Below are 144179 nucleotides of genomic sequence, written 5' to 3'. Positions count from 1 at the left end.
TTATGTAGAGATCTTAGACATAAGATAGCTAGTAGCATGACCTAAGAACTTGATAAGTCAAGTGAAGGCATCATTTTCAATTCCTTCAACATTGAAGAGAAAGATATTTGATTAATGATGTTGATTTCAACAAATCCCCAAGTATGCAATAGTAAGAACAAGTTGATCATGAAGCTAATTAGTGCCTTATCTATTAGTGCATCATGAAATGTTGATAAAATCTTGATTCAACCAACTTGGAGGTGACAAAACTTGACCCTAACTACACTCTTACTGCCTTTTGCACACATTCAATTCATCACCTTGCTAGAAAAAAATATTAACTTTAATACTTGAATGTGGTTGCAAATTGAGTATGTGGGACAAAAGCTTGTATAACCTGAACAAATGACTTCCTATGAAAACACCAACTCTAGAAATGAAATGTTCATCCTCTCTTCATTCCGACAATATATAATCTCACTATATTTTCTTACTAAAAATACCCACAATATCATTTTGAAAATCATGCCCCTGTCATGGCTCTATGACTGAAATTCATTTCTCAAAAAATTAAAATTCACCTAATGTTTGAAACTTGAGCTTAAATCCCTTTTGAATATAAAAAATTCTACATGTGATTTTTGGATAAAATAATAAAATATTGATTTTTTTCATTTTGAAATTTTTACCTTTTCAATTTGGGTCAAACCAATTTTGATTAGGTTGACACGTGTCACCATCTCATTGGTTAGACCTCTACATTGTCAGTTGACATTGGGTGCCATGTGGCACCCTCTGATTGGTCCAACTTGTCAGACTACCACATGGTAGCTTCTCATTGGCTTCCTAACTATCCTGTCATAGCCATGCCACCATCTAACTATACTTGACACTTCATGATTGGCTGAGAGCTGCACATGTTATTTGATAACCCCACTAAAATAATATTTTAAAAAATTATTAAGTTATAGAAATAATATTTAATAACTATTAAGGTACAGAAAATAATATATGAATAATATAATATTATTAATATAAAAATATAAATTATTATAGATCATAGTGATATAAATACTACTATATAATTATATATAGTAATTAGATATTAAATAATATACTATTAAATATTAATTATGAATAGATATAGATTTATATAAATACCCATATTATGATATAAATAAATAATATTTATATCACTAATACTATTAAGAATGATATCATTATACATATAATATATGTTATGTATAACTGTTCATATAATATATGTTAATATACTTATATTATTAATATAACTATTATATTATAAAAAGACACAACTCTTACCATTGAAATATATTGAAATGGAATTAAAATGTTGGTAAGAGGCATAAAGAAGAAAAAACATAAAATATATGCACAGTTATGATTTAAAATCTGATGGCCCTGAAACAGGTCATTACATGTTAGCACTAATTGGGGCCCACTACCATGTGGTAGCTAGGTACTTCCCCACATTAGTTAAACTTTGTGCATTTTTTTAATCCAAGAATGTGCCTTGCTACCACATGTCTCACTATGCTATGGTGGTACCTCAAGAAACATGCCACATCCAAAATTATTTGACACATATCATTCTATGGTTCATTCCTAGGCTTCCAAATCATCATCTTGTCTGGCGTGTTCGGTTCAAAATTTCTTCATGGTGCAATCTAGCTGTCATCCATAGTGGGGCCCATGTGTGAGCCTATGGCTTCAAAATCTATTTGTCTTTAAGACATCACGTCATATGAGTGGTCTAGCTCTTAAACAAAAAAACCCTTTAGCATGATGTATATGGGATTAAAGGTTTAAAATGACTCCTCCTTGCAATGCTAGCATCAAATGCCAAATATACCATAGCCTCATAGCATTCCACTGACTTGAACTCTAAAGGGAACTTTGCAAAGACCAAAACATCAAAACCCCATACTACATCACTCTTTGGAAAACCTTCTATATCTGCTAGGATTGACCAAGAGGAATGTCCACTATTTAAAGGCATATTGAATGCAGAGCTCATCCACTCCAATTGGATGTTCAACCTCCCCCAAAATCATAGATTGGACATAGTTGGTTTTTGCTATTTTCATTTTCCTTATTCTTCGTCTCATTCTTTGCATGAAGCTTCTTTATTTGTGGATTGCTTCCTTTTGTTGAATACTACTCTTGCGCACTTGTGCTCTATCCTAGCACATGTTACTTAAGTTTTATGTTGTCAATTTCCTCTCATATGTGGCAGCCCATTTCTCCTCAACCCATGACTTCCATATAACTGGGCAGCCTTCTCAAACATATCAACCTTCTCAGCAGATCAACAATGACTAAGAAATTGATTGTAAGGAGCTTTTCTACTCCCCATTTACTCATCACACAAGAAATAGACTATGAGAAGCCCCTTCATAGGCAGATCCAAGTATAGAGTAAAATTATGGATTTTTAATTTACATACAAAAGAAGTCTAATAATATTTTAAACCATCTCACACAAAGATTTTTGCAGTATGCATTTTGAGCAAGCTTCATTCAGAAAAATCGATCCTTTATTTCCCAAACAATAGAAAACAATGACAAGGAACTCTGAGCAGCATTTCTATCTAACTTTATCTCTGTAAAAATGCAATAGGACACCCTTGAAAGATCTTCAGTCATTCTCTAATTTCTTTCTTTATGCACTTTTTCATGGTTTGAATATAGAGTTGAACCTCATAAAATGCATGGTAAATAATTTGGCATTTGCATATGTAGCTTGAAAGAAAATAACTTTCTAAGGGTCGGTTCTCAAAGAGAAGCTTTATACACTAGTAGTAAGTATTTATGGCATAGTCATGTTCATTGGTAATAGCAAGCTTCCTCTCCAAGCTCATATTTTTCAATACCTAGATGATGGAACTCAATACACTTGTGCACAATGTTTTAGTTCTAGAGTTTAAAATCAAACTTTCTCTTGACTTCAGTCAATGCAAATTCTGAGTTCTTGTGCTTCCTACTTGGTAAGGCTCGATGGAATATATATGAGAATGTTTAATATCTATACTCTCATGTTTGATTCTATATTGGGTTTTGTTTAAGGAGTCTCCAATGAAACCGTTATAAGATGCATATTAATTTTACATCCTTGCAATCTCCCTCATTAATGTATTTTCAAAATGCATAAAATCTTTCTTATCCATTTCATTTAAAAATGTTAGTGTAGGTACGATAAAATCCTTAATGATCAAAATCATTTAGATTCTTTAGGACATCCTAATTTCACACAGTATTATATTGACCTGATGGAATCAATCAAGCCCCAAAGTGGGTGCAGGTAAAAAAAAATCATTCTCAAACAACTAAAATGTCAGATTGATCCAATGAATCTTCTTCACTGAGTGAAATCAATTTAGCCCACTAAACCATTCATTAAAACTCATTTTGATTCCCTTTTTATCAACTACCAAATCCATTCCAAGGGGTCCTCTGACTGGCCTTAAAAAATGACAAAAACACGTGACTAAGCTTTGAAATTAGACACACTAATTTTTTGTTCAACAATCTCTTACCCTAAAAAATCTTGTCTTTTGATGACTTCGGGGTCAAAAGATATTGACTATCAAATATGCCTTCTTAGAACTGCCTATGAGAAAACATGTTAGAAAACTATAAATCACATTCTCTTTTAGCTTTGAAAACATGTCAAACTGACACTTGGAGTAACGAAAACTGGGGTATTGGTAATTATCATGAGGAGAGTATAAATTTGGGATTTGGGCTCATGATGAATAACAAGGTACATCTGGTGAATGTTCAAAGTGATCTATTGAGATTTGTAGAACATGAAACAAAAGTAGAAAAGTAATTTTTGCAAATGAAATGGACTTAGGAAAGTGTGTAGATGGATTTGTCGAGACTTGAAAATTGGCACACTTAAAGAATTTTTAGAGTAAAACACAGTGGCATAATCCATTTGATCTCACCTATCATAGATTTAGATTTATGAGATCACAAATAGGGGTACCAATCAATCTGCACTTATGACACTAGCAAAACTTTTTAAAATTGCAAATGGAATCACGTTCAAAAACTAATTAAACAAATTCACCATAAGCTTAAAATTGAAACTTAGCAAATGTCTGACCTCTAGAATGTAATGCAAAAGGAATTTTCTAATTTTTTTCAACTAGCTCAAGGTTATAATAAGTAAAATAGGGCTTCCTATAATTATAAACAATTAGCATCAATATGACAACAATAAATGACCTACTTCGAGGGAGTCAAAACCTAGTCAAAGCAAACCAAATTGACTTAAAATTTGAAGCATAGGTTCTATGATATCAATACTAAACACTCCCAAAGTATTGAGTCATGAAATTTTATTAGGTGTGAGATATTCAATTGAAAACTAGGCCTCCTATAGTTGTTTGACACAAGTAAAAATGCAAATTTGGACATTACTCAAAACAAAACATCATAGAATGACTTTGAATGGCAATTTATCTTCATAGAATGAGTGGATATATTGAATTCAAGGAATTAGAAACATTAAACACCTATTAGGCCTCAAAAGGATAGCTTGGTATACATGCATTAAATGTGCTTTAAAGGGCTCAAAAGCATGGAATGGTACTCAAATTGGGAAGGCAATTTTGAGTCCCAGTAGGTTGAATGTTTGGTGCCAAGAGGGCTTAGAATAAAATCCCCTAGGCACTTTTTGGAAACTTTTAGGCATGGGGTTTTATTGAAAGCCCCTAGTATAGAGACTTCAAATGAAACCCTTAGGGACCTTCATTCAAATTTTAGGCTTCATTCAAAGCCTCTTCAAAATAGAATCTTCGCTTTCCATCCTATTTTTTCCTAATGGAAAGTGGGAACATTGATTGTGGCCTAACATACTTGTCAATCAGTTATTGCTTCTTTTGGACATGCTCATTAGCCAATCTCAAAATGGCTTTTCCCTTGGTCACTAGATTTTGGATGTGGTTATTACTTCCAATGAAGTCCTACACTCTATGGAGATGAGTAGGAACCCAGACATGGCAATGCAAATCAATATCTCAAAAGCATATTATAAAATGAGACTAGAATTTCTATTTGAAATCTTGGCCTTAGGGAGATATCTATCCTCCTTGGAAAGGAAATCAACTCTATCCAATTTGTTGTTCACCTCAATGGAACTCCTTGGAAGTTCTCTAATGGTAGTAGAGAGATTAGACAAGATGATCCCCTTTTCCATTAATTCTTTATCATTTTTATTAAGGTCGCAGGGAGAAATTTCATGGCTATGGCTAAATAAGGATGGATAAAAGGCATTCAACCCATCATTTCACTATAGCTTGAGGTTCTATAGAAATTTTTTGGATGATACTTTCCTCTATGGAATGGCTTCAATTAGAGAGCCTAGATTCTAGAATGAGGTCCTTGACTATTATGTTGAGGCCTGTAGACAACATATCAATTATCATAAGATAAAAATCTACTTCAACACTAAAAGAGACCTTCAAGGGAAGATTATTAGGGAGTTAAACTGTTAAATGGCTACTCTTTCTAACACTTATCTTGGGAACCCCTCATTGTTAAGGAGGTCACTCCCCAATTTTGGAGCTCGATAGTGGAATACATGTAGATAAAGATGGCTGAAAGGAAATGGAATGTGCTCAGTAGTGTAGGAAAATTACAATGACTCTATGCCTCCTTACGAGGTATTCATTTCTATTTTTACTCTCTGCAACTTACAATTACTATTAAGAAAATTCAGCAAAATTTCTTGTGGTTAGGAATAGAGGAGAGGTCTAGGATGAACTTGTGGCTTGGGAGAAGGTCTATAAACCCTAAGCCCAAAGGGGATTAAACTTAAGAAGATTTTCTAATCTTAATCATGCTCTTATGGCTAAGGTAGGGTGGAGGTTAATTCATAATACAATGGGATGGTGTAGAATAATGAAGGATAAATACCTTAGAGGCTCAACTTTCTAGTATCATTTATTCAATAATGACCTCCTATCTTGATAAAGAATGTGGACCATCAGTGTTAACAACTAGAAACTTCAGAGGAAAGGAGTGAGATGGGTGGTTGGGAATGGTATCACAATTAGATTTTGAGAGTATAACTAGGTGGGTTGTAATTCTTTATGCCAAACCTAATATAGTGTTGTAAGGAATGTGTGTATAAATCAATTTTTTTAATGGCTAAGTAACTATGTAGATAATAATGAGAAATGAAAAACACTTGAATAAGTTGTCCTAAACTATAATTTAATCCATGAGATTTGAGGCATTATGGAAGGAACTCAAATTTCAACATTTCCTACTAAGGACTCAATAGTCTAGGATTTGAATGAATCTATGGAGTTTAGTGTCAAATATTCCTATGATACCATTATTGAACATGTGGAGTTCAGGGATCAAAAACATGTCTGGAATCTAGGCATAATCACAAACATAAACTTCTTTTGGTAGGAGAAAATTCATGGGAGCATTCATGTGATTGAAAATCTAAAAATAAGAGGGTTTGAATTAGCTAATCACTATGTGTTTTGCCATAATGAGGAGGAATCTATTTCTCATCTCCTAATTCACTATGCCTACTCTTGTGAGGTGTGGAGTGGGGTCTTGTATAGATTCAAGATTCAATGAGTATTCAATGGTGATTCTCAATAGTTTATTCTAAGCTAGGACGCTCTGTCTTCTCACCCCCTCATTAAGAAATCATGGAAGGTGTTACCTCCGTATGTGTGTTGTCACTTATGGAAGGAAATAAATAGCTAATTCTTTTAGAGATAAGTCCTCTCCACCCTAGGTGACCCTCCATATCATTTTTAATCTATTAATGGAATACATCCTACTCTGGAGATGGAAGACTCCTCCTCATCCTCCTACTCTTAATGAGCATATTATTGCTGACAATTGAGAACATCTTGATCTGGGTTGTAAATTTGACAACTCCAAAGCTATATCAAGCTAGAAGATTAGACAAAAGTCACCCCACACCTCTTGGTTTAAACTCAAATTTCATAGATCAGCTTAGAATGGTTTTTTGCTATGGGATGCATAATTAAGGATGATAAAGATAATTAGGTGATCACGTACACTGAAAATTATGGTAAGAATTCCAACAACTTTATAGAAGCTATGGGGTATTTTAGGAGGTCATATATGCTAGCTCAATTAGTATTCAAAATTTTATTGTTGAGGGTGATTCACAACTTTTTATTGAGGCAATTAAGAGACAAAATAAAATCAATTCTAAAGTTTCCCCAATAATCAATCACACCCATACCTTCATATCGAGATTTGGGGAAGTGGTCATTCATAATAAAAATCATGTAGGCAACTAGGTGGCTAATGCACTAGCAACAATTAGTCATGTGATATATTTGGCACATGTACCTAGATTAATTTTGACAACTTTCTAGCTAACATACATGGCTTAGTGATAAAATAAATAAATTAGCTTTTAGAGGGTCAATTATTCATTATTATAAGCATGTCACCTTTTGGGTAGTAATTATTATGGTTGCCTTTTCAAAAGGTGATATAGGCCAACGTAACTCCTATAATTTTAGAAAGACTATGATTGACCTTAGACATGGTTAATGACTTTTAGAGATTTTTGTATAAGGTGGGACACCACCTTAAGTAAGATTGGGTGGGATCATGCTGACAAATAGAGGATATGAGTTTTAAATTATAATATTATGACTATTGGTAGTAGGAGTATATGTGGCTGGTATCAAAGAGAGTGTAGTTTGACCAATCATGATTTTTTGTGGTTTTTCATGTGGTTTGTGATAAATGAAGATATTACTTGCATGCATATATCATTTTTCTATAATTCCATTTGAATTGGTTCATTCTAAAATTTCTCTCTGTAAATTTGTGTGCCATCTTTAGACTACATCATGGGGAATGTGGGGTAATCTCAATTTATTTTGAGGATTTCACTATTCATTTGGGAGAGAATGAAGTTATGGGGTGGAATCCTATTCACATTTAAGACCGACTTGGTGAAGTTTTGATACTCAGCATCCACTGTCATTACTTGGCATCGTCATGCACTTGGTAGAAGTAGAAGCTTAGTCCATACTAATCATCTCAGAGTAGTCTCGAACTCGATCTGTACTAGTGACTTAGTAGATACTATGTAACTCGATATACATTGAATTACATATTTACCATCACTGCACTTGGAAAACACTAATCACCATGTTGCTAGGTTAACAATAACTTCTCTTTACATGAACTACTAGCTCGATAGAAACTACAAAGCTTGGTAACAACTAAAGTGCTCAAGGTTGAACTACTAGACTTTACACTACCTAATTCTACTTGGTTTGAACTGTTGCACTTCACACTAACTAAATTCCATTGGTAACCACTAGAATGCACAGTAGGAATTGTAATGCTTGGTGGCTACTAAAATGCATGGCAAACACTATAGACTATTTAATGAGCTTGGTAGCCATATAGAATCTGAATAAGTGTTGTCACTAATAAAAAACTTGATTGAATGTCAACAATCTCCCCCTTTGGCATTAGTGACAAAAATACTTATCAGCCAAAACTTATATACATCTCAATGTGATACTAACTCAGCATGGTATACTGTATTTGAGATTTTTCAAAAAATTCCTTTGTAAGTATATGCAGTATGCTATATCTACAAATTCTCTGCTATATACACTTTCTCCCTTTGCATGATTTCCCCCCATACAATATACATAGTATCTCACTATACATAGCATAATAAGTGTCTCTCACTAAAAATGGCATATTAAGTGTCTCTCCCCCTTTTTGACAATAATGCCAAAGATTTATTCAAAACTTATTTACATGGAGACACCAATATAAGAAAGAAAATCAAAATGTACCTTAAGTATAAGTGCTAGAGTCTTATCCTAGTTCTCTTGCAAAATATTGCACGTATGTAGAGCAACTTACACTTCTCTAGAGAGTTCTATCATGTGATTTGCAATGGAAAAGTTGTTGTCATGGATCAATATTTTTGAATAAACAATATGCTTTTGCATTGTATCCATGATAGGAAGGATCATATTCTAAATATCTATCAGTGTAGACCAGATCCTTGCTTCTTTTGTCAACAACTCTTCCTGCATATATGACAAGAATCTAATATTCATATGATGTGTATAGCTTGAACTAGGGTGAAGTTGCAACTACTATACACTAGTCTTTAGATCTTCATTAATCTTTTTCAGTTTTCTCTTTATCTCCTTTGTGAACTCGTTAACATTACACAACTTTCCAAAAAGTGATGTTACATTTGTACAAGAGGTTTCAAGATTGGTCAAAATTGAGGAAAGCTCTACTTGTTGATAGTTATTTGCTGAGCAATGTGCTCAAGCACTTTATTATCAAATTTCTTTTCTGCCTTTTCAATTAATTTATCTTGACCGCTAGATTCCTCATTAAAATTTTGGACTACCTCAGTCAAAATATTCTTGGTGTCATCTATGATTTTATATTCTCTATCTCTCTCTTCTCTCAATTTCTTCTACTTTTCCTTCTTTTGGAGGAGTTGACGAGCTATATGCATTTGATCCACAATGATATTATCAAAGTCCCATTTGGGAATTTCAATCTCCTCATTTGGGTCTATATCCTCTTCTATCTTCTTACCTCTACTCAAAAATATTGTACTCAGTTGAGCCTTAGGTTCAACTGTCCTTGTACTTAATGCCTTTAAATCTAAATGGAAATAATAGTAGAGATAGTAGGACTAGCAGTAAAAATTGATATAGTGCCAATAGATGGAATACTAACTAGTATGCTTACTAAATTCAAAACTGAAGTGCTTACAGAAGTATCCAAAACTGTAGAAGCCAAACTTGTAGTACTCAAAACTATACTTACTACAAAAAAACTCAAAATTGTAGAAGCCACTATAATCGTGCCTGATGACTTGGTAGCTAAAGAAGAGGGAGGCTACAACTTAGTAGATGAATTGGTAGACACTTCTATCAGTGATGTGCTAAGCTATGAGGGAGTGAAGAGTGATTAGATGTTTGAAGTACCTGTAGTTGACATAATCAAACTTGCTGAAGCTATCTCAGAGCTTGATATGGTTGCTGGTTTGCATGGACAGTGAGGAAGTGAGACAATGACTACGACTGCAATCTTCATAGGGTTAGTCTCCTCATCATCCTCTTTATCTTCCTTGGTAGATTCTTCCTCTTTATCTTCTTCAACTTCCTCATTGTCAAAATGTGTAGGCTCAATATAAGTTTCTTCTTCCTCATCATCATTGTTATCATCCTTAACCTCTACTAGGAAGTCACTTTGTTTATGCAAGTGACAAACATTCTTCCACATGCTTGTGGCATTCTTAACCACATGCTCTATATCCTTGATCAATATTAAACAAGTATTAAATCTAAGAGTCATCTTATCTTCATTTTTCTTTAAGGACTCTTTTACCTCAGCATTTTTCATGCTAGGTATCAACTCAAACGAATCACCTTTATGTGATAGATATTGCTCTATTGCTCCTTTACTTATATGGCCTTACAATACACTTTGTCTAAGTTATTGATCCAAATTCACATGCTTCTTTTGCCCATTAATGTCACATTTGGATTTGATACAATACATTACATATATATCAATCCAATTTACATAATTACAAAGTCAACCCATATGTAGATACTCAAGTTCTGATGATTGACTTGGTGAAGTTCTGATACTCGAATTTATTTTGCTACCTCCAAATCCTTCTATATGCACTTGAATGATGTACCTTTGCGGAACAAGGTTAAACAATCTAAATGGTTAATGAAAGTACATTTCTATCAAAGTACAAGCATATACATGAAACATTAACTTGATCTATTCAATTAAATCTGACATGCTATGTGAAATCAAATTGAAGGCTCAAAACTACCTCATGTCTCCTAACTATGATGGTTAAATTGCTCTCAAATCAAGCATCTTAGTGACATCTTAGGATGGGATATTGTAAATACTAGGTGAACTAATGCAAACCTATCTAAAATGATGAATGAAACTATGATCTTGCATGCAAATATGGTGATAATGATACGAAAAAACTATGAACTTATATGTAAATGACTAAATCTCAAGATCCTAAAAATGGCTATAACAACAATATATGAATCTTGAAGTATCTCTACAAATGCCTATAAAAATGATGCATAAAACTTAGATGCTTTTGCTCTTGAAATGCCTTGTATTTATAGATATTTCAAGGGGTTAGGGTAAGGTTTAGTTTTTACCACAATTCCAAGAGGGTAAGGTTTAAATGAATAAAATAATAAATATCTATGCTTGAATATTAACCACCTTCTTTGAATAAAAATATCCATTTTTGAGTATAAGTCTTAATGTTTGAATAGAATACTCCACTTTGAATAAAAAATAATTTTAGAGATATTTTAGAGATTTATGAGGATAAAGATCATTTTATTTTTAGAAAAAATGATTTTCATGTCCAATATTTCAAATGGTTTCAAATAGTTAATTTATTTGAATTTTTGATTTAATTCTTTTTATTTATTACTTTTTTATTTTATTTATTTTTGGATTCATTTTTTGATTTGTTTTGATTTTTTATGCCAAATTTTTGGTGTCTACAAATGCTTTTCTTTGAAGTGATATGCGTAGCATATTGGTTCAACTAAACCTCTTGAATCATTTGATTTCAATCTAAGTAGAAAAAATGATTGGTTGATGGTCTAAAAAGAAAAAAACCTTGGATGGCCTAATTTGATTGGTTGATTGGCTGGAGTAGATTAGATTGAATGGTTGAATACTTGGATGAGAAACTTAGATATATGATGGTTGTTGTTCATATGTTGCCCCATCAAAAATGAAATTGGAAAAAAGCCAATTGTATTTATGACAAATGAAGAAGAAAAGACTGGAGATCATGATAAGAGTGGCTATGTCAAAGATTTGGATTACACAGAAATTTGAAATAACATAACTATGTAATTACCAAGTGAGAGAGAAGATCAATCAAAATATGTCAAATAGATGAAATTGTCTTGTCTCAAGATGTAGATTTGGGAAAACTAACATGTTTGGACTCAAGATATAGAGTTGGACAAATAACTGGTCTAGGATAGAACCATTAGTTGGATCATATCTAGATGTGGTTGACTTATATTAATGTAGGATAATCACTTTCCATGAAAAAATGATGTAATTTGCTGGAATTTTGCGTATAAAACATTATGGAGAAAAATGCAAATGCTCTAGTGCAGATATTGCACGTGGCATAGATAAAATATGATATGGCTGATTTGGATGAATCTAGTTTAGACAATGGTGCCATCAATGAAATGAGAGATAAGGCAATGCTTGATCATTCATCTTTGCAATGGTTCGGAGATTGGTGTAGTAGAAATAGGAGAGAGTTCTAATGAGTGAGGTGACACCAATAATATGAGGTATATGAAAAAAAGATGAAGGCATGTGTGCCTTTAACAAGAAAGAATATACAAATCAAACAAAGATTTTTTTGGGTTCCCCTAGTTATAGGATCCAAAGCTGATAGTGGATATATGGTGTTGATTAAGCATGGATGCATCGTAGGGTGTGTTGATGAATTGAGGACATGGGGCTTTAAATGGACACATTGATAGACTAATGATGTTACTATTGATCAAGAACATTGATGTGGTATCAAGTTTCCTTGGGGTCATGAATAGAGGGTAAACAAAATTATACCAACCTATTGAAAATAACTTTTTAATGATGCAAAATAAGAACTAAATGAATGAAATGCAAACATAATGCAACATGAAATACTATGAAAACCTAAGATGTAATTGATCTTCATATTTTAAGGAGATACCAATTTAATTATCATCATTGAGAACCTAAAATAAAAAGTGAAAGAGTACAACCACCATTAGCTTAGCTATGGTGATATGAATATTGTATCACATTGAGAAGTACAACCAAACACAATCAATGTACATGAAAGATACAAAAAAAGTTATAGCCATAGTAAATGAAAATAGGCATGCAAACAGTTGCATGTCAGATATAAAACCTCACCTAAGATATCATACAAAACTTGTTGAGGTACACATGTCCTTCCAGAAAAGAGGAGACACTTACAAGTGAACACCTATAATACATAAAGGTAGAGGATCATTGGAGAAAAATAATGAAAAACCAAAGACAAAAAAAAGATCGTGACTTCATCCTGGTACCTCTAGTCAAAATATTGTTGAGGTACTAGAAGCTCATAATAGTAGAAAAGTCATTATTTGCAGACCAGTATTGCTGACAATTGTGTGTAATAGTGTCAATTTTGTTCAATTTTCTTTTGATAAAATTGTTTTAGTTGTTGGAAACAAGTCATGAGATATGCCACTAGAAAATCTACAACAGAATACATGGGGATTGTGTCAAAAGATACGCATTGGTGGGGATTATGGTGTTTGAATGTTAGAGCCAAGAAAAAGTGTACCTAGTTCTAGTGTGGTGAGATGTATAGAGCATACACATGGTAAGGGTATGGAAGTGGGAGGTAGGGTGAGTGATGACCATAAATAGGTGTGTGAGGCATAGATGAAAGAAAGTGTAGTGAAGGAGAGAGTGTAATTATTTAGCTTATTCGGAATTCGAAGTAAGTGCATGAGTGAAAGCATGTTGGGCTTGCCAGATCAGTCATACCAAGAAGATGATGTCAGCCAGGGGAGATGGGTTGAAGATGATAGGGAAAGCCTAGCGGATGGTAAGTTACTGAGGAGACAAAAGGAGGAGAGACAAGTATAGTTGACAAGAAGCGAGTGAAACATACTCTCATCAAACTATGTATCAGTGTGAGTAGGAAGTGATAGAGGCAAACCAAGGTGATCAGACCTTGGAGTCTATAGAAGAAAAAGAGGAGGATCCTACCTTATGACAATTGTTAGCAGAAGATGTGATGCAAGAAATAGAATAGAGATAAATAGCAAAGGTGATGAAATCTCTAGGGGTGAGAGTATTGATAGAAGGAGAAAATGTAGAAAATCAACCACCTATGGAAGAAAATCTACCAAAAGTGGAACATAGATCTATGGTGAGGCTAATAGAAAAAATATGGAGGAAAGGAAAGAACATCCTGGGGGACACAAAAAATATCCCCGAAGAACAAATAGATGAGCCAGTGTTGTCAATATTTTGACCTTTTCGAGCAGTGTAACTTGATGTTTTAGTACAAGTGGTATATGATGCAGCAACGATGATGGAAGAAGAGTTGAAGAAAGTGCTAGTGATTAAAAAAGAGTGGGCTAACCAAGAAGAGAAAGATGTTGAGTTCTTTCAATATCTGATCGAAAGGGTTTAAGAGGATGGTGCATAGATGGAAGCTAAGTGCTCGAAAATAATGTTGTTAGTTGAGAAAGCACAAGCAAAGACTACCGGAGTAGTTGTGGCTACTGAGAGAGCTATTGTGGAGAGAATCCACAATGAACTAGTTTTGTTGCTATCTCAAGTTGAAGAATTTAGGGAGACAATGGTGAAGACCAATGCGATAGCATATAGGTCTCAAGAGTAGTTAAATGGGAGTAATGCATAGATTATTTGGTACCAGAATCTATTAAATGTGGTGAAACATGAATTGGGAGTCGATGAAAATGCTAGTGAATAGGTATGAAAGGCAGTGTGATATTGTGCAAAGGAAAACAATGCTTCCTCGGGTAGAAAGACTCTGAGTGAAGATAATGGATGTTATGGAGTAGTCTATCAAGGTTGCATGAGAGGTGACATATTATATGGGGTTATATCATCAAGCCATCTCTTTGGAGCATAGGAGAGGAGTCATCTACTTAGAGAAACAATTCATGGAGAAGATGAACATTCTTTTGAGGTATAGAAACATCCTTATTCTGATGGATGTGGTCTAGGAAGACTCAAGGATGATGCCTGGGGCATCATCATTTGGGACTGGGCAAGTGGGAATTCTCTTGCCTAGAAACCCAAATGCTCTACCTTCATGAGGAGGTCATTCATGAGAAATGTATTTGTATTTTGGCTTAGCATGTTTGTAAACAAAACTCTTTATTAAGTAAATAAAATTATAGCCGGTTTTGTTCACAAAACATTTTTTTTGTATGTTGTATGATGTATTAAAAATGTGGGTTTGTTGTAATAAAGTATTTGAAGAAAATTAATGTGGGACTGCCCTGATGTTTTTGAAATTGTTGGGAATTTTTGAATTTATTTTGGAGATATTTGGATGTTTATGGAATTTTTTAAAATATTTGGAAGGTGGTCAATATCCATAAAAGAACAAATGATGGGATATTTAGAGGAAGATTGACCATCACTTATATGGAGTAACTGAATAGTGATGTGAGCTCACAAAGAAAGATGAGTACAAACTTGTGTCCCATTTGGAGAGCTATGGTGATTAACGTGAAAAAAAAGTAGGAAGTTCTAAACCACAAATTGCAAGGCATGATTTTCTATATATTGACAGCCTTTACAGACAAGCTGAGAGCCAAATATCAAATGTTTCTATAGGTTTTTGTGAAGATAGATACTTACGGGGCCTGTGAAATTGTGTTTAAGCCCATAAGTGGCATTGATGGCCAAAAAAAAGTGCTAGATGGGTCCTTAAAAAGGCATTTGAGTCTAAAAAAGGTAAAAGTGGGCCTCAAAATAGGCATTTGATGCCTAAAAAGGTAAAATAAGGCCTTGAAAAAGGTGTTTGGGGCCTAAAAAGGAGAAATCAGACCTTCAAAAAGGTGTTTGGGACCTAAAAAGGTGAAATGAGCCTTGAAAGAGGCATTTGGGGCTTGAAAAGGTGAAACTAGGCCTTGAAAAAAGTGTTTGGGCCCAAAAAAGGTAAAATCAAGCCTTGAAAATGGTGTTTGGGCCTTAAAAGGTACTTGAAGGGCCTAAAGATGCAAAATTGGACCTTAAAAAAGGCCTTTTGGCCTAAAAAGGTGCATGGGACCTTAAAAGGTGCCTCAGGGACCAAAAAGGAAAGGAGATTGCAATGATCTCTCAAACTTACACATACTTATTTTGTGCCCACTATTAGGTGATGATGAAAGAGTTTGATGAATGTCTGGGCCTTTCAGGATAACATTGGTATATTTTTTGAAGGGATCTAGATTAATAGTTGCCACTACAACATAAATAAGACTAATAATCCATCAAGAATTGTCGTTCTTGATAGAAGGAGAGAAAAGGGGACTCTATTGGTGCCTCTTGCACTATCTGCATTGTGCCATATTTTCCAAAGCCCAAGAAGATGCTTCAAGACATAACTATGATGCTTCTTAATCAAGTGAGGCAATTGTTTATTGTTTTTGCCAGAGGTAATAGGGCTATAAAATATGCCATAAAATATTTAAATATTTTTCAATAAAGTAGGCTTCACCATTGATTCTATATAAAATCGGTAAAGCTACACAAACCTATCCCAAAGGAGCAACAAGTATAGATGGACACCAACTCGATATGAGATCAATGGATCATTAGTTTAAAAAATACAAAATAGTTTACGCAAAACTAAACAACCTATACGAGATGAGTTTAGCAATAATTGACTTGATTTTTGGGCTATTTGTGATATTTTTGGGACTATTTGATTGTTTTTGATGATTTGTAACAATTTTTGAATGTTTTCAGATTTTATAACAATATTTGAATTTTCTTGAGGTAAATTTTTTTTTAAATTTTTTTGACAATTTTAAACATTTTTCAACTATTTTTGACAATTTTCAATATTTTGGAATGTTTTTGATAATTTTTGACAATTTTTGACTGTTTTTGACAATTTTCAACATTTTTTTAATGTATTTGATAATTATTAATATTTTTTGACTGTTTTTGACAATTTTTGAATGTTTTTGAATATTTTTGATAACTTTTCAACATTTTTCGATTGCTTTTGACACTTTTCAACATTTTTTGAATATTTTTGACAATTTTTTGGATCTGGTAATTAGTGAGAGAGGATGTGAGTGAGATTTTTTGGAATACATAAAGAGTCAAGGAGACTAAAAGTGGGTTGTGAAGGCTAAAAAGGAAATCAAAGGGCTATAATGGGGACCATGGAGGCAAATAAGAATTTTTGGGACTTCAAATGGGGTGTATGAAGGCTAAGATGGATGTTTCGGACTATTGGCCATTTCGGATTTTTTGAGATGTGCATTTATTTTCTTGTAATTCATGTCTTGGATATCTTAAAACATAATCAAACTCCAATTTTTCCTTTGAGTTTCCTGTCTACCTCTTTGCTACTATTTTGTTGGTTGTGTCTCTTGTGAACTATTTCCAATGCCAAGAAACCAATAAACTATAATCCACAAGTGTTTCTCAATTGGGTATGTGTGAAATTAACTCAACTATGCTAGGTAGTGTGTCAATATGGAGTGAAGAAGCCACAAAAAAGAAAAAATTATCTCATAGAGAGTTGTTTGAGCCATGGCCTATTATATTTTCACATTGAAGGACTTGTGTTGTTTAGGGAAGTCCAAAGGTGTTATCTCTCTCTTCTTCTAAACCAAAGTCTCGATCCTTTTTAGACCCTTTTTTTTGAGATGTATTTTCTATTATACAAGTGGTAGGATTGTTATAAGTTCTAAATGTAAAACTATTTCAAATGAATGCTATTGAGGGGTTCATGTAGTTCCTCATCATCACAATTGACCAACTTATAAGTTCCAATCCCAAATGACTGAGAAATAATATACGAACCTAACCAATAATTTTCTCACTTTCCTTTCTTTTCTCTCTCAAATTGAATTTTTTGATTCTCTTTGAGAACTAGATCACCAACTTGAAAGACACGTGCTTTGACCCTCTTTTTATAATGTCTAGACAACCTATTCAAATACACTTTAAGATGTTCATATGCCATGTTTTGGTGTTCTTCTAGAAGTTCCAACTACTCCAGGCAAGCCACCCTATAGTATTCATTAGTCATTACATCATGTAAAGTGACTCTAAGGGAGTGAATTTCAACCTCTAGTGTAAAAACTATTTCACTTCCATACGCCAAGGAAAATTGTGTTGTTCATGTAGGAGTCCTCACACTTGTACAATATGCCCAAAGTGTAGGATTTAGTTGGAGGTGCTGATCTCGACAAAAATTATCAACAGTCCTCTTTAGAATGTTGATGATGTTTTTATTTGTAGCTTCAGCTTGACCATTTCCTTGGGGGTAATAAATGGAAGATGAATGGTGAATGATATGGAATTTATCACATAATTCATCATCAAGTTAATTTTTGAAATATAGGGTGTTATTTGTTAAGATCGCATGGGGTATACCAAATCTATAGATAATATGGTTTAGTATGAATAAATAAATTTGTTTTGTTGTAGCATTCATGAGTGGCACTACTTCTACCCATTTGGTGAAGTATTCTATTATTGTGATGATCCATTTATGTCCATTAGAAGAATAGGGATATATCATACCAATCAAATCAAAATTCCATTGATAAAAGGGCCAAGGTGTTGATAGAGGATGAAGACCTTGAGCTAGTGCATGAATCAATTCACAAGTATGGATTTGGCATTTTTTATAGGCTCTAACAAAATCAATAAAATCCATTTCCATGGTTGGCCAAAAATAACCCATTCTAAGTATCTTTTTGGCCAAAGTAAATCCACTAGAATGTGACCCACAAATTCCCTTACATACTTCTTGCAAAGCGATTTTAGACTCCTCGGTCTCTAGACACATAAACAAAGTCTTGTCAAGACCCATACGATACAATGTTTCAGCTATGAGAGTATAATGAGAGGCTTGTTGTATAAAGTTTCTCTTTTGGTTTTAGGAGTAGTGGTTAAGGAAAGGGTTATCTTTGAGGTACGTACAAATAGGTTCATACCAAGATGATTTTGGGATATCAAGAAGGAAAAGATGTGGGATTCAGGTAGGGAAAATGCAAGTTGAACCACCTCCTCTACCAAGAATTTGAAATGTTTATTTTGATCTAGTGAATAGATTAAAGAAGCCAAGGTATCCATAGCATTTGCCACTTTGTTTTTCTCTCTAGGAATATGCTCAAATGTAATGATAAAAATGATTCTTTTAGTGCATCCATCATTTGTTTATATGAAGTAGTTTATCATCTTTCATTTGATAAACATCATTGACTTGGTTTATGACCAACTGAGAGTCCCCATAGACTTCTACTATTGTTAGCTTCCATTCCAATACTAACTTGATGCCAATTACTATAGCCTCATATTTGGCCAGGTTTTTGGTACAAGGAAATAAGAGCTTGTATGATTTAGGTATAGTGATTCCTCGATGAGTAATGAAAAAAATTCCAGCTCTTTATCCATGATATGTATAAGAACTATCAAAATATAACTTCCATGTTATTGGTTCTAGATGAAGGATGTGTTCATCTTGGAAGTCTACATCAATGGGATAAAATCCCTCCAAAGGTGATTCAGCCAACTGATCAGCAATAACATGCCCCTTGATAGCTTTTCTATCAGCATATTCTATATGATATTCACTCAAAATCATCACAAATTTAGCTAACCTCCTAGTCAATGGTGTTTTACTTAGAAGATATCTTAATGGATCAATTTTAGCAATAATTTTGACCTTGCGTGCTAGGAGGTAGTGACATAATTTTTGGGAAGTAAAAACTACTACAAATCATGCTTTTTGTATGTAGGTGTAGTTAAGTTTGTAGCTCACTAGAGTTCTACTAATGTAGTAGATTGCCTTTTCCTTGTCTCGGTCATTTTCTTGTGCCAAAAGTACCCCCAATGACCTATTAATTACTAAAACATATAGCAATAAGGATCTTCCTGAAATGGCTAGCATCAAAAACGGTGGGTTCATCAAGTACTGTTTCAGCAAATTGAAGGATGCTTCACAATATTCATTCCATTAAAATACTATATTTTTTATGGAGAAGGTGAGTAGAAGGACTGCATTTTTTAGCCAACTAAGAGATGAATCTCTGTACTTACTAAAATCTTCCTTGTAGGAATCTTAGCTTGCTAAGGTTTCTAGGTGCCTTCATTTCCATGATTGCTTGTACCTTTTTGGGGTCAACTTCAATTCCTTTAGTAGAAACAATGTAACCTAACAATTTTCTAGACTTAACTCCAAAGGAACACTTGTTAAAATTTAACCTAACATTGAATGCTTCTAGGCTTATAAAAATTTGAGATAAAAGTGGAACATGTTCTTCTCTTGTATGCAAATTAACTAGAATATCATCCACATAATCTTCCATTATCTTATGGATCATATCATGAAAAATGGTGGTCATGGCTCTTTGACATGTGGCCCTTACATTTTTTGGAACAAAGGGCATAACATTCCAACATAATGTTCCCCAAGCATAAGTAAATGCAATCTTTTCTTGGTCTACTGGAGCTATTCTTATCTGATTGTAACCAAAAAATCCATCCATTAAAGAAAACATGGCCTAGCTAGCTATGAGATCTACCATGGTATCAATGTTGGGTAGTGGAAAATCATACTTAGGGAAAACCTTATTTAAATCTCTAAAATGAATACAAATCTTGATACTACCATCCTTCTTTGATATTGGAACAATACTTGATATCCAAGAAGCATAGCCCAATGGTCTTACGAATCTTATTTGAAGAAGTTTTTCCAATTCTACCTTGACTAGTAATGCAATGTGAGGATGCATTTTCCTAAGTTTCTACTTCATAGGTTTTGCTCCAATTGCAATGTTGAGATGATGTAGAGTCAAGTTAGGATCTAAGCCTAACATTTCAACATATGACTAGGAAAATTTTATTTTCCTTTCTTTAAAGAATTTTATGAAATCTACTCTTTCAGAAGATGTTAGAGAGACTGCCAAATGAATAATTCTAGGGTCTTCTACCATTCCAATGTTAACATTGTCCATTGGCTCAACTACGATCAAAGATCTTTCTTCAAAATGGTCAGGCAGTGTATCAATGGTCCCATTGTTAGGTGCCACAATTAGGTTTCAACCATTAGATACACCATCTTTTATTCTATTTGTTTTTGCATCTAGCCCAAACACGTGGTGACTTGGGCTAGTAGATCTTTTTATTATTTTTTGATGACTAAGGCCATTAACACATTGTTGGTCCCTTAATCTAATGCTGATTTTAGGCTTTGAAGGTGGGTCAAGCACATTTAGGTATATATTTATATCATGGTATGTATCAAAGGTAAGAAGGTCATTAGGTGTTGTATCCCAATTAATAAGCTCAAGATGGATTAGGGTCAATAATTCAAGATTATAGGCCAAATCAACTAGATTCAAAGACATAAGTTGATTTGATGCATCATGCATTGTATCACTTAAGTCAATAATGTGGGCTTCCTCAAGGTGATTTAGAGAAAAGGGGTCATGAAACCACTCACTATACTCATCCATAATTTCTTGTGGGAAAAAGTATAGAAATAAAGCCTACAATGAGAACTCACTATCATCATATCTTCTATCAAATGGTGTCAGACCATCAAGCCATTAGTTATCTAGGTGATATGTTTCATCTAGCTACATAGGATCAAATATTTATCCTAAAATGTCTTTAGACAATTCTATAAATAAAAGTGGTTTTTGGACTTGAGTCTACTTGTGTGGGTTCGACAACCTATTCCAAAATGTTTTCTAAATACCCCTGATATAAAATGAGTTCTAGAGATAGGTTGGAGCTCATGTAAAATGTAGATTCTTTTTCACTTGTGGTTTGTGGACAAGAGATGTGAATGAAAATGCATTCTTTATCTTGGGTAGACTCCTCAAATAAAAATTCAAACTCCCATAGAGCAAAATCATTGATTGTTGAAGTGTTGTCATCATTCTCACCATCATTAGTACCCAAAAGAGGTTCCTAAATGGCATGGAAGTTTGAAAAAGGTGACTTCATGGCTCTTAAGCATGTCAAGAAGTTCTCAATGCCTGCCTTTTTGTTAGGGACCCAAGCTTGTTTGGAAGAAGACACTTTGTGCAAGTGTTTCTTGTTAGTAGAATGTTGCAATTTGGAATAAAATGGTAACTTTTTAGGTAGGTATTTTAGGTAACCTACACCTATCTTAAGTTTACTGGATCTAAATTTTTCCTCTAAAGTTTAAGATTCTCCTTTCTCATGACTCATGAAGGGATTTTTACCTTACATTTTACCTAACACTACTATCTCTACCTCAACCCCTCGCTCTCTAATGAGGTTGTCCACTATAGAAACTAAATTCCTAAAGGCCTCACTATCCCAAATGCATAAATAAATTAAATTGAAGAAGGATATTCATATTGGTGATTATGATGTAGAGATAAGGTGATGAAGGACCCTTAGGAATAAGTGGAAAATAATGCAAAATGATCCCAAGGCTAAGCATGATTTTCCCACTAGTAGTGGAAGGAAAAAACCCACTAAGGAAAGATACAAAAGGAAGGATAATAGGTAAATATACATTAAGGGTGGTGATGATGACATAACTAGTGATGATCATCAAGAAGGGGGGGGGAGATTATCCCTACTGATTTTATTTTATGATCTTTGTTGATAAGGATGAATCTTAATTGTGAATCCTTATGTACGACATGCATCTAATCAAAGAAAGGGAAGGTTTAAGTGGCAATATGGGTGAATCACTATTGTTGAATCACCTAGGTCTTCTTAAGGAAGATAAACCCTAAACTTTAAAAAAAAGAATTGAAGAGAGTTTGCATGCACGAATAGAGCATTCATGGTGATTAAGGTGTTATGAATTGAGTTACATTACAGAATCAATTAGAAGGAGAATAGAGGAAAACCAAGATACATTTGATCAGGAAGGATCAAGTATGTTATTATTATGGAGTCAAATTAGTCTCCAAGTGGGAGATTGTTGTGATGTGGAGCCTAATCAGACTCAGAGGTTTATTCGGCACAATTTTCTCTCCATATTATTTCTATGGGGGTTTGGGGGCAGCACCCCCAAGACGGGGTCAAGGGGTAGCGCTCCCTATCATAGTCGAAGGGCAATGCCCCCACGGGGGTTTTCAAGGGTAGCCAAAGTCAAAAATGCCCTTATATTGTAAAAGGCATCAGTTACTATTTTTCTATTATTCTAGCCCTAATTTTGTAAGCGAAAAAAGTTTGTATAAAAAGGCTTAGGGTTAGAGATTTCAATGTAATGGTGATATTGTAGCTTCTTATAGTGGCAACAATTGAATGAGAATTTGAGAGCCATAAGGAAGACCAAAAGTGCACAATGCAAATTTGAATCTATTCTTTTATGTATATTCTTTTATGTATAGAATACATTTCCTACTTTTGGTAAAGTTGCATGGAAGGTAAACAAATCTATTGCAGTGCAAATAGGTGAATTGATTGAGCAACTAGGTGATAATTTTGAGTCAGTCATGACAAGCTACTTTGAAGACTTTAAGCAATCAATGAAGAAAAGAATGAGGATACTAGTTTCACTAGTAGAGAAACATTTTGATGATTTTTGCTTCCTAGTTGACATTGACTTTACATATGTCCAGGCAACAGTTCCTAGAGTTATATGGTTAAGACCATTGGGATATGAAATCAGCATTGATGAAGCCTCTGCAGCAATAACAACATTACTTATAGAAGAAGTGGACAAGGAGGCTACAACTTTTAGGAACTATGATATGGTCAAGTCAAAAATCACAATGGACTTGAAGACTACTTCAATCATTAGAAAGAAGAATAAGATGGTAAAGAAACTGAAAGAGAAATTTGATGAAGGGGCAGAAGAAGAAGAAGATGATGATGATGAAGAAGAAGAAGAGAATGCATCTATCCAAGCACCACTTGACATCACCCAAGGTCAAGGAGAGGACCAACAAGAAGAGGAAGTAGAAATTGTAGAAGGTGTTGAGGGAGAAGAAGCTAGTGAAGCACCTACAACTAAAGAACAGAAGAAAAGAAAAGCTAAAGCACCTACAGTAGAAAAGTCAAAGAAGGTTGCAAAACCTACTTAGCCTACAGTACCTACTACTAGGGCTAGCACAAGGGCCACTACACAAAAGGCTAAGGAAGTAGCCAAGTCAAAGGAGAAAAGAGCTAGTCAAGCTAGCAAGGGTGAAGAATCTCATAAGAGACGGAGGAGAAAATATGTTGCTCCAGCTGAATCTGATGAGAAGAGACAATTTCAAGCGGTAAGTCAAAGTTCTTCTTTAGATTTAGATAATTTGTGTGAGAATATTAAAAATCATGCTAATTTATCTGGATTCTCTCACATTGAGTTTGACAATCTTGGGAAGATTGAAAAGAATCAAGTTGAAGAAGTAGTATATGCCATGATGGCAATATTTAAAAAGGCTCCTCTTGAACTTGCCAACTCCATACCCAAGAGTTGAGAGTTGAGCAAAAGTTGCACTATTGTCTGAATGCTAAAAAACAAATAAGAGAAACTGCACTTGCCCAAGAAATGCTAGAACTAAGTAAGGGTGCAATGGAAAAAGCCATTAAGAAACATATTGGAAAATTTGCACCAAAATATAGGGCATTATGTATATTGTAGAATAACATTGAGGATGTTGTACAAAAGACTACTTTGATGTGGAAATCACTATATGGTTTGACAACATCCTAGGCAATATTGCAAGCACTTATTGAGGTAGGTGAAGAAAAAGAAGGAGAAAAAGAAGATGGCATTGAACAAGATATAGTTGAGGGAGGCATAGACATAAACATTGACACACATGCACTAGCTAAGGATGAGCAGCCAACATAACAGAGTGTACTAGATACACTAGTGCCAAGTGTCAATCCTTCACATGAGGTGGACAAAAAAAAATGACATTGTAAAGATAAAGGATGTTTGCTCAGAACATCAATCCCCTCATAGAGGATGACTTGAAAAAGTTACTGGTGGAATCCACTGCCTAGGCTAAACTTTGTGAGAATCCTGTACTGGTGATTATTGATGAGATTAAGAAGGCAAATAACATATCTGTAGGGGAGGTAGTACAAAAAAAAATTACACCTTCAACCCCTCCTCAATTCATAATGATACAACGAACACTAACCCTTGTGGTATATCAAAGGAAGGAGATAGCTACTCCTACCATCAGTACAACTGCACAAAGTACTACAATCTCAGTCACTATAGAGGAAAGTGTACATGACAAGGGTGAGACAGATGGAGAGTAGAAAAGAATGAAGAAACTCAAATTAAAACAGGTCAGGTAGATACTCCTACACCTACGACACATAATCAAGGTGTTACTGATAATAAAAAGGAAGAGAAGGATACACCTGAAGAGTCAAGTTTAACAACAAAGTGAGAGTAACAAATAGCAATACAAACATTGGTAGCATTACCAAAATCTGCCACTCCTCCTAGTCAAGCTCTTCAAAGGCTGAGCATAGAAGCCACATCATTACAATCCTCAAGGCCAAGTCGAAGTACATCCAAGGGAGCTAAAGTTACATCATTTGTTGATGTAAACCTGGATGAAGTAATTGAGTTGCCCAAATTTGATAATGCAACTATTACTATTGAGCAGATGGGTATACTCTAGGAAGCTCTAGCAAAGAAGAAGCATCAAGAATTGCTTAGGCAGGAGCATAGGCAGAAGCAAGCTTTGATTGATATCAAAGACATTTTTATTAATGCATTCAGTCTGCTAGCTCCAGAGGAAAACAAGCCAATAATTGAATAGTTAACTAACTTAGTGGAGAAGCTGAATGACATAGACCTAGATTCTAATGTCAAATTACTTGAATGGTCTGAGAGAAAGTTCCAACATAAGGTTGATGAAAATATATCAAGTGTTATTGCACTGACACAAATTGAATTAGCAACCAAAATAGAAAGTGTGAAGAAGATACTAGAGAAGATTTCCTCTTTCTATACCAAACTGTATAATACTACACTCTTCATAAGGCAAGTTAGGAGTTATATCCTAAACTTAGAGAGCAGTATGCACATATCTAGCATAACTCTACCAAAGTCTCTAGCCCAAAGTGAGAAACACTTCAGCACCCTCCTACATTCCCAAAGTCAATTAGCAACATTACATGTAGATGAAGCCAACATCAGAGCTAAACTGATATACATCCATTCGATGTTGACTCCACACATGGAGATACTACACAAGGAACTAGCCTATGCTAAAAATCTCATGAAGAAAGACTCTCGTCTTTCTACACATGAAGTCTTAGTACACCTCGTTGCCAAGCAGGCCATCCAAATTAAGTCATTGGACGTAGCTTTTGATAATTAGGATGCAACTCTAAAGGTTATCATTGAGATCCACAAACCATTTTTGGACAAACACACTATTAGTGTATAACCCATTGACATAAGTTTCAAAATGGGGGAGTAAGGATAAAGGGGGAGTAAGGACAAAGGGGGAGTAATATTGAGAAATTGTATGGGGAAGACAGAGACAGGGCTAAACAAACAAACAATCTACTCAATAGGAGAGAGACTTTGTATTAGATACAGAGTATAGCACATAACAATCAACTCAGAGGGAGTTATGAAATTTTGAGGTATGACTAATAAGTCATGTGTTTCCAAATTTTGATATTTTGAAATTTTTGTATAGAAGCCAAATATATCCTAGTTATCTATGTTGTGCTCATGAGGATAAGATCATTAATGTATGACCAAGTGTTTTTGACACTCATGTCAGAGGGGGAGATTGTTGATCGCAGATTGGTTTTGACTAGTGAGTGTTTATACACTTAAGTCATCTACTCAGTTCATACCAAACAAGTAACATATGCTAAGCATAGCATATAAGATAGTGCATGTGGAGTAAATAGTAGGTGTTCAGTCACTCAGATATTGGGCAAATAGTATGTGCCAAGTGATTCAAGTGTCAAGAAAACAGTGCATGCTGAGTCATTTAGATGTCGAGTGACGACATTGAAGTCATAGTTAGTGCCGAGCACCAAGGATATTATATGCCCAGTAATATAGTTTTGACATACTTGTTTGTATTGGCACAAACTAATACATGTAAACCATTTTTGAGCCAACTTAAGTATTGTTTTACAATCTTTGTTGATAAGTACAAATCTTAATTGTGAATCCCTATGCATGACATGCATCTAATTAGAGAAACGAAAGGTTTAAGTGACAATATGGGTGAATCACTACTATTGATTCATACCTAACCCTAAATCACCTAGGTCTTCTTAAGGAAGATAAACCCTAAAAAAAATTTAAAAAGGAATGCTAAGGAGAATTGAAGGGAATTTGCATGCGCAAACAGAGCATTCATGGTGATTAAGGTGTTATGAATTGAGTTACATAGCAAAATCATTTAGAAGGGGAATAGAGGAAAGGAAACATAGGACAATAGAGGTACATCTGATCATAAAGGATCAAGTGCACATTAGTATAGAGGTGATATGACATCAAGCAACAGAGTGCTAATTGAAGGATCATTGCTGAGACATTTTAACGGGTGAATCAATTAAATCTCTTAATAGAGTAGTCCTAACATGCTCCTGTAAATCCTTTGACAAGGTGCTTACTTCATTATAAGTTAAAGTCCTCTTACCAGGCACATTTTTAGCAGGGAGTTTTAAATCTTTAACCGGGTAAGATCTAATAATCTTGTAAGCCTTCAACAGGGCAAACCTTTCATAGGGTAGATCATGTTTCATGGTCAAACATTGTAACCTTCATTGGATACACTTTATTAGTGCAGTAGTGAAGATTTTTGGGTGTCATTCTTACTCCAATTTTACCTTCTCCTTGGAGGGATTCTAGGTAACCAAATATTTCGTGTCATACATGTGTTGAATATTTACTTTCATGCTATGAATGTATATGCTTAATTTGGTATTTCAGTTTATATGCATAGATTGTGAGATGGATGTGCAGTGAATAGTTTTAAAGGTTGAAAGATTTTAGTGCTAATTCACAAACCCCCCCCACCCCCCAACCTCTCAGGGTTTACTTTCCTATTATATTTCCAAAAATCACTATGTTCTTCATCTTGGTCATCACTAGGTAGCTCAGTCACTACTAATCTGTCTCACTTGGCTTGCACTAGCTTACTCGATCATTACTTCAATTTTCCTTCATCTTGCTTGGTAACTACCATCACTTGGGTAATACTATTTTTCTCAATTAATACTTAAGTTCCTTAATTTTTTCTTGGTAATACTTAACTTCTTAATTGACCTAGTAACATGTTACTCGGTCAAGCTAGATTTTTACTTAACTTCTTGACTTCTATCAATCACACGTTTTGCACTTCAATACATCTTTCTTCTACACTAAATACAATGATCAAACAACATATTTTCTTGTCAAATACCAAATGATCAAGTGCCTTTTGTAGTTCCATCATACTTACTCCTCTTTTTTTCAACCTCTTTACCAATTCATCTTGTTGTCTCTCAATTCATTAATCAAATGATATGGTGCTCTACACTATTAGCAAATGTCTTACCAGAAAGGCTTGACATCAATGCCAACATAACAATTGTTCCAATTTTAGTTCCAACACTTGATAACTTGGAAGAGACTAACCTCATAGGGGAAGCAATATCAATATTGAACAATTGTGTTTCCTCTAGGTTGCAAAGGAAAATCCATAGCCATGTAGTAAGATCTCTCTTATAATGAACACAATAGCTATGTATGTTTTTTTTTAGTTTGTTAATATAATTGGAAATGGATAGAAGCATATTGTATACTTATTAACAAATCCATTTTGGATTCCCATGTCATGTTATATTGGACTAGGAATTAGTGTCTTATACAAAATACTAGAGTAATATAGATATGAACATAATGGGTTTATAATCTAGAAAAAGAGGATTAGCCCTACCTCTATTGTACAAGGTATGCTTATAGGATAGTTTTGGAGAGATAATGAAGTAGGGCGATTTTGAAATACATTTCTCATTTGAACATGACTAGCAAAAGCTATGAAGCTATGCTTAATCTATCTCTAACAAATTGCTTGTATTTTATTTTGATATCTATACAAACTACACAACTTTAGCCTTTTATAATGCAAAAATTACATTAGACCTTTTATAATAATTATTTTTTTGTTAAATTTTCATGCAATATTAAATAGAATGTGAATATATCATATATAATTATATACTAGTCATTAAAAAATAATAAATAGACAAAGATTAATGTTTGTAAAAAGAATGAAACTATTTGTTATTTTTGAGGCTAGAGTGGAGGTATTCTTCACCTAATTGAGTTCCCTAGCAAATCAAGTTGTTCATAGGATACATATTTACAAAATTATTTAGCTATAACCTTTACCATTAAAAAATAATATATATAAACTAAGATAATGGATTAGCATTATAATATAAACTTAATAATTAAAAATATTTTAGAAATCTATTTTAAAAAGTTTGAAACACTTTGGTCATGTAAAGTTAGATTAAATCAAAACTACAACCTTACAAATGATACTTTTAAGCAACTATAATAAAACCCAAGATAAATAGACAATTTTTTTACTCTCCTCTATTTAATTTATTTCACAATATAACAAGATGACATAGTTGCATCATGTTCCTACCATAATCCTATTTTATTAAAGTTGAAAATGTTGTGAATTGCAGTAATAATATCATAATTTTGACATGGTTAAATTACAAGTTTTAGCTATTTGAATAATTATTGCAGAAATAATATTGTAAATGTATTGATATATAGTAATAAAAGAAGGTTAATTTTAAAGCACTTAGATTTAAATATTATTTACAATTTTTTTTTCCTTATAAAATATACTGACATGTATAAGTCACTTAATTTTGGAATTATTCAATTGTAATAAAAATATTAAATAATAATAAAACATATAACAATAATTATTATCATAAAAATGGTGAGCAGAAGGAAAAGCGAAAAAGTGAACTATGCGAAGAAATGCTATATGAATTCAAATCCTCAATGACTTCACAAGCAAAATTACCCTAAAAAATTGGGGATTTCGGCGATCGATACAGGCTCCCTGCCAATAGTCAGATCAGCCAAAAACTTCAGCCACAAAAGCAAGCCTTTCACAGGACCTGCTATCGAAAAGCTTCAAAAAAATTTAAATTCTGCAGTTGATACTTCAAACCCATTTGCCACACTAGATGGCTGGCAAGATCCAGAGGTACACGACACTCAAGAAATTGTCTCTAAAGATGGGGATGATGTGAAAATAGATCAAAGCATTAGTGTGTAGAGATTTAAGACTTCAGCTCCAAAGAACATCCGCAACGGTCATTTTGATCTTCTTCCTTATCAACACTCTGGCAGAGCTCGACCTCTTATTCACTCCACATATAGCTTAGATAAGCAAAAAAAATTCTTAAACCTAACCAAATATGTAAGATCCAACTGCAACCCTCTTTTTTCCCATCAAACAGATTTTTCTTTTGAACCCCCTATAACCCCCTCTAATTCAAAACACAAGCAATTTAGGAACAATATCATTTATAGTTCTACCCTAGATCCATCTTCTCTGAGATATTATATTCCCCCCATCGTAGATCTTTGAACCCTATCTCTCCCTCCTCTGAAGCCTCGCCCCCTCCTCATTATTAGCGACCAAGATATTGAAAGTTGCTAGTAGGAATGTCTAAAAGTTGGACTATTTGCATTTTGGAATGGGCCAAGAGCTGAATTGCATAATCTTATTGACTGGCTCAAAGATTATGCGGCTCTCAGGTAAGTATTTCTCACCATACGAATAGACTAATTTATATTCACTGTAGTGAAGAGTCTATGAAAAAAGATTTTCTATATGCTCCTCACTATTTTTTTAAAGGTCATGGGATTAAATTTTTTGAATGGTCACCAGATTGCAAGGAAGAAAACTTAAATTTTCTAATTCCAACCTGGTTCTCCATTAACCCTATCCCTCTAGAACTAAAATAGATAGGTATCTTAAAGAAGATAGGAAGCTCAATGGGGGATTTGATTGGAATAGATGCCTCTTTTGAATGTTGTGATTATATAAAACTCTTAATTAAATGCAAGGCAATTAATATGAATCTTAAACCTATCAAAATCATTACAAATAAATTGATCTACAAATTAAACTTTCAGAGGTGTGAAGGCAAAATTACAGAAATTGTCAAATTAGATGATGAACAAAAAATCTCTTTTAGAATCTCGCAAGCAACATTAGATCTTAATGCATCCTTCCCTATGATCAGAATTAGGAATCAAAGATTGAAACAAAAGGAATGCACAACTAAGGAAAACTAAAGAATGGTCTCCAAGAACATTTCTAAGGAAAAAGCATCAGCATTTAGTATAATAGAAAAAGCAAAAAAGACTAACATAACCAGTGACAATAGCCAACCAGCCACAAACAAGGAGGCTCAGAAGGTAAAAATTAAATCAGCACAGGAGAATAGCAAAGGAAATCTCCTATTTACAAACATGGATAAAGCCCCAACTACAGATTAGACCAAAAATTTCATAGGAATGCTAGATTTGATGGAATGTGAAGCTAATAATCCCAGATTGGAGAAACCCTCCAAACCAAATATGTAGACCATCATAACCCCCAACATAGTAACAAACAAACACATCCAGAATGGGGTTAATACCAAAAGGCAGAGCATCATAGTTTGCAGCAAGAAATCCAAGAGGAAAGATAAGAAAGTTAAGAAGGGCAAGGGAACAATAGAGTTGATCGGAGCACAAACCATAGTAAAATCTGAACTCAGTACTAAGGAAACTAGGGCTTCTGCTAATCCCCTTAGTAAGATAGAAGAAATGGAGAACTCACTCATATTCCTAGTTGAAGATTCAACCCATGGAAAGAGCAACCATACAGAAGTCAAATTGAAGGCATCAAAACACCAGCCTAAAGAACCTACAATGGTTACAAAAATGCCTGATCAAAAGACTTCAAATTTTTTTACCAAGTTCTGGCAGACTCTGCCCACTAGGAAAAACTCTCCTAAACATAGACCTAATGCGAGCATCACTGAAGATATCAGGACAAGAGATATCCAAATACAAGTTTTTCAAGATTTTTTGAACAGGGATATGGAGGAGAAAGAAGACACAAAAGTAGGGTATTAAATGAGGATAAAAAGGAAATTTTAGATATGCTATTAGAGGAATTGATCAGAGTTTTTGACTTCAAAAATATAGGCAAGAGCAATAAGAACAGAAAGAAGAACTCATGCAGCAAGTATTACAGTTAGGAGGAGAAAATTACACTTATGAAGATCTTAAAAGAGTTGTGTTATCTTTTGAAGAGGGAAACAAGTCAAGTAAATTTTCAGAGGACACGAGGTTTGTAACACCCCACTAAGGGATCCAAAAGAATTAACCTAAAGTTTTACTAAGTTTGCCAAACTTTTTTTTAAAAAAAACAAGAAAGATTAATCATACACATCAAACACATAGTAGTGGAAGCAATAACAGGTAATCATCTAAAAGCATATATAACAAGTTACATTCCTTAAGGATCCCATGACATTGAATCACATTTAAATTAAATAATTCTAAGTCTAACAACTACCACATCCACATGAACGAATAATTAGAATGTCCAAAGTCCATTTAATATACATTTGTTCTGAATGCCTCTTGGAAAATTAATTTGGAATGCTCAATCATCCACTGTAAATGTCACAGGGTATGAAAGGCTTAAAAGAATATACATATGTAGAAATAAAGATACATCATCCTCGTTGAATCCATGATACAAAGTACAATAAAACAAATGAAAGCATCCACCATACATGATACATACATCCATCATAAAAGATATAAACATCCATCATAAAACACAGCTAACTAAGTGAACAGTTCCTCCCAACTATCAATAGCATTAGAAGACCATCGTGGGCCCTAGCCATCCCCCGTGCATAACATCCCAAGCCACCAATTAGATTGTCAGTGCTATCGTAATAGGGACATCACTACTAAAACATGCTACAACATAAGTAGAAGGAAATCTAACATGCTAATCATAAATGTAAGGAAATGCATCAGTAAATAACATCATCTAAACATGATAAACAAACATCCCAAGAAGCTCCAGCCATGGTGACTACGGATGGATCTCAATGGTAAGAGTAAAAATCACTATCACCCAACTGCATGGAACCTAAATGACCCACTCCCATTGCACTGAGGAGATAGTCTCAAGTCCCAAACATGATATCAAATCATAGAACACAAATACTCTCTAAGTCCAGGAAATCCTAAAAGTATACTAACTCAAAGGTTCCAACATAGATCAACATCTAGAACCAAAGGCACACAACACACGTAGGAAACCTACTATGTAAGTGGGCAAGTGTCATTGCATGAATCACGCTCGAAGTTACTCGAGCAGTCCCTTAGGACTCCCGGGTCCCTAGTGATACTGCAACCACTAGTATCCTCTCGTACTGACAAGGCATACTACAGAATGCAACGTAGCAAGCAAGCATTCTCTCTACTCCTATCCTAGTTTGTACTAGCACTCGAGGCATGGATTAAACTATAGGTTAAATGGAGAGTCTTGGTACTCAAAATTTGCACTGAAATTAAGTTAAAACTTACATTTAACTCAACCATGTGATTTCAAAACATACTAAAACATAAAACTTATACTTATTTTCTATGTACTATCTATGCTTAGGGGGTTTTGGGGTTGATTAGATATTAACCAGTTTAGGTTGTTACCAGAGGCTCGGGAGTTGTGTGTTTGTGATATTATGATGTTTTAGTCTTGATCTTTTTAAAACCCAACCATGGTAATGCGATGGCATGCTCTATGATGTGTGTGGATTATTGATTATTATTCATTTCTAGTCTTCTTGTGTGAAGCTGAGGTGTATGTATATGAGATACCTGACTTAACCATTTTTGAGTCATCGATTAGTTATATTTGATTTGCTTTCTAGTCACTTTGAGAGGGCTAAGGTGTTTTGATGTAACACCCCACCAAGGGATCCAAAAGAATTAACCTAAAGTTTTACTAAGTTTTCCAAACACATTAGAAATGCCATACATAAAGAAAACAAACATGCACACTATAGAAATGCAGTATGGGGTAAGTATCCATAAGAAGACACATAATAATCCATCTAACTAATCATCATCAATATTTGAAATCACTGAATAATCATTATGCATATACGAAATATAGAGTATCAAATAATCTCATCATATAATCAACTGAATTTAAAACAATATTTGATAATCTTAAAACAATTCCACTAATCATAAGCATAAAACTAGCCTAAAAGAGTTTGGCAATGATAACAGAAATGTGAACTAGGGGCAGACACTACAAGGCTACTTGAGGAAGAGGTCAAAACAACAAAGGATCATTGCAGTCTTGTAGAGTAGATACTATAGGAGGTAGAAGGTGAAGAAAATGATGGTGAGGAAAGCAAGATATTTGAGATTACAACAGGTGCACGGGAAAACCTAAATTAACTGGGCATAATAATGAATTAGGAAGGAATTAAATCCCCTAACTATGGTAGGGTGAAATCTAAAAGAGGAAGAAAATCCCTCAAGGAACTTAGAGAAGTAGATAGGCAAGCTCGAGAATAACAAAAAATCAATCAACTCTTCAACATAGGGAAGGGGAAGGTCCTTCCCAAGGAACAAGGAAGATCACCACGTGGAATGCTAGAGGCTTAAATGCCCCTAGCCAAAAAAGACTACTAAAACAAAATTTAAAATCATTTGAATCTGAAATCATTTTAATACAAGAAACTAAGTTAAGCAAGGAAGAAGGAACTAAGTTAGAAAATAGAATAGGTAGCTGGAATATAATACTACAAGATTCTAGAGGGGCATCTGGTAGTTTGGGTATCATTTGGAACCCCAGGAAAGTTAGTTTAGAACTCTTAACATCCAATAATAACTAGGTAAGTTGTAGAGTCAAAAGCATTAAATTCAATCTTCAGTTTATTCTGATTAATATGTATGGTCCAACACACAATACAGATAAGAAAGGATTGTGGGATGACCTCACATCCTTTTTTAAGAGTCACAAGGACAATGTAATCCTTTTAGGAGGTGATTTTAACACAATTCTACACATTAAGGAAAAAATAGGAGGTACTAAACGTGCCTCCGAAGCATTAAAAGACTTCAAACAATGGTATGACCTTAATAAGTTGATTGACATCCCGATCAATAATGGGAACTTCACATGGAACAATAAAAGAAAAGATTTTTGCTACATAGCGGAAAAGTTGGATAGGTTTTTACTAAAAGGTGATCTAAGTGCAAAAAATACCAACTTTCACTCTTATATTCTGCCTATTGCCGAATCTGATCATTATCCGGTTAGAATGGTTTTATCCAAGCCATCCAAACCAGTGAGAAATCCATTCAAATGTGAAAAAATGTGGTTTTTAGATTCAAATTTCTTAGAACAAATAAAAGAGTGGTGGAAACAAGGCACTTTGAAAGGGTCTAAAATGTTCATCTTGGTCTCAAAGATGAAAATGCTAAAAGAAAACATTTTGAAATGGAATAAAGAACACTTTAATAACATCTTCAATGAAAAGCTAGAAGTCGAGGAGAGACTGAAGGAACTCAATCTAGAGATTATTAAAAAGGGGATGAATAATGAGAGCTGTCTATTGGAAAAAGAATTACTTGCCAAACAAGAAAGCATTTTGGCAAAGGAAGAAGTGTTCTAGAGACAAAAGTCCAGAGAAAAATGGCTAGATGAAGTAGATCGGAACACAAAGTTTTTCCATAACTCCACCCTCCGTAATAGAGCTATAAATAAAATAGTCAAAATAGAAGATATCTCAGGCACCATCACTAAGGATCTGATGAAAATATCCAAAATTTTAGCTAACCACTTCCAAAATATGCTAAATAATTACAATTCATCTAATAAGTTAGCCCAATCAAGAATGTTGGAAGTCATCCCCAAATTAGTCATCAAAGATGACAACAAACATCTGAACAAACCTATCTCATTGGAAGAAGTCAGATGGGCAGTTTTTAATTTTAACCTTGATAAATCTCCAGGCCCAGATGGTTTTCAATCTTTCTTCTACCAGAAATGCTTGGATATAATGGGTCTTGACCTATGGAAAGCTATTGAAGCTTCTAGAAATGGTGGATCGATATTGTCAGAAATCAATCATATCTTCCTCACCTTGATTCCCAAAAGAGAGGACCCTATCAACCCTGGAGATTTCAGGCCTATCGCTTTATGAAACACTATTTATAAAAAATTAGCTAGAAGACTTAAACATCTTCTTCCTAAGATTATCTCTTAAGAACAAACTGTTTTGTTCCAAGAAGATAAATCCTTGATGGTATTCTAACTATCCAAGAGACAATTCATTTGGCACTTAAGAACAAAAGAGCAAGCATGTTCATGAAACTAGATATACAAAAAGCATACAACATGGTGGCTTGTAGGTTCCTCTGTAAAACCCTCAAAGCATTTGGGTTTTCCCGCCAATGGATTAATCTTATCTATTAATGTATCTCCACCACCAAAATATTAGTTCTTGTAAATGGAACTCTAGAGGGTTTCTTCAAAACTTTGAGAGGAATTAGATAGGGTGACCCCCTCCAGGGATTTTTTTAGTGGCGATTAGTCGCCAAATGGTGAATATGTCCCGATTGGGCTATAGAAAGTGGCGAAAAAAAACACCATATACTAGTTGACCGGTTTGCCCAGATTTTATAAAATACTCATATAGTGGTCAGAACGTTCGCCACTATTATTACGTAATTTCAGTTTGGTAGTCGAGCTCTTTGCCCATATTTCTCTTTAATGTTTACTCTTATTCACCACGGAATTAATTGAGTGTCTCTTTCGACGATCATCATTCGCCAAATTCCCATTTTCCTATGTAAAATTTTTATTTGTCCTAAGACCCAATTCGCCATGCATCACACATAATGGGGTCCCAAATTCCTGCCATATTCGCCCACTCGATTACTTGAAATTACGCGGGCTTCGCCAAATATTAGTTCTTATCATATGTAACGGTCGGCCCATTCGCCAAAATGAAAACGGTTTATTTGTAGTTGTCTATTTAAGACATGAGTTTCATTATTGAAACATGTCAAAAGGAGCCTTCTTCATAGTATTGCGATCGGTAGAGAACCAGAACGACTACGACTACGAGTCCATAGTATTTTATTGCAGCCTTAATTTGATGGAGATGTCACAGTCAAATTTAAATAGGAAGAGGAGTAGGACTAATGAAGGTGGAGATGTCCAAGAGAGGCCAACGAAATGAAAAAATATATCTTCATACTTTGGCGGGGGTAGACGCAACAGTGTTGGTCAAAGTAAGGAAGGTACATCATCAGAGGAGCCTATACAATCTTAACCTACACAGGAGTCCATTCAACAAATTGGGGAGCCTAATAAATCTAGTGACAGAGTTGCAAAACCTGATATCTCTAATGAAGATGACCTTGAAGAAGAATATCCAATAAATAACCAGTACCAGGACGAATCAATCGACTTCGGTGATGATGATGGTGCAATTAATAGTAACGGTGACACTAAAGGGAGAGGAAAATCAAAAGAAAAAATTGATCGTCAGTGGGAGATGGCCAGGAGATTTAAATTTGATTGGGCAACAAAGTATCCATTCATTGAGCCCGTGGACAATCCAATTGTAGGTGAGCCACCAATAGAATGCAAATGTGCAATTTGTAGTTGGAAGTATAAAAAGGAAAAGAGGTTGCAGCTTAAACTAGACACCATAGAGAAACATGTTGGTAAGATTTACAAAACCTCAACTATAGATGGTAAGGAAATAAAAGTGGTAAGATATAAAACAAAGAAGCAATGTCAACATAAAAGGAATGCTGAAGAATATTATATGTTTTAGAAATTTTAAACGAAGCCTGGTGAAGTTCAAGGTTCTATTAATGCTATTTTTGCAAAAGCAAGTGAAGTAGAAGAACGTGGAAAAGCTGTTCAATTAAGTAATGTTTTCTATATTTTTAGCAGAGGGCATCCAATGACAGACTATCTAGAAATGAGTGGTTTTTACACTTTCTGAAAGTTCCTAACTATCCTGTCAATCATTGGTTGATAAACAGTGGATGGGAATGGGCAAGTTGTATTGCACAGTTTGAAATAGAGGATTTACAAAGAAAAATAAAAGAGTCAAGCTTTATTGCATTTTCCTTAGACAAAGTTACGGTAATAGATAATACGTCATGGGTATGCATGCATGTTTATACTGTACAGAATAATGTCTGCCAACCACATCTACTATCTGTTGCTAAATTGAGAGACAATGCGATAGCAAAAACTTTATTTCAATTAGTAAAGAGCAATTTAATTGAATATGGAGCTATGGATGAATTGACAATAGCGAAGATGTTGGTCTATGTTGGAGCGGATGGAGCTTCAGTAATGCAAGGTCAAAGGAATGGTCTTTCCACAAAGATGCAGGCTTCTTGTTCACCATATGTTGTTGCCATTCACTGTATGGCCCATAGGATGAATCTTGCTTTTAGAGTTGTGAAGAAGTTTCCTTCAGTAGACCAGGTTGAAGATTTAGTAAGAGAGTTGTATGCATATTTTTGTCAAAGTCCCAAGCGTTTTAGGGAATTTCAACACTTTGCTGATGGAATTACCGATGGAAACAAGCTTCTAAAAGATGTTGATACCAGATGGATCTCTTTGGATGGACCAGCACATCGAGTATTTTCTGAATATCAATCTTTGATTGGACTGATGTACGAAAATTGGGACAATGCAGAAAATCAGAGATGTGGCGACTTGCTTCGAAGGTTGAGCAATATAGAGACACTTTTGACTTTGGCATCTCTTCTTCCCATGCTAGAAGAAATGAGGTTAATTATGAAAAAAGCCCAGCAAAGAGCCATGTATACTGCAGAATATGCTCAGTTGTGTAAAATGTCATGCCGAGCCCTCGATAGTCTCTATCATACTGACCTAAATTTATCTGATGATAGATTTAATCACTGGCGAAAACTAATAGATTTGGATGATCCTGATAATTATTTAAAGATCATTGAAAATGGAGATTTATGTGTTTGTGTAAGGGGATTTCAGATACCAATGTACTACAGTGCCCCAAAGAAGCGAGCTACAAGAGTTACAAGGGAAGAGTTTACCAAGATCGTCGAGTCTATAGCATCTACTGCAAGGGACATAGCCTATAGAGTTTCCTCTGAAATAATATCACGATTCCCATATGATCAACTACTTGAGGCCATGGCAATTGAGTTTCCTCAATATTGGTCCTTCAACAATAAGGAAGATTATCATAGAAGGCTATTGATTTTGATAAAGGAATTTTGCAAATCTATAAAATTCAATGGAATGACTATCAACGAAATATTAGATGAGGGTCTTCTTAGACAGCAATCAGGCACCTTTGCAAGGACCATGAAGCATCAATATCAATTAATGTGTAACCCACATGAAGAGGGCTCGGCAACAAAGCTTTGGACAGAACTAAAACAGAGCACATTGTTCCATGAAGAAATTTCAGAGTACTTCAAGCTTGTTGATCTATGTCAAACCATGATATTGGGTTCAGTGGAGGATGAGAGAGTTTTCAGTGCTTTGGGCTTCCTAAAATCAAAGCTAAGAAACAAACTAGACAAGAATTTGGAATCATGCTTGAGGGTATACACATCTAGGTATAATGTCAATACTTTTCCTTTTCAAAAAGCAATGGAAATCTGGAAGAAAAGATGCAAAAGAAGAAGGGTGGGACTAGGCAACACCATTAACCAATCTCCTATAGGGACTCCAAGTGGGACAAGTACAGTTGGCAGTGGCACTGGCCATGGGATTGGGAGTCCGAGTCATAAAGCGGAGGTCAGAGTGAACTTGAAGTTGAAGAAGACACAAACGAAAATGAAGAGAACAATGAAGCAACTGGACTACCAGAACTGGATTATGATGATGACATAGAGATGAATTGGAAAATTTAGGAAATTTCTGCTAAATTAGCAATGGCAACCAATAGGTATTTTTTGAACTTATTAACTACTATATGATATCCTATCATTCAATGTTCATTTTAGAAAAGCAAGAAATTAGAATGTATTATGTTTCATCATTAAAATTTGAGAACAAAGAGTATTATTACTATAGAGTGTAGTTTATATCATGTCATCAATGATCATTCATATTTGAATTTGAAATTCCTGAATGAAATTTTGTTTTCTATTTTACTCATTTATTCAACATACATTGAATTGGAAAACATGAAAATTAGATAGAATCATAGATTCAATTCCACAATTAATAATTATTAATGGTTTTAATTTGCAATATTCAACTAATATGGTACAATTCTTGTAAGCCAATGACCCTGAATTCCCTTTAATAGAAAAAAGGGAGCAACAACAGCTTCAGGTCGATTTGCTTGATGTGAAGTCTCAAAATCTAAATCAGTCAGACATCTACAAGTCTAAAAAATCTCTACAACTTTAGTTGTACATTTCTGCATTTGACAAGCCAGTTTAGTAAATTAGCAATTTTAGCATAGGCAATAGCATCTGCAAGACTGCAACATTGATCCTGTTCAAAAAACAAAGTTCAAACTTGTTACTTTAAACTCAATTCTAGAGTCTAGACTGTAGTATGTAGGATAATATGAAAGATATTCATATATAGTAAAGATATAGAGATGATTGCTACTGAAAGTACTTTCACATACAGACTATAAGTTTTTGTAGTATGCTCCATTCTTCTTCGGTTGGAAGGGCAAAATTTTTGATTTTATGGTAAATGATCTGCATTCTCGTCAACATTCCATACTTGGAAGAGCGAGTTTCAAGCAATGTTCGTTCCACTAGTGCATGCAAATTTGTGAATGTTTTGATGCACTTTGCAATGTGTTCATGAGTTCTGTCCTGAGGAAGGTTGCTTAAATTAGAGGTTATTTGGTCCTCCAACTTTTGTTTGTAAACTTCTCTTCCAACAAAACATGTTGTTGAGAAATCAAGTCTAGGACTCAGTAAACCAAGAGATATCAATTTTGTTGTTTTATTGTTCATCTTGGCAAGCTTTGGCCCAAATAAAGCAAGAACTTCTTCTGCTTCTATTAGTTTTTGACATTTATGAAATACAAAGGTCACCTTTATTATTGAACCAATGCGGTCATAAATTCCCTTGCTTGCCAAATGCCTGTCAGTAGTGCTGTTGATTTCTTCCATAATCCACTTTGTAGTTTTCTGTCTCTGACCAAAACTTTTGTTCTCCTCAAGTTGCTCTTTTAGCTTCCCAAAAACATCTATAAGAGCTTCGTAGAGTTCGAACCAATCACACAACCTATCAGCAGAAGTCTTTATGTGCCCCCAGAAGCAATTTTTTATTTGCTTTACTATATTATTTACATGGTCATTCAAGCCATTTTCATATTTTTTAATAGTATCATTTGCCTTCTTTAGGTCTTCTTTCATTTTTGAGTACTGGTGTTCACTATGTTTTCTTATTTGCTTTGCTTTATTTTCCCACCCTTTTGCTTTCTCTTCCCACTCTTTTGTTTTTACCCTCTCATTTTCCAATTCTTTATTTAACTTATTGTTTACATTTGCAGCATTCTCCAAGTTTTTGTATAACTTTTTTGAAGATTCTTTTTCATCCTGGAGTTTTTTTCCCAATTTTTCCAAATTTTCCCTCAGAGTTTTCAGTTCTACATCCATTTGTTCTTGCTATTCAATTGCTTCTTTAGAGCCAAAGGATGAATTTTTTATCCTTTTCTCTAATTCTTTGCATCTGTTTACTGCTGCTTTCTCACTTGCCTTTACATTTGCCAGGTCTGCCTTTAAATTATCTATTGTGCCCTAAAGCTTTCCTTTCTCTCTCTCCAACTTCATCACTGAATTGTAGACCACTTGGTTGGTCATTTTGGACACATTTATCTTGTCCACATTTTTTATTTTGGATAAATCCATTTGGAGGGTGCTAAATTGAAATTCAGATGGATCTAACTGACTCTCTGGTGGATTGTTATCTCTAGCTAGGGGCATAACAACCATGAATTCCATCATATCTTTATCTGGGTCATATGTGGGAAATAGCCTGTTGGTTGCAGGTTCTGCATCACGAGCTGCAGCAATTGCTTCCATCTTCATTGTCTTACTATTTTGTCTATTCTTGTTTTTTGATTTTTCATAGTTAGTTACAAATTCATTGTAATGAAAATCAGGATTTTGTGAGACAATTGAATGTTTGAATGGTGAAATAACAGTAGCACTTGCTCTGATGTATGAGCTTCCACCAATACCATGAGGATAACAAACACCTAGACCCATTAGTGGGGTTTGTGGACTGTTTTGAGGGTTTTGTCTTGAAGGATGGGCAATTGTTGGACTCATAGTCACCATTGGCATTGTTGTACTAGTAGTACTACTAATACTTGTCATAACCTTCTGCTTCTTTACACTTTCTTGATCTCCGGGACCAATTTTTTTTGCATCTATATACAATGTCCTTTTCGGACCACTAGTTGTAGTTGTACCCATGATATCTACAGCTATGGGAGTGACAGTTGATTCAGATTGAATTTGAGTGCTTGGAAGTGGAACTATAAATGAAGCAGGAACAAATTTATTTAACTGAGATGAATCCAATGTAGATGGAATTGACTGAGTTGATGATTGATCTCCATGCCCAAGGCCTAGTTTCTGACCATGTTTTGGTGCTACAGCTGGTGGTTGAGGTGGTAACCAAACCCCTTCTCCGCTGGGACCCAGACCACCAAAACCTTGGTAGCCCATTTTTTCTACAATTTCTGCCCCTTTGCTATATAGAAGTTTGGTGGATGCATCAACTCCTCTCTAAATTTGTGTACTGGATGAGGGATTCAAAGAATCTTGGTCATCATAATCATCATCAGTATCACTGTGATGTGCTTCAGTTGGATGCTCCTTATTCCACAATCTGACAAATATTCTATCCTCTTTAGCCTCATCACGATCTAAAGAGGTCTTTGGCTCACCGAGATTCTTCCTCATTTCCCAAAATTGATAAATTTTTCTTCGACTCCATCTAACATCTATACAATCATTCATTAGCTCTTTTGGAATAGGTTTTGTAGATGGTTTATCAGCTTTCTTGTAGAAATTGGATGATGTCATGCCCTGCACTTTTCCTTTCTGTTTGTGCAATGCCATTATTTGTGATGACAATTCCTGTATTGACATATTATTTTTAGTAGCATATTTCTCCATCTGTTTTTTGACCTCCTCCCAGGAGTCCATGTTTTTAAAATTTTCAATCAAAGGCATACTTTCATGTTGATATTTGCTTGCAAAAGTCCCAATGCCCTTAAGCCTTGCTCCAATTTTGTTCAGTGGATCATACTGCCAGTGATTGTCAACATCAAATCGAAAAATTGAAAAAAAAGCTTCTGCCACTTTGAATCCTCTTCTCTCAAATGCGGACCCTCCAAAGGAGAATGGCAAGGAGGGAAATATCATTTTCTTTTGCTGACCATGAAAGAGTACATCTGTGCTCTCCATTTGTCGTACATATTCGAATGCAAATACCCTCTCTGTTACATGTATTGGAAGTTTGTAGGGTTTTACCCATGAACCGTAAAACCTTAACATAGTGTACTCTTCCATTAAGTACCAGTCAACCAATTGTAGTTCACTTCTGAGTTGAATGCAATTTCTACAAGTAACAGGCAATCTAGACATTGGAGTGCTTGTAATTTTATGGTACATTGGTGCCAAAAAGAAGTCTACAAAATTGTTGTAGTTCCTTCTATTATCAATCATCCTTATATGAGGTGTCCACTCATATAATGGATTTTGGCCTTCAGTCTGACTGTAAAGCTTGTTTGCCTCAAATAATGCACGATGATTTGCTAGGAGAAGATAGCACAAGTAGGTTGTGAATCTAAATGTCTTCTTTGAACCTTTTTGAATCATTAGTAATTGATCTTGCATGCAACAAACAATGTGCTCAATAAAATGATATCTTACTGGTTCTTTTTTAAAATGAATATGATAAAGCATTTCAAGAATGCTGGCATCCACTTGTTTTTTACTATCCAAACCCAAACAAAATGCTAGCAAGGAAATACTGTCCTGTGCCCATGGCACAAAAAATTCAAAATCATAAGGAGGCATGTGATTTGGACTTAGCCTATAACCGCTTGTTATTCCTCTGATATAAGAATCTCTCTGTTCTGCATCTAATTTTTCATAATCATCTGCCAGCTTTCCCAGGTCAATATGTATGTTTGAATGTTGTTGTTGAAACCCTAGGTTCAACAGACTAGCAAATTCACTCTCAGTTGTGGACAAAATTTCCTCTTGAGTAATTTTATTCACAATTGCTTTTCTATTTTCATCATAATTTTCAGCGCAGAGCATAACAATTTTTGGGCAAGGGAATACTTGAGGTAATGCCATGTGTGCCGACCCAGCTAGCCACGATGCAATTTTATTTGCAGTTGCATTTACACTAGGGTTAAATGAACAAAATTTTGAAGCCTTATTTTGATCGTTCCACTTGTTTTCAAGTGCAAATCTTATTTCCATTATACCCTTATTTCCATGAATAACAGGATCATGTATATCATGGAATAAATCACCAAAACCTGGTGTTTTAAGCATATTATGGAATTCTGTTATTTTGCCCATGTTATTCTTGGTATTTTTTTTGCCCATCGTGGTAAATATTTAAACACAGCTACAAGCCTACAGGGGTGATTCAAAATTAAAACCTTACAGACTTTTTTTTATATAATATAAACAGTAAAGTTGTAAAATTTAAAATGCGAGATGTAATTTTTCAGGATTTTAGTAGTTACACTTATCCGTTCACGTTCACGTTGCCCTTAGTTTTGATTTTTGCAGAGAGTTGAGAGTCTAGAGACTGTAGTTTGTTGCTTTCCTCGGACCACAATCCTCAACCCAGAAATTAAGAATCCATAACTTTGTTGCATTTTAACTTTGTAAATTGTAATTTGTAACCCCTTTCTGATTTCTAAATCTGCAGACAACGTATAATTGCAAAATTAGAGAAACTTAACGCGCCAAAATTGTACAATCTGTACTCTATAGTCTATAGTCGATACACTTGTCACACAATACACTTTCAGTATAAATGTGAGTGGAATCATGGACCACTAGTGTTACCTAACCTGTCATAATGTATTAATGTCATTCATAACGTCACTATTAACTGCAAGTGGAATGTGATTATGTCAATGTGTTAACTGAGCAGTGACACGTGTCATGTTTCCGAGACGCGTTTGAAATGACAGGGTTTCTTTTTCCTTTTCATCCCGAAACTCAACTTCGATCGTTGATCTATTAACATTCAACGACACCGGTGAATGGTGTGGTGGCCCCGTGGGTCCCACTCCCATTAACTATGGTAGTCAGGTATCAGGATGACTCACATCACGAGTTAGACGTGTCAGTGCCACGTCATCACCAAATTGAAACTACATTGTTATTTGTTGGTCGACCGAGGGGTTTAGTGACACGTGTCATGTTTTCGAGACGCGTTTGAAATGACAGGGTTTCTTTTTTCTTTCATCCCGACACTCAACTTCGGTCATTGATCTATAAACATCCAATGGCACCGATGAATGGTGTGGTGGCCTCGTGGGTTGTGGGTTGTGGGTCCCACTCCCATTAACTAAGGTAGTAAGGTATCAGGATGACTCACATCACGAGTCAGATGTGTCAGTGTCACGTCATCACCAAATTGAAACTACATTGTTATTTGTTGGTCGACCAAGGAGTTTAGTGACACTTGTCATGTTTTCGGGACGTGTTTGAAATGACAGGGTTTCTTTTTCCTTTCATCCCGAAACTCAACTTCTATCATTGATCTATAAACATCCAACGACACTAGTGAATGGTGTGGTGGCCCCGTGGGTCGTGGGTCCCACTCCCATTAAATTACGAGTATAGTTAGTATATTATTGTACTTGTCAGTAGGCTAGTACTATTGCATTCAATTTGCACAATAAGTGAATTAGTTTAGAATCAACCAACCAATGAAAATGAACTATTTTTCTTTTTATCAAATATTTATAAAGTAATTATATAAATTTATTATTCTCATATATTATCTATACTATTTATCTGAATGATAATTGGTTCTTTTTATTTAGTGTTATAAGACCTCTTTTCTCGGAGGCTACCTCCATGTTCATTTATTTTCGGCTAGATTCTCGAATACTTTTTGACATAAATTTTCTTTTACATAGATTTCAATATCACAATTTGTAAATTGAATAAGAAATAATTATATTATTAAAAAAATTAATAATTCAAGAAAGAAAAGTTTATTGGGTTAATCTTAAGCTAGGTGATTCTACTAACATTTTGATATGCAATAATCTATAAATTATACAATTTTAAATCTAGAGAAGGATTAGTTAGAACCTTCTTCACTAACTTGGTTATTAAAAATTAAAATTAAATAATTTAGTAAACTATTTTAAATGTATATTTGTATAATTATATATATTCTAATAAAATATTTAAATTATTTTGTACCTAATTAGAATTTATTTTAATTGAAGTTAAAATTAGTAAATTTTTGTATTTATTTTAACCAATATTTGATATGCAAATTAATAAACCTTTTGAAAACATTGGTATATCAATGAAATTTTTAGATTATAGAACTAATATGGAACTAGGTGATCCATTAGTTTACTAATAATATTTTATATTCACATAGGCTTTTATAAACAATTCAATAGAAAATTAAAAAAAGCAAAATATTGCAATGTTGCATAAGTAAGCATAAGAAGTTAAAACAATGAAATACAATTTTAAATGGAACTAAAACTCAAGAAATTTCATTGATATTTCTTGAAATTTACAAATTTACAAAATTGGGGGAAAACCCTAGACTCTAGAAGTATTGTACTATTCATTGTAGAAACCACCAGAATTGACCATGGTTGTGAATTCTTGTAGCCAGTTGTTGCCATCTTCCACTTCATCTAGGAAAAACCATTTTCGAAGAAAATTCAACCCAATTCTTGCGCATTTCCTATGGTGTTGCAACTGCCCAGCAGTCAAGCCCAGTAAAAATGGTTGCAGGACCACATTTTGGCCAAGTTCCAGAAGCTTGTGGACTTCACCCGCCCAAGGGATCCCCACTCCCGAAACTGCATGAGCGACAATTTCAATGTCATTGCCCAAATATACTACTTTAAAAATCTTCCTCAGGAGCAGCAGAATTTTGGCCCTTGCTTCTCCGAGGTCAAGCAGAGAGGCTAGAAATTGTGACATAATGTCATTGTTGACACGATACCAATTCTCATTCTTCAAAAACTCATGCCCCAGAACCATTTTGATAGCAGCAATAACAAACTTCACACCAGAGCATGGAACAACCTCATTACAAATTGACAAGAGGTTTTCCTCAGGAACGCGACCTAGAAAGGCCTTCTGCTCCTCTTCCAAAATGCATCTCAGGCGAATAGGGTTGTCCATCTTTACTGCAAAGTTCAAACTAACACCAAACTATTAACAAACAATTAACAAACTAGACCTATCGACTACCAAAAATGAGATGGGCAATGATGAAAGAATTAGCTCAAATGCCTATAAATAAGCTTGGTGGGTAGGGTGCCAGGGATTATTTGTTTGTTTCTGTCCAACTGCTAATTCAATTACATTAAATTAGCAAATATTCTCAAATCTTGAACATAATTGCAAGTACGTGTCGAAAAGGCCAATTGTAATTCAACACTAATACCGTCCATTGTCCTGTAATGTGTGTGAAACCACTTAACCGATGGAAAAGGCCAATTGTAATTAAGACTAATAGTAATAGTACTACTATTAGTGGACTGTGGCATGTCCTGTAATGCGTGCGAAGCCGCTTCGCCGATGGAAAAGGCCAATTGTAAATTGTAATTAATAGTGACAAGACATCAATATACTATCTCCTGCAGCTAAAGTGATACACATTGGATAGAAACGTGTTACCGTTCCAGACACTTGAACAAGGTCGAGGCTTTGCATACTAGCGAGAGAACATCGCTATCACTGACATGGCATTTAATTCTTTCCAGGTGCATTGTACTCCGCATACAACTTACCTTGATATGTGTCAACATTCCAGTGACTACCTCGACAATTCTTCTTCCTTCAAGAAATGTTGGCCAAAATTAAACCTCAACCATTGATCTTGGATCATCAGACGGTCTGAGTTCTCAAATAATACATTTAACATAATTACAGTGGTAGTGGCCAATAATTTATGTAAGTTGGTATGTTAGGTTAGGCTACTTATTTTCCATCTTTTGAAAATAGCCATACCAACTATAACTTTCTGAAAACCATTCGCCATAACAAATAAATTAATTCAATTATTTGGAAAATAATTTTGCCACCTTTTTATAAAAAAGGTATCGGTTATTAAAATATTCACCAACCAATATCCATATTTCAAAACATAATTCGCCATCAATATTAATAATTTTATTAAAAACAAAAATTATAATCGCCATTATTTTATAACAATTGTCTAAACTATTAAAAAAATTGCCACCAAATATCCATCCATTGACGCATAATTTGCCAACACTATTAATTTTTTTTTCACCCAAAAGACATGTGATTCATCACAATTTTATAAATTGGGGGGGGGGGGGGGGGGGTTCCTTAAAGTTATCCCTGACCCCCTCTCTCCATTCCTATTCATTATCATGGTAGAAGCATTCAAAAGAGCACTCACCGAAGCATATAATAGAAAGGAAATCTCCAGAATAACAATAACAGACAATGTCCCTAATATGACCCATCAACAATTTGCAGATGATACTATTCTGCCTAGTGAAAGTTCCACCAAAAAAGCTCTAAATATCAGGTCCATCATATGATTATATATGGTAGCTTCGGGTCAAAAGGTAAATGTAGCAAAATCTAAAATCTTTTTCACCAATACAAAATCGGAATTAAAAAAGCAGATTTGTCACATTATGGGTTATAAGAAGGGTTCATTCCCTTGTAAGTATTTGGGGATTGACCTAGAAAAGGCAAGCAAATCCAGTAAGGTTTGGCAGAAGGTCTTGGATAAAGTGGAATCAAGGATAGGTGGCTAGAAGGATAGATTGCTCACAAAAGCGGGTAAAATTGTTAAGATTAAATATGTCTTGTCTACCATCCCTTCTTATCCTTTATCCTGCCTTCTGCTTCCTAAGTACATCAATAAGAAGTTTGAATCCCTTTTTAGAAACTTCTTTTGGGATAACGGTGCCAACTCGAAGAGTATTCCACTCATAAGTTGGGAAAACATCTGTAAACCGAAGGATTCTGGTGGTTTAGGTGTTAAGAATTTACAATAGAAAAATGAAGCATTTGGGGCCAAATTAATATGGCACCTTTTTGTTAATAGAAATAGAAAATGGGCTAAAATTTTACATTGTAAGTATCTTGACTCTACGAATCCCTATTCAATCTTTAGGATGAGATCCCTTTCGAAGGGATCAGAGAGCTGAAACTTTATTGTTAGATGTAGATCCCTCATCAGCAAATTCCTCACTTGGGATGTTGGCAAAGGAGATGAAGCTTTATTTTGGGAAGACTCATGGGATGGATAGCCCCCCATAGACAGCTTAGAGGTCCCTGGAAAACTCAAAGAGGTGTTAACATCTCGGTGGGGTTGCAAGGTCAATGACTATAAGACTAAGGTTTCCATAAATGGTATTTCTAGCTGGGTGTGGAAAACTATGGACGACTTAGACTTGGAGCCCTCAGCAAAAGAGATATACCAAGAGATAATTAAAAAAATGATTATCAAGCAATCATAACAAGAAGATAGACTAGTGTGGGCTGCATCTAAAGATGGTAAGTATAGTGTCAAAAGTGGTTACAAAGCTATCATGAACTCTCTAAAATGTGAGGAAAGGGAACTTCCACTAAGCCTATGTTGGGATTCATCTTGTTGCCCAAAAGCGAGGTTATTCTTATGGTTGGCATACCAAAAAAAGATTCTCACAACAAATAGATTTCACAAATTGGGATATGAAGACTCTTTGAGACGTGCCCTCTGTAAATGAAACAACGAAGACCCTAACCACATATTTTATAGATGCCCTTTTACCTAACACTGTTGGGAATGGCTCAAGTATATGCTAGGTTGGTATGCCCTTTTTCCTAATTCTTTAGTTGATCTTCTCAGAAGTTGGCTGACTAATTCCTACAGAGGCGTTTACAACAAAATTTGGAATATCAGCCCATCCATCCTCGTTTGGGAGGTGTGGAAAGAAAGAAATAGAAGAATATTTAGGGAGCAGGAAATGCAGCCAAAAGAGATCATCAAAAAGATTGAAGTATAGTTGAAACTCTAAACTCCCACCTCAAAAAGGTCTAGAAAGAAGAAGGATCCTTCTCTAGTTGGGATGGTTTCATCAAGAATAAATGGAATAACATCATTAACCCTCCACTTATCTACACAAAAAAGAATCGTGAAGCAAGGGAAAATTACAGATGACAACCTCCTCCCTATGGATGGTTTAAATTAAATTTTGATGGAGCTTCTGGAGGTAATCTAGGTAGGGCAAGTATTGGTTGCATCATCAACAATGAGACAGGTCCTTGGATAGCCAAAAGGCCAAATCTATTGATCCTACCACTAACAACTTAGCCGAGCTTGAAGCTCTGCAAGAGGGGCTTCAACTATGCTTAATGTTAGGTCTATCCAAAATTATTATCAGAGGAGACTCCTAGATTGTTTTGAATACTATTAGAAAAAGAGTCGCACCCAACTAGGTTTTGAATTCAAAATTATAAGAGGTTCTTAGTTTTCTAGATAGGTTTAAAAATCTAGATCAATCACATTTATTAGGAAGGTAATAAGAAGGAAAACATACTAGCAAATGAGGGGGCTAGTGATAAGTCTTTCTTGGTTATTAACCAAAATTAACTTTCTTAGTTTTGATGATTTTTTTCTTTCCTCCTTTTTTATTGAAACCTTACCTTATAGATCTAGGGAAGGTTGTTTTATTTATCCTTTTAATCTTTAGGTATGCACTTTATCTTTTTGTGATTGTATATCCATCATCTGGCTTTTTCTTTCCTTCGGTTTATCATTATGTTCCTTTTGTTTTCTGGTGGCCTTTCATCCATGGTCTAGCCTATCGTAATCATGCTTTCTTGATGTTTTCTCATGTCGACTCTCTTCATTATTCTTCATCAATTACCCTAGTGCTTGGGCATTAATGACATCATCCTTTGATGATGTCAAGGTGTTTAAGGCTTCCATGACCTTTTTAGAGTTTTGGCTGTTGCTTTCCCTTTCTATCAGTTGGCTCAATCTTAATTGCGAGATGGACACTAATCTATCTCTATCACACTTTGGAATCTAGAACCATGGCTTTTCAGGGCAATGTTAAACTAGAGAGATGGAGCAAGATACTAAAACTAGTCGACGACATGACAAGGATAGTAGTTAGCAAGGCCATCGATGAAGGCATTTTTAGCTATGAATTCACATGGAGGACAAACAATGACATCATAGGAACTTTTATTGGCTGTTTGGCCAGAGCTAGGATGGAACCATGGGCCATAATTAGGCTCTATTGCAATATTTTTGACCCAGTCTAGCGGAGGGGTTAGGAAGAAGCAGTCAAGAGCATTAACAACAAGCTTCAAGTCCCTCTTCCAGAAAAATACACGGCTCACACCTTGGGCAGCCCCAAGCTGGAGGTAGCCTTTCGCTGCCCCTCTCTGGTTAGTCATGAAAATTTTACCTTCTACCAAGAATGGCCTAGGATGGAGGCTAGTATTCAGTTCCTTCTCCGGTGGAGAGGAATCGAGGAAGATAAGAGAAAAGAATGGCTAGTCAATTACCTCAATCTATTTAAAGCCTACATTCAGCCAAGGGTGGTCTTCGACAAAATAGAGGCCTTGAACTTTTGCACTTCGAACATGGAAAAGACCAACAGGGTGAAGTTTGATTTCGAGTTCCTACCAAATTTCTAGTTGGAGAAACCCAATGACATATCAGAAGTCATAATGGTCTTTTGGAAGTAGGCGGGCACCTTGGTGTAATGTTGGCAACCTCTCCTTGTTTTTGCTTCTGGCTAGGTTGGTACATATCCCATGTGTAGGCACTTTGTTTTTTGGCTTGTGGGATGTTAGTCTCTAGTGTATATTGTTCTTGGTTTCGTTCTTATCTTCTTCTATGCATTATGTCATTTCTCTTTGTTTCTTCCCTCCTATTCACATTATATGTAAGGAGGGTGTTTATATAGCTTTGGTTTGTCTGGATCCCCTCTTTGGATCTGGTTGTTATTCTAGTGCTTCCCTCCTATCTTTGATCTGGTTATTTGTATATTATAAGTCGCCATAGACATAGTAATACATTTCTAATTAGTTTAATTCTATCTTCACATGGTCTCTTGCGATCTTGATGGGTAAGAGGTTTAGATCTCATCTAAAAGTTTATGAAGTTTTAAATAACGCAGAATGTATGTTAGTTTTTAAAATCACCTTTAGCAATAACTAGTATATTAGATACCTACTTTCAGTATTAAGTAGGATAAACAAATTAGACTAACAAGTCTTTTTAGTTTCTTTTTATCCCAATTTCTAGCTAGTTTCTGACATTGCATTTAGTTGGGTTTCTTAACATAATTCGGTTTTATCATGTCAATTTTGGAGCTAATTCCTTCCCCTGCACTAACCCTCTAGATTATATGCCCATTTTGAGTTTGGATTGTGAGACTATTTTATGTAGTTAATCTGGTTAACTTTTAAGAATTTGGCAGAGTAATTTCCAACATGGCATGCTCTATATTTGGTCTCTTCTCTTTGTATTAATTTAGACTTTTATTTGGGCTCTCCATAGCTCGTATGGTAGTTTTAGTAGGTAAGCATTAGTGTTTTGAACAATCTGCTTTCAAGCTCGACTCACCTTCCTTCTTCATCGCTCTCAACAAGGTTCTTAGTAGGATTGCATAGTAATTAAGACTAATCATAGAAAGATTCATGTAGGCAGTCGTAAAGTTTCCAGAATTTTTAACACAAGATATTAAAAATAAGCAAAGAAGAGTTGAGTAGTTACTTCTCTAAACAACTAGTTGTCTATCTCTTTTAATTTATACCCCTTATATCAGTATCTTTCGAAGGCATGGATTAACATTCTTGGGGTCTTTGTTTGAATGTTTGGCTTCTTTCATTTCTCTAGGTATATCCTGGTGGTTTTTATCACTTTGATATCTTCCCTAGCTATGGTGTTTTTTAGATCCTTCTAATCAGATCAATGAAGTTAGCTTGAAAATCGGTTAGGTTGATTTATGCACTTTGGAGTATATGACTTACATCAGACTATAGCAGATAATATTTCTAAGGATATTCAAAGATGCATAGCACATTTGTTAAATATATCAATAACTTTACAGAGCTCCCCTCAAATGAATTGAAGAAAAGCTGAACCTTATAAGATATTACTACTGAAAGTAGTAGAATAGTATCTCTTGTAGTTTCCAAAAGTTAAGTGAGCTTTAGACTCTCTATGAATTCCAGTTTTAGTAGGAATCCAAGTTTTATATTAGTTTCAAGGTTGTTTAAAGTATGAATGGAAAAAGAATTTTTCTTTTGATCTTATGGTATGTTCAGCCTTCATGGACTGCCCTCGGTCTTTTCTTGTGATTATCTAGATTTTCAGGGTCTTATCAAGTCTTTGTTCTCATGTACTCCTAACTTATATTTTTAATGGTTTTTCTAAGTGGCACAATTGAATAATAGAATAGTAAAGACCATGCAACTCAAGAAAAATTACTCAGAAGGGGAGCAAGTCAAGAATCTACAGTTTTGGTTAGATAGGTCTCTTGGATACATAACTATGTTTGATTGATGAATGCATCAACAAAAAGCTTAAAATCCAAAAGAAGACTTTGAATCTTTTTCCTTGTAACTATAATAAAACTTTTGTAGTATGTTTATTGGGGTATGCCCCTTTTATAATGTAATAATAAAGGACGATGGTCTCGGGTGAAACTAGACGTTTTCTTTCTCCATTCTTTCCTACCAATGCTCACTTGAACGAAGATTCTTTGTTGTATTTTATTCTTAATTAAATTAATACAATCAAGACTTCGGCCATCTACCGATTTATAAAAAAAAATTTTAAAAAAATGATTATCATATCCAGATCTATATATTAAATATGATATTTATTGGTTTTTATATTGTTAATAAAATAATTATATTTATTATATAAGATTATATAATTATTATGCTCTTTATCATTACTAAATGAATTCATGAAAAAGTAATCACTTTTAAAAAATGTTTGGTAATTATAGTTGAAGTTATTTGTTAAATTATTATTACAAAAAAAAAAGTTTTATCATCCACACATTTCTAAATTAAACAAGACAAAGGATATAATTGCATGTATTTGTTAAAATATTACTATAAAAATAAGTGAATTTATCATGACATATTGTCAAAAGAAATAAGACAAAAAAGAATAGTGAGATGACTATTGTATGAAAATGAAAAATGAAAATACAATTATAAGAAAAGTTATTCAATATATTCCAATTCTTGCTTCTTATTGGTGGATGCTTTGACTTTTTAAAAGGTGACTAATACATGACTGTAGCACACTATTACCCAATAGAATAATAGATAAAAATAAATGTAAAATTTAAACAAATTAGTGAGCATATTTTAATTATGAATCTTGGTTGGTTGATACTTTGACATTTAATTCATTTGGATGGTTACACAAGTATCTCTAGAACTAAACATGGATTTGATTTTAAATATTAGTGTTCTAGAATTAAGGTTATTTTTTTGAAATATTTTCTTAAAAAATAACAATTCTTATTTTAAAGACTATAAATATTAGTGTTAAAATTGGGGTATAGGATCTTTTCCTTGTCACTTGTCAATCATTTGATATTTTAGATGTCTACCTGAGAAAATAGAAATAAAAGGTAAACAATGTTATTAATTAGCTTTCTATTTAGTATCTTTTCTGAGACCATAACCTTTTCAAAATTTGAAGCTTCAACTTTTATGTTGATCTGCACTATAGAATTCTTGAAATCACCAACTTTAAGTTAATTGCTAGGGTTGTTGTTGCACCAAAAGGTCAACTTGTTAATGCCCAATACAACCACTAGGCTTATAGAAGACACATGAGGATGTTAAACCATGTCATAAATCCAATGAGGGATGATGACCCACTACCAACATTCCTCCTCTCAACATTACTTGTTGTGACCTATAAGGATTCAAACATGTGACTAAGCGCTAAACCGCTTGTTACCTGCTAGTGATGTCGTTGCAACAAAAGATCGACCTAGTAATGCCCAATACAACCACTATACTTATAGAAGGCACAAGAGGCTATTAAACCATGTCTCGAATCTAGTGAGCGATATTAACCCACTATCAACCCTTTATAATATTCATAAATAAATTGAGTTACACATTCTAATTTCTTTTAAGAAACTCCCTCTAAAAAACCTTACCCTTAATTTAGAGTAAAACAACAATTATATGGAGTATAAATGCCATGAGGCTCATCATTTATCTTTTCAAATACAATTCGAGTGACCATTATTTTGGCGAAAGGATTCAAATACATGAAATGGAAATCAAAGTAGATGATGTGACCACTTAATTCTTACAACCTATAATTCCCTCTAATCTCATCATTTTGCTTTGCATTACATATCTCAACTACTCATATGATGAGACTACAATGATGATATAACACATACTATGTGGTAGAAGGAAGATAGATAATAATAACAATGGTAATATCAAACTCTGTTGGTTGATTATTCTGAAAGGTTTTATATCTATGCAGTATAGCAAAGCTTTGAATTTGTGGAAGTTTGGTATTATAGAAGACTGATGTTGTCAATGGGCCCTTGCTTTATTGTTGAAGAATGGTTCCAAATGAGCACATCAAAGATCAAGTCTTTTTTTTATTGTAAAGCTTTGACATCATAAGAAATGAGGTTAGAATTTTAATTTGAATAAATTTAACAAAAAATTGACATTCATAGATTTTTTTTGGTATGAAAAAAGTAATAGAATAAAAAAACACCATCAATAACTTAATAAAAATAAAATAAATAATAATAATAAAACTAATGATAAAGAAGAAGAAAGTGACCTAATAATATAACACTCAGTGCATCAAAACAAGGAATTCAAATAACAATTATAAACTTAATGCATCAAAATAACAAATACAAATAGCCATTTATTTTTCCATTTGTCTTTGAATAGCTTCTCCTTAGCCATGAACCGCTGATATCAAAATGTAAATCATTCACTTCAGGTAAGAGACCACCTATGATATAATTAGTTTTAAGGAAAAAACAAAGAAACAAACAAAAACCCAAAACCATACGGCCATCAAAATAAGCTGGCGCGGGGAACAGAGAGGAACGGGAGCATCAAGTGGACTTGCCTTCTTAAATGTGAGTTGTGATTGATGGATCACCATTCGCCACACCTTTAAATGAAAATTTTCATTTGCCCTTTTCTTCAATTACAGATAGACGATACGCCCTCTGTACTGCGTACGCCCGTGTAAAATAATTAATCGAGTTCTTGCTCTTCGCAACTTAGGTATTACCAGTTCTTTATTGTTCTCCACTTTTTTCCACCGACCAGGCACGTTTTGTACTCCTTCTGGAAGCAGATTGGAAAATAAAGACTCATTTAAGTCTTTGGTGTATTTTGACTGGAATTTAGACGGCAGAGGAAAATGTAACATAAAGACTCTCATTTAAGTCTTTGGTGTATTTTGACTGGAATTTAGACGGCAGAGGAAAATGTAACATAAAGACTCTCATTTTTCTCTTTGGTGTATTTTGACTGGAAATTAGACAGCCCCATTTTCTTCATTTGAAGAGGAAAATGTAACACTTAAACACCCATTTTCAGATGCACTCTCTAATTTAAGCATTGATGATCGCAAATAGAAGGGCATTGATTCTTTCACATACTGCATTGTGTTTAACATCTATAACAATGGCTTTGCCAACATCCCCTGTTACAGCTGCTCAGTTGATACATCAAATAATTCTCAGCACAGACACAACCACGCCAGACTATCTCCAACAATTAGTGTACAATATTGACAATCTTCTTTCTCATTACACCAGCAAGGTACAAACCTTTGAATTTTGCACACATTTCTTTAAATTTCGTTAATTTAACGAGGAGTTGGTTGCAGGGAAAAGAAAGAGCTGCTTATGAGAAGGTGGATTCCGTGAGAGCTCGGCTACCCTCTGCATCTGACGTTGCTGATTTCTCTGAAGAAGTCTCAGTAAATGTCAAGCTAATTTCGGATCAGGTGCAACTTTACAGCAATCTCTATTCTTTCTTCATCTATTTTCATGAGCTAAAAGGAGAATAATGCTGTGGAGCACAATTATGAGCATAATAGTTGTACAAAATTTGCTTGGCGAGAACATGGTGTTCCATATTATCTGTTTCAAGATTTGTGTTTTTTAATTTGGGCAGATATCAAAGTCTACTGGTGATAAACATGGTACAGCAATTTCAGTGTTAAATGCTCTTGGAAATGTTCACTGGGTCGGAGTGGGGTTTTTATTGGTGGCTGCAGTTATTGAAACGCTGGACAAAATAAAACAGAATAAGAAGGAGTGCTTAAAACTTCTGAAATCCATGAACGATTTGGCCAAACTCATTCTGCAGCTTCAGCGTTTCCCTCATTTGAAGGAAGAGATGCTGGACAAAATGAAGGAGTCCATATAACTAATTGTGGAGGGGGCAATCTTATGTTGTGTTCAGAGAAAAAAGAAATTGCTGCGAAGGTATGTATTCAAATACTATATTTTCCGCTTGCCCATGTTGTAAATCTTACCTTATCAGAAAATAAAATCTTGATTGGTTGATGTGAAGTTTTGGTTAACTATTAACCAATTCATTGTCCCCAATTTTATATGAAAAACCGCCTAGAAGTTTTGAACAATCTTTAGCTTGTTATCATTGTCTTAATATCAGCAGAAGTACTTATAGGGCCGATTAATTTGTTTTTTCCGATAATTTAAAAACAAATTTTTAATACCACAGTTTGAGATTGACGTCAATTTTGGATATTTTTTCCGAAATGATTGTTTTATCTTCTTTTACAGTGAGTTTATTTGGGTAAGGGATGTGGTAATGATCAATATCCACTAAATATTTGTTGAAATGATTATTCAAAACTATATAATTAATGATATAATTGTAAAATTAATTGTGGAATGTTTCAAACCTTTCAATAGAATTTTTTTTTATTGAATATTAGTAGTTTTATAAATTATTATTACAAAGTATTGGAATGTCAATGATGTGAACTCAATGTGGATTACAAGACATAATTAAAGTGACAAAGACCTTTTGACATTAAAATGAGGGACTAGGAGAAAAGCAAAAAAGATATTATGAGTAGATTTGTTTGATGGGAAAAGGAGTCGGAAAGCTATGTCAATATTTGATGAGGGACTAGGAGAAAAGCAAAAAAGATATTATGAGTAGATTTGTTTGATGGGAAAAGGAGTCGGAAAGCTATGTCAATATTTGATGACATTGTTATGAATTGCAATAGAGAGTTTGATGCTACACTCAGGATAAGTGGTATAATGGAAGTGATCACTTTTTGTTAAAAACTAGAGGTTCATTATGTACGAAGGTAATCCCCCAAGTTCCTTGTAAGGGCTAGTAGTCACAGAGATCATTGAAAGTGAAAATATCTCTAGTGTACGTAGAGGGGGAGATAAAGCTAAGAGCAAATTATCTTTCCAAATCACTCGATTCCACCAAATGGGAGAAGTGAAGAAGTTGAGTTTGCACCAAAGAGATTGATTGTTAGACCTTCCACATACTAAAAACATGCAAGGAATCCTTAATGTTGAAGAAGGGTACAAGAATCTTTTCCTACCAATTGACCATTTACCACTTACCCTTTGTAAAACTTGAAGTTGCTTTCTATAAAACCAATACTGTCTTAGTCTAACTTTGTTAAATAGTGCTAAGGATTTGGCTGGAGATGACACAAATGAATCTGAATTTAGGATTTAAGGATACCTGATCTATATTTCTTATTATGTTGAGTGACCTTATATTATAAGGACCATCACATCTAGATGAAATAAATTACCTACTCAATTGATTGTGCTCAACATACCACCTATTCAATGACATTTAGGTGGTGGGGAAATACATATGAGAGGCTAGGAAGATTTTGTAGGGCACCAAAACCCTTCCTCAAAAAGGCAAGAAACTTGTTAGTATAGTACATGATTTTGTGTTTGAACTAGTTGATTAACCACTTCTACATCTCATTAAGAGACATCCTCAAGCTAGAGGGAATCCCTAGCTGTCAACTAACTACTTATGCTTGATATCTATTCATTTAATAAGAATCCATGGAGACAAAAAGATATTATCTTAAAATTGAGTTACCTTTAGGAATTTTAGATCTTAATGTAATATAAAATAGTAAGATAACTAATTTGACTGGAATTTTATCATTTCATCTACAATACCATAAATGAATTGAAATGTGTAATCAACAAAGATGGAGCTAAAGCATAAATGGTTTTCTAGGTAGGAAGATGCATGAAACCAACCCAAGTATTTGACTTAGACAAGAAGGTAGCAAGAACTCATTTAGTGTAAGAGCACAAAGGAAGGAGGTGAGTGACAACCTTTGTAGTGCCTCTGTTGTTTGCATTTTGCATGTCATCTTAATCGATGTGGCTTTAACGTTCATGCTTATAGTTTGACCATGTTGGACCCATGAGAGGTTGTTACCTTCAGGGTGATTTGATTTATGTTGTTGCATCGATAGACTATTTATGCATTATATCTAGTTGTATGAACCAAGGTGCTTTGGTTGGTGGTGTACTTAAATTGATATACCTTGCTTTGGTTCGTTTTTTGTACTACTGCTCTGATGTGATTAGTTGAGATTATCTTGTGATGCAGTAATTATTCTCATATTATGTTTTTATGCGTGACATTGTGACATGCACCTAATATAGCTAATTCTTGTGTCTATTTCGAGATGCCAGTTGTGGTTTTGATTGATATTTTCCTTATGAAGCTTTGATGTGACTTGATGGTTTCACTGGTACATGCCAATGGTTATATAGATTTGGATGGTATTACGATGTTATTCTGTGAATACCTTTGTGATGTGATTAGTGGTTGCATGTGTGATGCATACGATTTCTCCACTTTATTCCAATTCCTGCAGTAGTGTCGAGTTATATGTTAGATTATGTCAATAATAGTATTTTGATCATATCTACATTATGATACTTTATGATGTTAATTGGTTTATTTTGCATTCAAAATTATGAATGTTATATCGGGAAGATTTTATGGAATTTTATGATATGATGTGCCATAGATATTGTTGGGTATTTCAATTGCTTACTTTCATTAATATATGCATAGAATAATTGAGAAATGGTTTATTTAAATTTTTTTCATTCAATTGCAATGTTAATATGATTATATGAGGTGCATTGACTCACTACAACACTTCTAAGCATTTTCCCCCAATGTTGGTACAAAGTGAGACAAACTCGTAGTCACTTGCTTACGAGATCTACACTATGTCTCATTCTCTTCCACTATTGGATGTTATGTATATTCATGTGATTCGACTATTTATACTACAAGAAACTACACTTGATGTTTGCATTATTTGAGTGAATAAATGCTAGGCGCATTCATCATAGGTTACAGGGATTGAGTGTGTGCCTATATTTATCCGCGATAGTGGGCACAAGAGATAGTAACTCCGGCCTTGCATATTGTGCCAATGTCATCCTTGTATGGGCGACGTATCCATTTATTACATTATATCCCTCTGGTACTTGATTGGTAAACCCAGAGTCATTATGCATTTGTGTTTAGACCCATTAGCGTGACTTTGCATTTATAGGCTCCCACAATTATCACAAGTGATTTAATTAAAATGTTGATTTTAATGCATTTGGGAATTTTAATTTAATTTATTTTTTATTATTGACAAATTTTTCATAGTTGGATTCCACTGAATTGGAATCAATTTATTTTAAATCAGGGAACCTATAAATCTTTGTGTACTATTGCTCCTATGTGATTAGTTGAGATTATCTTGTTATGCGGTAATTATTCTCATATTATGTTTTTATGCATGACATTATGACATGCACCTAATATAGCTAATTCTTGTGTCTATTTCGAGATGCCAGTTGTGGTTTTGATTGATATTTTCCTTATGAAGCTTTGATGTGACTTGATGGTTTCACTGGTACATGCCAATGGTTATATAGATTTGGATGGTATTACGATGTTATTCTGTGAGTACCTTTGTGATGTGATTAGTGGTTGCATTGTGTGATGCATATGATTTCTCCACTTTATTCCAATTCTTGCAGTAGTGTCGAGTTATATGTTAGATTATGTCAATAATAGTATTTTGATCATATCTACATTATGATACTTTATGATGTTAATTGGTTTATTTTGCATTCAAAATTATGAATGTTATATCGGGAAGATTTTATGGAATTTTATGATATAATGTGCCATAGATATTGTTGGGTATTTCAATTGCTTACTTCCATTAATATATGCATAGAATAATTGAGAAATGGTTTATTTACATTTTTTTCATTCAATTGCAATGTTAATATGATTATATGAGGTGCATTGACTCACGACAACACTTCTAAGCATTTTCCCCCAATGTTGGTACAAAGTGAGACAAACTTGTAGTCACTTGCTTACGAGATCTACACTGTCTCATTCTCTTCCACTATTGGATGTTATGTATATTCATGTGATTCGACTATTTATACTACAAGAAACTACACTTGATGTTTGCATTATTTGAGTGAATAAATGCTAGGCGCATTCATCATAGGTTACAGGGATTGAGTGTGTGCCTATATTTATCTGCGATAGTGGGCACAAGAGATAGTAACTCCAGCCTTGCATATTGTGCCAATGTCATCCTTGTATGGGCGACTTATCCATTTATTACATTATATCCCTCTGGTACTTGATTGGTAAACCCAAAGTCATTATGCATTTGTGTTTAGACCCATTAGCGTGACTTTGCATTTATAGGCTCCCACAATTATCACAAGTAATTTAATTAAAATGTTGATTTTAATGCATTTGGGAATTTTAATTTAATTTATTTTTTATTATTGACAAATTTTTCATAGTTGGATTCCACTGAATTGGAATCAATTTAATTTAAATCAGGGAAGGTCAAATAGTTTATTTAAATATTTAAATAATCTGTTCTTTTGGAAAACTTGAATTTATATTGTGGGATAAAGATCATTCTCACACTTCATGTTTTGAAGAATGATGGTGTTGCTCCAAAATACATGGGAGAAAATCTTTGTTTTGTTAATTGTGTTTGATCTGTTATGTCAGGATTTCTCTGCTTTGTCAAATATCTCATCCATTTAGGTTGGGTCTTCAATTTTTTCTCTTCATATTGGCTTTCCTTATTTGGTGTGAGGTAGGACATTTCACCATTTTTGTATTGCTTCATTAGTTCGAATGAAATCTTTCACAATAGTTGCATGGTTCGAGAACTAATATTCTCCCACAATTTCATTTATTTCCATCACCCAGGTGGACGACAGTGAGAATTTGAATATTTTCAGGCTTGGGGTTTGAAAGCTTTGCCTTGTTATGCTGCTAGATCTTGTATATGTACCTAGGAAAGAAATATTATTAGATTATTTGAAAGTTGGAGTCAAAATAGTAAATAAGTTTTAATTTCATTGCATTTTGAGATGTTTAGATGTTTGGTGTTTTTATGTTTTCCTCATTTTGTGTGCCACCCATATTTTATTAGAAATTGCTACGCGTGAATGAGTGAATCTTTGGGTATAATTTTATGCCTATTTTATTATTGCAAAGACGGAATGGAGAGAGGACATTTGGTTGTATTTTAGTGCAATTCAAACATGCCTTGTTGGCTTCGTAGCTTGCTAGATTTTTCTATAATTTGTTTAATCTATTTTTTTTAGGAACTTTGTGCCTTCCTCATGTTGTAACGAGATGATTAGAGGATTCCTTCAGAATTTTTGCTCTTGGCAAAGTGGTTGATTGAGTTATGTGTTGTGTCTTTTTATGATTTCCACTTGGTTGCTTTCCTTGAGTGTTTTGGAGTTGAGATATACTCTGTGTTGCTTCTGTTGTGTGTTGGCACCTTTAATGTTGAGCTTGCATGAGACATGTGGATGTGTTGTGTTTGAGACCACAATTAGGTATTTAGTTGAGCTATGCGCCGATGCTGAGGTTCGAGTGACTTGAACTCTTGGTGTTTGAGACTAATCGAGTATATCATGTTTTATGGTTTATGACTCAAGAATCATTCATGGATTTTCCTTATTTCATTAATTATTTTTGTTGTAATGAGATGAGCTTGTTAGATATTTGTGTAGTGGTATGGAGTGGCTCTCCAAGATGAGAGGAGACACAACCTGGGTCCTAAGGGTATCCCTTAAATGAGTTTTGAATGAGTAATAACTTAATATATAAATAGGGTATATAAACATAAAATAAGATTAATGTGATTGACTACCTTGTTGTCGGTTGAGAATGTAGATATGATATGTCATTCCTTGTCTTTGTTTGAGGGTGTTGATATGGCATAGTACCTTATTGTTATATGTTGACATGATGTGGTATAATGTATCCTTACCATCTATGGATGTTGATATGGCTCAACAAAGCATCCTTGATGAGAGAAGGATAGTTCAATATCTCACACAAGCATTGTGAGTTGTGTGATGACACTCCATTACGAGCCTCCAAACTAAACCTTTGTTAGTACTGAGTAGTACCCTTGGTCAGCTATGACTATTTGGGGGTTCTTGATTGTATTTGGAGAGTGGATCTTATGTTGAGTATTCTCCATGTATGATTGTAGTCTAAAGTGGTGTACTATATCAAACTTTGTGATGTCATATGGGTTTATGCATTGATTAGTGTGTGTGTGTCTGTTGGCCACTCCTTGCTTTTTATCTATGGTCGGGTTACTATCTCCATGAGCATGGTTGGTGAGGCCTGCACGTATCATCTAGGTGGGAGACGTTGTTATCTATACCACTACTAGGGATTGATTGATAGGGACAAACTTACTCCAATTTAGGATTTCGAGTTTGAATGCTCACTCTCTTCGTTTCTTAGATATTTGATGTTGCTGGTATTGGCAAGTAGTCAGTTATGAAGACATGAATGTTGTCATTTATGGGAACAGTATTAGATGGTAAAATTGTGTATTCAGCTTTCGTTTTGGCTTGATGAGAAAATTACCTAAGTATAGTTCAGGAAAATTGTAAGCAAACAAATTGTTTTAATTAGCGAGCTTCACAGGTTGAGCATTATTGGCCACAATTTTGGGTACTGATAGTATGGAATCTACATATGATGTTAGTACGTTTGCAAGAGTTAATGTGTTTGTTAGCATATGTTTTGGTTGCTAAATGTGAAGAAATGCTTATATTGCAGAATATAGGATAAGAGAGGGAGATCAAAATTTTTGGTCTTAGGAATTGAATTGCCTTGTCAATTCAATTACTTGACAATGTAAGGATGACATCCTATATGTTAACCCTTAATTAGCAAGTTTTGATAGTCAGTTTGGAAGGAGGGTTACATGTTTCCTCATCAAAGCTCATTGGACAATAAAATTAGAAGGGTATATAATAAGGATAGTTGGATCATGCAAAGTTTGGTATTTATATGTACATAACATGTGAGCTTTCTTGATAATTCTATGATGTTATTTTGATGGTTACATGTGATCAATTGTTGCATGGACAAAATCAGATGTGAGATATACAAAGGACTAATCGTATATAGCAGATATTAGTATAGTCATTTTGGTATTGTATCTATTACTTGTTGTATAGGTCTAATATCTTTGTAGAGCAGCGAGTTCCTTCGTAATATACAACTCCTAATAGGGTTGAGACATCTAACAAGGTTTAGTCCTCTCACGAGGACCAATATACTAAATGTATGTAATGACTCCTAATAGGGTCAAATCTTCTAATAAAAAACTTTTAGATTGTTGTATTGTTGTGGGTACCATCCCCACCGGGGTTTCCTCTTGGCTAGGGTTTCCTAAAATACAAATCATGGTGTTATGAGTTTCTTATTGTTTTGTGGTTTACCTTTCAGTTTATTCATTTGTGTATCCATATGGTTAAGTTTTAAAATATATAGTTGGAGTAAAGTTGCTATAATATCGATTCACCCACCCCCTTGACCCATATCATCTATTTCTAATAGTTCATATCAAAGCCTTGTAACGCCCTGCTAGGGAACCCAAAAGAAATTAACCTAAAGTTTCACTAAGTTTGTCAAACATTTATTTTTTAAGATAATAACTTAACAACAATAGATATAATATAATGGAAGCAATAACTCACATACATACAACCATCAAAACAGATTACATCTCGTAAGGGTCCCATGATGTTGAATCACATTTAAGTTTAACTAATACTAAATCTGATACATAAAAAATCCACATCAAAGAATAAGTACAAGTTTGAATTCATTTAAATAATATACAATTATATAGGATGCCACTTGGCAATAATAAAAATGCTTAATCATCCACTGTACAAGTCATAGAGTATGAAAAGATCAAAGAATATACATCATGAATATAATAAATCATCTCATAAGATCTTTGATAATCAAGTACAGTACAATAGAGTATAATCATCCAACAGAAATACAAGATCAGAAAGAAACGATCAACAACACATGTACATCCAGCAATGGCATCCAACAATTGGATCTCAATGGTATAAGAAAAATGCACTTGCACCCAACCTCGTGGAACCTAAATGGCCCTAAATTTACTATGATAATTTTACATATATATTAAAATAGGTTTTTTTCAAAGATGATAATCATTATAAGCTCTTAATAGAGCAACGTTATTACTGCACTGATGAGTTGTGGGTACCACCCTCACTGCAGTTTTTCCCTCTAACCTAGGGTTTTCTATTGTGTTATATGTGTTATGTGTGATTGTTTACGTTATGAGTTTATTACTTTACATTTCTGCAATAGGTAACAAGTTATTTCATATTAGCAAGTTTATTGGTCATGATTAAAAGGTTACATAGGTAAAAAAAATTGTGGTACTGATTCAGCCCCCACCCCCCGTCTCAGTACCTTACCTGACTTTCCAATAATTGGTGTAAGAGACAAGTACTGTAGAGGGGAATTTAACATTTTGAGAGTAAATATGGGAGAATGGAAAGTTACAGGCATCAGAACCAACTCGGAGAAGCCCTAGAAGATGCTAATGAACAAATACAGGATCTGAAAGATAAAATGAAGACCTCATTTGCTAAAAGGAACTATCAGAACAACTAAACATAAGCCTAGACAATATTGAACAACTACATGAAGGAAGTGTCAATTTTGAGGAAGTTGATGCTTCTGTTGCAGATCTATTAACCAAGAACGATGTACTACTAGAAGAGATAACCCAGATGAATATAGAACAAGAAAGTCAAGCATTAAGAATGATAGAAGTACTTGAGAAGATAATATATTTTGAGAATGCAAAAGAATTCCTTGAATTAGAAAAGAGGAATGTTGAAGAAACAATCAAAACCAAAGATTCAATCCTGCAGAGACAACAACATGAGATCCATGCATTGAATGAATAGTTAAGAGAGATAGGTGGTAGGAAACTGCAGATACAAATACAAAATGAGAGACTGAAAATGAACAATTGAAGAACCACCTGAAAGTGAAGAAATAAATCAAATGATAATCTTACAAGAGTTGAGAAGATCATATAAAAATTTGATGAACAATTAAAAGGTCAAAGAAAATTTGGTGATATGACTGGACTAGAATATACTTGTAACAACAAACTTGAAGCTAGAGAGTCATCAAAATATAGAACCAAACAATGCACACAGATCCCGAAAGTATTTAACATCATGCAAGGTAAGAAGCCCTATAAGCCTACTTGTTACAACTATGGAAAATTATTTGTAAAAGAAGGCAAGAGAATGTTCCAAGAGGTACATATTTAATGGTTATTGTTACAATCTCAATAAGTACGGTCATAAATCTTATTAGTGTAAATCAAGATTAGTAAGTAGGTCATTTGAGAATTTTTTTGTTGCATACTGTTATAAATGCAATCAGTATGGACATAACTAACTGAGCAATGCAGAACCAAAAAGCCATCAACAAGGAAGCCTTACAAACTAGTGGTCTATATGTAAAATGGAGGTAGTAACGCCATTATGCATTTTACATGTGGAAAAGAAAGACATCTGACATCAGAATGTCAATTGGGAGACACTTGTAGGGATTTTGAACCTTAGAAAATAATAGGTTTGTCATGTTATATCTGTCACAAGTATGGTCATGCAACATACAACTGTAGATAGCTATTCTTTACTAACAAGGATAGTAAAGAAAAAGATATTGTAAATTATGAACAAATTAGAGGAGTTTTGAGGAAAATCTGGATGTAGATACTAATTCAATGGATCACACCCCTTTCATCAGGCTCAAGGGATTCATCTGGCAACTAGACAAATAATTGCTTAGGGACCTAGAACATCATTGATAAATCAATTAGTCCCTAAGATTATTAGAGCCAAAATACCTATAAGCATAATTAGATGCATTGGTGCTAAATATCATATAAAATAGAAATTTAGATTAATTCAGCTACTATAGAATCATAGACTGAAAAAGGTATGTATTTATACCATTGGATAAAGAAAGAAGTGAACTATTGAAAAGAAAGTTATTATTGGTACCTAAGTGACTACCAACAAAAGAAAGGATTATCAGTATAAAGGCATTAAATGCAAAATGGTCAAACACTTTATGGCTACTATAAATAAGTATATTCATTTCGTTCTTGTCACATTACTTCAAAAAAAATCATGCGAATAATGAATAAAGGCAAAATATTGTCTAGTGAGTGAATCATCATTCAGAAAGGATTTGGAGAAACATCAGATCAAATAGGTTAAAAACCCTAGCTGTATTGAGAAAGGAACTTTCCAAATAATTGAGAAGCGTGGATAGTTTGTGAACAAAGCATGAGGATTCATCGTGGCTACAAGAATTGACGTCCCAATATTGATTGATAGCTCACAAGAATTTGAATCTGAAACTAGTTGGACTCATTGAAAGAAATGGAAGTAGACAAAGCTAGAGCCCTATTGTTGATTCTATTAAGAGTTATGTTGATAGTATATGTAAGAACTTTCATCATTTGTAATTTGACAGAGCTTGGAAAAAAGAACATTATTGAAGATTACCAAGATATGTGTGATGAGAACGAGAAATTGAAAGAAGAATTTGGAAATTTGGAAAAAAAAGGATTGACGCATATTGTGCACCTGCAAAAACATATTTGACTAGGAATGGATTGGATATGTGCTAAGCAGATTCCATGAGGAACACATCTATTTTTTAGGCCCATAGACCTTCATGGAGCTAAGATTGAAGCCTATGCAATCAGTGACATAATCTAAGTTGTAGCAAATATGAAGAACATATGGGACACTAAATTGCTACCTTGAAGAGAGTACCAAATATTTTAAGGTTTGTATAGATGTTTTTGGGAGTGAACACATTTGTGGCTTGTACATAGCCTATGTAATCTCATCTCTGACATTAATGTCAAAGGAGTATATATTAGTGATAAATAGAAGTATAATAGAAGAAAAGGGGAGTACAACATGATCAGGGATATAGAAGGTTATCTGAATTTTGGTTAAAGTTTATGATAAGGAAATTTTCGATGTTTTGACATTGTGTCTGTTATTCAAATTTTCACTAAGTGTTGCCATCAATGCCAAAGGGGGAGATTTTCGGCAATTAGTTAGTTACGAAGACATGAATGTCATCATTTATGGAAACACTATTAGATAGTAAGGTCACTAGGCCTTGTATTTGTACCATCTTAAAATGGATGCGCCTTTTAAGATTGTTAAGCTCCCTCCTCTTCATGATTCCCTCTTTGGACCATGGATATGCTCATGCTCACTCTTTTTTTCCCCCCTTTTCCTCTTCTCTCTATCATCTTTCCATTATTTCTCTCTTGTATCTGCCTTGGCTCCCTGTGGCACCCAAGACTTGTCCTCCTAGACTACGTTGACCCAGGTCGACCTAGTCCTCCCAGGTTAACCTAGTGCCTGATAGTTTTTTATCTCAGGGCTCGAAAGTCCTCAAGGGTTTAATTAGTTTATGACCGTTATCCGATTGGCCTAAATTGTTTTCCTGCTTGAAAAATCATTTATAAGGTGACTTGGAGGCTTCATTTTTATATCATACACATTCAAGATCATTCATTCATCCAAGCTCTGCTCTCTAGTGAAGATTTCAGTCGTTTGCATTCAAGAAGTTCAAGTATTGAAGCATTTTTCAAGCATTCAAGTGAGGAGATTTTATCTAGCATTGGAGAATCCTTTGTGAGCATTTCCTCTTCAAGTCTAGTGTATTGTTGGCCATCAAGGGAGGAGATCCACATTGAAGTATTCATCCTCTTCATTGATACATATCCATATCCATGGCACCATGATAGAGTCATGATAGATCCATTGCAAAGTATGGAGATATCCTACATCCCTAAGTTGAGATCTATATTACAAACACATTACATACACACAAGCAAGGTGAATCCTACCATTTATCTTGTTCTTTACAATCCTCTACAGTTAAATTTTTCACTTACAGTTAATTCCTTAACCTAGGGCTTGACCAAGGCAAACCCTCATCAAACCCCAACCCCCAAACCTTTCTTTTCTCTAGTGATTTGCAGTTTGGGAGCGAAAAGGATTGTAGATCTGGAACCTATAGTTCACAAGATTTTTAGAGTCATTAGTTTTGAAGTCATAGATTATATCAACCTGGTTGTAAGATGTCCTTCCATGTCGACCTAGTCCTTCAGTCTTGGATGTTAGAAATAGGAATTACTCAGGGGGGGGGGGGGGGGGGGGGGAGGGGGGCGGGTGTGAACCAGTAATTTACAAACTTTAGTCACCAACTGGATTATATTTGTTACTTTAAACCATATATAACAAAGTAATAAAATAATGTTGAACAGTAATAGTAACCATGCACAAAGATAACTCATAACACCATATTTTGTTAACTAGGAAAACCCTGGCCAAGGGAAAACCCCGGTGGGGATGATACCCACTAGATAATATATTGATATATAAGTTCATTGTTAGAGGATGGACCCTATTAGGAGTCAATGAGAAAATTTAGTAAAGACAATCCCTGTTAGGAGACTTTGAATCCCTGTTAGGATTTGTGGTACATTAGATGCAAGATGAGCCCACTATCCAAACATGCACTTCCAATTACAAGAAGAGCTCACTTCACAAACAAGTAATCCAACTTTTGGAATATAGGTATTGTAACTTCTTTTTTGTCTGATCTTTGATCTTTAGCTTGATCTTGGATCACATAATAGTTTTACAAAACTTTGCATATATCGCTTTGACAAAAGTTTGCGTATAATTGCTCAACACAACTTTCCACTTGAATTCGCAAGATGTCCTTTGCATAAATACCATGCCTTTACACAAATTGCTGCTAGGTTGACTAAGACCATATAATATACTTTTCCAACTTACAGTAAACATCTAGGATGTCGGCTCTAATTGGTCAAGTAATTATTTTGTAAACAAAATAATTCCTTTTCTTTGATTTCGCTGTCCTGTTTCATTGGTAAACCGCAAATATCTCTTTTCCATACAGTTTGTATTGACTTCCAAGGTTATACACATCATCATCAACATGAATACAATCTTCATCTAACTTTTCTAGTCATAATATGACATCAGTAGCAAGTTACATACAAAACAATACATTGCTGTAAACCAAATTCATACTTAGACAATTTTCTGAGTACCAAAAGCTAAGTATCTTTATTTCCGAGGTTTCCTGTAAGCATGTACATCACGTGTTGCCATAAATGACAACAATTACATATCTTCATTAGCCAATTGTCAACAATCTCCCCCTTTGGAATTGATGGCAACAAAATAGGAAAAATTGGCTAAGTATCAAAAACTAAAAAAAAATAACACAGTAACATTACATCTATTACAACTTGTCCATCTAACATATGCTCCCCCTTACAATATGATTTCATATCTTACAATTTTACCTTCTCTTTACCTAATTTACAATTTTCTTATGCATTTTCTCCCCCTTTGACATCAATGACAAAGGTTAGAATGTCAAAAACTATCAAAAACTGCTGTAAAAAATGTTGTTCGTTTGCCTTAAGCTGATAGTATCTTCATGCAATCATCAAAACTTTCCTTAAGACTGTTCATAACTTTGGTCCATGTATCCTTGGTTGACTCAGAAGAGGTGAGAATTGCACATAGGGCATATGATGCAATCTCAACTGCATTAAGGTCGGAGTATAAAATGTTAGAATAAGTGTCCTTGGCCTTGACACATGCATCCAACTATTTCTCAACAATAGATATTTTTAGAGCAATAGAATCTCTGAAAATTGATACTCTCTTTAAAATTTGTTCCTTCCAAAGTTCCACTTTCCTGATATCACTATGAATACTGGCCACTTGTCCTTCAAAATCATCAATTTACTAGCAGGATGCTGTAACCGGCTAGATAGAGCCTCTAGCTCACTCATCTTTCCTCCAATCTAACTATCAATATCCTTAGTCAACTTATAAGATAGGGTACCCTTAATGTACAGTATCTTGCCATCCTGTTGACACTTCCGAAGTTCCTTGATTGATGCAGGAGCATCCAGAGGTATAAGGGCAATCCTGTGTCACCCAAAAAAATGTACTTAGACTTAGTTTCTGTTTCATGTCTTTACATTTTTGGATACCCATTTGGGTCAAATAAAGGTTCCAACTCTCATAGTTCAACTATCAGTGTGCTAGAAAATCTCGAAAAAATAGGAGCATGCAATTTGGCCATCATTTTGGTGACCTAGAAGGTGTGAATTGGCCAGATGAATGTAATTGTGATTTATAGCATTCCAGAAAAAGAATCAGTTCAAAACGCCCGACGGTTTGAAAGTTATTGCAGTTTTTTGGGTTTTGGAGACCTCCTAAGAATGCTTCAAAGTCAGGTTAGGGGCATTAAATGACCTCGAAAAGGGCCGAAAAATGGGGGACGAGCAAAACTCATCTGTAAGGCTATAGAGCGCTTCGAGAGCTTTCCGAAAATGTAAACGGTTTGTCAATCGGAGCTACGGTTCAAAAGTTATGCCTCCCGGAAGTTCGGTTACCATTTTTGGATTCTTCTAGATTTGCACTGACTTCTAACGCAGCTTCTGGAACCTTCTATTTGGTTGGTGGATGCCTACTAGCACTTTCTAGAATCTACTCCTTGTCCTTAACCCTCCGGGGTCTATTTAAGGAGATTTCTAGCATTGTAAAAGACAGTTTGGAGTGGAGTTTGAGAGGAGGAACTGAAAGGAGAATTTATCTTCAGATTTATGCTATTGTAAGCCCTTAGGGCATGTTTTGAAGTTTATTTTCTCTGTACTGTTTGTACTAGCTTATTTTCTCAGTTAATATAATTTCCCTTTTCTGTTGTGTCCATTCTGTTCTTGGGTTGTGTCCCCATCATTGATACAAGTATCAAGACTTATCAAATCATTCTTAATATTTTGACAAATAGTGCTAAACAAGTTAACACAATGTGAGATCTGTGCCTTTGTTTCTGCAACATTCAAAAAATTTGAAAATTCTTCATCAAAAGACTTTAGCACTACCTGTGCCCTCTGTTTAGGATTTGCCTCTGTGTGCTAGACTGTCAGAGCACTATGTAATCTATCAGTAACCTCCAGCAAGGTTCTCTGTAGGCTCTTCATTGTCTTGTTCTTCTCAATAAGTTTTGACAAAGATGAGATCAAGTCAGTTTGATCATCATCATTAGTTGTCAGGCTGGTAAGCGAAAGCGGAGTAGATGAACTAGAAGGTTTAGTGTCATCTTTCCTTTGCTTCTTTTCAGCTACCTCTTTGACTCTTCTTTCTTCTTCCTCTTTCTCTTCTCTTTTCTTTCTTTCTTGTTCTCTCTTTTCTTCCTCTTCTAATCTCTTCTTCTTATCTTCGTCTATTTTCCTTTTCATTTCTTCTTCAACTAATCTTTTCTTTTCTTCCTCTACTTTTCTTTTCATCTCATCTTCAAGCAATTTCTGCTTGGCCTCTTCTATTTTCCTTTTCTCTTCCTCCACTAACCTCTTTTCCTCTTTAATTTGTTTCAATTGTTCTTCAATATCCTCGGTATGAGGTTCATTCTGATCGGAACTCTCAAATGGGTTAGTATCATCAATGTTAATGGTAACATTAGTCTGATCTATCTATACTGTGTCACCACTTACTGATACTTCTGAGGTTTTGGGTGCTGGTGAAGATGCTATCTTGGACTCTATCATCATCTATCTTATAGATGCCGCAATTTCACTTCCTGTCTTGTCTTTCTCACCCACCATAAAAAGGAATGGTCTTACTTTGTTCCTCAAGTAAGGTGCTAGATTGTTCAACAGTCTCTTGATTTCTTCTTCATCATCAGTCTTGCATATTGTTCTCATCATAGACTTCCGAAGTTCTATGTCCTCTTCTCGAGCTGGTGCCTTCTTTTAAATAAGTCTGTCATAGACTTTCTGGTTTACTGAGCCTTCAATATCCTTAAGTTTCAAATTATTGGCTATTATGTATCTCATAGTAGAGATATCAATATGATCTTTCTCAAAATTATTATACAAGTCATAAAATTTGTTCATCTGAACAAAGTTGCCTTCATTAGCAATAGCTGAATTTAGCTTCCCTATCTTCAGCTTCCAAGATTGCCGAGCTTTTCCTGCTCACTATTTAGAAGTAGTTACCTTCTCTGTCTATTTAGCTTCTTTTTCTTGTTCTTCTTCTTCACTAGACTCAACAATTGTCAACAATGTCTTTTCTCTCTTTCCTAGTCTAGTGGCTTGTTGCTTGACCCTTTTAGCCTTGGTGGTCATAACTTCCACTAATCTCTCAGATTTCCTCTTCGGCTCACATGTCTAAACATCTGATACTGCTGCATAAGGAATACTCTGTTCCGAAGATGTCTCTACAATAGACACTATCAAAGGTTGCACATTCAATATACCTTGTTTCATATTCTACTTGACTACCTGTGATTCACTCTCAGTCATACTGCCCTCTAATAAAGCTTTCTTCATATAGTTTCTATCTTCTTGTGAGATGCTTTCTCCAAGGATGCCGATGAGCTGATTGGGTAATCTCATCATAAGTTCCAAATCTATATTCAGCTTGGTCATTCTCAGACTTCGACAATAAATCAATGTATCCAACTGCTATATCATCACTCAATTCATAACCTAAGGAATCAAGAAATATTTCTATGAATCAAGAAATATTTCTCGAGGTTCTATTGCTTGAATATAAGTAAAATTTGTATCAACTATAACACAAATATTTTCTTTAAATCTGTCTACAATTGGAGGTGTAATTCTGAATCTTTGTCTCATCTCATTCTGAAATGTTTTTATTGTCAAGTTCCCACTATCCAATATTTTATTTGCTGGGTGTCTTCTACACACTTCTATGATCTTTTCCATTGTACACCTCTCACTGCTCATAATCTCTGTCACTGACAAATATGGAAATCTCTTAAGTACATAAAAAAATAAATGATTGATTAGTGACTGAAATCTAAACAAACCATTCTTGGTCCTTTTGACTTTCTCTAGGTTCTCAAGCAGTTGCATTCTTAGAATTTCACTAAGGTTAACTTGTTCCTTTTCAACACATATTTTGTAGGCTGCATAGATGAATTCCGTTGACAATTCATCAATCTTGGAACTTGCATATATAGAGTAGGCAATGATTCTACTCAAGAATCTTACATCATCTTGTCTAATGGTGTTGATCACCATGGTCTTTCCATTATAAACTGCTTTGGTGTAGATCTCAACTTTCTTCTTAACCAGTTTCTCACCTATAGGTACACTGCCTTGTTTGCTAAGACCAGTTACCTTATGAATAAGGTCGGTTGAAATATGAACTACACTATCTTTCATCCATAGTTTTCCATCATGTATTCTACTAAGTATGATCTGAGTCCACTCATCGGTGTCCAATTCTTGGTAGAAATGATATTTGAATAGGTCTAGTTCCTTTAAATGTTCAAATCCGGGTTTCACAATCATATTGTGATTAAAGACTAGTTCCATATCCTTGTTCATATACTCACTCGCAATAGATTCAAACTTGCTGTTAAGAAAACTTCCTACATCTTCCAAATAAACTACATTGTTCGGAGTAATGGATAATGCTGAATTAGGATTTCCTTATATGGGTTTCATGGAAACAATCTTCAATTTCGGTCTCTCCTCATTCTCAACATTATGAACTACTGACATATCCATGAATCTATCAAATATAAACTTTTATCGAATAAATTTTGCAGATAAATGATAAAATACGTTATTCGAAAATAGGGTTTGCTTTGAAATCGCCTTATCAAGTTGCTTTTGAGTGCTCTATGCTTCTGATGTAATCGCAATGAAGTGGTAATCAAGTTTGTACTCCATTTTATTCCTTCAACTCAAATTTGCATTAATTGCGTACTTCGCAAACATAGAAAAGCTATCAAATGCACTTAGAAATCAAATATCTGCTCAAGATCTTCTATCTAATCTTCAAATGCTACCCGAAGTTTACCATAGCTTCTTTCCATCATGACAATGCTCCACAAAACTTCACTCCATGAAATTCTCAGTAAGAACATAGTTTTCATCTTCTACTACAGAATTAACTTTCTCTGAAATAGCAGTAACTGACAACAATCTTCAATTTCGGTCTCTCCTCATTCTCAACATTCTGAACTACTGACATATCCATGATTCTATCAAATATAAACTTTTATCGAATAAATTTTGCAGATAAATGATAAAATACCTTATTCGAAAATAGGGTTTGCTTTGAAATCGCCTTATCAAGTTGCTATTGAGTGCTCTATGCTTTTGATGTAATCGCAATGAAGTGGTAGTCAAGTTTGTACTCTATTTTATTCCTTCAACTTGAATTTGCATTAATTGCGTACTTTGCAAACACAGAAAAGTTATCAATTGCACTTAGAAATCAAATATCCGCTCAAGATCTTCTATCTGATCTTCAAATGCTACCCAAAGTTTACCATAGCTTCTTTCCATCATGACAATGCTCCACAAAACTTCACTCCACAAAATTCTTAGTAAGAACATAGTTTTCATCTTCTACTACAGAATTAACTTTCTCTGAAATAACAGTAACTCTTAATTCCTTTGTAACTAGTTTAGATAAGCTCCAAATTACAAGCAAGCTTAGATACTGTCTAACCTTATCTCGATACACCTTTTCCCAACTTTGTTACCTCTAGTTCGATCTCTAGATCAAGTTTTCAAATTTTGGTGCTGTGAACAAGTTTAATTCAACTTAATTGAATCAAACTCAATAACTGACTTCAATCTTCCTGTCTCATCATCTGCTAACTTTTATTTTGAGATGTCTAATCCATTTACAAATGCCTCATTGAGTTCTTCTCGAAGTTCACTGACTATAGTTCTTTGTTCCTCATTGTCTTTGTTAGTTTCGAAGTTCCTTTCATGGTTCCTTCTGTCGTTTTTGACGTTTCTTCCACCATTCCTTCTGTTTCCAAAGTTTCTTCCATTGTTCCTTATATCTCCAAAGTTTTTGTCCATTCTACAATACTTTGTTGTATGTCTGAAGTTGTTGCATAACTGACATACTGGAGTTATGCTTCTAGGAATCCGCTGATCATTTGGTGCATGACAATTCCGAGCTGTGTCCAAAGTTGTTATACTTATAACACACGATCTGTCTTCTTTCTTCATAAGGTCTTCCTTCTTTCGATGTTCTTTCATTAGATCTTCTTCTATCTGCAAGGTTAGTATTTCTAGACATTCTACTATTCCTTCTATCATTATCATATTTAGGTTTCCTACAATCAATTGCTTTATGACCCATACCATGACAATTATGACAATAAAAGTCCTTAACATGATTAAATGACTTATTTGTACAATCTCTTTTCATATGACCTATTTCATTACATGAAAAACACTTACCTCTAAATTCATACCTGGTTTCCTTAGGAGATTCCACTTGCTTTGGTTCATTCAGTATCTCAACTTCCTTGTCTTGTCCAACTTCTTTAGGTTTATCAGAAGATTGATTGGACTCAATCCTATCATCAGATTTATCTTTTTCTTCGGATCTGATCTAATCTCAAGTTTCTTTGCAGACATGATAATAGGATAACCAAGACTAGTGTTATCATAAGTAGGTCTCTGTATTGACATTGAATAATCAAGCTTTTCTCTGCTAGAATAAAGCTTCTCAAGTTGTTGCTTGCATTGAGTTAACTCACCTTTCACAATAGTATTTTACTTATGAAGTTCTTCATGATCTTCTTTCAATGCTTCAAATTCAGATGTTTTCTTCGCTAGACTTTCTCTAAGATCTGTATTCTCAGTCTTCAAATCAGATTCAACTTTGTTAGGATCACTCCTCAAAGTCAACTTCAGATTCGTAATCTTCAATTCATGCTTCAAGATCTTGTACTCTATCTTCAGCTTTGTAAAATCATCATCACTAGTTTCAGATTTAGTAGATTCAGGCTTCAGTTTGAGATGTTCAATCTTTTCGTTCAATTGTCCAATGTATACTTTGGAGTCTTCATAACTATCCTTTAGCTTATCTCTTTCTTGAGTAAGGAGATCAATTTGTTTAAGTGCCTCTTCAAGGTTCTTCATCAACTGTTCCATATCCATAGGGATCTTACTCAAGCTGTTAAGCCTCTTCTGAGTAATTGTGCTCTGATACCAATTGTTAGAAATAGGAATTACTGAGGTGGGGGGGGGCGGGGGCATGAATCAATAATTTACAAACTTTAGTCACCAACTGGATATTATTTGTTACTTTAAACTATACATAACAAAGTAATAAAGTAATGCTGAACAATAACAATAATCATGCACAAAAATAACTCATAACACCATATTTTGTTAACTAGGGAAACCCTGGCTAAGGGAAAATCTCGATGGGGATGATACCCACTAGATAATATACTGATATATAAGTTCCTTGTTAGAGGATGGACCCTGTTAGGAGTCAATGAGAAAATTCATTATAAAGAGTCCTTTTTAGGAGACTTTGAATCCTTGTTAGGAGTTGCGGTACAGTAGATGCAAGATGAGCCCATTGCCCAAACATGCACTTCCAATTACAAGAAGAGCTCACTTCTCAAACAAGCAATCAGACTTTTGTAATATAGGTACTGTAACTTCTTTCTTGTCTAATCTCTGGTCTTCAGCTTGATCTCGGATCACAAAATAGCTTTACAAAACTTTGCATATATCACTTCCATTAAAGTTAGCATATAATTGCTCAACACAACTTTCCACTTGAATTCGCAAGATGTCCTTTGCATAAATACCATGCCTTTACACAAATTGTTGCTAGGTCAGCTAAGATCATAATATACTTTTCCAACTTAGAGTAAACATCTAGGATATCGGCCCTAATTGGTCAAGTAATTATTTTGTAAACAAAATAATTCCATTTTTTTGATTCCGCTGTCCTATTTCACTGGTAAAACACAAATATCTCTTTTTTGTATAGTCCATACTGACTTCCGAGGTTATACACATCATCATCAACATGTATTTAGCCTTCATCTAACTTCTCTAGTCATAATATGACGTCAGTAACAAGTTACATACAAAAGAATACACTGCTGTAAACCAAATTCATACTTAGACAATTTTTTGAGTACCAAAATCTAAGTATCTTTATTTCCGAGGTTTCCTCTAAGCATGTACATCATGTTTTGCCATAAATGACAAGAATTACATGTCTTCATCAGCCAATTATCAACATTGGATTTTGAGGAGATTTATGGGTTTTGTTCCTTTCGTCGTTTCATTTCAAGATTTATGGATGAAAGTTCAAAAAAGATTCAAATCCGAATGTTATTGAGTGAAAACATGTATTTTTTTATGGATTTCAAGGTGAGTCTTTTACATTTCATTTCACACCTTTATCCTAGATTTACATCTTAATTGGGCTAATTGTATTCACATAGCATCTAAATTTATATTTCCTAAGCAATTAGCTCAATTTCACAATCACATTATCGTAAGGGCCTAAGAGAGTGTATTTCTTGGTATTGCATTCCTCTTTACAACCCAGATTTAGTACTAGCACCCTTCTTCCTTTGGGTCCCATCTAATCTAATTCAGATCATCAGTGGAATCATTCTTGGAAATCCCCCTCTTTCCCTCCTACACATATTTGAATGGATCGGTGCCTCGTAAAGTGGAGGCTTATATCCTATTAAAGTGCTTTCATTTCACCACCGAACAATATTAGTTTTGGCTTGATGAGAAAATCGGCTAGTATAGTTCACGAAAACTGTAAGCAAGTGAATAATTTTGATCAAGGAGATTCACAGGTTAAGCATTATTAGCCACAATTTTCGATACTGATAGTATGGAGTCTATATATGATGTTAGTATATTTTCTGGAGGTAATGTTTTAGTTACAATATGTTCTAGTTGGTAAATGTAAAGGTAGACTAAATATTGAAGAATACAAAATAAGAGATAGAAATTAGGTATTTTGGCTTACGTAATTGAATCACCTTGTCACTTCAATTAATTGGTAATATAGGGATGACATCTTAGATGTTACCCCTCAGTTAGCAAATTTTGGTAATCAGTTTTGGAAGAAGTGTTACATGTTTCATCATCAAGGTCGACTAGACAATATAGTTAGAAGGGTCTATAATAAGGACAGTTGGACAGTTGGATCATGCAAAGTATGGTATTGATATGTACATAACATGCCAGCTTTATTGATGATGCTATGATGCTATTTTGATGGTTAGATATGATTAGTTGTTGCATGAGAAACATCAGATGGGAGATATATAAAGGACTAATCAGGTATAGCAGATATCAGTACAGTCATTTTGGTATTAGATCTATTACTTGTTGTATAGATCTAATATCTTTCTAGAGCAGTGAGCTCCTTTGTAATACTACTCCTAAGAGGGTTGAGACCTCTAACAAGGTCTAGTCCTCTCACAAGGACTACTGTATTAAATGTATATAATGACTCCTAACAAGGTCAAATCTCCTAACACAAAACTTTCAAGTTAGTGCATTATTGTGGGTACTAACCCCACCAGGGTTTTCCATTGGCTAGGGTTTCCTCGAAAACAAATCATAGTGTTATGAGTTTCTTATTGTTGTGTGGTTTACTTTTCAGTTTATTCATTCATGTATGCACATGGTTAAGTTTTGAAATATATAGTTGGAGTAGAGGTGCTGCAATATTGATTCAACCCCCTCTTAGTTTTGCCTTTTTCTAAAAGCAGGAATTGATGTATGATCTAGCCTTGCATATTTTTTCTTTGCATTGTATTATAGTTTCAATTAAGTGAGTACTGCCTCAATATGCATGTAATTAGTACTCCCTGATGTGGAGCTAGTTTTTATTTCATTTCATATGTTTGTGTTGGCAAGCTTATACAATGGTTAGGCTGAGGGACATGTTTGTTGCATGTTTTGGCATCAATAGTCACTTGTTTTTAGACCTATTTAATTCATGAGGATGAAAACAAATATGTTGATGTCTTACCATAGTTTTAGGTTGAATCATGTCATGGAGATCGTCAAGAGAATTCTAATGTATTTTGAATTCAGTCAACCAAATACTATATACAAAATTTATGGTCTTTGGAGTAGGGTTCATATGAGAACCCTTATATTTTTGTATGACCCTGAATACAATGTTGTACTAGACCAATTCTTGTATCATACAAGCTTATGCAATGGTTAGGCCGAGGGACATGTTTGTTGCATGTTTTGGCATCAATGGTCACTTGTTTTTAGACTTATTTAATTCATGAGGATGACAACAAATATGTTGATGTCTTACCATAGTTTTAGGTCGAATCATGTCATGGAGATCGTCAAGAGAATTCTAATGTATTCTGAATTCAGTCAACCAAATACTATATACAAAATTTATGGTCTTTGGAGTAGGGTTTATATGAGAACCCTTATATTTTTGTATGACCCTGAATACAATGTTGTACTAGACCAATTCTTGTATCATACAAAGCCCATTCTAGAATCATATGGGAATACATTATCACATAGGATCCATTCTTATATTGTATGATATCTTAATTGATTGATATGCCTTCTTGTGTTGTATCAAAGACAACGGGCACTTCTTGTAATCCTCCAAAAAACCTAATTAATGTTCTAGATACCATCCTTGGAGTAGAGACCATCCCATTCATTATAAATTAGCTTTGCATTTTTTAGTGAAGCTTATCTCCTTGTATGTTGATTTAATGTTTTGGATTTGGATAGCATGGTAAATGAACTTATAGGGTTATCACTATAGGAACTTAAACTGGGCTTTAAAAGAACATCTTGCTTGGGATAGATAGTGTAGTATCTCCCTCTTGTGATCTTTGGATGTTTCCTGAATCTCCTTCGAGTTATTTTAGGAGCATGTATTTTCCATTCTGAGTATATGCTTTGTAGCTTGGGAATCTTTGGAAGTGTTATGAAGACTTTTGCTTGTGTAGATGAACATGTGAGCTATGCAAGGTTTCCTGAGTTTTATACCTTTTTAGATGATTAATTAATGCACTTCGTTACTCTATTATGTTGTGAGGTAACATATTATAAGGAACAAGTATTATTTAACACGTGTCTTATCCTTGTGTTCCGGGGATTCCCGAGTGGGGCATTACAACCTTGGTAGATGAAGTGTAATGAAAAGCTTTAAGGAAGCCATTCATAGCATGTCAAAGCTAGTGGAGCATTTTGAGAATGAGGAAATGAATATGGTTATTGTTGTGGTTAAAATCCATTTTGATGTGGATGACATATTGAGAAACTCATCGTGACCTTTAAGTATCCTTCCATACCATAATTAATTTGTTTAAGATAAAAATTCTTTGAACAAAGATAATAGACTCAGTCACTAATTTATGACAAGATGATAGGGAAATAACCAATTATGATATTTTATCTTAATTGTGAGTTAAGCTTAATACTACCTCTCATCATCAAGGACATCAAGGTGCCTTGTAATCTTCTGGCTATATGTGCATTTGATCCAACTCCTCTTTGATATGTGAATCAAGAATTATGTAGGGTACAAACTAGATATTTAAATAGTAATTCATAGTGATCTAGTTGAATATATTATTTTTCTTTTAAATAAAGTTACTACGGGGCTATGATATTTTATATTGTAGTATCATGTTTATAAACTCCTTTGTTTCTAGAAACAAAAAAGATAAAGAAAGCATGTACTTTCTTAAAGACTTGAAGCATATTAGAATTATTTCTCTTTTAGCAACTTATTTCTCATAAAGCTCTGAAAAATATTAGGATACAAAATGTTGAAATCATGTGGTCATAGGCAGAGTCGTAAGTCTAATTTTTTTAATATATTAATAATAGGGTAAATAAATTACAAAATCAATTCTTTTCGAGTATTATTTTAGATCATTAGATCTATTCGTAATCTTCAAAAATAACAACAACACAATAAACATGAGATGATTAACAAAATAACAACATATATTCATGTTGCATGTATTAGTAATTAACTATGAAGCATTATAGTATTCAATTTCTACTTTCAACAAATTCCTTTCATTTCCAATACCCTAATTTCCAATACCCTAATGGAGGAGAGACCACTAATAATTTTTATTGCATCCAACTTTCTCTTTGTTTTTGATTAGGTAACAACTGATTTTGAAGGGGCCCTGTAACCCTTTACAACATAAAGCTAAAGATATAAACTATTAAAGAACAAACAAAAAAACAACATCAAACAAAGGACAAGCATGGAAAAGGATAAAAACTAGCCAGAGAAAAAGACAACATAAAAAGAAAGGGCAAAGCCCACAAAAAGACCATGAACTAGCACAAGTAGGGATAGAACAGAGAATAACTACCTATGGAACTTCAGAAACTCAATAGCTTTGAGATCCAACTTATCCATATCCTAAGTCACTTTCCTTGTATCCTATGCAAAGCCCACAAAAAGATCGTGAACCAGATCAAGCAGGGATAGAACACAGAATAACTACCTAAGGAACTTTAGAAACTCAACAGCTTCGAGCTCCAACTTATCCATATCCTCAGTCGCTTTCCTTGTATCCTATGCCTCTTTTGCAGTAGTGGAATCCTTCTTCTTGGTATTGGGTTTGGTCCTTCTGCTAGGATCAGATTGTGTTTCCTCGGGAGAATCCTTATCATCTGCGACTTGAATAATAGCCCTATCAGTGTTGGTGCTCTCTAGCTTTACCAAGGAGAAACTTGAGATGTTCAGTGGAGACCTTTTAAGTCTTGTAGCTTTGATCAACAAAGCTTTTCAAAGCGTTCTCAATGCTAGAGTGCTTACTTTCCAATACAAAGATCCTATCCTTCAACCCCTTGAAATAAGTAGTCTCATCCCTCCCAACTACATCCATATTATCTCCCACATTGAGGTTGACCCCATCCATCAAGTCCTTGCCATTAACAAAAACTTCGAGGATGTCCATTTTTCTCTTTAGAGCTCTAATTTTCAGATTAGTGTCCTTGAACTCATGGTAGGACCACTTAATTTCTCTATATAAATCCAACACATCGTTTTTGGAAGTAAGTAACATATCAAGGTCCTACTCCCTACTAGCATCACTAAGAATAAACATCGAGGGATCAAGAAGCTGGTCCAGATTCACATTTCCCTTCTCCTTTGCATTGGTGGCAATGTTAATATTCTGCTTGGGAATCCTAATCTTTAACTTATCTATGTCCACAACAGTCTAGTTCTCAGAATCCTTAACAAAGGGAGTGTCATCTTTAGGAATGTCATCTTGAACAGTAGCAACATTCTCAACATCCAACACATTTAGGGGGGAGGAGAAACGTGCCTAATAGGCCTCTTAAGGCTCTTAGTGATATCATGAGGGAGAGGTTTATTCTTCTTCTTGCTCATCTCCCCTAAATTATCTTTGTGAGTGTCCATATCAGCATCATTTGTTGTTGTAATCTTCATCAAAAGAGGCATCAACCTTGGGGTTCTTTCTCTTCTTCTTTGAAGACTTGTTGCTTTTAGGTGTGGATTTTTTCTTCAGAGAAGCCCCTTTACCTTTTTTCTTGTTACCCTTACCTTCTTCCTCTACCAAATCCGAATCCCAACTGACATCGACGTCTGAGAAATTATCATCATCAAATAATTTGAAGGCTTCAGTTTCCTCCCTAGAATCAGAATTGGCCTAGATATATGACCCAAACACACTGGCCTTAAGGTTCTCGTAAATGAGAACCATAAGCCCATCATGGACAGGGGGATTGGTAACCTCCTAAATTCGAATCCCATTAATGGTTGTGTTTAGGAAGGTAAAAAGATAATAAGGGATAGAAATTTTCTTATTATGCCTGAAACGGTTTAATGAAACAAAGTGATACATACACACTATAGAAAAATGGTTGTCCAGGGTAACATAATCCATTATTTCCCTAAGCACCATCCTCCAAATTTTCTTGATGGAGCTCAAGGAATAGGAGGTATTACCTAGTTTAACTAAAGCCTCTCTTTCCTCCTCGTCCTTAGGAAAGAAATTAACAACCAAATCATAAAATTTATGATGTAATGCAAGGCAGGTGTACCTCAAAAGGAAAAACACCGTAGGAATATAACCAATACACAAAGATTTAGATCAATTGCAACACATTTTCTCATAATTGAACCATAAGATTTACATCCAACATGTCAGGCTGTAAGGCCTTCTTGATTACGACCATTACAAATAAAGAAACATCTCAATCCTCATATGCAGTGATCCACCTCCAAGCTATCATCCCTCCAGATACTCCCAAATACTCCATGCTAAATTGAATCCTCTAGGCTTCTCAAGACTCTATACTTATACCTAGCAAGCCATAAGTCAGCCTTGTAGATTAAATTACATAAATTCTCAGGCCACACGTCGACCTGCTAGATTAAATTAAGTAAACACCCAGGTCACAAGTTGGCCTCGCAAATTTCAATAAACACCAAAGCTAGGCCCCAAGTTTACAAACATAGCTAACTCATATGATAAAATTAAGCCATGCTCGATGCTCTTGCATCAGACTCTGGAGGTAAATAGAAAAGTGTGTCCAACACTTTGATGCCAAAAGAAATATCTGCACCCAACTATATCTTCACCAAAGGCTTCCACTTCCTCTCAGACAATAGAACAAATGTGCACATCAAATGTATATGCTTCATCCATTCAAACATCAAAATCTTTTGTACCATAGCTAAGCCATCAACATGCTCACTCATAGGAACAAACTGGACAACATGATGCTTCACAAATAATGCCTGCAACTGATCACAACCGGCAATAATAATATCCTCAAACATGAAATCCATATCAACAACATCAAGAATATGTAAACTCAAATCCAAAATAGTAGTAACATGTAAACTCCCGACCATATCAACAAGTGAATCCACATCAGCAATATGTAACTCCAAATCCACATCAGTAGTAACATCCATAGCTACATCAGCAACAACATGTAAATTATCAGCAGAAATGAAATTCTCAGCAATCTCATTGTCCATGATAAGATGCTCTGCAATTTTTGTATCAGATCCATCCATCTATTCAGAAAAATCAACCTTTACCTTTTCCTCATTAACAAAATGTCTTCTTCTCTGAACAATCTTCCTAACCGAACATACAAATCTCTTTCTGGTCGGTAGATGCCACCTCAAAAAGACTTCATCATCTCTTCGTTCCTTTGATTGGATTTAGCCCAAATATTATCCAACTTCTTCTCAAACCGGTTAAAGAACTCAACTTCCTACTGGTCAAGCTTCTTCATCAAATTCTTCCTAGAGTGCAACTACTTTACATCGGCAATCTAATTGCAAGTCTCTAGCTGCCTCATACTCTGCAATCTGTTGTCCATCCTTGGAACCTGCCTCAATTTGGCGATCTATTCACCCAAGGAAAATTCCATCTATAACATCAAGGTTTCACAACCAAAACGATCCATCTGTGAATCCTCTTCTGTTGTGAGCCAAAACCACAATATGCCACCTCACAACAAAGATATCTAGGGCTCCATAAACAATCAATTCACCATACAATTAGTACAAGATCATTGTTTTTGCTCTGATATCATCTAATGTAGTGCAAGATAGGTGTACCTCTAAAGAAGATGACCTATCCCCTAGCAAGAAACCACACAACAGAAATATAACCAATACAGAGAGATTTAGATCAATTGCAACACATTTCTCATAATTGAATCATTAGATTTACATCCAACATGCCAGGCTGGCAGGCCTTCCTGGTTACGACCATAACAAATAAAGGAACATCTCAATCCTCATATGCGATGATCCACCTCCAAACTATTATCCCTCCATATGCTCCCAGCTACTCCATGCTAGAATGACTCCTCTAGACATCTCAAGACTCTATACTTATACCTAGCAAGCCACAAGTCGGCTTGGAAGATTAAATTAAATTAACTCTTAGGCCACACATCGACTTGACAGACTAAATTACATAAAAACTCAGGCCACAAGTGGGCTTGGAAAATTAAAATAAACACTTAAGATAGGCCCCAAGTTTACAAACATAACTAACTCATATGATAAAAGTAAACCATGCTCAATGCTCTTTCATCAATTTCCCATCCCTATAGAAATTTTTCCCAACAACCAAGATCCCCGTAACTTGGGAAATCAATTCCTCATTTACAATGATTTTTTACACTAAAAAAATAGAGAACGCTCAACCTAGTTCTTAAGGAAAAATCTAGTGGCAAAAGGATTACCTCCATTAAGACACTCCATAAAAAAGGTAAAACTTTACCTCCATTAAGACACTCCATAAAAAAGGTAAAACTATCTGCTTCCAAGATCTTTCATGTCCTCTTCCTTTGCCTCCATTTATCACAGGACGCAGACTCTCTTAGTCTCCTTTGACCACACATATTAGCCAAGTCGAAGTACACTAGCAATCTAGAGGCAGAACAAACAACAAAATTGACAGAATAAATCCAATTGGGAAGAATATGGCATATAAAACCAGCTCCAAGTAAAAATGCCCAAAAAATGTGCAAAGAAAAGTGGTAATAATTACCATGACTTTCACGAGGATGGCTAACTTTTCTTGTAATCATAAAAACACTGCTTTAGAAAACCAACTTAGTCATTTCGAAGTACTCCCTCTTTGCCTTGGATCTTTTCATAATTAATATATGATATGGTATCAACCGGGAGGTCTACCTCACTATGCCACCTCGCTTGTTGGATCTGACAGCCACATTGGCTAATGAGTTTACCATGGAATCCGACTCCCTAAAGGTATGAGAATTATTAATTTTCCATAGAATTAAAAATTTCCATGGCATTTGAGATGATATTAGATATAGTCCATGATGGTTTGCTCAACTCTTTCAAACACCTAACTATGTTGTTTGAATCTCCTTCAACCCAAATTTTGGAAACACCTAAATTCTTAGCCAACCTAAGAACTTGAATGGTGGACATTGCCTATGCATAATGGTTAGTTTGTTTTCCCAAGGGGAGCTTCACAACAACAATGCATTGACTAGCATAATTCCTTAAGACTCCCCAACACACTCCTGGCCTAGGATTACCTTTAGTTGCCCCATCAAAATTTTCTTTAATCCAATTTATAGGAGGGAAGAACCATGTGCTCTCTACTCTAATGTTTTCATTAGCTGTAGTATTAGAGAAAATATTCCAAACCGACTCTTAAAGAAGTAGGGGAAGGTGGCTTGAACAGTTATAATTTTCATAAATCGCCCTTTCAATTTTGAAGAAAAAAATCTTGGAAGAAGAATGCTTATCTATGAAAATTCTATTACTTTGTTCTTTCCAAATGTCCCACAGAATGTGAGCGAGAGAGAAGGGCCACAATCTTCTGACCTCCTTAGAAGAGGAGGGAGGGAGCCTTTGAGAGAAAACATTGGAGATGGTAGGAGGGAAGACCCACACCAAATTAACTGTACTAAAGAAGAGAGCCCATGTTTCCCTAGCAAAGGGAAAGTGGATAAAGATATGATTAACTAAGTCTTCAAATTTGCAGCATAAGACACACTTGTGAGGGAGGGAAAACCTCTTTTGCACAAATTATTCATAGCAAGAATCCAATTCTAAAGGAGAATCCAAAAAAAGATGTCCACTTTAGGAATAAGGCCAGGACACCAAGCATTCTCCCAATAGGGAGGCGAATCAGGATCGGAGGAGATAAAATTGTAAGCACAAGCAACAAAGTAGTAAAATGAGGGGGAGGCTCCCCAAATCAACTCATCCTGGCCACCAACAGCAACGAAAACTGAATTGAGGATAACAAGTGGAGGAGAAATGAGGGGGGATATAGAAAACATATCCACCCAACCATTATCTGATCAATAATCATCCATGTAGATAAAAAATCTATCTTTACAAGACCTTTTCCACACAACCAGCTCCTCAAAGTTGATAAGTTCCCCACCTGAAAGACAGTCATCTTCCCAAAATTCGACTAAAGTACCTCCACTGACTTCCTACTTGATGCTAATAGTCATTGTCCCTCTAGCTTTAAGGATGTTATTCTAAATAGCCAATCCATTCAAAATTTAGAGAGAGAAGAGAAAATCTTGAAGAGGAAGATAAAAGAATATATTTAGAATTAAAATTATCTCTCCATTCACAAGCACATTTAAGTATCTTCTAGACTTTGCTTAGCAAGAAGAACTTGATTGAAGACCTTAATCTTTCTTAGGCCTAAGCCCCCTTTAACCTTCAGAAAACACACTTTGTTCTGAGAAATGAGAGAAGGCGTTTTCTCTCTTAAGTAGTAGACCAAAGAAAGCGCTTTTGAATTTTTTCTATTGCCTCAGCAAATTTAGAAGGAATGACAAAAAGGCCCAGAGCATAAATAGGTAAATTTTGTAAAGTGGACTTCAGGAATTGAAGCTTTTCCACCTAGCTCAAAAGGACACCCTTCCAACCTTGGAGCATTTTGTCAGACTTATAAACCGAACCACTCCAAAAAGAGTCAGTGGTTTGGAGTAGAGGGGGAGACCAAGATAGGTAGTTGGAAAACCAACAATATGGCAACCCAAAATATCAGAAATGTACCCTTGCCTTTCAACTAAAGTGTTAATAAAAAATAAAGAGCTTTTCTCCAAATTGATCAATTGACCAATGGCCTTGCCACAACAATTGAGGGTATTCTTTATGTTGTTAGCCTCCTTAATGATAGAGGTCCCTTTAAGAATAGTATCATCAACGAAATATTGATAGGAGAAGGTAGCATTAGCTGAAGAAGGCATAATCCCAATTAAGAGTCTTTTAGCAACACAAGAAGAAATCAATTGATGAGCTTAAGGGGCTTTCTAATGAATGGTTCATAAGGCACAACACTTGGTGAAGGTTTTGCAAATGGGGTTGCAAGCTTTGGGTTTAACCATGGAGGAAACTCCGTAGTTAAGCGCGCTCAGGTTGGAGTAGTACTGGGATGGGTGACCTCCCGGGAAGTCTCGGTGCTTCACCCTTGTGAGCATCACCTAGATCCAATGAGTGCTAAGTGTTCCATTTATTCTCATGAGAGATGGATTCATGTTGAATCACTACTTATGAAATATGGGTCAATGAGTTTGACTCAAAAATCACACAGTTAAATCTTGATGGCAATATCACAATTTGACTTGCTGTGGAAATTATCTCCTACTTATCAATCTAATCTTTGTTTCCAAAAGACTTCCTCCTTAGAAATTATATCATGATATCTAGCTAACAAAACCCTTTCCTTATCCATGCTATTCTCATTATAGCCATCTTATTGAATCTCCTCTTGATTATGGTTGATATCCAAGAGCAGGGCAGATTTAGATTCAAAGATATGGAAGAATCAGTAGTATTCCATTGTCTAATGTTGTTCTTAAAGTGTCTCAGCTTTTTATCAATTTTTATTAACTCTGAACATTACACTCCCTTAGCACTGATATTCCACCATTCTTGAATAGCTTTGGAGAGAGTAGGGTGACCCAACCACATTCTTTTTATTTGATGAATAGACCTTTTCCATTAATTAAATTTTAAAGATACATATTCACAAAATAGAGGCCGGGGGATACTAGATCACCCTGCGAGTTCAAATGACATAAGGTCAGAGATCAACTATTCATAAAAAAAAAAAATATAAAAGCAAAAAACATAAAGACATCAGGGTGCAAGTGTAGTGCCAGTCGAAGGAGGGTCTTTATTACAAGAACCCCAAAAATCCTTGGGGTTAGTGGTTGGCTTAGGAGGAGCCCAATCGTCAGCAGCAACAACATCTTTTTCAGCTTCATTTTCTTTATCTTCCTCAGCCCTGGCAGGAGAAATGGCTAAATCCAGTTGAGGGAAAGCCCACTTGGGGTCACAGAGAGCAGACGACCAACTCGCATCGGTAGTAGTAGGGGGAGCCACCAGGGACCAACCCGAGCCCAACCTCCGAGGAGGTGAGGCCGAACCATGACTGCCATGGAAACCACCACTGGGAGAGCGGCGATGAGGCTACGACTTGGGGGTCAGTGAATAGCGAGAAGATCTGCTCCAGTCTTGCTGGCGACTGCGAGGAGTCCGGTCACTGGACAAAACATTCGGAGGCATGCGAGCAACCATACATGGGGCATTTCCCTAGTGAGCAAGTAGCTCTTGCAGGTGAGCCACCTCCGGCGCTACCTTGTCAGTTTGTACTTGAATCTGCAACATGACATTATTACATATACATGCTTTAGAGTACATAGCAACATGAATATCAAGAAAGTTGTGAGAGAATAAAATAACATTGCGATCTTTCCAAATTGTAAACAAAATCTCCATTCTAAAAGCATGCCAAATATGGGCATATTTAAAAGGGAGTCTGGGAGCGTCATCCAAAACCACCATATGCCAAGTGAAAGCCTTAGGATGAAAAGGCCTGAAGAAATCATAAATCTAGAGCTAGTAATTTTGGGCTTGTCTGCAAAACCAAAAAATATGCAGAAAGCTTTCAGTCTGACCATAAAAAGGGCATCTAGGTTCAAAAACTCCTAGATGATAGAGCCAAGGACCCAACGGCAAGCCCTGGAAAAGGAGACACCAGGAAAAGTTTTGAACCTATAGGGAAAATTTCTTTTGTCAAACCAAAATCTAGCCAAAGTGGAGAGAGAGCAATGGAATGAAGAAAGCCAATAAGGGGATATAAGACCCTTGTCCAATCGAACTTAAATGTGATCATTCCCTAACCTACAATTAGACCAGGGGAAGACAACCCCTTGTAGATCCACATCAATTAAGACAAGGTCATTAATAAAATTCATTAAATCAAGCCTGCTGTCCAGCTGAGTGGAAGAACCTCCCATATTCTCTTCCTCCCTAAGAGGAGTATTAAAATCTTCCATGATTACCTATATTTCTTGAGTAATTAAAGCACTAGTTTCTTTCATTTTAATCCAGTATTTTTTCTGCCATTCTTAGAGTTAAGAGCATAAACATTGGTGATCACCCAAGCAAAACCATCTTTCAAAATTTCAAATTTCACAAACATGATTTTACGTTCATCATAAATCACCTCACCTTTAAGCAAGCTAGAATTCCAGAAGACAGCTAAGCCCCTAGAACCACATTCAGAACAAGAACCAGCAACAATTAAGTTCTTAAAAACTTTCAAATTCTCTACTTTGTCCTTGGGCATTTTGGTCTCTTGAATTAAACAATATCATGTCTATGATCCACGATCAAATTCTGTATAAGATCCTGCTTATGTGGTCCATTCAGACCGTGAAATGATTTTCATTTTTCTTTAAGAAACATACCTTTGGAATGGTAAATTGTGTACCATCCGCTATATTCTTGCTTACTTCTTCCTCTCTAATAAAGCTGGATTTCTTTCTTCTTGAGTCTTTGGGTTTAGCCCCCACATCCGCCTTGTTCTTGCTTCTTGTCGTTACAGGTGTGGATGGGGCTGGAGAGGAACAACATTTTGTATTATTCTTCTTTTTTGGCCTTCCTTTGGTGGCTGGTTCAAACTCTTCTTCTACCGAGGAGTCCAGACCATCACTCTGAAATATTAGAGCGTCCAAATCCAGCTTTTGTGATGTGAACGTGGGTTTAACCAATTCTATAGATGGAGATGAATATATTGCAGTGCCGAGCATCCTCATATGGGGTTGCCAAAGGGAACTGCTTAATCATTTCACTGTTTAACTCATTAGATTCTTGGATTTCTCCTTCCTTAAGGATCTGGGTTTGATCAGTATCAGGGACAACCGAAATACCAATCAAATCCGAAGTATTGGGGTCCTTAGACTTCTCCATCTCAATCCCAGGAATTTTCCTGGAAAAGGTGGATTCTTTAATCTTAGGGGAAAAGAAGAACATTCACCTGGTTTCCCCCAATTTCCTTCCCTGACATAGCCATTCTCTCCTCCGTCGAAGACACCTGCGGGCCAACAGCCTCAATGACAATATCCCGGACTTTCTCCATCTTATTTTCATCAGCTCAAATAGGAGCACCCTGAGGAGATCCACTTTCTCTCGAGAAGGAACAAGTTTAACATTGTTATTATTCGATGCATTCCCTTTCTTTAGCCAGGCCTCCTCTGCTTTTTTAGCTCTCTTTCTCAAGATAGGGAGGACACTGTTTAGCCGCATGCCCCGCTTTCTTACAATGAAATCAAGCAAAAGAAATGCTTTCATACTCCAACTTCTATATCCAACTAACCATCTTTGAGTGAATCTCAATCGTATCTGGCATGTCTCGGTTCCATTCAACTCCAATACAAATTCTTGCATAAGTCAACCTTCTTCTGGAAGCTGTAACAGAATCTGCAGCTCCCCAAAAGAGCTAGCAAGACTGTTGAAGATGTCCTCATACCAAAATTCAGGCGGAAACTCAGGCAACCTGACTCAGACAGGGGCTCGAATAAAAAAATAATCATTCAGATCCTAGTTAGGGGACTATTGAAGAAAATTCTTGCACCATATTTCTTCATCTCTTTCTTTGGTTCAACTTTTATTTCTTTCTTCGTTTTATTGAACTGGTTTTGAAACTCCCTCATCTCTTTATGAATTATTGTGTTCGTTTGGGTGTTGTGTGACTATGTATAGCCGTACCTCACCTCTTATATGTTAATTGTCACTATCCCATCTTCAAGAAACTTAAGGAATTCATCATTGGATATCTCCTTTGTTATTGTAACCTGAGAAGCAACAATAAAGAATGTATCTCTCTTATGGCTCCGTAAGAAATCTTTCCACTCCATTAAAAATCCTCATCACTTCTTGCCTTCCAAATATGCCATAAAACCTTTGTACTAAGAGATTACCAGAATAAATTATTAACCTATTTCATGTTTTTAACATAACCAATTACGATTTTTAAGCATCCGGTATGATCATTAATTTTCTAGTTCATGAAACCATTATAGAGCATATGCCATATTTCGTTGGTAAATAAATAAATCAGTAAAAGTATGTCTAATAGATTGTGTTTTTCTATACAGAGGACATACATCAGAAGTATGATGTTCAAAGGGAAGCAATTAATAACCACCTAAAACAAGCCTGTTTTAATCTTCAAAATGTTACCCCATATGTAATAATAATATTGCTTAGATAAAAAAAATCATATTATCCATATTCGAACTCCAAGAGAGATTAATATGCAAAAAAACCTAGAGGAGTTATTAGCAATAGTCCTATATAGATAGATGTCCTTAACTTTTATTTTGCACATTGAGGAGCCATCACTCGATTTGAATTATGATAATTGTTCATCCTCTCCAACATAGGAAACTAGCAGCCGTTGCGAGGACGGTATAAGTTCTCCAATTAGAGTAGGGGATTTGGAATTTCATATTCAAAGAGGCCCAATCTAGAAGTTAGCCATTGTTGAAGATGCCATTAAAACATGATACCAAGCAAAGCCCACTTCTTAGCAGCCTTGCAACAAGAACAATTGCTTGTCTTTGTATTCAAGTTTCCATCAGATAGATTTAGCCTCAAAGATTCTATTCCTGTTAGAAAATAACTTAAAATTGGTGACTTTGTCTTGTACCAACTCCCAAGCTTTCCAGAGACTTTAGAACACTTTAGGTTTAATCTATTGGGGGTAATACTTTGTCTATTGGTAAAGATTCCACTGAGGAATAATTTCTTCCATTGTTTAGCACCTTGCAATTTGCAGTATTCCTTGCATCCTATAGATTTCGTAACCATCGCATGTTGGATAGTGAATAGACAGCTAAAAGAATCAGCAAACATAAACAGCTTAACGAATTAGCAAACATTGCTGCATATTGAAAGAAAGAACAAGGTTATTTCTCCGTGATGAAATTGATTGTTTATTCAACAAAATTGAACAATATTTAAAACTAAATGGAGTTGCTACATATTGCGCAGTGCAGTCTTCATTATGAATAAGTTGAGGATAATTGAAAAAAGAATAAAAAAAAGTAGCATCAAGCAATATGAATTGATTATTCATATCTTCAGTATTCGGAGGTATGTATTGGGTAAAGTTTCGATTCTATATCCTATTGTGTCATGAAGAATTTAAACTCTCCTAGTTTTTATTTTTGTTGTTTAACTCGGTGATTGCTTCCCCTGGAGGTTTTCTACATTCCTTCCGTTTGAAGTGCCAAACAACATAGTGTCATGGGGGTAGTATTAGTGTCTCAAGGCCTCTAGTTCTTCTGCCGCTTTTATTCTTTTATCATAGCCTAGCGCCTCTACGTTAATCGTAAATAAGAAGAGAAATAAAGCAACTTGACTAGCTTGGAGTAAAGCGGCCAGGCTTCTATCAACTAGAATCTAGTCACATTCTTTGGAAAAGCCAAACTTCTCACAGGGATTTTTTTATTGATCATCAAAGCTGATTTCATTGCCTCCATTTATGTAGGATTGCATGTACAATGGACTTACAGTCATAAAACAAAAATAACTATGTAACTTAACGCGTATTCTATGTGGAGAGCAGAACACATAGAAACAAACTTTTGTAAGCTAGCAGACTGCAGATGCGGTTAATGGATCATGGGACTGTAGAAGTAGTCCTCAATTTATTAGGCAATGTGTAGAAATATGAACTTAACTGCGAGCAAATATACATGAAACATGAACATGTTGAGAAACATGTGTCTCAACCTTGCAATTCTTTCTTGGAAAATTCCAGAATTTGTTTGTGGAAGTTTTCCACTTGTTTATGCATTGGAAAATGGTTAGTGAGTTGTTAAAATGAGTCTTATCCATAGTAGAATATAGGTAGGTCATTTTTAGAGCCTCGATGACTCATTTTGTGACTTTTATGGTGGTCTAGACTAAGAGACAAAATTGTAGACGAGATTACTATTTTAACCTGGTTGTTTTTCCATATTGGAAATGTAAATGTCAAAAATGGGTAACATGTGGCATGGTAGTTTTGCCCATGGTTTTGTAAAACCATAAGTGGTTTCGAGGTTGTAAAATCACTATAAAAGGAGGGCTTGGGGAGGTGTTTGTGTAATTGAGTTTAGTTTGCAAGACTGGTGCTAGAAGGAGTCTCTCCAAGTTCGAGTTGTGGTGATGCGCTCCTGTAAGAACTTGCATTGCAAGTGTATTGTAATCATCTTGGTTTGATAATACATTGTGCGAGTTTTGGAGGGTGGGGTTTTTCTCTCGGAAGGGTTTCCCTATGGTAATCATTGTGTTGTGTATTCTTTGTCATTTTGATTATGTTATTATGCATTTCTTGAGATCTTTGCAATAGTTACTTTGATTTGCATAATCGTCCTCACAAAGATTAGTGTAGGAAGCGATTCCGCGCACCTTTGCTTCCTTACAAGTGGTATCAGAGCCTGACCAGTTTTGGTTCTATTTGTTGGGTACAGGGTTTTTTGAGCTAATCAATGTTTGAGTGGGAGCTTGTGCAGAGCATTTCATTTTTGTGTTGCAGGATTGAAAAGATGGCAAGCATGTCAGGGAGAATTGATGTTGAAAAGTTTTCTGGCACAAACTTTGAGATGTGGAAGCTGAAGATGGAAGATCCGTTGTCTGATCGAGATCTATGGGATGCAATTGATGAGAACAAGCTGAGACCCACAGATCTGACATTAGCCGCACAATATGATGTGGCTGATAGAAAAGCTAAAGGTCTCATGAGATTGTGTCTTGCAGACTCGATTCTGATTAATGTCCATGAAGAACCTACCGCGAAGAAGCTTTGGAAAAATCTTAGTGAGATCTATCAAGTGAAATCACTTGTGAATAAGATTTTTTTGAGGAAGAAGTTGTATTCTTTGAGAATGGAAGAAGGTGGACAAATTTTTGAGCATCTGGAAAGGTTTAATATGTTGGTGACTCAGTTGACCTCAATAGGGGTGCCAATGGATGAAGAAGAAAGGTGTCAAATCTTGTTATGTTCGTTGCCAGACTCATGGGATAGTCTTGTGATGGCTATAGGGAGCACTTCAGTTGTCTTGAAGATGGAGGATGTTGTTGGTTCTCTACTTTCTGAGGAGATGAGAAGGAAGGTCTCTCTGAATGCCAAAGAGGCTTTGAGTGTTCGCGGAAGACCAAAAGAAAGAGGCAAGAACGAAAAGCAGCATGGCCATTCTAAGTCCAAAAATAAGGGAAGATTGAAATCCCCTAGTAAGTCCAAAGCAATCTGCTGGAATTGCGGCAAACCCGGACACTTCCGAAAGGACTGCAAAGAGGAGAAGAAAAAGAAGAAGAAACAAGATTCTGATTTTGAGTCCGAGAAGGAAGATGGAGATGCTTTCATTGCAGCCTTGGCCACCCATGCAGGTGAAAATGCATGGTTAATAGATTCAGGTGCATCTTTCCACATGACTCCTAATAGGAACTGGTTTAGTAAGTATGAAAATTTTGATGGTGGTAAGGTGTATTTGGGTGATAATTCAATACTTGATATTGTTGGTCGTGGAAGTATTCATGTGAAATTTTTTGATGGTAGAATTAGAAGATTTGATGGTGTCTTGCATATCCCTGGACTAGCAAGGAATTTGTTATCTGTTAGTAAGCTAATAGATGCGGTTGTGCATGTACAGTTTTCTGAAGCAGGTGTAAAAATGGTGAGAGGCGCTATGGTAATAGCAAGAGGAAGTAGATTGGGTACATTGTACCAACTTGATGCACGCACAGTCAAGTGCAATAGTACTTCTGATAAGATTGTGAAAAAGACTACTCAGTTGGAGAAGGAGAGAGTTTCTCTTTCAACAGATGGTCGTGGTTTTTGGGTACCCAAGGGTGCTTTGTCTACCGAATCAAAGTTGCCTGCAGAGAAGACTATGTCATGGCACCAGAGACTTGGCCACATAGGTGAGAAGGGCCTACGGACCTTGAAAAATAAGAACCTTGTTGATGGGTTGAATGACTGCGATCTTGAGTTTGATTTTTGTGAGCATTGTATCTATGGTAAACAAAACCGCATTCAATTTTACTCGAGTTCTCATAAGTCTTCATGTATTTTGGATCTAATTCATTCATATGTATTTGGTCCAGTTGATGTTCCTTCTATTGGTAGATCAATTTATTATGTTTCTTTCATTGATGATTTTAGTAGAAGAACATGGGTTTATTTCCTTAGGAGTAAAGCTGAAGTTTTCAGTCGTTTCAAAAAATTTAAAGCAATGGTTGAATTGCAAACTGGAAAGAAAATAAAATGCTTGAGAACTGATAATGGTGGTGAATTTTGCTCCAATATTTTTGACACATTTTGTAAAGATTGTGGTATTAAAACAGAGAAGACAACTTTGTATTCTCCACAACAGAATGGAGTTGCAGAAAGAATGAACAGGACCTTGATGGAGAAGGCTAGGAGTATGCTGAGTGGTGCTGGACTAGAACAAAAGTTCCGGGCTAAAGCTGTAGCCACTGCCTGCTACCTGATAAACAGGTCTCCTACATCAGCTCTTGTTGATAAGATGCCAATGGAAGTGTGGTCGGGCCACAAGCCTTCACTTAGACATCTGAGAGTGTTTGGTTGTGAGGCATATGCTCATACATGCCAAAGGAGAAGCGAACAAAATTGGACAACAAAGCTGTCAAATGTATCTTCATCGGATATAGTTATGGTGTGAAAGGATACAAACTTTGGGATCCTGTCGCACAAAAGGTATTTTATTCCAGAAGTGTTATTTTTAGAGAAACTAAGCCTTCTTCTGTTATAGTGCAACCAGAACAAATTAAAGAAAAGAAAGAAGTGATTCAACTTCCTGCTACACCTGAGAAAGTTGAATCAAGGCCCTTAGAAAGACGAGATGTTGAAGAAAGCTCTACGAGTTCTAAATCATCAGAGGAAGAGGGAGAACCTAATCATGAACCTGAACCTCCTGAACCTGAACCAAATCTTGTTCGAAGATCTACTAGACAAAGGAAACCACTTGAAAGGTATGGGTATTCTCCTGATGATTGGAGGTGCATATTTGCATTGAATGCTAACATTGATGAACCGAGATCTGTAGAAGAGGCTCTTGGTATGAATGATTCAGAGTCTTGGAAAATAGCCATGGATGAAGAAATGGAAGCTCCTAAGAGGAATTGAACATGGGACCTTGTACCATTGCCTGAAGGACGGAAGCCTGTTGGTTGTAAATGAGTGTTCAAAAGGAAGATGGGTTCAAATGGAAGCATTGAAAAGTATAAAGCACGTTTGGTTGCAAAAGGTTACTCTCAAGTTGAGGGAGTAGATTATGGTGAGATTTTTTCTCCAGTAGCCAAAATGACATCCATTAGATTTTTGCTTTCTATTGCAGCAGTTTATGATCTAGAGATCGAGCAAATGGATGTGAAAACTGCTTTCCTTCATGGAGATTTGGAGGAAGAAATTTACATGTCATAGCCAGAGCACTATGTGGTGAAAGGTAAAAGTCATTTGGTCTGTAAATTGAAGAAATCCTTGTATGGTTTAAAACAGAGTCCTAGGATGTGGTACCAGAAGTTTGATACATGTGTTGAGTTTGGGATTTGTGCGATCTAAATCTGATCACTGTATATATCTCAAATCTGATGGTGATGGTTTCCTGGTTATTGCCTTGTATGTCGATGACATGTTGTTTATTGGCAAAGGAAAAGGTTTGATTGTAGAGTTAAAATCTCAACTCTCAATAAAGTTTGAAATGAAAGATCTTGGTGCAGCTAGGCACATTCTGGGAATGGAGATTATACGAGATAGATGGAACAAAAAGCTTTGGCTAGGCCAAAGTAAGTATGTTGGTACTATTTTGAAAAGATTCAATATGCAGGATGCAAGACCATTGAGCGTTCCTGTTACTATGGGAACAAAGCTTTCTAGCTCACAATGCCCTACATCCCCATTGGAGATGGAAGAGATGAGTCGAGTACCATATCAGAGTGCTGTTGGAAGTTTGATGTATGCTATGGTTTGTACAAGACTAGACATTGCCCAAGTAGTGGGAGTACTTTCCCGTTATATGTCTAATCCAGGAAGAGCACATTGGGATGCAATAAAAAGAGTTTTCAGATACTTGCGGGGTACCTTAGAGTACTCAATATGTTTTCATGGAACAGGAAGTGAGCATTCTTTGGATATTCGAGGCTATGTGGATTCAGAGTGGGCTGGTGATGTTGATAGAAGAAGATCCACCAGTGCATATGTGTTTACATTATTTGGTGGTGCAATCAGTTGGATGAGTAAGCGACAGGTTGTGGTCGCTTTGTCCACTACTGAGGCAGAGTATATGGCAGCTACTCATGCCTGCAAAGAAGCCATCTGGCTAAAGAGATTGTGTTCAGATATAGAGTTCAAACAGGGTGCAGTGACAATTTATAGTGACAGCCAGAGTGCAATTTGCATAGCGAAGAACCCGACTTTTCATACGAGGAACAAGCACATTGATGTACAATATCATTTTGTGAGAGATATGATCGAGGACGGCAAGGTGAAGCTGGAAAAGGTAGAGACTTTGGTGAATGTTGCTGATGCATTAACTAAGCCCGTGAGCACAGAAAAATTCAGATGGTGTTCAAAGTCTATGGGCCTCTCGGACCCTAGCAATTAAGTCCATGATATTTCGGAACCCCTAACTCTTGCAAGGTGTTCGACAAGTGGGAGAATGTTGAGAAACATGTGTCTCAACCTTGCAATCCTTTCTTGGAAAATTCCAGAATTTGTTTGTGGAAGTTTTCCACTTGTTTATGCATTGGAAAATGGTTAGTGAGTTGTTAAAATGAGTCTTGTCCATAGTAGAATATAGGTAGGTCATTTTTAGAGCCTTGATGACTCATTTTGTGACTTTTATGGGGGTCTAGACTAAGAGACAAAATTGTAGACGAGATTACTATTTTAACCTGGTTGTTTTTCCATATTGGAAATGTAAATGTCAAAAATGGGTAACATGTGGCATGGTAGTTTTGCCCATGGTTTTGTAAAACCATAAGTGGTTTCCAGGTTGTAAAATCACTATAAAAGGAGGGCTTGGGGAGGTGTTTGTGTAATTGAGTTTAGTTTGCAAGACTGGTGCTAGAAGGAGTCTCTCCAAGTTCGAGTTGTGGTGATGCGCTCCTGTAAGAACTTGCATTGCAAGTGTATTGTAATCATCTTGGTTTGATAATACATTGTGCGAGTTTTGGAGGGTGGGGTTTTTCTCCCGAAAGGGTTTCCCCACGGTAATCATTGTGTTGTGTATTCTTTGTTATTTTGATTATGTTATTATGCATTTCTTGAGATCTTTGCAATAGTTACTTTGATTTGCATAATCGTCCTCACAAAGATTAGCGTAGGAAGCGATTCCGCGCACCTTTGCTTCCTTACAGAACAAGTTTCAATTAGTCAAACCAGACTTTGCAGTTCAGTATAAACTGACTGCTAACATGGCTGGAAAAGAAATTACTCATCTCTAAAGAGTCATTAATTTCTCCAATATATAAAAGCTCTAACATCAATAAAATTCAGAATTCTATAAAATTCAGAATTTTCGTAGACACTTCAATTTCTCCCGAGAATGTCTTAGTAAAAGTATCTGGCAACTGGCCTTCAATTAAGAAAATTCAAGATAGATTTCACTATTGTTGTGTACTGCTTATTTTTTAATAAGAAAAATAATTTTTTTATAAGGAAATTGTTGGTTTGTTATCACAAAAGATTGGTGTTGGGTTTTTTGTACATGCAAAATTCTCTTCAACCATATTATTTCACATATTACTGATGTGGCTACTACATATTTGACTTCTTATAATAAAAGTGTCCAGTTAGTATAGCCAATGAAATCAAATTCATTAGTTTTGGACTTAGTTACCGATGCTCCTCCTGGAGCAGCTGACGTGGGTCTGGATGTTTGTAGAAGCTGATGCAGGCATGGGTGCCCTGTGGATGCCTGCAAGAAGCTCGCCCTAGGCACTTGGATGCGTGCGGATACTTTGAGTGCATCGGGACTCCAATATAATGAATGCATGCCTTAATTCTATGACAGTGATTTCATAACCATAAACGATATTTCCACACATATTTGTGACATTAGCTGGAAACTAATTACAAAAGTATTCATGATTGATCATTGCATTATAATATTGACATTACTAATATAAACTAATAAATTATTAAATTGTCAATGATGTATTTTGAATTTTCAAATGGCCCAAGATTAAAGAACAATTGTCATGCTAAGCATCCAACCATAAATACAAAGAAAGAATCTTGGAACTGTGCCCTGAATTTTTTCTTAAAAATGTTTGAATATCAAAAGAGTATCCAATCTATATATTTACATATTTTCATAATAAACACCCTAGACATTAAATCATAGCTATTTCAAGCTTTGAAGAATTGTGGAAGCATTATCACTCAAGTCTCTAGGATGACAAGGGAGGACGTAATAGATCCTCAAGAAACAGCTCATATTTAATAACAAAACAAAGCTTTGAATGGGATAATGATATGCATCAAGCAAAGAATTAAATTTAAATTCTATTCTAAAAGAAATATATATCTTGAATCTTCATCAATGGTGAAGTATCATACTATCAAATGATTTAAATTTGTATATTTCTTATATTCTTTTTCGTTATACACACACACACACCTACCTTATTATCACACTCAAACTTGCGGGTAAAACAGCAAGGAAACAATGGTCAAGTTTTTTGACTAGTTTTCGTATTTTTTAGAAAAACTATTTAAAAATAAATAAATTTATGTTTTTAAAAATTTAAAAATTTATTTATTTTTGTTAATAACAAAAGGTTAAAAGCCTATATATTATACAAAATAGAGATTATTAGAGTATGCTAGTAGAGGTGGTAAGAGGAAAATGTGATTGTAATGATGTATCTTAGTATTCCCAAGTCGCCGACAAGTGTTTTGAGGGAATACTTTTGAAATTAGATAAACAACATACATGATATCTAACCTAATAGGTATGTAAAATAAACTAACAACTATTCTTTCAAACAAGGCAGGATCAACATTTGATCCCTTATCCTCTTTGCCTAGTTTTGTTCTTGTTGCAGCATTAGGTAATACTAGTTTATAATTAAACTTTGTGAACAAGTATCTCATCCAATTTTTTTCTTAATTTAGTTGGGAGTAAAACATATGCAGCATATCCAAAGAACCTTAAGCATACTCTTTTTCATCTCTCTTAGGGTTCTATTTTTCCTCTTTGCTACAACATTCTACTATGGTATGTAACGTTTTGTGAACTATTTGTTGATTTGAATTGCCACCCCTATCAAATCTAATTACCTAGACAAATAGTACACTTTGTGTCTCCACTATTGATTCAAATTCCTTAAATTTATTGTAGGGTTCAAATTTCTCCTTTAGAAAATATATTTTCCCCCTGTAAATGTCATAAAATATAGATTTCCTCCTAAAGTTGGAGTTTGGACCACATAAGTCAATGTAAACTAATCCAAAGACACCTTTGCTCTATATGAACTTCCTTTTGGAAAACTCTCTCTATGTTATTTTTCCATTATACAACTTTCACAAGAATTTCAAGCTGCATGACCAGTAGCAATCCCTCTACCATATTCTTCTTTTATAATAGACTTGGGCTGTTTAAAAAAAACTGTTCTCTTTTTTAATTAATTGTAAATAAAATTTTAACCCCTATCTTCTGGCTGCTATAACCACTATCTAGAAACCATATATATTTTTAGAGCTTTCTCAAACAACATCACAAGTTATGAACTTTGAGAATTATTATTAGATATACCTTGATAATTTGCACTATATCTTATACATATCTTCTTGTTTCTTCTTACATTGGTTCACAAAATGATCGTAGTTCTTTCAATAATAATATTTAACATGAATTTTATCAGAACTTGGTGTTCTCTCTTGGAATTGGTCACTCCTTCATCCTATATTATTGGAACAAAGATTGGATTGGCTAGTCCTTCCTCCTTGGTCCATGCTTATTTGTTGACACCTATTTTTTCCTCTTCCTCTAAAACGTGATCTCCTCTAATTATATTCAATTAAATATCAAATGTGAAAGCTCCCAAAAAATCTTCCTCTTCATGAGACAATAAAGACCTCAAAAGCTCATCTACATACAATCCAGTTAAATCTTTAGATTCTTCAATAGCAACAACAATTGCATCCAATTTTCTAGAGAGACTTCTAAGAATTCTTTTCAACAATCATTTGATGAACTATATTTTTTCGATGTATTTTCATTTTATTAACAATATTCATAACTTTAGTAAAGAAATGATCTGTAGAATTAAATCATGTAAAGACTGCCTTACAAAAACATGAGCCATGCCAGCAAATTCCATGAAATCCGAAAAAGTCAAAGAGAGTCAAGGTCATTTGAATATTGATTAGTCAATAATAATTTTAATTACCATTTTTAAAAAAGAAAAGTTTGAAAGAGAGCACCATAATACCATCACGTTTTGAACTTGTATTCTTCAATAGCAACACCATTTGCATCCAAATTTCTAGAGAGACTTGTAAGAATTCTTTTCAACAATCATTTGATGAACTATATTTTTCTAGTGTATTTTTATTTCATTAACAATATCCATAACTTTAGTAAAGAAATTATCAATAGAATTAAATCCTATAAAGACACTACAAAAACATGAGCCATGTTAGCAAATCCCCTGAAATGTGGAAAAGTCAAACAGAGTCAAGGTCATTTGAATATTAACCAGACAACAATAAATTTAATTACCATTAAATTTAAAAGATTACATATATATATGACTTGTCGTTTATGTTGACAGAGGCCCTAGAACTTGTCTAAGAACACAGAAGGGCAAGAATATTGTGGGAATGCTTTACCACCCTACCATGAAGCTATTAAGTTTCCCCGAAATCTTTCTTCACATGAAAGATATCCAACTCGGCAACAGAGAGGTCTAACCAAGAAAAACTACGAACACTAATGAAATTATGTGCAACAAGTACAATATATCTTCTCTCTAGTATAAGTGAAACTAATTCTCCATTAAATACTATTCCAGGTATATCATCATATCTTCAACTCATCTCATAAGATACCATTATACAAGGTGCATATTAGACTAATGTAAGCAACATTCTTTCAGTTCTCAAGAAGTATATGAAAATCATATTCTAACTTATACAAGGAAAACAACACATTAACCACCATAAATCAAAATGAAAGTCCAGAAGACAAATCCATCATTATTATTTCTTTTAAAAAACCTGCTAATAGTAGGTCATTATCAACCAACCATATTATGAAGGTTTCAATCCTATTAAGCACTGCCACATTACTATTAGAACATAAACTACGAAAAATACACATGGAAACTCTAATTGACTATTGAGCCATCATAAAATTAAAAACCATAATCAAGGATTAACAGTAATTATTTCATAAATGAATGTGAAAACATGATATTTATACAATGATGTAGATGTACATGTCATACATCCTTCAATGTACATGAATCAAATAATAACATTTAATGTTCAATATAAAATAAATACTTCAATTTCATTCAGTAGCGTCACTTTCTATTGCCAATAAAACAAATACTTTTATCATAGCAAAAGGGAAAGGATTAAAAAAAGTACTCTTGTCTCATCATGCCAACCATGAATGCAATATTTTATTAAATTCAGATTTGAACAAGATTCCCTATGCACTACTTACACATAGCCATACAAACATGCTTACTGAATCACGAATACTGGGTGAACTAAGACTTAAACACACATTTTACCACTGTGCAATAAGGTGTCATTTAGTCATACAATAGTCAGAATCCCAATTAAAAATAGGGATATAATATAATAAGTTCTGGCAATTATTCTAATTCAATTTGGCATACACTATGAATGCTCTTAAATTTCCATTGCGGTGGTTATAAGCATTTCAGTTAAAAACACAATGCTGAAGTTTATATGCAATCAAGAATTCTTTGTTCACAAGCAAACACCTAGACATACAATAGATCGTATGCTTCCACAATCTGATACAAACAAACATCCAATGATCACAGTTTCCTCTATGTAGATAGTTCAATTCGATTGCTAACTGAGCACTAGTAAGAACAACCCGATAAACAATTTGTTCAACGGAGCATAGAATTTAAGATAAATATGGTTTATTACATTAAGAAGTATGCCTGAATGAGTAATGCATTCATAATTCACGGAAGAAAACAGAGGCATTCACAAATTCAAGACATATGTAAGGTACTAACTGCGATAATTCCCATGCTCATATCATGAATTTAGATGAGAGTAAAGAAAGCAAGCTTATTCGCCCGCATTTTGATCTAAATTAGCCACACACAGATCACATTTTTCTAACTGCTGGGCCGAGAAGAATGAAGGAATTCAGGCGAGGAATGAGCAACTAAGAATCTGTTAACTTGTTGAAGAATTAATAACGTTCTGCCAATTTTAGAGAACAAGTTAACATCAATTTTCTGTTCAGCGTTGTTATTTATCCTCAGAGTTTATAAAGAACGTTGCTTGAGAAGTTTAAGTCTCCTACAGTGGTTAACTACCCACGGCAATCTCCAGAATCGGTATTTGATGAGAAATAGAAATAAATCTGAAAAAATACTAGTCAGCAAATCTGAGAAAAAATTCTTGTAGTAAGTTTTCAGGGACACATATATATGAATATACATAACAAAAACCAAAGAACTGCTACAGCAGATCACAGAGTAAAGAGACACATATTTTATTGATCTGATTGTATGTATTGCAATGCTTCAATATATAGAGAACTTTTGGTGCAGGGTCACCTCCTTTTATTAATTTTATATTATTTAAATTCATCTCCAAAATGATTTATTTATTAAGTCATTGGAATCATAATGTGAAATGGTCTATTTATTATGTTATTGTAATCGGGATCATATGAAATTTGTAATGAAAATCTGAATATGGATAGGAAGGGACACAGGAAGGTAAATGGTTTTAACCGTTTCAGGTTGTCTTTAAAAGAAAGACATTATTGTAATAGTGGGGAGAGATTGGCAAAGTGGTTAGAGTAATAAGGAATAGGTTGTGAGAGAAAATTGGGCTCTTTGGTTTTAACCAGAGAGCCATTGATGTTTTGTTGACTTCGACATTAAATGAAATGTATTTTTATTAAGTTTTTATGTTTCCTTTTGTCTGCTTTTGATCTTTGTCAGGAAGGTTATAACAATGAACATAAATTGGTTTCTCTATTGTTATTTGCAAGAAATGTAAATGTTTGTTGTCATGATAGTCTGAAGGAATGGTAATGGAAATGGTTTTATATAAAAAGATAATGAAATAAATAGATTTGAAGATTACTCGATGCCCTCTGCTCATCAGATTGGTATCAGAGCTCAGAAGATTTTGAGTGTGTAGATAGAAGGTGATTTACACCAGGCAGTATTGTGGTTGTTTTGTATTCTTGGTATGAAGTTTGTGGTTGCAAAGTGGTGCCGGTTTGCTCAGCTGCAGGGGGTGGACATGAAGGTCTACCAAAGGCCATAGGAGATGGTCTTGTGCGTTGCCAATAGATTGGGGAGAGAGGCATGATGGACTCCCAAGTGAGGGATAGAGGTTGTGATGTAGCATGGAGGAGTGGACTAAGGAATGGGAAGCACCATAGAGGCGAACAACACAACTCCATAGATGGGAGTTGGTTGATAGTGAAAAAAGGAATCAGCAGAGGCGTCGATGCGAGTGACAAGGCACATATTTGTCTTTTACCTCATTTCCATTGGGACATGGAAATATTTGAAGTCTAGTAGTATGGTGCAAGGGCACCACCTTACCCTTAGAATTCATATTATTGTAATGGGTCATCTATTAAGGTTTTTTTTTAATAATGTTTTCATGTCACCTCTAAGAAGATTGAATTGGTTAAATTGTATTAAAACGAATCCAAATGTAAAAGGATTCTTATACTTTTCGTAGCCAAATGAAAATGGGAATGTAACCAATCCGAAGATAGTTGTAAAACGGTTTGTAAACCGTTAAGATAGTCTTTAAAAGACATCTCATAATGTAATGGAGGGACCATAGAGGATAATCGATAAGGGTGAAAAGATAACAGTTTAATAGAGAGTGAGTGAATAGAAGGAAATGTTAATGGCTCTCTGGCAGTAGCTAGAGAGCCATCCATTTTGTAATCTGCAGATAGTTATATGTAGTGAAAATATGTGTTGTTTTTAATGGTGATTCAGTTTTCTTATCGATTCTTGTTACCATTATTTTATTGTCATTATTGTGAGTGCTCTGCATCAGATTCAGATTGGTATCAGAGCTTAGAAGATTCTGAGCATGTAGATGGATAGAATCTACACCAGGCAGTGTTGGGTTGTTTTGGATTCTTGTTTTGAGGTTTGTGGTTGCAGAATGGTGCCGGTTCACTTAGCTGCAATGGGTGGATAGTAGAGGTCTACCAAAGGATCATTGGAGATGATCCAGGGCCAGAGAGGATGGTCCTTTGTGTGTCACCAATAGATTGGGGAGAGAGGCATGATGGGACTCCTAGGTGAGGGATAGGAAGTTGTGATGCGGCATGGACGAGTGGATTGTGCAATGGCTAAGGCACCATTGGAGGCGACCAGCATAACTCCATTGATAGGAGTCAGTTAAAAGAGATAAACAAAGCAGAGGAGGCATTGAAGCAATGATGGTGAAGAGGCGCAGATTCTCATCAATGCGTTTCCATGAGGTCATGGAAAACTTTGAAGTTCGGGAATATGGTGCAGGGGCACCTCCCTCTATTAATTTTATATTATTTAAATTCATCTCCGAAATGATTTATTTATTAAGTCATTGGAACCATAATGTGAAATGGTCTATTTATTATGTTATTGTAATCGGGATCATATGAAATTTGTAATGAAAATCTGAATATGGATAGGAAGGGACACGGGAAGGTAAACGGTTGTAACCGTTTCAGGTTGTCTTTAAAAGAAAGACATTATTGTAATAGTGGGGAGAGATCGACAAAGTGGTTAGAGTAATAAGGAATAGGTTGTGAGAGGAAATTGGGCTCTCTGGTTTTAACCAGAGAGCCATTGATGTTTTGTTGACTTTGACATTAAATGAAATGTATTTTTATTAAGTTTTTATGTTTCCTTTTGTCTGCTTTTGATCTTTGTCAGGAAGGTTATAACAATGAACATAAATCGGTTTCTCTATTGTTATTTGCAAGAAATGTAAATGATTTGTTGTCATGATAGTCTGAAGGAATGGTAACAGAAATGGTTTTATATAAAAAGATAATGAAATAAACAGATTTGAAGATTACTCGATGCCCTCTCCTCATCAACTTTCAATCTCTGTACGCTGACAGATGTTTCTAGAGTTTACATTGGAATTGACTCATCTACCTTGTACGTTACGTGGCATGGCAGAGGAAACCATATATTATGTTTGACAGCACTGAAATTATCTTCAACTGTCGGCTGGAAAATAGGAAATGCGAGTAAACTGTTAAACAGAACTGTAGTTTCAAGTGACGTGGGGTGTAGCCCTCGCTTAATTTCTACCACTAAAAACTTTTAATGTAAGAAAAATTAGCACATATTTCAAGAATGAAAATAAATTTGTATACAGAAAAAACCCCCTTTAATATAAAACAGAACGCACATTTATTCACCAGCAGTCATTAATCCATGAACTTTTTAAGGTGGAAAAGCAAGAGTTTGATTCTAAAGTTCTTGTTGGAAGGAGAGTCTAATTAAATCCAGACTTATACCGTTCTTTCCTTCATTGAGCTTGGAAATGCTCTGGACAGATCATAGTAATTATCTCCCCAATGCATTCACCCTTCGATAGGAAATTCGAAGCTTTCAAGTAAAGATTCAATTCTAAAAGAGCGGCACAATGGTTGTATAAATTGATTCGACTACTGATGATTAGACATTAAGAACAAAAGATGCAGTATATCCATTGGTTTCAGTGGTCTATGTATGGAGGAAAAGCTGATTCCCAAGCATCCACGCGGCTGCAATTTTCCACTATATAAGGCCCAAAATCCATAGGTGTTTATTGCATGCAAGCAGCGGTAAACAAAATCAATCGGCATCACCTATCATTAACTGAGCTCGCTGTAATTTTGCTAAGGCAGGGTGCAACGTTCATTTAAACCCCATCGTTCCAGAAGTTTTGTGGGTTATATGAGCATTGCTTTTCCAGCCATTAGAATCGATTCCTCAAGGAATAGGTGAAATTGCATACAGGTTGCTAGAATCAATGAAAGGAAAAAAAGTTTATAAACGCATGCCATAGTAAGCTCAAACCAACAAGTTTAGTAAGATCGGTCCTCACATTCAATTGGAGTTTTAGAGATAAGCATAAAATTTAAATGCAAAAATGTAAGAAATGAGAACCTGGTATGATGACAACGACAGCTCAAGTTCATTTCCCCTTTTCCAACTCTCCAGCTCTCAGCTATATGCCCAAGAATGTTGCCAGGCTCTTTTTAACTACTCTGTAATGGTAACGGACACAATCCATAACTAAGCTATTTAGATAAGATGAGGTAAGTTTCCAATTGTTGTTCATCAATATACAATTAAAAAAGTCCACTTCAGTCTACGTGTCAAAAAAATAAATCTAGTGTCAATTCTATTAGAAAAATATCGAAAGCAGATTTGTAACCCTTCTTACATTAATAATTCTTCTCTTATGTGTTCTTTTAATTTAATTTAATTTAATTATAAAATTTTATACAAGCTTATGATGTTCTTTTAATTTAATCTAATTTAATTTAAAAAAATTATAACATTTTTAATAATATTATAAAAATTATAAAATAGTTCTATAAAGTTTTAAAAATATAATTATAAATAAGTTTCTAATATAATAGTTAATATATGAAATATTTATAAGCGACTCTATTTTCATACAAACACTTTGATATACCAACACTTAATCTTTTAATCATTACTAAAAGTATAAAATAAGATAATTATCTTATTAAATATAAATGATTAAGTTTAAATTACACATACACAATACACATTCTTATTAAAATTTTCTTAAAACAAAAATTAAAACATTTTTATTCAATTTTATTATTAAATTTTTATATTTAATAAAACAGGCTCACAGTTCAGTTTAAGCTGAATGTTAACATATGAAGTTCTGATATATCCAAGTTTGTGCTTGAGTTGAGCCTTTTAGTATTAAGGCAATGAAGGCAATGTCTAAATCTTTTAGGTTCATTTCTATTCTTGCTTCTTCCACTATTATCAAAATCTTATTATCAAAATCTAATTTTTGTAAAATCTAGTAAAGATCTTTTAATTTTTAATTTTATAAATTTCTATTATTAAAAATAGCAGATCATAAAGTTGCACAAAACTTCAAATCAACAATTGTTGCAACTTCAAACTATTTTTGATTATCTATTAATCCATTAAAAAAATTGTTTCTCCTTGTAATTTCTAGTCCCTCGTGAACTTCCACTTCAAATTCTTTAATTTCTTGTCCCTTATGAGCTTCCACTTAAATTTCTTTTATGAGTTTCCCCTTCACAATGGGAGGCTAGATTATGATGCCTCTTTAAAATTGATGACAGTAAAATTCTGCCCTAGGAACCAATTGCAACTTAAATCCAAAAATATATGACGGCAAGGAAAAAATGGAAGTGTAAGGGAAATTTAAAAATAAAATTGAAATGAAAAACCTTGTTTGCAAGATGAATTCCAAAGATAAAATTAAATCTTTGCTTGAGATATAAGAATTCCAAATAGATGCAGAAAGAATCAAAGTTTAAGGCTGGAAAGTCCAACTATAAGGCTAAATTCCACCCTTGTTAGTCCAACTGATCTTATTATACTGCATTTTAATCTTGTTAGTCCAACTAATCTTATTATACTGCCTTTTAAGAAATGCATTTACTCTTGTCTATGGCACTAATGCATTTTCATCTCTGAGGAAAAATCATATTTCAAACACGAACTTTTGAAGGAACAAAGTGAATATTCAAGGAAAAGGTGAAAAAATCCAAAGGAGCAAAGGATAAAGATTGAAGAAGTCTTAGTTGAAGATCAACATTTACACGATTTCTTTGTTCTGTAGTTGAAGTTCATTAATTTAGTGGAAGAATTTGAAGATTAAACTTGCTCTTGGTTCATACAATTTGTAGTTTGCTGATTGCAAATTGTTGTGTATGGTTAGTTTGAACCTAATTCAAGAGTAAGATTGATTATGAATATTCATTCAAATTTCATCACTATCAAAATATTTGGATGAATGCTTGCAATATAAAAATCCTTCTTGACCTTTTAAGATTGCATTAGTTTTGTGTGATATTCTCCCTCATAATGAAGCAAATCATGATTAAGAAGTTGATTTATCATAGTCTTGTCCATTATCATCATTGACCTTAGATGTAGAATTAAACCCTTATCTATTTTTTTTGAAGTGCAAGTTAGTTTACTATTCAAATTCTAGCTGCTTTGAGGGAAACAAGTTATGGAATTCAGGAATGATTCTTCAAGTCTTTTTATGTACCACCAGTTATATCACATCATATGACCCAACCTATATTGAATACAAAATCACATGTTCGCAATGTAAACCACAAGGTTGTCTTATTTGTACGTTTTTTAACATTCTCAATTTCCTTATTGAAAGGAGGATTTCGTGAATTTTACAAAACATACATGGACACTTAGAAATATATATAAATATTTGATCTTTATTTACGAGAATTTTAGTAACAACTGAACTTTGGCTCATAGTAACAAGTTTCAGAAATAAAATAAGCTGTGTCTTGGATTTAGTTTCCATCTCAAAATGTAATGTTACTGGTATAGTATATAAGTGCTCAGTATTCAAAACGGTATGATCTTCGTTGTTATTATTATATTTTTAGAAAGCTTATTCTTTATTAAAAAAATTAAAAAATAATTCTAATTAACAAAGTATTAATATGTTTTACAACTACAAACAATCATATTAACACAAAATTTAATATATCAAATTATTTCAATTTTTTTATTGATTTCTTTATTATTACAGTTTCTCACAATATATGTTTTTATATTTATATTGATGAGTTAAATATTATAATATGAACTTGATCATTAGTTTGTAATTTATACACTAATTATTATAATATAGAAGTTTACCATTTTCTTAAATATATTTTGATTTTATTGCATAAACTTGGAAGATTGTGGATAGCTGGAAAGGATGGCGAGCAACTTGCAAGGCTACGCAGTCAAGTGGATGAAATGGGCAGGATGCTCCATTCTCAAATAAGCCTCTCTACATTAGATGTTGTGCACAGCAATGTAGTATGCAGCCAACCACCGATTCCGTCCCATAATTCTGCAAGTAAATTATCACCATTAAGTTTTCAATATAGCAAACTTATGATTTCTATATATTCTTATACAACTGTTATATTGTTATGTAGTCGTGGGCTTAGAGGAAAAGATTACTGAAGTGATTCAGCTCCTCGAGTGGGATAATGACAATCCAGTTGTAGCCGTCGTTGTACATGGCATTGGAGGAGCAGGAAAAACCACCCTGGCAAATGAAGTGTTTGCATCTTTGAATCTGCAGGGCTGGAAATATTCAAAAGTCACTCTAGTAAAGAATTTGGAATTAAATCCTAACATAGAGGAAATACAAACTCAGATTTTAAGCGATTTAACTGGGATAAAACATGATACTGTAAGAGACTTTCAGGATGGACAACAAGGGCTGAAATCGATAATGGAAAAAGAAGCTGTATTCATATACATTGACAACATCTTAAGGAGACAACATCTGGAAGATCTTCTACCCAAGCTGATCGACAGTCCAAAAAAAGTAAGAATTCTTGTAACGGCAAGAAAAACAAACATCTCTGGAGTGTTTGAAAGCTGCAGATTTAAACCCTGTATATTATATTCCATAGAGTCCCTCTCTGTTGGGGCGGCTCTTAAAGTGTTGTGCAGGAAAATTGATGGTGAAAGAAATACCGACATCATGGTCGAAGAAAGGCCTCAGGCTACGAAGATAGCGGAGAAATGCAGTTGCTGTCCTCTGTTTCTGGAAGTGGTGGGAGCTTATCTCCACAAAAGAAATAACGGTGTTGAAGCTTATGAAAAAGTTCTTGGCTGGCTAAGCGATGGACAAGACGATTTCAGCTGTGATAAGGAAGATGGTTTTGAGGAGTCTAGAATTCTGTTTGCTTACCATGAACTTACTCCCAGTGCTCAGGAGGCGTTCCTTGACATCTGCTCATTCTTCTATGATTTGGACTGGAATGAAGTTGCTTGCATTGTGGGAGAGGAAGAACTGGATTGCCTACTAGAGGGTGCTCTTGTGAAAAGAACAAAGTATTATTATGATGATTCAATAGTAGAGAGCATAAGCATTCATGATCTTATATTGACAGCAGGTCGTAATAAATCAAAAGGCAATCGATTCACAAGTATGGATGATTTTTCTATCGCCATGGAGAAAGAAAAGGTATGAATGCTTTTATTTAAAAAAGTTGAAGGTTGGAATTTTAGAATTACAAGTTTCGTAAGTTTTCTTTCCTTCTTGGTTATTGAATATATGCAGGATCTCGACCAAATAAAAGGAGTCTGGTTAAAAGACAACTACAAGCCTTTTCATGTATCTGCAAAATTATTAGACGCTATGAGCTTGTCTCTCCGAGTATTTGCTATGGGAAACAACACAGTTATTAGCGGAGAATGCAGTAAACGATTTGATGAGCTGAGGTTTCTGCAGGCGGAATGGGTGCTAAATTTTGCTATTGATACATCGAAGCTTACAAACTTAAGCTTCTTAGATTTTTCTTTCAAGGAACATAAAATTTGGAGCATATCCGAGGCAAGCTACCATCTCTAATTGCCACATTTAAAAAATAAAATCTAATATTAATAAAAATAGCTTAAAATGGATGGCGTGTTTTCTTAATCTAATCTTCTTCATTAGCAATCTTTGGTTGCAGAATCTCTCTAGTCTGAGAGTACTCAAACTTAATTGGAGTGAGCCAAATGATGGGGCCAATCTACACGCGGCTATGGAATTCGGAGATCTTATTAAATTAAAACATTTGCACTTGAGAGGATTTCATATTAAAGAAGTCGCAAACTATGTGAAGGTGTACAGTCTAGAGAAGCTAAGATTGTTAGAGATACAAGGTCTGAAGAAAGTACCATGGACAATTGGCAAGCTCCGATCACTTAAAGAGTTGTACTTAGGCTGCTGTGATGACCTGATGCAGTTCACAGAAGGATTTGGCGAACTAAGCTCCCTTTCTGTGCTTGGTTTGAGTGGTTGCAAAAGTTTGGAAGAGCTGCCATGTGATTTCAAGAACCTATTGTCATTACAGTTATTGAACTTGTCCAATTGCACCAATCTCCTTCGGCGACCAGATGGGCTTGAAAACCTACCATCCTTAAAATTCATAGATGTTAGGGGTTGTAGTAAGTTGACTGGTCTCTCACACAGGGTTTGTGAGTTGTCTTTCTGGAAGAGCAGAATGTCATTTTCTGGGTGTTCAAGTTTGATCGATCTGCCAGAAGAAATTTGCAGGTTCACAACATTGACAAATCTATCATTGGAGCGCTGTAAGAGCTTAACGGTGCTTCCCGTTGGCTTCGGTCAACTCAGTTGCCTCGAAGAATTAGTCTTAGATGAATGTGAATGCTTGCAAGAATTGTCCGATGACTTTCATTGCTTGGCAAGTTTAAAAGGATTAAGAATGTGTGGATGCAAAAGCTTGTCAAGACTACCCGAAGGTTTTGGGAAACTTAGCTGTTTGGAAAGATTAGAATTATCAGGATGTGATAATATACAAGAGTTGTGCAGCGACTTTGGATGCCTTGGGGCATTAGAAGTATTGAAATTGTCCAGATGCAAAAGCCTGTCAAAACTTCCTGATTGTTTCGGTCAGCTTGGACGCTTGAAAAGTTTGGATTTATCAATTTGCTCTTTGTTGGCGGACCTTTCCAGTAATTTTCATTGCCTGACATCCTTAATAGAATTAGACCTGTCAAATTGTGAGAGCCTGCGTGAAGAATGGATGGACAAAGTGGCCTCTGTTCAGAGCTTGTGGCGCTTAAGTATTTCACGAAGTGAAAAGCTAATTGAGCGGTGGACAGAAATGAGAAGGGAGAAAGAAGATTGGCATTTCGTGGTGCTAACGGACCCCTTTTGGCAGGTAATGAATTTTTAGTTTCTGCATGGGCAGGAATACATATGCATTCATGTCAGTGCTAATATGACAGTAACACTGGTCAATCAAATTAATGAATTTAAAAGATTATATGAAACTTTAAATGTTTATATATATTTTTTCTAATTTTTCATTATTTTATGAATCACATTTTTCATTCATTATATTGTTACACACTATTTTTGGTGTGGGAGAAAATTAATTTTCTTCAACAAAAATACAAATATTTTTTAACAACTTCATCATGCAATAAAATTACAATATATTATATCTTTGTATTTGAATTTTTAATTTTTTTAGAAGTATAATTGATAAGTGTTACAATTTATAAATTATATCATTTATTATTATTATTAATATTTTTATTTAAACAATTTATCATTTAGTTTAAATATATTTAAAACTTAAATATATATTTTAATATTAAATCAATAATTTTATTTTACATCAAAAAAACATACTACAGTAAATAACCACAAAAAATAAATAATTCAATTCTAAAAGATATATAAATTATTATTAAGTTTTTATAAACTATGTATTAAAATTAAATAGTTATATTCTATTTCTTATTTATTACATCATATTTATTCATCAACATCACATTTATATGTATTACATCTATTTATTATTTACAAATGTACATATTAAATTATATAGATATATTTCTTAGTTAAAAATTACTTAATTTTATGTAAAATTTGGAATTACAAAACATTAAATAGTAAACCTTCTCTAATTGTGTAAAATTAAACAATTATTAACTTTACTTATAAAATATTTTTATATTTCAATACATTTCATTTTTTCTTATACAAATGTGAGTTTTAATATAAAAATTAAATTCTTAGTTTCATTAATTAAAATGTAATATATTTTAATTTTTTTATTATAACCATGATTTTATTTTTGACTATTTGTTTTATTAAGAAAAATAATTTTATTTTATTCTCTCTCTCTCTCTCACACACACACACACACACACAAAACTTATGTTGGTATCACTCTATCTTATTATTTTATCTCTCTTCCTCTTCCTCTTCTATATTATCTATCATTTTTTCCTCTGCATATATGTTTATGTTGTTTTTGATTAGATAAATAGGTTTTACAGGGACCCTGAAATCCAAGAGTTGATACAATAACAAGGCTGAAAATAAGCGTGAAAAGCCCAGCCAAAAGAGTTCAGTTCAAAGGCTGAAAATAAGCGCAAGGCCCAGCCAAAACATAAAGGACATAGCAAAGACCACGAACAGAAACAACAAGAACCAACAAAGGCAAAAGCCTTGAGATAAAGCCAAAAAAAGGAACAGAAAGAAACAAAAGAACAAGCAGAGGATTAGTCCTCGTTCTTTCTCTCTAGCTCTTGCATAACTTGAGCAGCGTCATAGGCCATCTGGTCCTCTATAGCCTCTTGCTGATGCACCCTTTGATCCTCCTAGTCCTAACCATTGTTGATGTTGTCCTTTGGGGATTCAAACACCAGTCTGGCTTTTTCCTCGTCTTTTCCTTCCTCACCATCTTGCATAACTCTGTCTTTGATCCAGCCAGTTAAAGAAATGATGTTGTTAATGGAGCTAAGCAGCGAAAACATTTGGTTCGAGAGGTTGTGGTTATGTTGTTATTGTTCTATATTGCTATTTACTTCTATCTGATGATTAAAAATAGTGTGACTTCCATTTGATAATCAAGATGAGAATAATACATAGTTGGGGGAGTTTTTCCAACTCCTTATGGTTCTCTAGTAGCATGCATAACATGCATAAACATATAATGTGACACTCCAAATGCTTCATGACATCTTCAAGTTCTATAATTCAAATATTGGTATGGATATCTTTCCTCATTGCACGTATTTTAAGTTGTCAATGTAGAAGGTGCAAATTTGTATAAAGTAGATGTATTGATCGTAGTATGATATTAAGTACTTCATGCCATATTGGGGACTTTGGCCTCTTATTCTTGGGCTTAAATGCCCAAAGATATAATAATATAACATGAGAACTTAACAACAAAATATGAGCCATCTTATCAGATCACAAGTGCATTTCTAGGACGAGAATTTAACAACAAAATATGAGCCATCCTATCAGATCACAAGTGCATTTCTAGGCAAAAATTAATGCATTCACAATGTTAATTTAAAACTATTTAACTTTATTCTCACTCATCTACACCTCTACAACCATTATGCATTAGGCAAGAACTATGACGCATTGCATCTCTTGTTTAAATTGAACTCATTGTTCTTTCAATCCAGCTAAAAACATTTAGGATAATAAATACAGCTTTTTGTTTTTCCCTCCTTTCCTTGTAACTTGGTGGGAAATTTTCTTTTTGAGACATCGTTTAAATCCAATTTTCTTTCTTATCCGCATTCTCCACGAGGCATCACCTTGTCTAACTAACATCATTTTTTTCTAATAGGGAAAACTTACTTTCCTTTCTTGAAATTGTAGATATATTGGGAATAATGTTATTCTAACACCATTTTAAAGAAAGACAAAATGTAGACACCTAAATCTGATTACCAATTTTCTATCAATTTTAATTATACAATAGTTAAATTAATTACTCCTATTTGTTTTAATTAATTCATTTAACCCATTTCTCCTATTTATAAATCAAATTAATCAATTTATCTCTATTTGAGGACATGACTCCTAACTTTAACCCCCCTCTAACGAACCTCTAAACCACTCAAACTAGGGTTCTAACTCGATCCAACCCCTTATACATAATAATCCTTATTTAACTAGTTGAACATTCTTGTTTAGCTAATTGAGCCTCCACTAGTTTTCCTAATTCTCCCACTTGCCCACTAATCACCTCCAATTCAATCCTAAACATTTGCACAATCCTAATCAAAGGATTAGGAAAGCCTAACCCAACCCAAGTCAACTTCATGTCTTTTCAACTCTGATCCCAACCTCCTCTCCACTTGTCAACCTTAAATGTTCTTACACTCTCAACCATATTTATTACACATTTGTCATCTCTTCCACTTCCCAAAATGGTCAAATTTCTTAAGGCTGACCTTTTTGGGATTTGAAACAAAATTGACCTTCCCAACTCCCAATGTCCTCCCATCCTCTCTCCTTGTGACAAGTGTCACAAAGCTATGCACTTGAGAAAACACAATCCGTGTGCTATCTCTCAAATTCATCTTGACCCTTCCTTAAGTTCGCATTTCAATCTCCCATTTCTCCTCTCCTTAATCTACAAATTGAGGACTTATTTTCTAACAAATTACCCACTTTCTATCATAATGTTATAATGTCTTCACTGAGAATTAAATCCATAACAATGCAACATACTAATGCCAAAATCATATCTAACTCTATTGAAGCCTGAGCGTCCACTTTGAGCACACATCCAACCCTCTCAGACATTTCTATTCAACAAGTGAGCTCTCCTTTGGGTTCAAGAAGGTTTGCATATCCTTAGGCTTCGTTTATTTTTCTCTTTGGTCTAATCTAGATGTTTTAATAGTGTAGTTTGAGAGTTATATTGGTTACTTAATTTATATTTAAATGCACTTTTATTGCAAGCAAGTGGTAGTTGTTATGTTAAAAAGATTATATGTCTTTGTTGTCTTGAAGGCAAAGTAATTGTAAAGAGTTAAGAATTGTAGATTGCAGAAGTAATTGATGAGATTGTTAACTATAAATTGTAAGATTATGTGAATTGCAAATTACCAAAGCAATTGTGATAGGAGTACCCATGACGATTGCAATTGATTGCCCCAAGAAATCAGATTACTGATATCTTACCCAATGGATGTTTTCTTACTATTTTGTCAAGTTTTTACCATGTAAATCAATATCTCTTGTGCTATTGAGTGCTCCCATTTTACTCTGTGTTTCTTTGAAACTAATTTGTACTACAATATTTTGTTATTCTGAGTTAGATATACTTCAAGGTCCACAACACTCAAATGCTCAACAAATTTTCCCTTTGAGCTAAGATTGCTAGATAGCCTCTTAAGATATTGACACTTAAAAAACAAAAGAAACAAAAATGGAAAGATAATTAGAAAGAAAAATCTTTCCAACAATAACGTTAAAACCAAGATGGGAACTCTAGCCATAGAAATTATTGTTATCCAAAATTATTATTCCAGAATTAATCTACTAAGTTGCTTGGATAAATTATGTTTGAGATTAATAAACTAAATTGATAGGATAATTTTAATTTTAATGAAATGTTAGAAGATGTTAAAAAGAAATTAAAAGAAGTTTGTGTAGCTACAGTCTAAACATATGAATTTAAATTGACTTTTAAGCTACAAATCAAGGTAAGAGTATCATTCTTCAGTGACTTTTTCTCTGTTTCCATTGTCCTGTCTTAGCATCCCTTTTCATGTTCTCTCCAAATGTAATCTACGGTTGCATTTGTTCTTTCTAAGTTTCTTTATCTATTTTCGTTGACTTTTCACTTGCTGTTGACTTCCTCGCCTTCAGATTTTTTAGTCAACCTCAAACTTCCACAATTCTACCGCTTTATCATTCATCCACTTGCCTTGCTTTCTAATTACATCAAAATCCTTAAATAAACTTGTAACTTCACCCTTCTTGGTTGAATTTGTGCCTTCCATCTCTGTTGCAACTCTCTTCACCAAATCTGCGCTCTTTCCTTTAATATGTTTTGTCAAATGAAACAACACCTCTATTCATACAACCGTTGAGCCTCTCCTATCTTCATTACAATTGTCATTTTTGTCATTAAATAAATTTGCAACTCCACCCTTCTTGTTTGAAATTGTGCCTTTCATCTTTGTTGCAACCTCCTCACCAAATCTATACTTTTTCCTTATACATGTTTTGTAAAATGAAATAGTCCCATTATTTGTACAACCACTAATTCTCTCCTATCTTCATTATAATTGTAATCTTTGAAATTGAAAGCAGAATTTAATTTTCACTATTATCGCTCATCTTCGAAATCTAAAGAATTGAAATTTCACTATTTATGCTCTTTTTGAATCTTTTTGAGAACTATTTTTCTTCCAATCTTTGAAGTGACCAAAGTTAAGTTTCTGACATTAGAGAATTAAAAGTTTCATGATTTACTTATAATTTGTAATCTTTTTCATCCTACTTCTTCAGCTGCTACACTAAACAAGTGTTCAATACTCTCAATCACTTTTTCAAGTGATTCTTCCATTGTTTGATCTGGTTTCTCATCAAGCAAAGAACCTTCGTGCATTGTTGGACACTTCATCTCCAGCTTGTGCTTACAAACTACAATTTCTATTCTTATCTTCTTATTAATATTCTTTTTTCTCCTTGATGCCTTCCAAAAGATGTGTCCTTCTCAAAACTATCTATTTCATTTGTCTGTTTCCAAACATCATATACTAAATATAAAAAAATTAAGATTAAAAAAATTAAGTCAACTTTAACTATTTAATTCTTTTAATCTAAGAATTAAGTCTTAGTGTGTGATGTTTAAACCATCCAAAAATCCACTCTTTTTACAATTACATCGTTCACCTAATGAAATTTCATTTTCTTCACTTCATCACAATACTCTCCCGAAATGGACTTTTATAGTCCTCCTTACACTAATTGCCATCCCCATTTTGTTTTAACCCTCTACAATCTTAATCACAAATCTTTTTGTGCCTTCTCATATTCCATTTTTAACCCTAGCTGCTACACTCTCTACTCACCCACTAAGCTAAATGATAAATTATGCGAAATTAGAAAGGCATGGTTGGAACTCTTATAAACGGCAATAAGCTAGATGATAAACGATGCGCTCACACATGATGATCCAACAGGTAAAGAGTGGTGGCTTATCTCCTATTGGTTAACGAAATATTTGCCCTTGTAGGAAACACGACGGGGACGGAATGCTGTGTTGTTGAATGTAATGGTATCAAAGATATTTGATGAAGAAGGTCTATTGATTGACAATAACATCCATGGACGCCCCTTCTATACGTCCTCTCTTCGACCTGCCTCCTCTCTCATCTTCATTATTAGAACCGATGACAGCGTCAGTACTAGAAAGTCCAGTCGCTCTCAAATAAGCGGTAGCTTGTTCGAAAAAAGTATGCAACAATTGGAATCCAACTCAAGATCAACCTTGTCAATCATCTACGCCGGTAGACATTTCAATGCACTACCATGGGAAGTGACAGAGAGAATCCAGGCATATACACCTTCAAGCTCTGAGACCGACATGTTCTTTAATAAGGTCTTTGCTACTTTCCCCGAAATCTACGGAAGAGCTACGTCTGTTTTTAGAAGCAGAGATGGATTTGACATAAAAGGAGTAAAATGTCCGTCTGTGTGGGAAGACGTCTCGTATATATTAAATGAAGCAGCCTTTCTCGCAAGTGCCCCGAGGGAGAGCAATGTTGAAATCCTGAGAGCACTCCTGGAAACAGATTTCCTCCTCAAGAAAAATCGGCAGGTATTTATAAGTTTATCCTTCCTCTTTTCAGAATCCAGCTACTTTCATAGCAAACCGAAAGGTTCATGCCAATTGGTAGCTGATATAACTGCTTGAAATTCTGGAAAACAAATTTGTAGGTGAAGATCATTGATTTACAAGGGAAAGTGATATTACTTCTCCATACAAAACCCATGATGCGCATGATTCCAAGCTATTTGGCATTGAATGACATGTACACGAAGATGCAGGGTAGCCATGAAGATCGCGTAGAAGTGGTTTGGGTTGGACTGTGTGATGAAGGAGAAAGAACAATGTTTGAAAGAGTTGCTGCAGATGCTCCTTGGCCCGTGCTTCCTAATCCATGGTTGATTAAACAGTCATTGGAACACTTTTTTACTTCACTAAATTTCCCATGGTCGCGTGCGAGGGTGATGGTGGTGGATGGCAAAGGAAGAATCTCCAACAAGAATGCTTTGGAGATGATAGAAAGGTGGGGAGTGGAAGCGTTTCCATTTTCAGAGGCTCGTGAAGAGGAACTCAGGAAATTAGAATGGGAGACGGCCGCGTTCAACTGCAAGAAATTTGTTTTCCAAAATCTGCCCTTCACTCAAACAAAGGTAAAGCTACTCATGAGTTTGAAAATTTATTATTCATCTTATCTCCTTTTGAGGGCCTTGACACGTTGAATGATTCATTTTTGTTTCTGTTTCTCCTGAAAGCAAGTGGAAGGTGAGTTGCACTCATGTGGAGAAATATCGGTTCTATTCGTAGGGTTTGCCGATCAGATGATTTCCTTAGGTGCTGAGTTGGAGGATTCTCTCTCCAAGTTGGAAAGTCATTTTCCACTCTATTATATTTGGCATAAAATATTATCTTACAGAGATGACGAGGAAACGAAGATGAAGCAAAAGAGCAGCATTCCCAGCGTCTCGCAAATGGAAGCGTACATATTTTGGCAGCGGATGAAGTATTTGTATGATGATTTGACAAGAATGGGAAGTGAAGAAAAGATAGTACGTGTAAGAAAATTGGTGTCTGGTATTATTGGTGCAGAAAGTGGGAGTCATATGGAATGGAAGATACAAGTAATAGTGGTAGATGAGAACGGGGAGATGGTGAGTGGGGAAGCAAAGAAGGTGGTGGAGGCACTTTTGGAGTGTGTTGAAAATCGCTCAAGCTCGCCGACTGAAATAGTGCATTGTTTGGAGGCGCAAAGGAAAGACGGTATAATCCATTCCAAGCATCATCCCTATCATCTTATGGTTCCAATATCATTGCGTTATGGATCTCGCAGCTGCAGCATCTGCTCCAAAAATGGAGTGGATCATTATCAATGCAATGTATGTGAAAATCATGTAATGTGTAATGAATGCATTCTAGACTAGAAGGGAGAACTATACGAGCTTCTTGTTCTTATGAAGGCTATAGTCTGTGTTTATTATAGTTGGAATATGGACGATTAATAAGTAATGCCAGTACGCTTGTTTTGGGAAGAGTATTTAATTTTTTTAAGTTTTGAAACAATTAATTATCTTAATAACAACAAAATATTCATGTTCTGTTTAATATTTATAATGAGTGTCAATTGTAATTAAATTATTTGTAATTTTTTTACAATTTATGATATAAGGGATTAGAATATTGTTTTATATTGTTTTATCATTTTTTTTTTTCAATATTTTAAGAATGTTGTGAAGGAATATAGGTGTGTTGATGTGAGTTTTGTTCTATTACAACATGTAGAGTTAAATGTTCAATATTTCACAATCAAACATTAAATATTCAATTCCCCTCTTCAATAAAGCCAACCCTCATGCCAAGCTTGGAACGTAAGATCATGCGATAACTTCAAGGTTCCATTAATTGTGGATACTTGCTCAATGAAATGATGTGACATGCTGGTAAACAATTAGGGACTTGCCTTGTTTCTCAAGATACAATACTGCACTTCTAATGATATGGTTTCTTAATGTGCAACAAAAATGTTTATTTATTTATTATTATTTTAGTCTTCAACACTTGTCTTCTTAACCTACTTAAACTTGACTACTGCCTTTATTTTTAAGATTGAATGCAAGGACTTGTGAATGGCTTCGACTCTACTAGATGGAGCTTAATCAATGACTCAACTCAGTTAGTGCAAGATTCTAAGGTGTACTCAAATGGTTTTCAATCAATATCTCCTCAATCCCATCAAATAGATGCAAATTAAAGACCCAATACCAATTGAAGTATTAAGATTTGTTGGCTTACCACAGAAGGTATTCTTATAGTCCATAAGAAGCTAGTGACCTGGATTTGTTCGAATCATGTAAGTGAACATCCACAAATGCTCTCATTCCACTAAACTAAATCACTTGAAGAAAACTCTATTCTACTTTGTCTCAATAACTTGAAGATGGCAAGCAACTTTGAAATAAAAATCTACTCTAAACGAGGATGAGGACAACCACATGACACAAACTTGATCATATCTATCACCATACAAAATACAACAATGGTAAGTAGAGCAAATTTAGCATTATCTTTACAAAAATTACCTATCATCTTGCTTACAAATGAGAGGAGCAATCCTTGACTAGGGAGCTCAAATATAGTGGACGACCAAGAACAAATTAGAATCAATGGCCTAAATTAAATCCTACACACCATAACTAGGGTCCAATGAGATTCAAGTATCTCAAAATAGAACAATAGCAAAATTAAATGAAAGTAGCAACCAATCAAAAGATGCCACAAATGTGAGGCAAATCAAACTAAGAAATCTAAACAACTAACCAATGAGAAAATAGATGCAACATGGGCTTACATCAAATTATCATAAAAAATGATATTTACTTTATCTTTCTCTTTTCCAATTTGATGATTCTAGATACACATTGATGACTCCAATTATTAGAGGTGTAGGTGTGTAGTGAATCTTCCTCTCTTCTATTTCTATTTTGTTCCTTGCTGGTATCATGATACTTGAGGTTGTCTGAATGAATTATGCACAATATCCTTGACATCCTTCAACTTATCATATGTTAAATGTAGTTACCTTTTTGTCAATTCTATGATCAAAATCTATCCAACCATTGCTAAGTGTGGAGAAAAATGGAGATCATCAAGGTATCCAAGCCAATACCCCTTTCCTTCTCCCAATTGATTGATTCTAGTTTATGGTTTGTGGCACCAAGGTATTGAAGTCATTTCTAACTACCTTGTCATTATCTTTCAACTGATATAGAATTAGTTCCCATCTGTACCTTCTAATCTCATCCATTGTCAACCTTGAAACTGCACTCTTCCTTTCCTCAAAATCATTGTTGCATTGGCCTTATAATCCTATAGGTGTGAGATGTGGATGTGCTTGTTTTCATATGCACTCAAGATCTTTCCCATGGGATTGAAATTATGCCTTGATTTATAGAATCCTAGACCATAATATTCCAATTTTGCACCTGTTGACTCAATTGTTGCCAGGGAAGGACACACCTCACCATTTAGATTAAACAAGAATTTAACTCATGCCTTGTGTTTATTCTTCATAATTCTATCATAGGAGACCAGTTATCTAGCCACCTCCTTAATAACCATCTTATTTTTTTTGGATAAATCAGTAATTTCCTCTATTATTTTATATTTCCAAGAAGTCAAATGTATGTGAAATTATTATTTTGAATGTGCCATGATCCATACTCTTCGATCAAATATCTTTCTTACTCTAGGAGACTTGCTTGGGGAGCCCCTTGCAATCTTCTCATCAATCTTTATGCGAAAATATTGTTGAATATTGTGAACTCTTTTGGGTTGCTAAGGCGGAGTTGTGGATAAAATATGCCTACTGGGCACTCGCTTTTCTCAGACACAGACCTTCCCAAAGGCTTCAACCCTAAACACTTGAATAGTTATATCATTTAAACTAGGTACCTAATGTCATGTAAAATGCCTTGACTTCCTTTGCACCCTTGGCATCCTTTGAGTTCTTAGTTTTTATTAGTGAGCCCAATTGATAATCGATATTGACAAGTTAATGATTTTTTTCAATGCAAACATTACTTGTCTATGAAATGAAACATCTAAGGCCAAAAAACATCGCTCTGTGGATCTTCCATCACCCTATTTAACATGCCAATAAGGTCACAAATATCTTGCTTGAAATATTATATAGTTGTTAGAAATTTGTTCAACACTTGCCTTAGGATTCATGGCAAGGGCTTAAGTGCCTCCTATATACTATAAGTTGAGTGGTTGTATCAGGCATTGACTAATTGGTCTTTTGGTGCAACAACAAGGTTACTCTAATAAGTGGTAGCAGAGCTTGGTCATAGGTTCAAATCCTCAGACCCTAGGGTAATTTTGAGGAGGAGATTGTTATAAATTTGTTTAGCATTCCCCTTGGGATTCATGACAAGGGCTTAACCACCTCCTGTGTACTATAAGTTGAGTGGTTGTATCAAGTATTGATTGATTGATCATTTGGTGCAATGAAAACCCCACTCTAACAATAATTACCTCGTCCAACTTAAGAATCTTAGAGTAGTGAATCGACTACTCGACCAACCATTCACTGTTCATCTTCTTCGCACATGCATCTACCTGATTGTGAAAACACTCTTTTGCCTCCTCTTTAGTGATGTAGACTCCTCCTTCATGAGGTAGTATATCAAATTCCCACTACATATCAATTATTGAAAGGGAAGTTATAGGATCTTCCTCCCCCTCACACTCCATTATCTTCTTTTGAGCATATTTTGCACACTCAAGGACTAATTCAAGGAATTGCATGCTTAGAGGGAAAGCATTGACATCAACTATCATACTTATCATCATCAACTTCACTATCCCAAAATAGTTTTTTTCCTTCGTCATCCTTTGCCTCCCTTGAACCATATCAATGAGTCTCAATTTGGCATCTCTGATCTTCTTATGTTTATGAGTGAAAAGTGATTTCAGCTCCATCTACTCAATACCTTTCTTGATTTGAACTTGCCTCACCTTCTTCAAGCTCCCAACCATTTCTCTTGACATATTCCCTCCTAGCATGAAAATTCCTCCCATCAATCTTTTAGGATCAATTTTTATTTATTAGGATTTAAATTCGAATTGAAAAGCTAGATTTTATTTCTTCTTTATTTTTTAGTGAATTTTACCACATTAGTTATGTAAAGAACTTTATAAATTTTCTCTAGTTAAATAAAATTCAAAAATTTCTAAAAATTGATTTTTATTATTAAATATGTAAAATTCACCTTTTAATTAAAATCCACTAGCTTAAAAAAAAGAGCTCTCATAAAAATTTAATCACCTTAAATCCTAACCAAGACCATTGAAAATTCAACCTCAATCTCCTTTGATGATATATCAAATATTAAAAAACAAGGAGAAATTAAATTTAAAGGAAAAATCAAAACACACAACACTACATATCCCTTTAGTTAAATTCAAATAACCCTAATAAAATGTTTTTGAAATATAAAGCGACCAAAGCTAGGGGGTCGACCCTTACAAGCAAAAAGTTGGTAACCAGCACATTACCAACAAGCAAAAAGCTATCTAAAACAACGAAAAGCCAAAGAGTCTTCAACTAGAAACTAAATAGCATAATACTAAGAACAACTAAACTAAAAAGTCCAAAAGATCTAATACTATGAAAGTTCTGTTAGTGTAGTTTTTTTTTTTTTTTTTTTGCTAGGTTTTTCCTACACTTTTAATAATCTCGCTTAGGTTAATAAAGCATGTCTTATTAGGTGAATGGTTGTGAGGTGTCACCTTCCTACATGTGAGCATCCATTAGCTATCTTGGGAAGATACTTTTCTATCTTTAGTTCAATAGATGGTTGCTCCTCATTGGTTGGTGTTGCCACCTCCTCCCTCTTCCTAGCCTATATAAGCATGCTACCTAGCTTGTATTTGTATCTCTCTTGTTTTTGCATCCTCTTAATGCTATTTTGCTTTCCGCATTTGCATTACTCTCTTGGAGACTAACTTTATGATGCTATTTTGATTTTGTATCATTTGCATTCATAGTTTAGATATTTACTCTTTGCACTAGTTTTCTGGGTTATTAATCTTTTCAGATTCTAACATGGTATCAGAGCTTTTCTATGTGCAAGAGTAGATTTTAGTTTCCTTATTTGAGAGATTCAGGGGGGGCAAATAAACTTTATTGTAATTTTTTGAAAAACAAAGTATGCTCTTCTCTTGCATCTTTGGATGATCCTGAGAATCAGAAAAGTTTTGACAAAAACAGTTTTTCTCTGGGGTTTCAATCTCAAATCTGACAACCAACTTGCATATTTGGAGTTTTCAATCAGTTTTGCAGGTTCCAGCATGCCATTGATGGACTTAAGAAGCTGATCCAACATTTTCATGTCATATTTTGGTTGCTGGGGTCATTTTCTGATTTTTGGAGCCATTTTTTACTATTAAAGGCGTCTGATTTACACTACAACAACATCTTTTGTACATTAGCAAGAAAAACGCTTTCTGGGTTTTGTTCGCAACCTAGAAAAACCATTTGGGTATCTTTTAGATTTTGCATGCAAGCTGTATATTTTTCAGAATCGAGCATGCAAAGCTACAGCCATACCCCTCTCCGTTGGCAGTCGTAGATTTGAACGCAGTTTTCAAATGTCTCATTCTTGCTCATACGCACTCCGATTTTGATGATTCTTGTTATGAACTTCACTATTTTTTTGTGCTCTATCCACTAGTGGAGTTGTTTTATGATTTTCATGCATGAATTCTTCAGAAATTGCAGATTCTCAGCCGTGACTGTGCACAATTCTCATTTTGGAAACTTCAGAAGATCATAACTTTCTCATACGACCTCGTATCGAGGCGATTCTTTTTTTGAAAGTGCATGATTTTTTGAGTAGATCGAAGTGGTGCTATTTGTTTCCTTGATTATTGTGCCCAAGTTTCACTTTTAGCATATGCTCTTCATGAGGAGGCCCTGTCGGTTTTTCTTCCGTAACTTGAGCATACAGATGTATTTTTTCGATCCAAAAAAATGCGTTCGAAAGCTAGTTCTGAGATGGAGATGATGGTACAAGTTTTTTTTGATTTTTGCTACAGTTTGGTTGCCTATTATGGCAGTCAAAGCCGGATGTTCTATTTTGCAATCCGGGAGGCGTATCTTGAGCTTTCGATCTCCGATTTTGGACTTCTTTATATCGCTGGAAAGCTCTTTCTGTGCTCTTTCCAGTGATGCTGGTTGTTGTTCCAAATTTTGTTCCAGACACATCCTATTCAGTCTTTTGCGTTTTAGCATTTTGGTGGATATTCTGTTTGTTTCAGGTCCGGAGATCGATTTTGTTGCTTCAGTTGCTTCGTTTTGGGCTTTACCTTCTGTTGTTTCAGCCTTATATTTTTTTTGATCATTGTTGATATTCATTGTAAGCATCTTTATGCAACACACTGAGATAAAGTGCCACTCTTGTGTTTCGGGATCCTTTTCATCATTGTGATTCGTTGTACTCGCACTATTATATAAAGTTCCATGGGGGGGATAGTTGTTTGCCGCTTATAGGCCCTCTTTCTCTAATTCCTCATGCAGTGTCGATGACACATGCCTTTATTTGTGTTTGTACCTCACTCTCGATGTGTTTGGCTCCTGTGTTGTAGGAGATTTTTGGCCCATCTTTTCAGCTGCCTGTCACCTCACCTACTTTAAGGGGAGGTTATATTGTTGTTCTATGCTTCTTTGGTTGATGGTTCGTGCCTTCTATTTCCATGGAGGTTCTACAGATCAACATTTTGACAGAGTTTTGTGGTTCTTCATGCTTCAGTGATGCTGCTTCTTCATGATCACTCCTTGTTCCTGTTTTAGGGGACAATTTACCTAGCAGGAGACTTCTTCAGTTCTTCACTAGGTTCTTACCTCTTTTTGGGGGAGGGTTTTTCCCATGTGGTTTTCTCTCTTTCCCCACTTTCAGAGGTTGCATCTTCTTGCATTGTACTTGGGTACCTAACATGGCCTCGTTGCCGGGACCCATTTCTACATCCACCTAAGCTCCACTTATGGGGGGGTGTTAGTGTAATTTTTTATTTTTTCTATTTTGCTAGATTTTTCCTACACTTTTAATAATCTCGCTTAGGTTAATAAAGCATGTCTTATTAGGTGAATGGTTGTGAGGTGTCACCTTCCTACATGTGAGCATCCATTAGCTATCTTGGGAAGATACTTTTCTATCATTAGTCCAATAGATGGTTGCTCCTCATTGGTTGGTGTTGCCACCTCCTCCCTCTTCCTAGCCTATATAAGCATGCTACCTGGCTTGTATTTGTATCTCTTTTGTTTTTGCATCCTCTTAATGCTATTTTGCTTTCCGCATTTGCATTACTCTCTTGGAGACTAACTCAATGATGCTATTTTGATTTTGTATCATTTGCATTCATAGTTTAGATATTTACTCTTTGCACTAGTTTTCTGGGTTATTAATCTTTTCAGATTCTAACAAGTTCAACCAGATAATTGTTGGCAAAATAGGCCAACACCAAGTCTTAATTATAGTAGGATACCAGCAAAACCAAAAATAATAGATGAACATAAAAGTCTTGGATCCAAGGATCCCATTAAACTAAAAATCTTAAATTTCTTTTTTCTCCTTCCCCTTCGCAGCCAGTAGAATCTGAGGCTAGTCATTAGTAAGGAGTTTGAAGAGTAGCTTATGGTCCTCCATATCCATTCTAGTATCCTCCTTTTCCTGCGCTAGCAGCTAGAGGGTGGTGGCCGCAACCTTGATGACTTTGAGGTTAAATTTAGAGAAGGTAAAGAACCCTTCCTCTAAAACTTTAACCCTCTTTTCTAGCTTGGCATATTGCTCCACCTGCTCCTCAGTCTCATCCTTGGTTTCCATTTCCATCTTCCTTGTTTCCTCCTTGGTATTCTAGACTTGGATTTTATCTTGCAAAACCTTAGGATTAGTAAAAATCTTAGAATTTTCCTCGGCCGAGGATGAAATGGTTATGGGGGAGGTATCTATTTTACTGCTTTCTTCACAGAAGTTTATGGGCTGGAGGGAAAAGCTTGCAGACATGTGTAACCTTTGTGGTATTAGCATTACCAGCAAAAACCTGAGTCTGTGCATTCTCAACAGAATTATCTTCCGAGTTTATACTTCTTTTCACCTCCTCCTTACCTCCTCCTTACCTCCTCCTTCTTCCTCCTCCCTTTCTTCTTTATTATTTTTTGAGTTTTCCTCCTCAACCTCCTCCACCCTAAATCTGTTGGATTTTTGTTTATGCCTTGCCTGGGATTGGGAAAGTCTTCTAGATCTCCTCCTTGCCTTACCTCCAGCCTCCTCCTCCGAATCCTCTTCATCCATCTCTATGGGTTTTTCAACTTTTATCTTTTTATTACCCTTTTTCTCCATAGTTGTATCAATATTTTTCTTTTTCTTGTTTTCCTGGCAAGGGGAGGGGTGGGGGGTGTAAATTTTAGTACCCGTACTAGTGCTCGGGGGTGAATTCTGGTGGTGGCGTTGGTTGTCAACCATCACCACCCTCAAGGGACATAGGGCAAGATGAAATTGGTAGAGGTAGAAAATTAGGCCTTGATGGATTATGGTATAGTTTTACCCTTTACTTCTCTTTTCCCTAATATCCGCAACCATATCCTCAAGAGAATGTAGAAGATAAAATAGGATAGAAATGAAATCCCTATTTCTAAAATGATTTAACAAAGGGAAATGGTAGTAGTAACAGACACTGAACTTTCCCTCCAGCGTTAGATATCTCATGAGAACCAAGCACACATTGTCCCATGGGGTTGGTAGCTTGTCCCTTTTAAACCCTCCTCTATATCAAACCGGCTCCTCATCTTCCACAAAGAAATTTTTCATGCTAGCCTCATCAACAGTTTTAGTAACCTTTTTCCATTTTTTCCCCCTCATTGAAAGGCCAGTCACCATGGAAATCACTTCCTCAGTCACTTGGAAGGTGATTCCATTGACGGTGACCTTTCTGTCGTTCCACCCATTGACAAATTGGAGGGCACAATTCTCATTGTACCCCACCATCGACTACATGTAGGGTGAAAAACCCCCTTATTTTAGTAGAAACCAGGTGGCCATCCTATCTTTGAAGTTCTCAATCTTCGTGGGCTCCAGCCTATTCAGGTCCCCACCCATCTCAATTCTCCTAATAGCTGCCTCCCCTTCTTCAGTAATGAGCATTTCAACTTCCTCTTCTGTGATATCTCTGCAACTACTATTTTCCTTAAACCCTTTAACACTAAACCAGAATAGTTTCAAAATCCCATGTGAAATTATTGTGGAATTCGTGATTACATAGCATCATTATTTTCACACCCTGAAAATCTTTGACAGTTTGATAAATGATATCCTTCGTACTTTTAAATGGGGTATAATTTGAAATCCACAACGTGTTTCCATAATTATGAAATGACATCCCTCTTAATTGACATTAACTCCTTATTTTGTTTGTACAACCACATCTCCTCATTCCCAATAGAGCTTTGTTAAATTTAGCGGACATAATTGCAAAATTGCCAAATTTGGTCCTAACTCTAAATTTAATAATCATAATTGAATAATATTCCTACGTCTTTCCTTGGTTATCAATGACATAATATCGTCATTGAGATCAACCATATCCCTCCAGCACATGATTGATGTAGTTTTAAACCCCTTAGCAGCCGTCGCGTCTGCCACCTTATTCCCCTCACTGTAAATGTGCTACAGGTGGACACTTTCCATCCCTTCTAACATTTTCTTAATATCCATTATGATATTTTGAATATTCCATCCTGGTTGGGCAGCTCCCTTGACCATACCAATGATTAATTTGGAGTCCCCCTCAATTGTTATTTCCTTAATTTGCATTTCCCTAATCAACTAAAGGCTCCAAAACCCTAATAAAATGTTAATTCCCCTCTTAATCAAAATTAATTTCAACCTCCCTCTAAATAACCTCAAATGAAAATAATTTCTCATGTCAAGCCTCAAATGAAAATGATTGTTATCTTTCCGAATACATAGATGGAACAATTATTTTAGACTTATCGGTTCACTAAGGTTGCTTGATGACACCTTAAAAAATACTCACTTAATTGTTGGCAAAGTTTGCATGTATTGGATAGGGATAAGGTTTTGTTTTGGAGATAAAATAAACTCTTCCATACTCCATATACATGAAGGGAAAATAAAAACCACCTTAGCAAGAGGTCAACTTGGCATTACAAGATCAAATTAAAATTATAAGGAACTCCACTTTAAATTTCCAACAAGTAACCTACATTCAAAATTTAATAATTAAATTGTATCTCATGTTGGACCCAATGAGGAAGGTGGCAGAAAATAATTTTTCAAGAGGATAAAATATTATGGAGGAGTAGAACCCGATGGATGAGAGGATAGATTCCTCTATCCATAGTAGAATATGACAGAGTAGAGGATAAAATCCTCCATTTGAGATTGCAAATATTTTAGGTGTTGGAGGATAGTAAAAATTAAAATCCTCTATTTGATCAAAACTCAATGGGCTAGGAGGATTCCACAGATCTCCTTATATGTAGTTGATTGTGCAAAAAAAAAATTGATAGGTGCCCCCATTTCAATGGGGTGGAGTTGTGAAGATGTCACAAGAACTAGCGAATGCACTAAAGAAATGTTATTGAAAATTTCAAGTACAAAACCACTAAGAATAGAAAAACCTTGGTTAGTTCCACTTTCACCTATCCAACAACTATAAAATGCACTCAAAATGGGTAGAACCACATACCAAATCAAGAGCCCTCATCTTTAGCTACCCATGTGTGCAAGTATTTTATTTCTTGCTCAGCAAGAACCTAGAAAGTATCTTGGATCTATTGGGCTCATCTATTTAAAAATCCTTACTTTAAAAGTATCCTGGATAGAGCCTTGCTTCTGTTCAGATGCTCATAGCCGCGATTAGGTTATTGTTATGGCCAGTCACAAACATTTCTCTACCTTTAGTGATTATTTTTATAGGATCAGTAGATATGTTTGCACATCTAGAGTAAAGCTACATTTTTTGACTCTTTCATTCCTTTTCCTTTGTACACATTCTTTCATTCATTCGCCTTTTCTTTATTTCCATCTTTTGTTTGGCTTATAGGCACCAAAACCTATCAAGGGTTTGCAAAACCATAAAGACACTAAAGTAGGTGTGTGACTTTCACTAATCCTAACTTCACTTCAACACTTCCAAATAACTTGGAGCAATTAAGAATGAGTAAGATATTGTAATCAAAGGACTTAGATATTTCATGTCCAATGAATGAATTTAATTCAAATTTAGTACACATCCTTTTCGAAGGAATAACTATTTAGAACAACTTCTAACTCATGAAACCTACAAAAAGACATTCAAGAAAAATATAGGACAAGTCCATCATGAATCACTCAGAGTGTGAAATTAAAACAATCCCACCTTAGTAAAAAATGAGGTCCTCCCACCACCAAAAGTCTAGTAGCAAAAAAAGCCTCCTACACTCAAACGTAGGGAAAATTAAAACCCAAAGAAACTAACTACTAAGATCAAAGGATTCCAACAAAAGTGCAAGACCAAGATATATAGTCAAAGAAAACAACCTAAAACTACCCAAACTGAAATTGACACCTAATCACCCACTAAGCTACTACACATAAACTAGAGAAGAGGCCACATACCCCAAGCCAACTGAATTAAGGGAAACTATGCAACTAACTCCAAAAATACCTAAACTAAAGGACTCAAAGGAAAAAACCACAGGCCAATTGAACCAAATGGTCTAACACAAATCTACTTTGACTATGTACAATAGGACTCCAAGGAAATCCTTAGGTGGTGCAGAAGCACCTCAAGTTAAAACACTTGATCTAGGGAAATGAGGGTTTGATAAGGATAGATGGAATGTAATAAGGCCACATAGGTCATGTGAGCTAATCATGTATAAGAGAAAAAATGTAAGACAAAGTTGGAACAAAATTATAACTTAGACCAATTAGAACACATAGTAATGTAAGGTCAAGCGGGGTCAAATATTTAAGGAAACTCTTAGACCAATGGAAACTCTTGTGAACTCATGCCATTGTGTCATGAAAATCCAAATCTAAACCACTTCTAAAAGATAAAAATGTATGCCTTTTGTCTTCATATGTATATCATTGAATGTTGAATAACACATCTTGGACATGAGCAGGCTTGTACATAGAGGTAATATCAATTTTCCTTATAAATTGACGAGATTCACCTATAATTTTGTTCTAAATTTTAGGTAGAAAACCCTTTTTAATTAGTAATAAAATTTTGAAACTAAGATTACAGACAATCATTTTATCTCTTTTACTTTTGAACCAATTCTGCTTTTGAAAATGAAGGTTTGTCTTCTATAGATTTTAGGGAATGTAGAAAATATCTTCTAAAAGAATTAGTCTCTCTATTTTTCACCTCAGATGGTAATGCATCGAAATGTGTACTTATATATATGATTGAGCATGCTCTTGAGTTCAATTCCACTTGCTGCATGCCCTTTTCAAATAAGATTCCATCTATTTTAGAGGAACCATACTTGTAACCTTCAATAATGACAATGGGAGAGGAGGTCAATGGAAAGGAATGGAAGGGTCATTCATGAATGCCAATCAATATGTCTTCATCAAATATTTTTGATGTCATTGCCTTAAATAACAAAGCCTTCCATCCCTCACCTATTTCCTGCATCAGAAAACAAGGAAATACCATCATTCAAATCTTTCATTCGATGAAAATATTGCTTGATGACACTTTAAAAATAATCACCAAAGGTAGAGAAATAATAACAGACTTATCAACTCACCATGGTTATTTGATGAAATTTTAAAAAATACTCACTTAATTATTGGCAAAGTTTGCATGTCTTAGATAGGGACAAGGTTTTGTTTTGGAGATAAAATAGACTCTTCCATACTCCATATATATGAAGGGAAAATAAAACCATCTTAGCAAGAGGCCAACTTGGAATTACAAGATCAAACTAAAATTATAAGGAACTCCACATTAAATTTCCAACAACTAACCTACATTCAAGATTTAATAATTAAATTGTATCTCATGCTTGACCCAACGAGAAAGGTGATAGAAAATAGGTTGTTAGGAGGATAAAATATTATGGAGCAGTGGAATCCAATGGATAAGCGGATATATTCTTCTATCTGTAGTAGAATTTGATAGATGAGAGGATAAAATCATCCCTTTGAGACTGCAAAGATTTTAGGTGTTGGAGGATAATAAAATCAAAATCCTCTACTTGATTAGAATTCAACGAGCTAGGAGGATTCCACACATCTCCTTATATGTAGTTGATTGTTCAAAAAAAAATTGATGGGTGCCCCCATTTTAATTGGGTGGAGTTGTGAAGATGTCACAAGAATTGGCCAATGTACTAAAGAAATGTTATTGAAAATTTCAAGTACAAAACCACTAAGAATAAAAACCCTTGGTTAGTTCCACTTTCACCTATCCAACAACTAGAAAATGCACTCAAAATGGGTGGAACCACATTCCAAATCAAGAGCCCTCACCTTCAGCTACCCACATGTGTGCAAGTATTTTATTTCTTGCTCAAAAAGATCGTAGAAAGTATCTTGTATCTATTGGGCTCATCTATTAAAAATCCTTCCTCTAAAAGTATCCTAGATAGAGCTTTACTTCTATTTAGATGGTCATAGTCCTGATGAGGTTATTATTATTGTTAGAAATAACCATAGACATAAATAATAGTTACATGCAAATATAACCAATATTAGAAAATAATAGATCGCATAGATGGGAACACAAGACACAAAGATTTAATGTGGTTCACTCAATACTTGGGCTACATCCACCAACAACAAGTCCAATATTATTATTATCTAGTGATTACAATCTGCAATCCCTTACATCTCAATACAGCTGCATGAAACTATAATATCAGCATGCATTATGAAATCCCTAACCCTAAGCCATTTAATACAAGATTTTGTCACTTACAAAGTTAGGGCTAAAATAAGTCATCCAATAGAAAAATAGAAGCAGACACCTTTTACAATATAAGGTCATTTTTGGCTTCAGGAGCATTGCCATCGAAAACCCCAATGAGTGTGTTTCCCTTGACCCTACCATATACTGCATTGAGGAGGGAAGTCGGGGCACTACCCCTTGACCCTGTCTTGGGGGTGCTACCCCAAACCCTTGTAAAAATAATCTAGGGGGAAACCGCGCTAAATAAAACTTTGAGTCTGATTAGCCTCCACATCACAATAATCTCCCACTTGGAGACTGATCAGACTCCACAATAATAACCTCCCACTTAGAGATTGATCATAGCACCACTAAACCTATAGCTCCCACTAGAATATCAAACCACCTTGGACTCTACTATTCTTTTATATTGTTCAATCTAGAAGACCAATTGAAGCTAAAGATGTGTTTAACTTCTCCCATGTTATTGCCTTGGTAACAAAATTTGTTGGATTCTCATCTGTATGTATCTTCTCCATCTTTAACTATCCATCATCCAAAACTTACCAAATGAAATGGTACTGCACAACTATTTGTGTTTTGTCTTTGAATATATAGAATAATTCTTTGCAAGTTGAATGAGACTCTGGCTATTTGTAAACAAATAATTCTCTCTTTGTGGGTGTCCCAATTCTTCTCTAATGAACTAAAGCTATATCATCTCCTCGGCTACCTTTGTAGTAGAAACATACTCTACTTCTATAGTGGATACAGAATTATCCTTCTGTAACCAAGAAACCCAACTCACTACTGCCCCACTAATAATAAATACATAACCTATAGTACTCCACTTGGTATCAATATCCCTTGCCAAATCTTAGTCAAATATAACCCTGAAATCAGTAGTACAGCCCCCAAAATGTAAACACTAATTGGATGTTCCTCTCAAATATCTGTGAATCCATTTTCTTGCATTTCAAAGCTCAAGCCCTGGATGACTCATATACTTGCTATCAACTCCCACTGCATGTGCAATATCTAGCCTAGTACATACCATAGCATACTTCAAGCTTCCTATAGATGAAGCATAGGGTACCTTGTACATCTTATCGTCCTCTTATTGTGTTTTTGGACACATCTCCTTAGTCAACTTCAAATGACCAAGTAAAGGTATGCTGCCAACTTTAGCATTCTCTATAGAGAAACATTGCAACACCTTTGCAATATAATTAGCCTGTGATAATGTCAATTTTTTGTTCTTCCTATCTTTGCAAATCTTCATACCAAGGATTTATTTTTTTCTTCCCTCAAATCCTTCATAGAAAATGAATGTACTAATTGTGCTTTTAACCCCTTAATGTGATCCATGTTAGACCCAGCTATTAGCATATCATCAACATATAAACATAAAATAATATAGCTGTCATCATCCAACCTCTTAAAATAAACACAATGATCTGAATGACACCTACTATATCCATACTCATGCATAAAACTGTCAAATTTTAGATACCATTGTTGAGATGCTTACTTCAAGCCATATAAACTTTTCTGCAATCTGCACACTAAGTTCTCCTTACCTTTGACCTCAAATCCCCGTGGCTGTGCCATATATATCTTTTCATCCAAATCACCATGAATAAAGGTTGTTTTAACATCAAGCTACTCCAAATGCAAATCTTCAGTAGCCACAATACTTAAAACCGTGCCAATAGAAGTCATTTTAACAATAGGAGAGAATATCTCATCAAAATCAATTCCCTTTTTCTGTGCAAATCCTTTTACCACTAACCTAGCTTTAAATCATTTCTTACCTTCATCCTCTTCTTTCAACTTGTAAACCCATTTATTCTATAAAGCCCTTTTACATGCAGTCAAATTGCATAAATTTCAAGTCTTATTTTTTAGCAAAGAGTCCATTTCTTGTTTCATTGCAAACTCCCAATGAATCTTTGTATCCACCTACATAGTTTCATCATAACATTCAGGTTCACCAACATTGGTAAGTAAAATAGAATAAAAAGAAGGAGAAAATCTTTTTGGAGATCTACTTAGCCTTATTGACCATCTAACATTCATTGGGGTATGTGGTATTTGTTGTTGCAGTAGTTGTAGATCATGAGGAACTGCTAGAACATAATCTTTTGGAGTATCATCCATCACTACATAATCATTTTCTTTCTTCTCATGTTGCTACAATAGATCTTTGTCCAACACTTTCTCATTGAATATGACATTCTTGCTTCTCACAATTTTACAATTTTTTAAAATCCCAAATCCTATAACTAATTTCATCAATTCCATATCCACCAAATACACATTTCTTTGACTTAGCTTCTAGCTTGGTTCAATTTTTAGAATCTATATGTGAAAATGCTTCAAAACTGAAGGTTTTGAGAGAAGAATAACTCACCTTCTTACTAGTCTACGCTTCTTCTGGAATACCACAACCCAGAGCAGAGGGACCTCTATAAATCAACTATACAATAGTATTGATAGCCGCTGCCCACATGTTTAAGGACAACCTACATGCAACCTAATGCTCCTTGCACACTCCATTATTTTCTTATTCATGCATTCGGCCACTCTATTTTCCTGTGGACTCCTTAGAACAATTTTATGTCCATGAATACCATTAGTGGAGCAATAATCTCCAAATTCATGACTGCAATCCTCACCACCATTATTAGACCTAAAAAATTTTAATCTCTTACTAGTCTAATTTTCAACCAAGCATTTCCATTTCTTAAAAGTTTGAAATACATTAGATTTTTGTCTAAGGAAACAAAACCATACTTTTCTAGTTGCATCATTAATAAATGTAACATAATAATGAGAGCCACCAAGTGAAGAAACTTGAGCTGGTCTACATACATCTGTATGCAGAAGCTCTAATTTCTTATTTTTTGTTTTATTCTCAGTCTTCAAAAAACTCACTATCTTTTGTTTTCCATACAACTTTCATAGAAATCCATATTGATACATTTCAGGCCTAGTAAATTTTTTTTTGAATGGAGTAATTTCATACCTTTCTCACTCATGTGCTCACGTCTGTAGTGCCATAGCATTGTATCAAAATCTATAGCAATTGTTTGTCCTCCCCTCTTAATTACAACAACTATTCCTAAACATTCATTTTTCTTTGAAACAATCAAAGTAGAAGGAACAATATGACCTCTACAAAGATATAAGGTGCCTACTTTCACACCTGTTGCTACTACAAGGGAACCTTAAGAAACCTTCTAATTTTTATCATTAAAATTAACTACACAACCCTTGTCACCAAGTTTCCTTGCTAAAATTAAATTCCTACTTAGCCTTGGAACATATCTAACCTCATGTAGTAGCCAATGATTCCCATTTTGCAACTTAATCTTAACTTTTCCCTTTCCAACAATCTGACAAGGTTCATTATCCCCCAAATAAACAAGCCCAAAATCCCATTAGACATAATCAATAAAATAAATTGTATGTGGTGCAGCATGAAATGAAGCACCAAAATCTAAAACCCATGAATCATGAACACTTTCCAAAGAAAGAACAAAAACCTGCTCTTTGGATTTGTTACTTACCACATTTGGCTCCTTGTTTCCATCGTGTTTGTCTCCTTCATTGTTCTTTTGAGTCCATCAATCTTTCTTCTTATGCCCTAGTTTCCCATAGTACCAACAATCTCTTTGTCCTATGAATTGAGACCTGTTTCCCTTCCATTTCTCTCTTGATTTTTGACGATTTCTAGAATTATTTCCTCTCTTAGTCATTTTGCCTCTAGTTTGTGCGTTCAAAGAATTTCCTAATGTAGATCCACCTGAGGTTTTCCTATGTGTTTCCTCAATCACAATAACACCAATCAAACCATCAAATTTTAGGGTATTAGATTCAAAAAAAAGTTACACACACCCATTACCAAGCCATTCTAGCTTTTAGGAAAAGAACACAAAATCAAGAGCACCCTAATTTCTTCATCAAAATTAACATTCACCGAAGATAACTAACTAGTAACAATATTAAACTCCTTTAAATGATCTACAATAGATCCATCTTCTGCCATCTTCATATTTAATAATGCTTCATGAGAAATACCTTGTTTCAAGCGAAGGGTTTTTCATATAGTTTCGGTAGCATTTGCATCAACTCTTCTATCATCTTCTTTTTTGAAATGTTAAATGTCAATGATGGTGCCAAGAATAATTGAATGCTTCCAAGTGTCTTTCTGTCTAAAATCTCCCAATCCCCATCTATTATAGTTCCTTGTTTCTTGTTTTTTTCTTCCAATGGCTTCCATAAATCCTTTTGATAAAGATAGTCCTCCATTTTCATCTTTCATAACTTAAAGTTTTTCCCATTAAAATTATCAACCTTTAGCTTACCCTCTTTTGCCATCGCTTCGACTCAACCATAAGACGTTCCCATAGAGGATAGATTAAAAAAAATAATGATGGTTTGGCTAAAAAAATGACGACCATATGGCTCTAATACCACTTATTGGGATTAACCACAAACATAAATAATAGTTTTATGCAAATATAACCAATATTAGAAAATAATAGATCACACAGAAGAGAACACAAGACAGAGATTTAATGTGGTTCGCCTAATCCCTAGACTACATCCACCAACAACAAGTTCAATATTATTATTATACAATGTGTAGACACCCAAAAATTGACAAAGACCTGAATTACGCAATTTTGATCAATCAACACAAATTAAGGAGGAAATTAGAAGAACACAACAAACTTTCAAATCAAAAATCACATCAGGTCATTAATTACCTATCAAATCAACAAAACCTAAATCAACTTTAAAAGAGGAGAAAAACAATTCAAATTCATAAAATGAAATTTAAAAAGGGAGGAAGAAAAAGACAAAGTGTTGAAACTAAATAAGACATTTATCAAATCAATAAAGTCATTTATCCTCACAAAAGATAAAATCTCCCCTTTTCATTTAAAAGAATTAGAAATATCCTCATTTATCCTCAAAAACAAGTCTGTTGGACTCTTCCTCCTGGTCTCTTATGAGATATTTTTAGTTTCACTTTCATCCACTAGTCAAAGGTGAAAATCTCGATTGTTACCCCAACCCCTTCCAAAATCCTATAAGTAGGAGGGAAATCCAAGAGCCAAAGGACCCAAGTTTTAGGCATCTATACTATAGGCACACTCTAAGTTATCATTTTAGCATTATCATTATAGCAAATTCATAGCATTTTAGCATTGTTTTTGTGTTATTTAGCATCATTTATTACATGTTTAGCTCATTGTATGTCCATTTTCATAGAATTCTAAGAGTTTTTATCCTCATATGATCTACATTATAGTCATAGATCTTGCATGCATTTTTGTAGATCTGCATTCTTTAGCATACTCCTGTTCTAGAACTATCATTGAGATGCTGATCTGAGAGTTTTCTTAGTGGTTGTAGTTAGGGAAACATGAGATGCTCATATAATTTACATTTTGATAATGATTTCTTGGGTTTAGTCTAGTTTGTTTTCATTTTATCTACATTCTACATTAAAGTTTCATGAATACATGATTATACTATGTATAAATTGGCACTCACCATGGGTAAAAGACCAATTTCATATCAAACTAGGGTGTCAATTTTTTTTACAAAATCAAAAACATTCTACCACAACCAAAAATTTCAAACATCAAATCAACCAAAACCAGGGTATCTAAGTAAAAGCATCACAACATTAATCGGCAAAATCACTGAGAATCAACACATAAAATCATCATCAATCAAACATCCCATCATCAGAATTGACCCAAAATTAGAGAATTAGGATAGTCTTTGAACTAATATGCTTCACATATTAGCTCAAAGAGAGGAATTTGTAGACACCCAAAAATTGGCAAAGACCTGAACTACGCAATTCTGATCAATCAATGAAAATTAAGGATGAAATCAATAGAACACAATAGAATTTCAAATCAAAAATCACATCAAATTATTAATTATCTATCAAATCAAAAAGACCTAAATCAACTTTACAAGTGGAGAAAAACAATTCAAATTCATAAAATGAAATTTAAAAAGGGAGGAAGAAAAAGAGAGTGTTGAAAATAAATAAGACATTTATTGAATCAATAAAATCATTTATCCTCACAAAAGAGAAAGTCTCCCTTTTTCATTTAAAAGAATTAGAAATATTCCCATTTATCCTCAAAACGAAGTATATTGGACTCTTCCTCCTAGTCTCTTGCTTAGCCATATTATAGTGCATGTGAGGTATCAAATAACGCTTTTGGATATTATAATAGTGTATCTATCTGTTTTAGTGCATATGATTGATTCAGTAGCGCCTATGTCCTATAAAGTAGCGCAAATGATCATTGTAAAATGTAAACTAATTGTAAGGCCTTGATTGAGCATAAGATAACACAAAAGGCTAGATTTTAGGTCTGGAGGTCAGGGATTCATCATGATGAGTAAACAATAGTAGTCAGGTAGTCATGAAGTGATGTTTTAGGATTAGTCTAATGATAGGAAGGTAAAGAATGATGCCCCAGCTTAGGATAAAGAGTAGGGATAAAAATAGGTTTGATTCAAGATAGAGATGGATGAGTAACAGGTCCAAGATAGAACCAGTAGCTGAGTAGCTAGATATAAATAGTAGATTGATTTATGATGATCACTTTGGGATGAAAATTGACATTGTTTGTTGATGAAAAATAGGTACATGGGTGAAAGCTCATGGTACAGGGGTTATATCCATGGCCACTAGAGGCAGTAGGTAGATTGTCAATTGAGAAGCGACATGTGTTTGACAGATGTGGGTTTACTAGAGGGAATCAAGAGTGTCTAAGTGGCAAATGATAAGGGAATCAGGTTGAGTAAATGTGGGTTGAACCACCTCTTCTACTAAGAACACATACCGCTTGTGGTACTCTGGTAGCTAGAGTAAGCAGGCCAAGGTGGCCATAGCATCTGTTGCTTTGTTCTTATCCTTGGGAATTTGTTCAAAAGTAATATGAACAAAACATGCCTTGAGTGTGTCAACCGTATGTTTATAAGCAATAACTTTTCATCTTTGGTCTGATAAGTGTCAGTGACTTGATTGACAATCAACTAGGAGTCTCCATAAACCTATAGTGTTGTTAGTTTTGATTCTAAAGCTAGTTTGGGACCCAAGAGAAAAGCTTCATATTCTGCCATGTTGTTGGTGCATAGGAAAAGTAGTTTGTAAGACTTAAGGATAGTAACACCTAGTGGCGTGATGAACAAAATACTAACGCTTGATCCATGGTGTGTGTAGGAACCATCAAAATAGAATTTCCATGTTATTGGCTATGTC

At 34.8% G+C, this 144179-nt stretch overlaps 3 protein-coding genes and 1 long non-coding RNA gene across 4 annotated transcripts; 3 read left to right on the top strand and 1 right to left on the bottom strand.

Moving 5' to 3' along the window:
* Positions 1 to 56267: 56267 nt before the first annotated feature.
* Positions 56268 to 57861, top strand: LOC149546919 (uncharacterized). The gene is made up of 3 exons (XM_089791418.1): positions 56268 to 56937; positions 57005 to 57124; positions 57295 to 57861. The coding sequence occupies exons 1-3, from the start codon at positions 56737 to 56739 to the stop codon at positions 57547 to 57549; spliced, it is 576 nt and encodes a 191-aa protein (XP_089647544.1). The 5' UTR covers positions 56268 to 56736; the 3' UTR covers positions 57550 to 57861.
* LOC149546917 (disease resistance protein L6-like) lies at positions 57477 to 114222 on the top strand. Its single transcript, XM_089791417.1, has 4 exons — positions 57477 to 57608; positions 112529 to 112692; positions 112775 to 113817; positions 113914 to 114222. Exons 2-4 carry the CDS (start codon positions 112590 to 112592, stop codon positions 114202 to 114204), a joined length of 1437 nt encoding a protein of 478 aa, XP_089647543.1. The 5' UTR covers positions 57477 to 57608; positions 112529 to 112589; the 3' UTR covers positions 114205 to 114222.
* LOC149546918 (uncharacterized) lies at positions 108969 to 109947 on the bottom strand. The gene is made up of 2 exons (XR_016353792.1): positions 109734 to 109947; positions 108969 to 109587 (listed from the first exon to the last, which is right to left on the bottom strand). It is a non-coding gene; the product is annotated as an uncharacterized LOC149546918 (long non-coding RNA).
* On the top strand, positions 114222 to 123508 carry LOC149546916 (uncharacterized). The gene is made up of 4 exons (XM_089791416.1): positions 114222 to 115522; positions 121376 to 121960; positions 122080 to 122559; positions 122662 to 123508. Exons 1-4 carry the CDS (start codon positions 114257 to 114259, stop codon positions 123325 to 123327), a joined length of 2997 nt encoding a protein of 998 aa, XP_089647542.1. The 5' UTR covers positions 114222 to 114256; the 3' UTR covers positions 123328 to 123508.
* Positions 123509 to 144179: the final 20671 nt, after the last annotated feature.

The sequence above is a fragment of the Cupressus sempervirens genome, chromosome 7, assembly GCF_028749045.1.
Source record: "Cupressus sempervirens isolate cs-2001-9-10 chromosome 7, ASM2874904v1, whole genome shotgun sequence".
Taxonomy (NCBI): Eukaryota; Viridiplantae; Streptophyta; class Pinopsida; order Cupressales; family Cupressaceae; genus Cupressus; species Cupressus sempervirens.
Note: the sequence above shows the minus strand (reverse complement) of the source record. Positions and strands in the feature narration are given on the sequence as shown.

Coding starts and splice junctions, on each gene's coding strand:
- LOC149546919 (XM_089791418.1), top strand. CDS start 56,737: ATGATCGCAAATAGAAGGGCATTGATTCTTTCACATACTGCATTGTGT. Junction 56,938..57,004: donor TTTCTCATTACACCAGCAAG/GTACAAACCTTT, acceptor AGTTGGTTGCAG/GGAAAAGAAAGAGCTGCTTA. Junction 57,125..57,294: donor TCAAGCTAATTTCGGATCAG/GTGCAACTTTAC, acceptor TAATTTGGGCAG/ATATCAAAGTCTACTGGTGA.
- LOC149546917 (XM_089791417.1), top strand. CDS start 112,590: ATGGGCAGGATGCTCCATTCTCAAATAAGCCTCTCTACATTAGATGTT. Junction 112,693..112,774: donor TCCGTCCCATAATTCTGCAA/GTAAATTATCAC, acceptor ATTGTTATGTAG/TCGTGGGCTTAGAGGAAAAG. Junction 113,818..113,913: donor TCGCCATGGAGAAAGAAAAG/GTATGAATGCTT, acceptor GAATATATGCAG/GATCTCGACCAAATAAAAGG.
- LOC149546916 (XM_089791416.1), top strand. CDS start 114,257: ATGGCGTGTTTTCTTAATCTAATCTTCTTCATTAGCAATCTTTGGTTG. Junction 115,523..121,375: donor TAACGGACCCCTTTTGGCAG/GTAATGAATTTT, acceptor TTGCCCTTGTAG/GAAACACGACGGGGACGGAA. Junction 121,961..122,079: donor TCCTCAAGAAAAATCGGCAG/GTATTTATAAGT, acceptor ACAAATTTGTAG/GTGAAGATCATTGATTTACA.